This window comes from Aethalodelphis obliquidens, unplaced genomic scaffold (assembly GCF_003676395.1).
Source record: "Aethalodelphis obliquidens isolate GAN/ISIS:26980383/991018 unplaced genomic scaffold, ASM367639v1 scaffold2, whole genome shotgun sequence".
NCBI lineage: Eukaryota > Metazoa > Chordata > Mammalia > Artiodactyla > Delphinidae > Aethalodelphis > Aethalodelphis obliquidens.
The window spans coordinates 484,050-621,547 of NW_020837946.1; the positions used below are offsets into that span (position 1 = coordinate 484,050).

Sequence of the window (137,498 nt, forward strand, 5' to 3'; positions counted from 1 at the left end):
GAGGGCGGGCCGCAAGGGCGGCAGGGGCTCACTTCATGCCTGAAGGACAGGAAACAGAACACAAGGTGGAGGGAAAGCCGTGTGGTCAAAACCGACCAGGACACCGTGATGCTGGGACAGCCAGGCCGACAGCGGAAGGGGTTTGCGTGCATGGAAGCGACGAGGAAACGTCCAGGATACAAGCACCAGCACTGATGAGAAAATGCGCCCAGCATTGCTATCGGTGGGCGGCCTGATAGCAGAAGGCGCAAAAGACCGCTCGCAGCACTGGAAACACGAGGAGCCCATAAACACGCAAAAAATGCGCCATCTCTTTAGGAATCAGGGAAAAGGCGAGTTAAAACTGCAGCGAAAAAAAAAAAAAAAACAAAACTGCAGCGAGACACCACTGTACACCCACCGGGTTGTAAGAACTGACACCACCAAGTGCTGAGAGGAGTTCCCGCTGCCGGCGGTGCAACGTGCCTGGGGACTGGTGTGGCCCTGCACCCCGCCAGCGACCCTACCCTCAGGAGACAGCCCCGTGAGGGCCCGGCACAGGTGCACAGCAGCCCATCTTCATAATCACCCCAAACTGGGAAGAAGCCAAATGTCTGTCCACACAAGGACAGAGAGGAAGATAGTGGCTTCTCCACAGCAAGGACAGTGGCCAAGCGGCAGCTGCACCAGCGACGCAGGCGGGCCTCGCGAACGCTACGTCAGGAGGAGTGACACTGAGACCTTCCATCAGGTTCAAAGAGACAAAACCAAGCTGTGTTGTTTGGTGACGTGAAATGGGGGCAAAAATGATTTTAAAAAACCCACAACACAAGAATGTGATTAACGTAAAATTCAGGATTGGTTCCTCTGATGGCAGAGCCTGTTCCTGGGGAACAGAGGAAGCCGTGGGAAAGGAGGGTGGAGCGTGCGGGAGACCGAGGGGGTCTAAGTGATGCCAACTGTTGTAACCGACATACTGCATGCAAAAGGACTTCTTCAGCTGTTAAATTCTATAAAAACACAGTTGTGATTACAAATGTCACCCCTTGACAAAAGCTTTAACGCTGGAGGTGGGACGAATGAGCGGAAGGTGGCTTCTGAGTTTTCAGGCGGCCTGAGGCTTTGGCCTCCTGCGATGGGTGGGTATTACACTGGCCTGTGGTTAGTGGTTCCATGGGGTGCTCACTGAAGGGTGAGGCCCCCAGCAGGACTTTGGGGCTTCATTTGTTCCACGCCATGGGACACCACGCCCTCAGGGCTCGTGGGGCAAGGTCACTGAACGAACGCTGAGCCTGGGGCTCCCCAGCTACCCGACGTACCTGGCCCACAGGTACGGGATGCCCAGGCTCCCGGTGGGCAGTAGGATCTGGGCACCGGCCGCTTGCCCTGCTCCTCTGTGTCTCCTTCCCAGGCCCTCCCTGGTCCTTGCTGGGGTGGGAGGGCTCAGGAGAGCTTTCAGGACAGCCCTGCATTGGACCACGGGGGAAGCTGAGCCCTGGAGAGGGGCTGGGGTCTGCCCTCTGGCTCCTCTGTGGCCCCCATCCCTGCAGAGTGAGCCCCAAACTCCTCAGGAGTCTATGTGCGTCTCGAAGGACTCTGAGTGTGAGTCACATCAGCCTTAGCTCCCTGCCATAGAGACTGTAAAAGCTGGGCAAAGCACAGGAAGCAGTGGATGCCGGGCTAAGGCCCTCGAGAGGAGGGAAGCATTCCTTTCATCTCTCTCCCTCATGGCGTTTCCAAACTGCAGGGCAGGGCCACAGAGCCCAGAGGGAGGTCAGAATCCGGGGCTGCTAAGGGGCCTTGGGCTTGAGGGCTGCTATGTGGAGAGGACGGAGACACAGGTCTGTGAGGAGATCCGGGGGTCCTTGGAGCTGCTGACTCGTTCACGCCCAGAGGCGGCTGCTGCAGGCTGATGGCTAACAGAGACTCAGGAAGCACAGTGCTGGAGCTCCAGCCACACAGGGAGGAGGGAGCCTGTCGGCCCCTCTGGCTTCCCAGCTGAGCCTCCTGGGCGATAGCACAGGGGTGAGGACTTTGCACCTGCGGGATGAGCGCAGAGCTGACACCTGAAACCAAGCTCAGGCCCATCCAGGTGACCTGCCAGTAACTGGACCACCTGCCAAAACAAAGCTCAACACTGTACAGGAGGGTGACAGAGTCAACAGAGACCCAGAGGTGAACCACACAGTGGAGCTATTAGCAGAAAAGGCGCAAAATAATGATGGTTATTAAGTTAAAAGAGAAAAAAAGGGTAAAGAATGGACAAAACGGTCCGATGAACAACTGGACTATTTTGAGAGAGAATTAGAATCTATGAAAAGGAATCAAATGCACGTGCTAAGGTAGCAAAGCGGAGGCTTCCCTGGCGGTCGGTGGTTAAGACTCCACGCTTCCGCTGCAGGGGGTGCTAGTTCGATCCTTGGTTGGGAATTAATAAGATCCCGCGTGGTGCAGCCCAAAATAAGAAATAAAAGAGCAAAGCACAGCACATGAAATTAAGAGCTCACTGGACGTGTTTAACAGTAGACTAGACTCAACAGAAGACAGGATGCTGAGCTTAAGGAGAGACCAGTAGAAAAAGCGAAGTTCAGAGCAAAAAGAATGGCAAGAACAGAGCAGGGTACAAGAAGGATGGGGTCATGGTCAAAGGCCCAATAGACTGTAATCTGAGAACCAGGAGAGAGTGGGAAAGAAGCAATCTTTGAACAAGAATGTTCAAGAATTTCCAAATCTGATGAAATAAATCAGTTCAAAGGTTCAAAAAGCTCAGTGAGCTCCAAACAGGATTTAAAAACTAGGAAAATCATTGTGCAGCATAGCTCTGCTGTATTAAAGACAGAGAGAAATCTTAAAAGCAGCGAGAAAGAAAACCATGTTTTTTTCAGGGGAAAATAATAAAACAGGCACATGATTTCTCAACTGAAACAACGGAGCCCAAAGACAATGGAACGACATCTTTAAAGGGTGGGGAAAACACTGCAAACTAAAATTCTTTATCCAGTAGAAATGTTCTTCAGAAATGAAGGTTAAGTGAAGATGTTCTCAGACGATCAAAATCTGAGAGATTTAGTCCCAGACACATGCTCTACAGTTAGTACTAAAGGGAATTCTTCAGGCTGAAGGGAATACTCTCAGGTGGAAGTGCAGACACGCAAGAACGAATGAACAGACCGAGAGGATAAACAAACAGGTAAATGCAAAAGTAAGACTCTCTCTGTTTACAGATGGCATGATCTTGTGTATAGAAAATCCCAAAGAAGCCACTACAAACACTATTGGAACTAATAACAGGTTTGGCAAGTTTGCAGGATACAAAATTAACACACAAAACAACTGTATTTCTGTACACTAGCAACAAGCAAGCTGAAAATAAAACAAAGAGAAACAATCCATTTATAACAGCTCCCCCCAAAAACCTGCACAAATTTAACAGCAAAAAAAGTGTAAGATGTACACACTGAAAAGTACCAAATGTTGTTGAAATAAGTTGAAGAAGCACTAACTAGATAAATGCAAAAATATCCCATGTGCATGAATGAGAGGACTTAACATTGTGAAGACAGCAGTACTCCCCAGATTGACCTACAGATTCAACACAGTCCCTATCAAAATCTTAGCTGACTTTTTTTTTTTTTTGCAGAAATTGACAAGTTTAAAATTCATATGGAAACACGTGAGACCCAGATTAGCCAAAACGATGTAGAAAAAGGAGAACAAAATTTTAGGACTCACAATTTTTTATTTCAACACTCACTACAAAGATAGGATAAGGGCTTCCCTGGTGGTGCAGTGGTTGAGAGTCCGCCTGCCGATTCAGGGGATGCGGGTTTGTGACCCGGTCTGGGAAGATCCCACATGCTGTGGAGTGGCTGGGCCCGTGAGCCATGGCCGCTGAGCCTGTGCGTCCAGAGCCTGTGCTCTGCAACGGGAGAGGCCACAAAAAAAAAAAAAAAAAAAAAGGATAATCAAGACAGAGTGGCACCAGCATAAGGACAGACATATAGATCAACAGAATATATTTGAGATTTTGAAAATAAACCCATATATTTTATTATCATTTTTTAAAACAAAGAGGTCAACAATTCAATGGGAAAAGAAGAGTGACTTCAACAAATGTTGCTGGGACAAGTGAATTTTCACAAGCAAAAGAATGAATTTGGACCCCTACTTCACACCATTTACAAAAATTAACTCAAAGTGGAGTTAAGATGGTAAATTAATAAAATATCTATACCCCAATTTAAAAAAAAAAGAATGGGATGTGTTCATATGTACTGATGTGAAAAGCTTTCTAAAATTTTGTGAAGAACAAAACACAATAGCAGAAATCTACTTTTAAAACAAACACCTACATAAGTGTGTAAAACACCTACATAAGTGTGTAAAACACCTACATAAGAGTGTGTGTAAAACACCTACATAAGTGTGTAAAACACCTACATAAGAGTGTGTGTAAAACACCTACATAAGTGTGTAAAACATCTACATAAGAGAGTGTGTAAAACACCTACATAAGTGTGTAAAACACCTACATAAGAGTGTGTAAAACACCTACATAAGTGTGTAAAACATCTACATAAGAGTGTGTGTAAAACACCTACATAAGTGTGTGTGTAAAACACCTACATAAGTGTGTAAAACACCTACATAAGTGTGTGTGTGTGTAAAAAAAAGATAACAAGTTAAAGATCACAGCCCTAAGGGTTTTTTTGTTTTGTTCTCGGGTTTTTTTTGGCCACACCAAGCAGCTTGTGGGATCTCAATTCCCCAAACAGGGATTGAACCCAGGCCCTTGGAAGTGAGAGCGCACTGTCCTAACCGCTAGACCGCCAGGGAATTCCCCAGACCTAAGTATAAGGACTAAAATGATAAAACTTTTTAGGAAAAAACATAGTTGTAAGTCTTAATGACCTGGTTTAGGCAATGATTTCTTAGATACGACACCAAAAGCAAGGCAATAAAAGAGAAGATTGGTAAGATGGTCTTCATCAAAATTAAAGACCTATCTGCTTCCAAGCACATCATTAGGAAAGTAAAAAAGGCAACCCATAGACTGGGAGAAAAAATACGTATATGCAAATCATGTGTCTGGTAAGGGACTTGTATCAGAACATAAGAGAACTTTTACAATTCAATGATAAAAAGACAAACAACCCAATTTTTTTAAAAAAATAAATTTATTTATTTATTTTTGGCTGTGCTGGGTCTTCGTTGCTGCACGCGGGCTTTCTCTAGTTGCGGTGAGCGGGGGCTACTCTAAGTTGCGGTGCGTGGGCTTCTCAGTGAGGTGGCTTCTCTTGTTGCAGAGCACAGGCTTCAGTAGTTGTGGCTCGAGGGCTCAGTAGTTGTGGCTCGAGGGCTCTAGAGCGCAGGCTCAGTAGTTGTGGTGCACGGGCTTAGTTGCTCCACGGCACGTGGGATCTTCCCAGACCAGGGCTCGAACCCGTGTCCCTTGCATTGGCAGGCGGATTCTTAACCACTGTGCCACCAGGGAAGTCCCACAACCCAATTTTTAAATGGGCAAAGATTTTGAATAGACATTTCTCTAAAGAAGATATACAGATTGGCAATAAGCCTATGAAAACATGCTCAGTATCACCAGTCATTAGGGGAATACAAATCAAACCCACAGTGAGATGCCACCCAACAGCCACTCGGACAACTATAATACCAAGACAGACAATAAGAGGTGTTGGATAGAATGTGGAGACATTGGAACCTCATTCATTGCTGGTGGTTTGTAAAATGGGGGTCACGTTGGAAAACAGTTTGACGGTTCCTCAAAATGTTAAACATCGAGTTACCATATGACCTGGAAATTCCACTCAGTGGTATACGCCCCCGCACCCCCAATGAACACTTACATTAACACAAAATCTTGTACGTGATCTCATTGCTGCATTAATCACAATAACCCCCAACATGGAAACAACACAAATGTTTGTCATCACTTCTTTTGGGTATAAACTTAGAAGTGGGATTGCTGGATCATACGGTAATTCTTTTTTTTTTTTTCTGTTTTAAAAAATATTTTTGAAATAATTTGAATGAATGCTCTACAAGTCAAAAACCGATTCACAAGTCCCTATTACATAATCAGCAATTTCATCAAGTCTCCTATATATGGTCTGTATCAGTTTTCTTGATTATAAGATGTCAATAATATGGAAATATTTTTAATATAACAGAATATTTAATTACATCAGTTTCCCATAAACACACAAGTCATTTAATGATGTTTATATTGGCCACTTCCATTGGTTGGCAAGAGGCTCTTCCACTAAAGGCTCCCATGGTTTCCACTGCACCATTTTTCTTGCCAGGCTTAGTTCATTTTCAGCCTGAAGAATCACCTCTTCTATTTGGCCTCCCTGAAGTTGCTCTTCTAATTTTGTAACATCTGGCTCCGCTTTAACCATACTCAGCTTCTCAGTTGTAACCTGTTCTGTATACTCCCGGTATGCTGCATTTTTAGGGATTTGTCCAAGAATCTTCGTATACAATATTTTTAGCCTCTCGTGTGGACTCTCACATACAGCCAGTCCCACAAGGCCAGTGGTCTTCTTCAGCAAGCCCGCCATGACGGCCATACGGTAATCCTGTGTTTAATTTTTTGAGGAACCGCTATACCGTTCTCCACCACAGCCGCGCCGTTTCACCTTCCCGGCGGCAGTGCACGAGGGTTCCAGTTTCTCCACGTCCTCCCCGGCACTTGTTTTCTGTTTCTTTGTTGTCGTTCAACCATTCTAACGGGTGCGAGGTCAGGGCATCTCCTTTTAGCACGGGTCTTTCCGGTGCTGCGTGGAGAGCAGGGCTGGCAGGTGGGCACTGGTGCAGAACTCTGGGGAGATTACGGTGGCTCGGGGCAGACAGGACCCGTGGGGTGGGGAGTGAGGAGAAGTGGATCCGATCCACTTTGAAGGTAGAGAAAGTGTGGGGCGCAAGAGAGCAGAGTCTGAGGTGACTTGGAGTTGGTCCTGAGGCCAGAGCAGGAGGGAGACGGCCGCCCGCTCTGCCCCCGAGCCCCCTCCAGCTCCCCTCACCCGTAGGGACCCCCTTCCTGCTGTGTGCTGTTCACCCCACCCTCCAGCACAGAGGCTGGTACCACAGCTGGCTCCGGAGATGGTGCTGGGCGAGGGAGGGGAGGCCTGGTTCCTGAGGACGGCGGCCTGGGCCCCGTCCTCCCGCTGCCACCCCTGGGTGCCCCATCTGTGTCCCCAGCCCCGATACCAACACAGGCACGGCTGGCAGATGCTGGGAGGGGCTCACCGGCCCAGGGCTTGGCGGGGCTCCCCACCCTGCCGGTGGCTGCCTGGCGTCCAGCTGGAGGGAAGGAAGTGGGAGGAATGGCAGCTTCTGGCCACGTGGCCAGAGGGGCTCACAGCACACGTGCATCCGGGTGTGAGGCCAGCCCCGGGCCTCTCCGGGGGCTTCCACGGGCCACGGAGCACCTGGGCTGTGGGCAGCACGGACAGGACCCGGGGCGCCCACCGTGCTGGCCTCCAGAGGCTGGAGAAGAGCTGGATGGCCCCTAAGTGCCCTTCGGATAGGCCGGAGGTGGCCACGGCGCCCAGAGGGTGGAATGCTTCTGCGTTTCTAGATGTTCCGGGTGAGTGTTTCCCCCGAGGCTATGTTTTGGGGCAGCAGGAAGGGAGGCACCTGTGTCCACTCTCAGGCTGCAGCAGCTGGAGGCTCGAGGCCCCGGAGGACCAGGGAAGAGGAACCTCCCTGGCGGGGACTACCGGGTCTGGGACCCGGAATCTTCCCCAACAGCCTCACTTGGGGTGTCTGTGGCCCCCCAGGGACAGGGGTGGGAACCCTAGAGATGGCCAAAGGAGGCCCACAACAGGCTGCCCGGAGGGAGTCTCCTGCAGGCCCCAGGAGGTGTGTTCTTCTCCAGGTTTGACCCAGGGGACAAAGCTTGAACATGAGTGAGCCTGAGGCCAGGCTGAGGCCCTCAGGGTCCTCGGGGCCTCCCAGAGTGGCTGACCTGGGCTCTGGGGGTCGGCTGGAACCTAAGGCAAGGTGGGGCCGGTGTTCCCACCCCAGCAACTTTATCAAAAGCATCTGCACTCCCCTGGGCCCAGGGTGACCTAACCTGAACCCCGTCACTAATTTTGATCCTAACTAACCCTAACCTTAACCGAAAACCTACCCTGTCAATAACGTCACCCGTGCAGAGCTCTGAGCCTCGCCCTCACCTAACCCATCGGAAGCTTACCCACGCTCTGACCCTGACCCTGATTCTAAAGCCCATCTCCGCCCTCTGGGGGTTAGGGCCTTCTCTCCCCGTCACTTCTGTGTTCTGATAAACTGGCGGATGCAGAATGAAGCAGACACAGCCCAACAAGCACCCACGGTCTCTACCCAGACCCACCACTGGCCACGTCTGCTGCGCTCACGGCTCTGTTTTTAGGCAACCGTGTCACCCTGGTGTGTTGCTCTGTGTCCCATTCCTTCCCCCTTCGCCGGGGGCCCCACCCGGCCCCGCCCAGCCTGTTCTGAGGGGTGTCTGCTCATCCCTCAGGGTTAAGGGCACCTCCCTCTTCCCTTAGCTGGGGCAGGTGAGGGTTTGGGTGTCGCTGGGGGACGCAGGAGGGAAGACACAGTTGGCATGCATCCGCCCCACCAAGGGCCTGGGGCCATTGTCTCCCGGGTCCCCGCGTCCACCTCCTAACCCTAGAGCAGACCGAGCCTGGACCCAGGGAGGGGAGGAGGGGAGGGGTTACCTCCGAGGCGTTGGCTGTGCTCCCGTGAGAGTCCCCCTTCTCTGCCCCGGCGGCCACGTCGATCAGGACGGCACTGTCCTCTTCCCGGGCCAGTCTGTGCTGCATCCCGCTCTTGCATCGCCCCAGGGCCAGGGCCGGGGTGGGGACGGGTGGGGTAGGAGGGGCACGTGGGGCCCGGTCCCTGTCTCACCGCACAGTCCGCACTTCAGAGGGGAGGACGGGGCTTGGAGCAGGGCTGGGTCCGGCCCGGGAGCAGAGGAAGCCGCCCTAGATTGGGCCCCTGCTCCAGACCAGGGAGACGGGGAGCACAGGGAGGCTGGCCCCGCAGCTGTCTGTCTGCCCACCTGCCCAGGGAGTGGCCGCCTCCCCCTCCGCGTGGCAGGGCCTGGGAAGGCCCGAGGGTGGGCTTGGAGTGCAGACCCCCCCGCCTCGCCTGCAGGGGGAACAGACCACCCTTTAATAGAGACAGGGCCGCGGCTCCTCCTCGGGGATCCTGGGCCAGCGGGGAGGACCCTCTGGCCATGTTGACCCTGCGTCCTTCCTGCCGGCCCCTGGATCCCTCTGCGGGGAGGACGGACACCACTGTTGCGGCTGCCGGGTTGGCAGAGCGGGGCAGAGAGCGCGGGGAGGTCTGCGGCCAGGAGGGCTGCTGGTGGCTGGGACGGTGCGGGGGCGGGGAGAGCTACAGGAGCTGGGGCAGCTGTCATTCAGTCCAGAGAGCCCGAGGCCTGGAGGAGCAGATGGGAGCCCGCACCAGGCCCCAGATGCCCCGCCGTGGCGAGCGCGAGGGCTGGGGCGGGGTGTTTGTCCGCGCTCTGCGCCGGGAGCACAGGGACCGACCGAGGCCGCCCCCCTGCGAAGGCCCGGCCCGAAGTGAGCTGCTCTGCGGCGCGTCCAGCGGGCAGGTGGGCAACCGCGGTTCCCCAGGGCTGGGGTCCCCCCACCGAAGCCACACGGAGCACCTGGCCCTTCTCACCCCCGAGGGCCTGGAGGAGATGCCGCGCCAGGCCCAGGGGCCTGTGGAGCCCTGACGGGCCAGGTGTTTGCCCAGCCTCCCTGGGTCCATCTACCCCCTTCCTCTGGCGACCCATTCATGGCAGAACGGGCTCCCACCTGGCACAGCGGCTTCCGGAAGAGGCCTCCGAGGTCATGGCCAACCTCCCAGCACCAGCCTGGTCTGGCAGCCAAGTCTGGGTCAGCCCTGAGGGCAGAGAGCTGGGAGGGACCCTGTCCTCACGGCCCTGCCCCCATGGCCGTTCCCCTCCTGCCCTTGGCTGCCTGTGGAATTCCCTGAGTCTGACCCTTATCCTGGCTGGAGCCCCTGACCTCGGCACCCATGCAGTCGAGGAGGAGGAATCCTGGCACAGGGCAGCCTCAGGCTGACCCTGCAGGGCTTGCGGCAGGAGGGCTTGGCCAAGCTCCCCAGCCTAGGCCGCTGGACACTGTCCTCTGGCTGCCGCTGCGAAGGACGGTCCCAGCACAGACCGACCCGCAGGGTCCCAGGCCCTCCGCTGTCGGTGGCCCCAGCACTGTCTGCTCAGGAAGAGCAGAGTCAGCGGGTTCTGGAGGCGAGTGCGCAGCTCAGCTGGAGCCTCAGAGGGACACAGGCGCGTGCAAAGGCACACACGCCTGCGTAGAATCTTTTACTTTTCACTTTATACAATGTATTATGGTTTGAAATTTTTTCAAGTTGCATTACTTTAGCAGTTAAAAAAAAAAATTAGGGCTTCCCTGGTGGCGCAGTGGTTAAGAATCCGCCTGCCAATGCAGGGGACACAGGTTCGAGCCCTGGTCTGGGAAGATCCCACATGCCGCGGAGCAACTAAGTCCGTGCGCCACACCTACTGAGCCTGTGCTCTGGAGCCTGCGAGCCACAACTACTGAGCCCACGTGCCACAACTACTGAGCCGGCACGACTAGAGCCCGTGCTCCACAACAAGAGAAGCCACTGCAATAAGAAGCCCGCGCACCGCAACAAAGAGTAGCCCCTGCTCGCCGCAACTAGAGAAAGCCCGCGTGCAGCAACGAAGACCCAACACAGTCAAAAATAAATAAATTTATTAAAATAAATAAACTTCTAAAAAATAGTCTATTAATAAAAAATATATTATTAAAAAAAATTTCAGCAATCAAGCAAGCTACAATTAGCACGGCTGTACTGCTGGGTCCCAGGTGCTGGGAAGGGCCCAGGCCCAGGAGCCGCTGCTATGCTGGCTTTATTTGGCCATAACTTTTAATATATGTTTATATAATATATGTTTATATAATATTCAGAAATACATTAGTTAAAAAAAGCTAAGCCTCCAACTACTGCGGCTTTGACACCAGACCTTTGTGTGGCTTAACCCAAAAGGTTTTCCTCCTCACCTCGTAAGTAGGGAGGTGCTGGCACCGGGGTGGGTTCAGTGGCTCAAGGGTGTCAGGGCCAGAGCCCTCGCCTGTGGCTGCAGCAGTGTTGCGGCAGGTCCAGCCACCGAGTCCACATTCAAGGTACCGTGCTAGCTGCACCTGCCCTTCTTCTCGGGAAAGCAGGTGTCGTCAGCTAAGCACGAGTCTCAGGCCACCCCGGCCAGGAGGCAATCTGGAAAGGTGGTTTGGAACAAATGCACCTCATCCTTGGGGGGTGGACACATTGCTGGTCTGGGCGAAACCACTGAGGTGAGTGCCCACTGTAGTGACTGCCAGCTGGGAAGGACTCCGTCCTCCTGACACTTGCCTGCTCTGCACAGAGCCTGAGGGGTGGACCACGGATGTTCAAGGCGTCCTGTGCCTGGACGAGCTACCTCGCTTGCACAGCGGCTCCCTGCCCCCAGGACCCTCCCCCGCGTCCCCCAAACCTTCTTCTTGCACAAAAGGAGCACCCTCCTCCAGGCAGCCCCCCAGCCTGCTCACCAGCCATCTGCCGCCGTCCTGCCTGCTTGTCTCTGGCTGCACAGGGCACTTCCATCCCCGCAGCCTTCACCCCGGTCCAGTGCGTCTGCATGCCTATCCCCTGCCCCCCGACCCCTATCTCTCCTTCGGCCCCCCTGGGTCCCTACCCCGACTCCCCATCCCCCCTGGTTCTTCCTGCCAAGTGACCCAAGCCCAGAGCTGGGGGTTCTCAGAGCTCCTTCGCCCTCACCCCACCTCCTTCCAGGCTGCTCTGGCTACGGCTTCACTCTCTGCCCCTCCCCACCTCTGCCGCCCCTTCTCGGGTCCCCGCCCCCTCCCCAGTGCTGGTCTTCTCTTCAGGGTCACCCACTCCTCCTGTTAAATGACTCCTCAGCGAGCCTGTCCAAAACGCTCTGCTTTCTTCCAAAGCACGGGTCACCTTCCAACTACGTAACTGTCTTATTACGGTTATTGTTTAATCTATAGCCACTGTATGTGAAGTTCACAAGGACAGGAATTTAAAAACCTCTGTCGCGATGTCTCCCAAGTGCCCAAGAGAGGGGCTGGCACGGAGCAGGTGCCGAGTGCCTGCTGAGGGACGAAGGTCAGATCCCCCACGGAAGCTGCCTCCTTCCCCTGGCTTACCATCGGCGTCGTCACCCCCCGCCCCCGGCCTACCCGCCGCCTTCGTCCCCCCCCCCCCCCCTGGCTTACCGTCAGCGTCGTCACCCCCCTCCCCCTGGCTTACCGTCGGCGTCGTCACCCCTCCCCCTGGCTTACCGTCGGCGTGGTCACGCTGCAGAGACCCTGGTGAGGCGGCTTGTGCTCACCACCCTCTGTTCACGGGGTGCTCTCAGCAGGGACTCGGGCCTCACTTTATCCCCTCGTCCACTCCGTCCCTGTTGTGGGAACCCTCCTACTCGGACGCATCCCTCTGTGATGGACGTGCAGTCCACGTGGCTGTGGCCTCCTGTGGTTTCCCAGCAAGGGCGCTGTGGGCTCCTCCCCACTGAGGAGCATTTACCGTAGCCGAAGGCCCAGCCTGGACTCAGCCACCGCTGTGCCCGGGGCCTGCGTGCAGTGCCCTGCCGGCCAGGAGGGGACAACTCCCGACGTGGATGCCCCGGTCCGTGCCCCCTCTTCCCCCGTGGCAACCCCGCACTGTAGCAGATCAGCTCCCTGCCCTGGTTTGCACACCTCTGATGGCAGCCCTGGCTGGCTGGCCCCCAGCTTCTCTGAGCTGCCTGATTGTCCTGGGCCCATGTTTCTACCCGGATTCTCCTTCCTCTGGTTTGCAGGAGTCCTTTACATCTAAGCGTCAGGCCCTTTGCCAGTTCTAAACTCTGAGCACACGTCTCTCAGTCTGCTCTCAGTGGTCTATTCATGGTGTCCTTTGCCCACAGGAATGTTTACTTTATGTAAACTAACCCATCAAAACCTTGTCTTAAGGCTGTGCTTCGGGGATTAAGCAGCGTTTCTGCACTCCCAGCTCACAAATGTATTTTCCCACCGTTCTTTCTACTGGCTCTCGATTCTACTTTCACACGGAGACTTTTAATCCTCAGGTCGGCCTGCGTACGACGTTAGGCTGGGTCAGTGTCCCTTTTCCCACAAACTGTGCTCCTCTGCCAGCCCCGCCCAGGACACAGGCCTCTCGTCCCGGGACCCACGGGCGCCCTCAGCAGCACCGAGCCCGTCCGAGGGTCTGTGCGGCCGGCAGTATTTCTACAGTGTTGGCAGTGTTTCTACGGTGGGTTTGTAGCTTTTTTGTTTTCCCCCAGATTTTTTATAATCTGGAAGGAAATCACTGCTTTTGACTCATTTTCAAAGGTGACTAAACCTTTTTAAAGTTTCAAGGTTCAATGTGGATCTTTTCTTCCATATAAATTTTAGAGTTTAAGGTTCTTAAAAAATCAAATGTCATTCTGATTAGGATTGTGCTGGATTTAGCAGAGCTTTCCCATCCCTTCTACTTTTTTTGTATAATTTTGAAAGTGTCTATTAAAGAGCAGGTGCTGGACTTGGATTTGTGACCCGAGACGGGGACGGACGGGCTCTGACCCCAATTGCACATCTATCTGCGGCGCCTCCTTGAGCCTTTTTCTCCAGTGTCCTCTTTGCTTGAAGCTTTTTGGGTTTTTTTCCTACTTGTGAGTTGGATGTTGGATAACTTATGTCTACGAGCGGCTGCTCTAAACTTACATCTTCCCACAAACTCTCTGAGCTCTCGCTCCCTCTTCCACACCAAAGCGAAAGCCTGCAGTCTCTACTTGCACTTGCCACGGTCTTACCTCGATTTAAAAAAACCATAGCCATGCGGCTCGGGTCACTCATGGTTTTTCAGGGGCAAGTTTTGTGTCTTGTCAGGAACCGTCCTAGCATTTACAAAGAAAAGAGCTCACCAACCAGTCGAGCACGTACTTCTGAACCAAATTTTGCTGGTTTTGGTACTGCTGCCAAACCCCGTCTTTCCCTTCCTTCGTTCCTTATTTGGATTCACTGCTCGTGTGGGTGGACTCCTCCACATAATCCTTCCAGCAAGGGCACTCAAATCCTGAAACCCTGTGTTTCTAAAATGGCTTTCTTTTGTCCTCAGCTAGTGTCTGGCCAAGGGCAGAATTCTAGGGTCGCAATGCAAGGGCTCTCTGGGGCCAGGTCCTACCTAACCCTGCTTTCCTTTCCAAGAGTTCACTCTTCAACAGGGAGATGCTCACAGATGCACGTCACACAATCGATTCTGGCGAAGATTTGAGTCAGGACTTGGACGTGACCTCACCCTCAGGCCACCCCAGCAGGCGGTCACCCCCGAGCTCCTGGCCCCCCACGCGGCTGCCCAGGCTCTGTGACAGGCTCCAGAGCAGTGCTGTCCAGTAGGACTTTCTGTGACCATGGAGACGGGCTGCCCCTGGCGAGATGTGGCTATGGTGTGGCAAGTGCAGCGGAGGACATGAATTTTTAATTTCATTTTAACAAATTTAAACTTGAACTGACGCAGCCGCGTGTGGCACGAGGGGGCCCACACTGGACAGCGCAGCTTGGGTCTTGGAAGAAGGAGGAACCCTGGAGACCCTGAGAGTTGGTCCTCATTCTGCAGAAGGGAAAATCCAGGGCCACAAGAAATGACAAGGTCCTTGTAGCATTCAGGGTGAGGGTCAATGTAAGTTTCGTAAAGAACAAGCCAACACAACGGTGGGGTAAGAAGGGGAAGCAGCATTCGAGCAGCCACGAGGGCAGCTCTCTAGAAACAGTCCTTGCAGAGAGACTCAGGTGGGCTCAGACCCGCCAGCGGCACAGCACAGTGTGCGCGGGAGGCGGCCCCTCCTACCCCGAGGGCTGCGGGGGACCAACGGGCAGGCCCAGAAGGCAGCCAGCAGGGCCTGGCGGGCGGCCACTGCTCTTTAAGAGAGCGCTGGGGGTCACGGCACACAGGGCTGAGTCATCCTTTGCCTGCAGGTTTGTTTTTTAATATATAAGATAAAATTGGCATCAACTGGTCTAGGAGGCTACGAAGCTCTGGGCTGACAGGCCCGAGGGCCCCTGGATGGCCCGGACGCCCCCCCGGCACGCGCTCCCAGACCTGCTGTTTCACCCTCTCAGGCGGGCTGTGACCTCCCTCTGAGAGGAGGAAACGGAGATGGTCGCAAGCAGCACCACGGGTGGCGCGGGGCTGTGGGCCACTAACTCGGAATGCGGACTGGCCGGAGGTGACAGCACTGGTATCCAGGTGGCGAGCGGCACCGCACACGGCAGCTTTCACTCAGTGCCTTTTTATTGCCATTGGGTTTGTGACCGTTGTTGATAGAGCGATGATTTAGGAGCAACGGGTGGACTAAAAACCGTGGCTGGGAGGCTCTTGGAAGAGAGGGGCCGGGAGCTTCAGAACCTGACGAAGGTGGCATCGATCTGCCGCACGGTGGGGAGGGCCAGCATGATCTTCCGCCGGTACTGGGGGTCCTTCTGCAGGGGGTTCCGCTCCAGGTACACAGTCTCCAGGCTCTTGGCGCCCTTGAGCTCGTCCAGGTCACTCCAGCAGTCCAGGAGGTTGTCGTTCATCTGGGGGAACACGCGCACATCGGAGAAGCCTTAGGGTGCTACAGCCCCGCACCGCGCCCCCCTTCAGAACACGACAGCCCTGCCCCGCCCCCTTCAGGTCACACCAACCCGGCCCCCCAGCCTCCCCACGTGGGGCACGAGGCCCCCGCTCAAAAGAGGGGTGACCAGCACCTCACGGGGCCTTCCATACATCACGGCACATCCTGGCCGGGCCGCGTCCCATATGGGATGAACCTGGACACGGTGCCACGACAGGGGCAAATCCATGTTCAGTTCAGCAGAGGGGAGACGGAGCAACCCCATCCCACCCCGTCTCCAGGCAAAGTGCTGCAGCCGGTTCGGCTGTATTTCCTACAAACCATCCTCGGCCATTGTCCCCAAGGCCTGACTATGCGCTCTGATGACAACACGGACAACAGACCAGAGGTCGCTCGCCGGACACTCAGGGCACGAGGGGCCTTGATGGCGTGCACCCCCGGGACACCCACCGCCCGCCTCTGTGGCGGAAATGCCGCACCACGGCTGATCCCGTCCAGGACGCGCCACGTCAGGAGGACGGGCTCAGAGCAGGTCAGGAGGCCCCGTCCCGGCTCTGCTGAGGCCCGCGGGGCTGGGGTTGGTGGCTGGGGAGACCTCTCACTTCTCAAACCACCATCAAGGTGAGGGCACGTAGGGCCTCTGGGTTGGAGCACCCGTCACCCAGCTTGGTCCATGCCTGTCGCGTGGATGTCGTGGCCCTTCTGCTGGGGCTCCAAGAGACCAGTCTTCAGTTTCCAAAGAATACGGCAGACGGCCAAGTGAACACAAACTAGAGAACTGCCTCTGTGAACGTGAGACGTGCCCTGGATGGCCGGAGTGAAGGGCGAGGGCAGGGGGCTCAGGCGGCACCCGCGGGGACATCACCATCATGGCTCCCGGCTGTGCTGCGCCAGCAAACGCTCAGTAACAGGCTCCCAGGGAAGCTGAAGAGCCCCGACGTGTCGTGTCTGCCAGCTTCTGTGGCTGACCTCATGCTGACCATAGCACTGGGAAGAGAGGTGCACGGCAGAGGCTCCAGCGCGTCGCCGCCCGTGAGCTGACAGGTGACAGGGCTGGGTGTGCAGGGTGGGCGGGGAAGCTGCCCTGAGTGCATGCCCCGCACCTGCTGCCCTCACCCCCTGGCTCCGGCCACACCCGGTTCTAGAAATCACGCTTCAAGAGACACCAGGCCTGGGGCCCGCCATGCACATGGTGGTGGGAAGGGCAGACCTGTTCCCTCGGAACCTGCGAGGGCAGAAGCGGGGTGGCCGAGGTCACACGGCAGCAGCCCCACTCAGAGAAGGTATGACATCTGTCCATGTGTGGGAGGTGAAGAAGCCGAGGCCCTTGACGGTCCCATCCACTGCCACTTGGTGGGGACGCTGCAGAGGCTTCGAGCACTGACCAGGTACTGGATTAAGTCTCGAGAGAAGGGCCCAGTTTTGCCGCAGCACCAGGGTCTCCAGGGAGGGAGAGGATGACGGCCACGCTGCAGAGCGGCTGTGTGGTGGGGGTCTTCGGGGGGAAGGCGAGAGCAGCCTGGAGGTGGGAGTGAGGACCAAGACACCGCAAGCCACCTCCAGGTCCAGGGCTACGTTCACAAACGGTGACTGAAAACCTAGGCTCGGTTTCTTAGGACGACTTCCTTGAACACAGATCACATTTTCCTGTTGTACACCTAGTGATTTTGGATTGAACGCTGGACGTCGGGGCTAAGGCGGTGTAGAGACGGCCACAGGCTCGGTTCCACACTCCTTCGGGGCGGGTCTCCAGGAGGCCAGGACCCTCTCAGGGTCCCCAGGCCCTTCCTGGTGGGACGCTCCGAGCGCAGCCTCCTCTGGACACACCGCTGCAGCCTGCTTCTAGGGGGCTGGAGGGCGTCGTAGCTGAGCCTGTGGCACCTACCCCTAAGGCCTGGCCCGTTTGGTGTCTAGCTGGATGTCAAGGGTGCTGGTGAGACCCCCACCTGGGCAGGGCTGGAGCTCCATCGTCCCCCAGCTCTGCTCTCCTCCGGCAGAGCTAGTGGGTGAGCCGCGAGAGGGGTGGTCTCGTGCCCAGACTGCCCACCGCTCAGCCACAGCCTGGCAGGCGACCCCCACGTGGACTTCCGGGGCCCTCCTCTCTCCAACACCTTGTCCTGAAGAGTCCAGCTGCCATGAACTTTGACCGCTGCGTCTTCAGCTCCACAGAACTGCAGTGTTCCGCTCAGGAAGCTGGTCCTAGGCAGAGCAGGGCAGCCCGGGGCTCACTGTGTCATCCCCGTTCTCAGGGCCTGCGGCCTGCTGCTGCCTGCTGTGCGCTGCCCGGACGGAGCAGCCTCGGGCCTTGGGGTCGGTTCATGGTGGGAGGGCGACTCTGGCGCCAGTTCCACTGTCACAGCCAGTCTTGTCTTTAATAACTCACTGCACGTTATGAATCTCCCACAGAGCTTCTCCTCGATTCTCCCAGCGGGTATACAATGCAGGGTTTCTCAGACTCGCCTGTTTAAGGAACGCTATTTTCACAGAACTCCACGTGGGCCTAGTGTGCCCTGTGCTTTGGGAAAGCCAGATTTCCAAAACCCAGAGCCCGGCCCCGTGGAGGGCCCGAAGCCTGCTTCTGAGCACGGAGTCACGGGGACCCGGAACTCAGAGCAGGACTCAAGGTGCCTCCACCGCAAAGGGAGAAGAGCTGTCCCAGGATAAAGCCTTAAGCAGTACTCTGTTAAGCGTTAGTCTACGACACTCCTCTCGTACAACATGAGCTGCCCATGTGGCCAACGCAAAGTGTGCAAAACCAGAACCAGAGGGAAGCAATAGCCCCCGTGGCGGTGGCCGCAGCTGCTCGGTTACCAGAAAGAGGCCGCTGCAGTGGAGAGTCACGAAAAAGACACGCATGCCTTAAGCACTTTTAACTTGCAACGTGCGAACAGCACATTCATTTAATAAAAGTAGCAATGTTACATTGGTTAGGAGAAGTAAGGTCTTTTTGCAGCAGAATCTACTTAGAAACCGTCTCCCACTCCGCTGGCGGCTGACGCTCCGGCAGGGCCGCCATCTCCTCGTCTTTCTCAACAGAGTCGTTTGTGGCTGACACACACTGTGTGCTTCCTGTGTCACACGTCACGGCATTTCCAATGCCGCCGTCCTGTTGGTCCCCGCTGGTGCGCTTACGGTCTTTATAAACCCCAGGTCTTATAGTTGAGGGTATTCCACAGTGCAGCCAGCCACAGGGCAGTTTTCTCTAGGATTTAGCGAATGTGGACCTGGGAGTTTTACTCACCACCAATGGCACATTGTAAAGGATGTCTTTGACACAGGTAACTTTCAGAGATTCTTTTCTTTTTTAAATACATTTATTTATTTTTGGCTGCGTTGGGTCTTCGTTGCTGCGCTGGGGCTTTCTCTAGTTGTGGCGAGCAGGGGCTGGCTACTCTTTGTTGTGGCGTGTGGGCTTCTCATTGCGGTGGCTTCTCTTGTTGTGGAGCATGGGCTCTAGGCGCATGGGCTTCAAGTAGTTGTGGCGTGTGGGCTCAGTAGTTGTGGCTCACGGGCTCTAGATCTAGCATAGGCTCAGTAGTTGTGGCGCATGGGCTTAGGTGCTCCGCGGCATGTGGCATCTTCCCGGACCAGGGCTTGAACCCGTGTCCCCTGCATCGGCTGGCGGATTCTGAACCACTGTGCCACCGGGGAAGTCCCCAGAGATTCTTATCTTTGTATTTTTCCAAAATGGAACTCAAAACCATTCACCTGTATTGTCTCCACAGGAATTCCAGCATCTCTGGAAGCCTCATTGAGGGAAAAAAAAAAAAAAAAAGGCCTTTACGTCTCTTTTTTCAAGTTCTGCACAACTGAGATGTAAAGGAGCAAGGTGTGATGTGGAGTGTGACCTTCCAGGTACGCCCGTCTTCTTAAAGAGTCTCCCAGAAGGTGCACTTTTTAGTTTTTTCCATCTAGAATGTTTCCCACTTCCTCCTCTCGTTTTTTTTCTGTTATATGAAGTCGACCTTTAAAGACACCCAGCTACTTGTCGTGTAGAAGGACCCTTGTTCTGGGTTCAGCCGCCTGCTTCCCGTGGTGTCACCTAGCTCGTTCTCCCGGACCCGCTACTTCCTGACAGCTGGAAGTCAGGTCTACATGCTTGGTTACATCACACCAAACATTCCTGGTGAGCACACTTCATCCATGAAGCACATCGGGGGACACAAGGCATGAGGCTGTCCCACTACCGGGGATAAGTCTGATCCTGTGGACACACTGGTGGCGCCCAGATGACTCTGGGGAACGCGTCTCCCCTTTGCAATCAGCAAACTCTCGGCGGGGCGACACTTGGCACACGTGCGAACACCCTGCTCGTCCACGGTTTGAGAGTCTGGTGATGAGCCTGCCTGAATCCCAGACTGGAATTCCGCTACAGAACATCACCCTGGCTGACATTCCCCAGCAGACTATCTCGTGGTTTTCAAGACCCAAACTTCACAGGATGTATGCATTTCCCATCACAATGGTCTTTGGTGGCTAATGTTTATATAGAAAATTTACATTTACTTCCCCTCAAATTCAAGAACATTTTAAACAAAACTGAGGTGTGGGAGAATTCCCAAGATACATTTCTCACACAACAGAATCACTTCAACAGAGGGGATGCGTGCCTTGTATGTTGCTGGCATCAAAGAAGGTGTCTGTTACTTCACACAAAGCTGGGGTTCAGGAGAGAGCAAGGGGGAGCCCCTAGGAGACAAGCCAGTCTTTTCATCACCCCGTCACGGGGGTGGAATCCTGTTTTCTGCTGCATTCTGTCGGCTGGAAGTGAGTCACTAAGGTCAACACACACTCACGGGGAGGGGTTACACACGGCGTGAATATCAGCACCTTGCGGGGGGTGGGGGCACACCTAGCGCCGTCTCCCTGCTGGGCGCCCTGGGTGCTGGCCTAGCCCCAGCCTCCATCTCTGGACCCCTCTTCTGGTTGTGCCGTTCCTCTGTGTGGTTCCCTGGCCTCTTCGGAGCCAAATCCCTTTGCTCCAATGCAACCGGCTTACCACTAGCCACACCTGCCTCTGGGGGTGGGCTGTACACCAGACCCCCGGCTCACGGTGGCTCGCTCGGCTCCCCCAGCCTCTCGAAGGCTGGTTCCGGTCTTCCCAGACTTGCTGTGGCATCACGTGCTGACAACGCCCAAGACTCAGTGCTGCCGCTAAGGGGCAAGGGACATGCTCACAGCAGGCCACCTGTGCTCTAGGGAAACCGGGACGATCTTTTAAGATGAGGAAAGGAAAGCACACAGGACACAAGCAGGGTCAGCAGGATGGCTAGACAAGGAAGAAGCACGCCTTAGACGCAGCACGAATCTTGGATCAGACTGAGCGCATCCGGACGACGCTCACTTTGCAGACGGCAGTCACCGGGTGGAGCGTGTGGTGGCGCCTGCAGGGGCCACCAGGCAACAAACGTGCTTCAGGAGGACACCGTGTGGAACCCTGACACTGAGGACTTCAGCTTGGGGGTCATCCTGCCACCCCCTCAGAGGAGTCTCGAGACATCTCATGCCCTGTTTCTCCTCCTCTGGGCTCGGTGACACTGCTCCCGAGACAACACTGTCACCATGAGGCAAACACAAGGCACATTCTGGGACGACTGACAGCAGAAGCCCATGCGACACCTCCTTCCGCGGTGCTGGTACACCCCCGTGCTGGGTGCACTGGCCCCTTGGCTGGGTCTGGAAGCCCTTCAGTCACGTGGCGATCCTCGGGTCTAACCGTACACTGTGCAGGGCTCCTCACACTTTCATGTGACCGCAGTCACCCAGAATCTTCTAAAATGCCCATTTTGGTTTGGTCTACATCTGGGGCGTGGCGGGGCCCGAGATCCCGCGTGGGTGCCGAAGTCCTACAGCCCTGCCCACAGTCCCATTCCACGCCACAGCCTCCAGGGCTGGAGTAAACGGTACCTCACTCGGCAGGACCAGTGCAGCTGAAGTGTCATCAACCCCTTGTGTATTAAACTTACCCAGAATTCCTGCAGCTCTGTTAGATGGCTGACATTTTCAATCTTTTTGATTCTATTTGACGCAATGTCCAACATCGTGAGTTTGTTCTAAAATAAGGAAATAAAATTTTTCCTGGATTACCTCAGATCAACAACGAGCGCGCGACCATGCACACAGCGTTGGGCGCTGAGCTTAGCGCCATGAGGCGAGCTGCCCTCCCAGGACGGGAGTGCGCTAGCAGGGGGACAGCACTGCCCACCTCCTGCAGCCTCCCCGCCCACCCCCAGACCAGGCCGAAGACACAGAATCCTCACGACTGCCTCACTGCGCTCTCACCATTGGGGTCTGGAACTAGTTCCTTCAGATTCCAAGCCCCAGGCTCCCAGATCCTGGCCCGCAAGGACCCCAGCGACACGCCTGGTCCCGGGAAGGGCAGCTAACACGAGGCCGGGGCTCTGAAGAGGGGGTAACAGTTGCAGCAGCATCTATTTAGTGCTCAACCCAAGGAAACATACAATTCCAACTGATCCTTAGAACAGTGTTTCCTCTTCTTTTAGGGCTGAGGAACCTGGGGCTTGGCGGGGGTGAAGGGGCCCTCCTTCCAGCACAGGAGGAAGGGCGGAGAGGAACGCCTGGGCACTGAGGGACAGCGGGTGGCCACTGGCCTGGAATTTACAGCTGATGGGAGAGAAGAAAGAGGGGGCTCAGCCCCACTGGGGACAGCGTCCGGGGCTCGCCCGCTGCGGGGCAGGCATCGCACTGTCTCGTGGAGACGCTGTGCTCGACCCTCTATTCCAGAAATGTCCAGCAGACGCCTACTTCCCAGCACACATCAGCTAAGCCCGAGGAATTTTTTTTTAAAGTTCACAGAGTTTCAGGATTTCACAGAATAAGATTGTAGTGAAAACGAAGCCTTTAAAAGCTTGCACTGCTTCCTGAAGTACGTTTAACCACACCAATTGGCAAGTTTTTCTAAAATCAAAAGGGAAACGTTACAAGCTGGTTGACAGCCCCCGACAATACATTCTCTTCCTCTCTGCTCGTTTCTGATTGCGGGTTGCCTTCTTACATTTTCTACTGTGTTCCTGGGATTCTGACTCCAAATACCAAGTTTTAAGGGAAAGTTAAAAAAAAACTCTCAATAAAATAAAAACAAAGCCCACAAACACACACACGAGCGGGCAGCCAGAAGCCCTGCCAACCCAGAAGCGCTCCGGCCCTGGCCTCTGACTCCTTGAGGGCCGGGCACAGTGTCCTGTGCTGTCTGGGCACAGACGCGGGTGAGGAGCCCTTCCACTGGCTTCTGTTGGGCTCCTGGTGTCCGCTCAGATAGTTGCGTGACTACAGGGGGCTAGGAGGCGCCTGCCTGCGGGGCTCGGCGACTTTCAGAGCAAACAGGGACTCGGGAGAACTCTGCAGAAGGGGGCCACCGTGGGCAGCAGGGCGGGGCCAGGGCAGGCCCGCTGCCCCCTGCTCTGCGGTGCTGGGCGGCGTGGGATGTGTCAGCGCAGGAACCGGCCAAGCTAAAGCATGTGCGGCCCGCGGCAGGATGTGACCCTTGTGCAGCCCCAGCAGAAGGGCTCAGCACCAGGGGCACCCGGCTGCCAGAACTGGCCCCAAACGTCCAGGAACAAGGATTCCGTCATGGGCTCAACACTACCTCGTGTTTTCCTGGGGAGCTGGACAGTGTTTTGAAAGCTCATTCAAAAGCAAACCAGTAAGAATTGCTTTTATAAAAAAAAGGAAGGGGACAGGGTGGGGAGAGCACGCACAGGAGAGATTACCCCGCTAGACCCACAGGAAGATGACCCAGCACACAGAGGGGCAAACAGAGGCAGCAGTGGGGGAGGACTCAGCTGTGGTGTCAAGATGGTGGATCTGCCATTTGGGAAAAGGATACTTACTGCCTGATCTCACACCACAAAGGTAAATCCCAGATAAATTAAGAGATAAAGCTTAGAAGAAAGTATAGGTGAATATTTGATCTCTAGTTGAACAAAGGTCTCAGAGGAAAGCCTGTCTCATTTGATTACAAGAATCGTACAATGATTACCTTTAAAGCCACAACTGCTATTTTTCTGTTTTGTTGCAGAGGCCCCAGAAGGGTGCGGTGCTGACCCCAGACCGAGGCGCAGCGCTCCTACTGGGACAGTCCTAAGCTCTTGCCCCGTCCTGTGCGCCTGGGACCCCGCTGCTCTTTTGGGCCACACCGCTGCCACGCCCTCTCCTGCGTGGACCCTCCGCTGACCGTGGGGACCGGCGGGGGAGGCCAAGGAGCAGAGGGGGCACCGCCCGGCTCCAATCGCATGGCCTCCGCATGGCCGCACCTCTCAGCTTAGCCTCAGGGTCCCATTCTGCACCGGCCGAGTGTGCAGCCAGTTTACACACCAGCTCTGTAAACTCTCAGTGTGATTGGAAGGCAGGGAAAGGCGACCAGACTCACTGTGGGCAAATTCTAGCTTTTCTAAAATTTTGTATGTAGATGTTGGTGAAATGAAATTCAGAACGTGGATTTCCCCTGAAAACATTACTAATGGTGGCTAGGCCCAGGGGCTGAGGCGCAAAGCCCAAAGGAGACTTGACGAAGATTGAAACGCTGTGTTTACAACAACAGAAGTGACCAATCTGGTTACACTTGCTGCCAAGTCAACAAAACAGGAAAAAAAACCCAGTAAAATTGAAAGAGTAAAAGTATTTTATTTGTCTTGAATACTGCACTGAGGAAAAGCAGGTTTGCCTGCAGGCAGCTGAGGGGCGCAGGGGCTTCCTGGGGGCTCAGGGCCAGCGCTACCCCTCCCTGCCCAGCGCCCCTAAGGCTGTCCTGCGCTGGGCGGGCAGGGCTGCTGAGGGGCGGGCGGGAGGGAGCGAGACTGTGCAGGATCTGGGCCGGGGGGGCGCTGCTGGCCCCGCGGGCTGGGTAGTGGGGCCCAGAGCGGGAAGAGGGGGTGGCTGCTGCGCCCACTAGCCCTCCGTGGGACAGGGACACCTAGGAGCAGCCGGGGTTTACTTTTTTCTTAACTTTAATTTATTTTTGGCCGTACCCCGCGGCACGTGGGATCTTAGTTCCCCGAGCAGGGACTGAACCTGCGTCCCTTGCACAGGAAGCACAGAGTCCTAACCACTGGACGGCCGGGGGAGTCCCTGGGGTTTACTTTTTAAAAATCTTCCCCAACGCCTATAGGGCCATGCAGTGAATCTACCCCCGCGACACACAGCTCAGCTCAGCGCCCGCTCAGGGCTGAGCAGATACCGCCTGCGTCTGTGTTTCCCAGCGTGAGGAGGGATGGAAAGGTCACTAGGACAGACCTCCAGAGGCAGCAAGTCCCCTCGAGAGCCCCCCGGAGGCTGGTGTGTGCTGCCTGCCCGTCGGGCACCCCATGACCCCACTGCCCCACAGGCGGCCGGCGGGCTTACGTTGTTGTCCAGGCCCTCGATGACCTCGATGCCGTTGTGGCTGAGATAGAGCTCCCGTAGGTTCACCAGGCTCTGCAGGCCCTCGATCTTGGTCAGCCGGTTGCCCTGCAAGAGGGAGAGTCAGAGCAGCAAGGACGCGCGAAGCTGCGTGGCTTGTGGGAAGTGGGGCTGCTTACCATGGGTGCCTGACGGCGGGGCATCCGGATACAGCTGCAAGAATGGGACTCACACACACAGAAAAGGAAGACCGAAATCTTGCGTCTGCTGTACTGGGCTAAAGCTCATACGCGGGGTTAAAGGCTTTTATGCAAAGCACTCACTTTTCATCTACTTGGGGAAGGTCTACCTCAATTTAGTAATTCAAAAATGTCAGAATCACAGAATAGTTTAAAATAAAATCAGTTCTCATTTCTTTCAGCAACTACTATAACTCAAATTAAAGCCTAACGCCCTCTTCTTAAAGAAGTCTGCGGAACATCTGCTTTCCAAAAGGCACCTGTGGTTTTAGGGGACCTGCCACGCTGAGGTCCTGTCCTCAGAGCACCCCGCCACATCCTGCCTCAAGGGCCTGGTGCCACTTGCCTGCTTCTGACAAAAAGGAACAGGAGCTGAGGCGCAGCCACGTGCTTCCCAAGCCACGTGCTTCCCAACCCCCGAGCCAGGCCGCATGCCCTCCGCATGGACGCGGGAGGGCCGCTCCCACCGTGGAGCCCAGCACTGTAGGTTTTGGAATGAGCTCCACCTTCTGAAGAGACCCTCTGGCTAAAAACCAGCTCGAACTTTTACTAGGAAAAGGAGCGTGATGCTTAGAGAATGAAACTGTGGTCCAGCATGCGTCACGCACGACTAAGGTCAGTGAAGTATAATGTCTCAGTCGCTCCCTGCCGGTGAAACAGAGAGCCCATCAAAGCCTGGGCCCTGGGCCTGCAGGACGGAGGCGGCAGGGGCGGGGGGGTAGGGCGGTCAGTACCTGCATGCTGAGGACTGTCAGGTTGGTGAGTGCGTCCAGGTTCTGAAGCTTAGTGATCTTGTTTTTCCCCAAAAACAAACTCTCCAGGCTGGTTAACGTGTCAATATTTTCAATTGCCTGTGAAAATCAGGACAGGGCAGCGCTTAGCTACCCGGGGAAGAGGAAGATCTCTGGGCAAGGAGAGAGAGCCGCCCGGGGCGTCGGGCAGGTGCTTCTCGAATCTGGAAAATTTCCCATGCAACCTCACGTGAAAGCACAACATGAGAACACAGAAAAGGTGGGGGTGGGAGCGAGGCGTCAAGGCCCCCCCTTACTTGGGCTCACTCCCGGACCTCGAGTTTCCACAGAGCCCTGGAGCTCTCGGGACTTCTCAGGTCCCTCAAGTCCTAAAATTCCGAGTTGCCACATTATTACGTGACTCTATGTAGGGTTTGTTAAAATGCATTCCACAAGAGACAGAAGCTGAGAGCTCTGGCCTTGGGATGCCCTACGGGATTCCTAGAGCAGGTGCCCCCATTCCCTGACTCTCCGCCCCTCTTCCTGTTTCTGCCACCTGCTTCCTTGCTTCTCCTTGCTCCATGCCGGTGCTCCGCCATTCAGCTGGAGATGGATCTCCGGCAGCGCCTCGGGTAGCAGCCGGCTTAATCAACGCCCACTGACCAGGCCTCAGGCCGCCGCCTCCTCTGAGTTCACTGCTCTCCCAGAACAGGTTAACTACTGGCTTCTTTAGCACTAAATGACCAGAGTATGTGCACGGGAACACAGTGGGGCCTCAAGCAAGTGCAGACCGAGCATCTTGTCTGGCCCTTCACAGCAAGATGTGGCTGGGGGCAGTCTACGAGGATGAGGATTCAGAGGGAAGGCATCCTTAACTGCTACGGCCTGCATCAATTTGTGACGAGCCACCTTTCTCTTGGAAGATTCCATAGAGAAATACTCGATAAAATGCTGACATCTGGGCCACCGTCTAGTTTTAAGTGTGCTGCTTTGCTATTTTCAGCCGTATCACCACCGTCGTCACGAGAGGCCCTTTGCCAGAACCACTCTCTTTGGTTTGCATCCTGTCCAGCTCATGAGGGCCAACCTGGGATGACCGTGTGCTACGAGCTTCCAAAAGTTGGACAGAGGGTCACTTGCGACACGGAGGGAGGGTAAGAAGTGCTCCGAAACCCCTGCCCCCAGCTGCTCAGCAGGGGAGGACAGGCCAGCCGAGTACCAGGCTGCGTGCTCCTTCCTACGGCCCTGGTGTGGGGCGAGGCATCGGCAAGCCAGCCCTCTGCTGCCTTGGGACACTTTCACTCTGCAGTACATTCAAAAGCAAAGTGTTTGGGGCTGATCAGCTCACCTCGGGCAGAACCTAATGGAATGGTTTGGTAAGAATTATGTCATGGTTTGAATGGGGAGCAAGTGAACTCTACGTGCAGAAGAAAGGCTAGACCGCTGCACCTGGGCACACACTCTTATTAATACTGACGTCCAGTCAGCACTTTTTCTTATGAAAAATACAGCCGACCGCACACCCTGCACCCACACCGTCCAGGCCACGCAGCCGCCACGCTCGCACCTACCCGGATGCGGTTGGACCCCAGCTCCAGCATCTGCAGTTGATGTAAGCTGCTTACGTTCTCAATTTTATTGATTTTATTGTTGACCAAGAAGAGCTTTTTCAGTCGTGTCAACTTATCAATTCCTTCAATGTTTCTCAGTAGATTAAAAGAAATATCTAGAATCCTGGGAACAGGCAAAACATTTATTTTTTAATGAGTGTAGGTCACACAGAACTCAGAATGTAATTAACTTAGAGGCAGCATCCTGACCTGGGGGACCGTGCCTCACCCGGGGGCGGGCGCAGAATCTGTGGCTGCCCAAGAAGGCCCGGGAGAGCTGGGAGGCAGCCTACAGGTTCCCGATGCCTCTGGGCTCACAGGATGGTGTTGAGGGCAGAGATCATGTCCTCCCTGAAGAGACCAGCCAAAAGCCTCCACAGGTTTAATTTGCAGGCTGGGACTGTGGGCAAGCCAACGCACCCCTGGAGCCAGGTGCAGGGCAGGACCCTGGGGCAGAAGTGGCCTCCCTGGGCCTGAGAGCTGGGGCCCAGGGCTGGCTCTGGGGAGGCTGGACGGGCCCCTCCGTTGTCTCCCTGGGTCTCACGACTCACTCCAGCTCTGTCAGTCCCTCCAGGTTCTCAATCTTCTTGATTTGGTTGTCGTAAAGATCCAGCTCTCGAAGACTCTGTAGCTCCTCTAGATTCTCAATGCACTTAATTAAATTTTGACGGAGGCAGAGAGTCTAGGGGACAGAAAGAGGGCAGCTGACGTAGGCAACAGGGGGGCCAGGAGAAAGCGCCCGCCGTTACAGGACAGGTCTTCCGGGTGGGAGGACATGGTTTTCCTTCCCGTTTTCTAGAAAGCTGCTGACCTTGGAAAGGACGGGCAGACACCCAAGGGAGGCTGGAGGCAAGCCCCATTCTGAGCAGACCTCCTTAGTGAGGGAGGCAGCGGGCAGCGGGGGTGCTGTGTCCCAGCAGAGGGAACCCTCAGCAGCTCAATTCTGAAAAACAGATTGGGCTGAAGCGAGTTAAGGACTGCACAGGCTGGGGTGTGTGTGGCTGCAGGCGGGCTTCGACCTGAGGCACTGCAGGCGGCCGCATGCCCGAGCCACCACTTGAACCTGGGGCGAGCCACCCAGCCTGCCGTCTGCCCTAGCAACCCTGCCAGGCCCAGGAGGAAAGGTGCCCGACGGCAGCTCCTGGTGCGGCCTAGCACCTTTGCAAGGACTGTCACCTGCGCAGAACTGACTCTGTTCTGGGTTTATCTATGTCCTTCGGGCGGAACAGACTCTGGAGTGTCACCTCCCCTGCAAGGACGGAGTTCCTCTCACCTTCACTTTCTTCAGCACCTCGAACCCTTGAATTTTTCCAATGCGATAATGATTCAAATCAACGTCCTGAAACAAGACGAGACCTAGCTCAGCTGCAGGCAAGCGCCTGAAGACATGCTTCCTGGAATCGGAGCCACGAGGAGGCCGGGCAGCGGGTGGAGGCGAGGGTGAGGGGAGAAAGGGAGAAGCGCTACACGGAGTCTGCGCAGACAGGGGGTGGGGACTCAGAGACGAGCTGCAAAACGCTCCTCGGTTCAGCTACCACGGGTAGCGGCTTGACGTAAAACTGACCCTCCAAGTGGGTGGGATGCGAAACCTACTCTCACCCCTTTGCCCCCTTAGCACAGAGCACAAGCCCATGCTCTGAGTCCCGCGTCCCCACCGACGGCCAGCTATGGGCTCAGGGGAGGCCCCACGGGCCGCCTAGACACAGCGGCTGGCTCCGCCCTTCCCAGATCATTAATGCGCGGTGCTTCTCAGAGGCTGGGGATGGCAGGACCCCACCACATACAATGTAATCATCTGACCCATATAATTTGAGTCAAAGGCGTTTCATTTGGTTAAACAGAAATGGCAAGTCAATCACTGGTATTAAAAACAGTAAGAACACAGGGTCTCTGAGCCAACGGAGACAGGCTCAGACAACTCCTTCCAGGGAAATCACTCGCTAATCTGGCACGCTCGTAAAAGATACCCTGACGGTCAGAGTGCTGTCACCATGCCCCCCGAGGCTGGGTTGAGCAGGCTGCATTACCTCTGCATTTCTGTCCAGGTTAATGGTTTCCATATCCACAGGCAGCTCTTGTCCTTCTGAAACAACAAGAAGAAGAAAAGCCCATTCAGAGCCCCCCCGTCTCCAGGAGGACGCAGACCCTGCGTCCGCGGAGAGCTGGGTTGGGCTGCCTGGGGCACAGAGCCAACTCGAAAGCAGAGGAGAAACCAGCAGGCAACACCCGGAGGGCATGGATGACGCAGCAGAGCTAACATCTGTCTGACAATGGTCACCCTTCAAGATCCTCAGTTTCCTGAACTCAGCAAACGCCTCCAAACTTCCATCTGCGCCGCACAATTTCCCAGGAAGGGAAATGCAGTCTGACGCTGTTGTCAGAAAAGCCGGGGGAGGGGGAACGGTGACTGAGCCTCAAGTGACCCCAGCCAGGGGCCAGGAAGCTGCCCACCGCCACCTCCTGGTGATGCCCGAAGCTGCGTAGCTGGTGGCAGCCTGCCTCCCGGTCTTTCCCTTCTTGTCTGTGACAAGAAAGCAGGTCATTTGAATATAGATCATGCTGTGGGCACATCAGATGTTCTAGGATGTGCCTTCTACTGCTTTGGAAAGTGGCCCAGCATCTACAAACATGTCTGTCTGCAAAGAGCGAAACAAAACGCTCAGCTCAACAGACAAGATTGAAGAGCCTCGCTGAGCAATTTCCATGACCCTCTTGCCGGGCAGGATGAGGAGCCAGTCCACCCTGGAGAGCAGGCCTCCCGTCCGGGGGCCTGAGGAGGGCTGCCACCGCTCCCGCACTGGGCTCTGGGCCTACTGCAGCACATCATCTAAAAGGGTTAAATGCTCTCCCCAGCCTGCATGCATTAGGATCTGAATGAGGCCACACACTGTAACTAGAGGGCATTTCTATAAAGTCCCCGTTTGTTCTTGCAATTCGTTGTTGAAGAAACTGGGCCGCCTGCCTTGGAGAGGCTCCTCCTCGGTGGCAGCGGCTCCTCCATGGTGACTGCTATCTGGCCTGTGCCCCCAGGGACCGCTGGTCACCACTACCGTTCGGCCTGCTTCCTTCAGCTGCCTCTCCCCGACGGCAACACTGCATATGCTCCTGCGGCTGAGCAGGCTCACAGCCCAGCCTCACGCCCCCAGCGCCCCCCAGCACGGGGCAGCTCGCAGGCTGGACTGGAGGCCTCGGAGAGGCACGCCAGATGCAGGCCCTGCCTGACAAAGACGTCCTGGCTTCACACTGGCTGAATTCACCGCGCCGCCTTTTCCATAACCACCGACAATGGCTAGTTAAAAGAACATGTCGGGCTTCCCTGGTGGCGCAGTGGTTGGGAGTCCGCCTGCCGATGCAGGGGACACGGGTTCGTGCCCCGGTCCAGGAGGATCCCACATGCCGCGAAGCGGCTGGGCCCGTGAGCCATGGCCGCTGAGCCTGCGCGTCTGGAGCCTGTGCTCCGCAACGGGAGAGGCCACAACAGTGAGAGGCCCGCTTACCGCAAAAAAAACCCCCAAAAAAACCCCATGTCATTTACTCTAGTTCAGCCATAGCTTTACAAGATGTCAACCAACCCAAAAATTAAATAAAAGGAGCTGGGCAAAACCAAGAGATATGCCCAAACGACCCCCCTACAAAAGACAGCACAGCCAACGGCCTGAATTCAGGAAGCTGCAACGAAAGACGCGCGCTACAACAAAGGCAGGGTGTCCAGGACACGCGGGCACAAGGCTTAGAGGGCTCTGTTTGTAATACACCCAGCACAGGGCAGTGCTCAAAATGGCAGCTTAACCTTTGAACAAAGTTACCAGCCATCTTTCCAAACCTATCCTGTATGTTTTAAGTTTTAAAACAACTTATAGAAAATAAGTGAATGGTACCAGTTGTCACATTTGAATTTGTTTTACTTGAACTTAAGATCTAAGTTAAGTATAGGTAGGAGCAAGTCCTGGTTTCTCTAAGGACCTATAAAAATGCACCTTCCTAGAGGACTTGTAACCAGCTAGTAGCCTGGAAGAAAGAACACCGGATCTAGACAAGTCGGGGTCCAGTCCAGGGGCTCCACTTTGTAGCCATGTACCCTAGGGCGAGTCACAGTGAGCCTGTGCTCACGAGCCAGGGGAGAGCCCATGACAGGGCTCGGTCAACATGCCAGGCATTCAGATGTGAGGGCAGGTGACACTCCCACCGCTTGGCCTTCCTGTGACTGAGTCAGCAAGAAGAGCTTTCACCCATCACTCCCGTGTACTTATTCCACCCACATCACTTCCAGAATATCGACTCTGAAGCTCCAAAGTAATGTGACTGGTACTTTTGTGGTAATCTCCTTTTGCCTTAAAATTAGGTTGCCATAGTTACCAACCATCTTCACTGGCACAGACCATGATGTTGTTTTAATTACCGTGACGGTAACGCATGACTATTAAGACTTTAAATGCCCATACGCCGTGTATAAATCTAGAGACCCTCCCAGACCTGCTGCTTAGAGAGGCGCCCCGCCCCCGCCCCGGCCCCGCCCCGGCCCGCCCCGGCCAACAGCAGTTTGATGTGTTTTCTCTCTTAAGTAAAACTACATACTATTATTCTATTATTATCATTTTAAAAATAAAGACAGGATTTTAACACGCATCCCATTTGTAAAGAATTTGCTCTTTTCACCTAATAATATATCTTGGACATCTTTATGTCTGTTTCTATGGTTTCTCTCACTCCTCTGAATGTAAACTGATTTTCTAAGCAAGCAAAGAAAACAAACAAATAAGGCTCAGATCATAGTTTGGGAGGGTGAAAACCCACCATTACAGGCTGAGCACTTACTTTTCTCATCTCTAAATTCATTTTGTTGTTGTTAATCACTAAACCAACTTAGAAGTTGATCCTCAGGCCTATAAGTTTGGTGGACAGAACTCAGAAATGACTAAGAGATAATCAGTTTATGTCCACGGTAGGAAAAGAGAGCACGCTCGTTAGCCGAACTGTTTATTTCAAATTGCACTTTCTGCACATGTGGTTAATAAGACAATCTTCTGGTTCTGTTTCAGATGACACATTAGTATCAATATCATTAGTATTTGCCTTCAATGGAATTAGGAAAAAGTTCATCCTGCCTGCAAGCGCCGTAAGTGTGTAGCTGGCTCAGGGAGCACCTCAGAGGGCGCCCTACTCCCAGTGCCCCTGGCCACCCACCGAGGGCCTCCAGAGTCAGCCAGACAAACACCCGGGCGCCACCCGGGGGCCCATCACATGCCACAGAGCCCCATCCTCCTCCCGCTTAGTGAGTTTAAGGTTCTTAACTCGGCCTGGTACCTTCTGGGTCCTCTTCCCCCCGCTCCTCTCCGTCCTTCAGGCTGTGCGCACTGAGCTCGGCCACCATCCCGCTGCTCTGCTTCTTCCCTTCTTCATCGCCCGACTCTTCCGATTCCACCCGCCTGTCAACTGAACCCACACACATCCATAAGAACTCACACCCATGTTAGGGGGCCCTTTGAGGAACATATAACAGATTGACATCCAGTTGGAAGTCAAAAAGACTTCATTCAAAAATGTTTGTTGAACTCAGTTCAACAAACATTTGAGTGTTTTCCATGGATGTCCCGGGTACCACCTGAGGCATCCAGTGGAGGGGGGAACTGTGGCAGATGGGAATGGGGCACAGCAGGGAGGCCACAGGGGTACAAAGGTGAGTGACATACTAGTCCTGCCCTCAAGGAACCCGTGAAAAATTACCAGGTGTTCTGGAAGGCCTGGGTGGTTTGTGATTAAACGCCCTAGCGGTAACACACAGAGAAGCACCTCCTGTCTGGCTCCCTTTTGGCCTGGATGTCCACGCAGAGGGGACCATGTGACCCTCCCGCCACATACCTTCATCCATGCTCCACTATCCATTTGGCCAAGAAAACCAGCCCAGTTCACAGGCCCACGTTCTGAAAGAAATCAAGACTAACTCAAATCAGACTGTGGGCAGCGGGGAGCTCTAGAAAAAGAAGACAGCCAGTAGTGCTAAATGCCCCACGAAGTCACTGATGCTGAATGTCAGGGCACCGTGGCACCAGTGCAGTTTTGAAAGGCTGGTAAATAAGTATTTTTTGAATTAGCAAATCAGGCAGTGATTAAATGTGGCAGACTGGTAAAAATTCTTTGGCAAGACTGTCAAATAATTTCCCTTTTTCCTAACTTTTTTTGCAACCTCTTTTGGAAATCTGTGGAAGACCTGGAGCACTAATGGATTACTTGGAATCATCAACCACACTGAAAGCATTCTCTTTTCTCCCACTACAGCTTATTTACAAAGGGGTATGCTCTTTGAGGGGAAGGCAGCTACTTCACCTTTGTATCTCCTGCTGGGCCTAGCAAAGCAGCACCCAGGCAAGGACTGCTGGATAAGTCCTGATGAAATCCACCTCTAAAACCTCCAAACGCATTCCTTCTTCCCTGCCCTGGCAACTGCCTTGGCTCAGCTACTCATTACCTGTGGCCTCGGCTCCTGCCTGGCCTCCTGACTGGTCTCTCGGTGGCTTGTCTGGCTGTTTAATCTATTCTCCATTGCTAGAGAATCTGAGCTTATTCTAAAATCCAAATCTGATCTTTGACTCCAAAAATTTCTGGAATGCCATTGACTCTTCCTGAGTTTGCATCCTGTCTCTACAGACACAGCTTTGGCATGTTATTTTCTTTTCCAAGCCTCCGTCTCCTCACCTGTAGAAAGAGCTAGTATAGTACCTGCATCTCAGAGCTGCTGTCAGGCACAAAAACATGTGCATGACACGTACGCAGACATGTGATAAATCAGTTGTTACCAGGCACAGGTGGTCAAGGCTAAGGGACAGCAAGTTCTACTGGGCAATGGTCTGGTGCAGCGGAGCCCAGGGTGGGAGGGGCTTAGCTAATGAAGGGCAGCCAAAGTGAAACAGGGGCATGGGACAGCAGATCAGCACATAAGGTGACTATGCGGCAGCGGGGACTATGGACTGGCTCAGGGTATCAGCAGTGGGCACGGGAGAGGTATTAAAGATTTGGAGAGATTAAGGAAGCAGGGGCAGCAGAGCTTGTTGATTCATTGGATGGGTGGGAGCCGGAGAGAAGGAATTGCCTGGGTTTCCTACTTGCCATTTACCAAGACACAAGAACAGCTAAAGAGGAAGTGGGAATAGGTGGGAGGGTGGGAAGAAGGGGGATAAGAAGAGGCGTTTCCCTGCGTAAAAAGACCTAATGGTCTGAAAGTCCAAGGCCCTTCGTGTGCTTCTCCCCCCACCAAGGCCCTCCACGACCTCCCCTGCCAGCCTCACCGGCACTCTCCCTCGTTCAGTAGGACTGTGCCACTCCTGGCTGAACTCTCCTCCAAACAGGTCCCATTCCTTCACACCCCTCTGCCTTCGTGTGGCTTCCTTCACCTGAAGTGGCCTCAGCCCATCTCCAACCCGGCTGATTTATAGTTGTCTTGCACGATTCAGCTCAGAGCTGGCTTTGGCTGCGCAGCCGTCACTCACAAACATGCCTGCTCTTCTTTCGCCGCCCCCGCTTCCCTAGCACTTGACACTGGAGACTGTGGCTGCTCTTCCGGAGCGCTCATGAGGCCAGCGGATCGAACAGCACGGGAGCACTCGCAGACACGACTGGCTCTCCGACTGCGGTAAGCGTGTGTATGTAACTATATGCACACATAACACGCATATACTTTTTTCAACAAAGCGGAAGAGTTTGATTTAGTCTTTTTGGAACTATGATCGCTTTGAAAACAGGAAACCGTCGATTTTGTAACTCAGCTCTTGGCTCCTGGTCACCCCTTCCCCACGACCCATTCACTTTCGAGAGGACCCTTCTCCACCCCCGCCACGTTCACCAATGACCCGACTCGGGCGAGTCCCAGGGAGCCGCGCGCCTTGTTTCCTCGTCAGCTGCCCCGGGACTGGGGACTCGCGGGGCTGGCTGAGGAACTCGGTGCGAGGCTCCCACCAGCTGGCGGACGCCAGGGCTGTGGGACCACCGCGCCCTCAGTCCCCACCCACGCGCCCGGCTCGCCCCGCCGCTGGCCCCGACCCTAGGTTTGGCACCTCCCGGGCCGCCCGCGCCTTCCCGGCCGCTACCGCCTCAGCACGGGATCCCGGGTCCAGGGCCACCCCCGCCCTGCCGGCTGGCAGATGTCAGGGGGTGCGCGCGGCGGGGTCCGAGCCGCGGCCGCAGGCGGGCCGCCCCGTTCCTCCCGGGCAAGGCCGGTACGGGTCGCCGCCCCCCACCCGCTGGGCCCTTCGGTCGCCGCCCCGCGGGGCCGCTCACCCTCCATCATCTCCTGCGACTGTTGCTGTCCCGCGCCGCGCTCCGCCGCCATGTTGGCTGCTCTTCCCCTTTCCGGTATCTATCGCCTCAGGCCCCTCAGCCAATGAGGGTTCCCAGCTCAGAGCTTTGCCAGCCAATGGAATCACATACGCTTGCGCGGCGCCAGAGCCTCATGGGAGTTGTAGTCCTTCCGTGAGGCCGAGCCCGCCCTCAGCCCCCGCGCCGCCAGCCACACCACCCGGCGGACAGGTAATTAGCGCTCGGGAGGCTTTGAAGGCGAGGAGCGGGTTGAGGGCAGGGATAGTCGGGGCCGCACGCACGGAGCCGAGCCTGCAGGAGAGCGGAGAGGAGTCTGGGAGCCGCTCTGGGCTCGTGGGCTGGTAGCCAGACACGGCGGGGCGGGTCCCTGCGTGGGGCTGCAAAGTGCGGGCCAATCGAGCGCATCCCCGGCCCCTCCGGGCCTCAGCGTCTGCATCTGCACAATGTGCCGACATTGTTCTGGCGTCGCCGCGCGGACTGAGCCCGTGTGAAGGGGCCACTTCCAGTCAACGCTTAGCGCAGGGCGCCCGCGCTCGTTTCGGGCCCGGGGCCTGTCCGCTACCGGGTCCGCCCGAAGTGCCGGGAGAGCCGCTCGGGGCCCGGGACGCCGACCCGGCCACTGAGGGCGCCGCAGCCCACGTTGGCCCCCGGCTCCGCGGGCATCGTGGGCCGTGAGGGAGCAGCCCTGCGCTCCCCGCCTTCAGGTCGAGGTCTCCGAGGGGCGAGCTCCGCGCTGCTTACCCTTCCTGAGACCAGAGGAAACGGCGTCCGCGGACCGTGCTGGTGGAGGCCCTGTCTCTTTTGGCTCCTCCGAGGCGCCTTAGACAGACTCCGGTGCGTCCCTAGCAACCGTTAGCGCGGGCGTCTCCTCCCGGGCTCGCTGCGTCCCCGCCCACAGGCGCTAGCGGTTGGCCCGTGAGTACTGTCAGTCGGCATCGGTCGCTCTGCCATTGGTCGGTGGGGCTAGAGGCGCGGATGGGCTCCCTCCCGGCGGGTGTTGGGAGGTCGGCGCGTGACTCTCTGCGGCCTCAGGTGAGCTACCCGCACAGGGGGAGCCGGCCCGCGACCCCGCGCCGCCCGCGTGCCCGTCTGCTTGCCGCCCTGCGGCCGTTTGCCGCCGGCCGCGCTCGCGCCCTTCTCTCTGCGCGCCTCGGGGTCTTGGGCTCGGCCTGGCCCCACCTGGCGCTCCGTCCTCGACCCTAGAGCGGCTGTGTGTGCCTTGTCCCCCTACTGGAAGGGGGCCAGGAGGAGGCAGACCGCGTCTCGCTCTCGGCTCACGGTGCCCGGCACGTAGGAGCTTCTCAGTAGACGTTTGTGGGGCGAGCCATGGGCTGTAGCGCCGTGTCCATGCTTCCTGACGTCCCCACTACACACCTGGGCTTTATCTTTAACCTCCTCACCAGTGTTTCTTTTCCTAGACAAGGGCCGAGGCCTTGGGATGCGGTCTTGATGACTTTTATTCCCTTACCTTCCACGTCTCGCCCAGTAATCTTGTATCAATTCTATGTCTAATTTCTCTTGTGGCTTTCCCTCTCCGTCCTTTTGGTGTTGCTTTAAGTTAAGACCTTATAATTTTTTGCCTGGATGACTGTAACTCCCCCCTCCTCCCCCACTGGTCAGGTGACTTACAAGCATAGACCTCTAGATAAGATCCATACTGCTTGGGCCGGCGTAGGAGGCCCTGGGAATCCCAACCAGCTTCTCCAGGCCCATCCCCACCGACTCCTGTGCGCTGAACTCCTCCCCAAGGGCTCTGTGGGAATCTTTCACTTACTGTGGTTCTGCCTGGGAGGCTTCTTTACTCTACCTTGCTGGGCTCAGCCCTGCTGGTGCCTCCTCCAGGATGCCTTTGAGGACCTTTCAGGTCTGAGAGGTGCCTTTGCTTACACCCTCCCTCACAGCAGCCATCATCCTGGATACTCTGTAGGATTCCTTGATGCAAGAAACAGAGAGATAGTCTCAAAATGGGTCTGACGGTGAGTGAAGTTATTGGCCCCCAAGCCTAAAGTCCAGAGAAAGGCATGTTTTATGGTAGGTTCATCCAGTGGTTCTAAATGACATCTTGCCATTTTCAGCTCTGCTCGCCACCGTGTTAGCTTCATCCTGAGGCTGGTTCTGCTCTCGGTTGTATAGCAGTGGTGGGAGCATTTGGAGCTATTTGCTTCCTAGCGTTTGTTCTAGTGGGAGAAAGTCGGTGGCCTCCAGAAGTTCACCCATAAGAGCAAGGAGTACTATTCCAGAAGCTCCCTGCAAACCTCTCCTTCTGTTTGGTGGGGGGTGGGGAGTGTCACTTACACCTTCTGGAATCAAAACTAGCAACGGGAGTAGGATTGCTCTGAAGCACCATCAGCTGCTCTCTGGGTCCAGCTTCCCATATCTTCTGCTCAGAGTGGCTACAAAACAAAACAAAATAATACCCCCCCCCCAAAAAAAAAGAAAACACACACACACAGCAAAAAAACAACACCTGTTCTAAAAACCTAGTCCTGGATTAGGCCTGAGTCAAAACTGAACTTGTAAAAAAGGAAGAGATGTAAGGCTGTGTGAAGCTAGGGTCTGTGCTCTCAGGGGCCAGTCTGGGGCTGTGGTCTGAATGTGCTGTGCAATGCTGAACTAGCTCGGCAGACTGCGAACAGCACAGGAGGCACCAAGGGAAAACGGATTGTCTTTTCTGTGTCCATTTCTTAATTTATCAACTTTAGACACTATTTACTTCCCCCCAGGAAGGACAAAACATTTTGTTCCCTCCTCCTTTCTCCGCATTTCCTTCCTTCCTCTCCCTGTTTCTTGTCAGTTTTATTATACAAAGTAAACTTTTGTAATATTTACAATGTATTCTGAAGAGTTTTATTACTTTCTTTTACAAAGTAAAGTTTTATAGCACTTACTGTGTAGTCTGAAGTCGTAATCAAGTCTTCTGGGCTTTGTCTATAGGCTGGTTATAGAAGTGGAAAACTGAAATATGATCATGTTGTTGTTAGTTATTGCAGAATAATTAGTGCATTGAGATGCTTAAAGAAGGGAATATCAACCTGTGACATTTAAATGTTGCTACTTGAAGGAGAGCAACACATTCTAATAAGTTTATTATTTCGCTTCTTTCTTGCTTCCTACTCACCATTTGGTTCATAGCCAGCTATTGCATTTTAGGGTCCCGTGCGGGATATAAACGTGTACATGTAAAACATCTCAATTTTCCAGTATATACTAGTTGATTCATTTGCAATATGAGTCACAAATCAAAACAGTAAAATGAACGTGTTTAAACTCACCACCCAAATTAGGAACTGGGAGACCCTGTGCCATTGTGCCCTCCCTCATTGCAGCTCGCTGCTGGACCCTCATAGGACATCTCCTGCCTGAAGTTTGGGTTTGTCACGTAACTGTGTACCCCTAAACAATATACTTAGATGAGGGGGGTATGATAGAAAGGGAATCCTATTGCCGATAGTCTTTCATAACTTGGTTTTTTTCACTTATATTGCTAACATTTATCCTTGTGTGTATAGAATTTGTTTTCATTGCTATAATTCATAGCATGAATATACCAGGATTTTAAATCTATTTTCTAATTCCTAAATGTTTAGGTTTTTTCTTTTCTTTTTTCTTTTGCCGTTATGAACCATACAGCCCTGAACGTTCTTGAGTGTGACTTGCTACCTATGTGTAAGAATATCTATAGAATATAAATCTAAGAGTGGAAAGTACTGTCAGAGGAGAATGTTTGACTTAAATTGTTTTCTAAAGAGATTATATTAATTTGTTAGCCTTCCCATTGATCCACATCTTTATCAACATTTGGTATTAGAATTTTTAGGTCTTAATTTTTGCTGGTTTAGTAGGTGTAAAATTGTCATGATTATGCCAGTAAAGTTAAGCTTCTTATCATAGGTTTATAGGATTTTCTCTTGTGAAATTCTTGTTTCTATCTATTGCCCATTTTTCTTTTTCTTTTCCTTTTTTAAAATTGAAATATAGTTGGCATACAGTATTGGTTTCAGGTGTACAACATAGTGGTTTGACAATTATATACTTTAGGAAATGATCTCCACAATAAGTTTAGTAACCATCTGTCATCATACAAAATTATTACAATACTGTTGACTATATTCCCTACATTACATCCCTGTGACTTACTAATGGTATAACTGGGAGTTTGTACCTCTTAATCTCCCTCACCTATTTCACTAATCCCCCCAGCTATCTCCCTTCTGGCCGCCACCAGGTTTTTTCTCTGTACTTATGAGTCTTTCTGTTTTGTTTTTTTAGAGCCACATATAAGTGAAATCATATGGTATTTGTCTTTCTCTGACTTATTTTGCTTAGCATAATAACATCTAGATCCTTCCATGTTGTTGCAAATGGCAAGATTTCATTCTTTTTTTGACGGAGTAATATTTGATCATATGTGTGTATATATATATATATATGTATGTCTATATAATTTTGTATCTTGTAAACTTACTGAATTCACTTGTTAGTTTTAATGGTTTTTTGGTGGGATCTTTAAGGTTTTTAATATATAGTGTCATGTCATCTGCAAATAGTGACAATTTTAATTCTTCCATTCCAGTTTGAATACCTTTTGTTTCTTTTTCTTGTCTGATTGCTTAGGCTTGGACTTCTAATACTATGTTGAATAAAAGTGGTGAGAGTAGGCATCCTTGTCTTCTTCCCAATCTTAGACGAAAAGCTTTCAACTTTTCACCATTAAATATGACATTAGGTGTGGTTTTGTCATATATGACCTTTATTATGTTGAGGTATATTCCCAGTATACCCACTTTGTTAAAATTTTTTGTCATAAATGGAAATTGGATTTTGTCAAATGTTTTTTCTGCATCTATTAAGATGATTGTAGGATTTTAATCTTTTGTCTTGTTAATGTGGTGTATCATGTTGACTGATCTGCAGATACTGAACCACCCTTGCATCTCTGGGATAAATCTCACCTGCTCATGGTGTATGATCCTTTCAATGTATTGTTGAATTCAGTTTGCTGGTATTTTGTTGAGGATTTTTGCATCTGTGTTTGTCAGGGATATTGGCCTGTGGTTGTTTTTGTAGTGTCTTTGTCTGGTTTTGGTATCAGGGTAATGCTGGCCTTGTAGAATGAATTTGGGAGTGATTCTTGCTTTTCAATTTTTTGGAATAGTTTGAAGAAGATAGGTATTGACTCTTCTTGGTAGAATTCACCTGTGAAGCCATCTGGTCCTGGTGTTTTGTTTGTTGGGAGTGTTCTGATTACTGATGCAGTTTCACTACCAGTAATCAGTCTGTACAGATTTCTATTTCTTCCTGATTCAGTCACTTGGAACATTGTATGTTTCTAGGAATTTATCCCTTTCTTCTAGATTGTCCAATTTGTTGGTGTATAATTTTTTATAGTAATCTCTTATGGTCCTTTGTATTTCTGTGGTGTCAGTTGTAACTCCTGTTTCATTTCTGAGTTTATTTACTGTACCCTCTCTTTTTTTTTTTCCTTGATGAATCTGGCTAAAGGTTTATAAGTTTTGTTTAATCTTTTGAAAGAACCAGCTCTTAGTTTCATTGATCTTGTTAATTTTTTATCTCTGTTTCCACTTTGATCTTTATTATTTCTTTCCTTCTACTAACTTTGGGCTTTGTTCTTCTTATTCTGTTTCCTTTAGGTGTAATGTTAGATTGTTTATTTAAGATTTTTCTTGTTTGTTGAGGTAAACGTGAATTACTATAATCTTCCCTCTTGGAACTGCTTTTGCTGTGTCCCATAGATTTTGGCTCATTGTGTTTCTGTTTTCATTTGTCTTGAGGTTTTTTTTTTCTTCTTTCATTTCCTCTTTGATTCCTTTATTGATCCATTGGTTGTTAAGTAGGCTGTTTAGCCTCCACATGTTTGTGTTTTTCCATTTTTTTTCTTGTAATTCATTTTTCATTTCATGATGTTGTGGTCAGAAAAGATGCTTGATATGATTTCAGTCTTCTTAAATTTACTGAGGTGTGTTTGTGGCCTTTCATGTGATCTATCCTGGAGAATGTTCCATGTGCACTTGAAAAGAATGCGTATTGTGCTGTTTTTGGATGAAGTGTTCTCCATATGTCTATTAAGTCAGTCTGATCTAATGTGTCATTTAAGGCCAGTGTTTCCTTATTGATTTTCTGTCTGGATGATCTGTCCATTGATGTGACTGGGGGTGTTAAAGTCCTCTGCTGTTATTATGTTACCGCCTATTTATCTCCCTTTATGTCTGTTAATATTTGCTTTATGTATTTAGGTACTCCTAGATTGGGTATATATATATTTACAAGTGTTATATCTTCCTGTTGGATTGAGTCACTTTATCATTTTGTAATGCCCTTCTTTGCCTCTTGTTACAGTCTTTGTTTTAAAGTTTATCTTATCTGATATAAGTATTTCTACCCTAGCTTTTTAAAATTTCCATTTGCATGAAATACCTTTTTCTTGCTCCTTCACTTCTGTCTGTGAGTGTCTTTAGATCTGGAGTGAGTCTCTTGTAGGCAGCATATATATGGATCTTGTTTTTTCATTCATTCAGCCACTTTATGTTTTTTGATTGGAGCATTTGGTCCATTTACATTTAAAATAATTATTCATAGGTATGTACTTATTGCCATTTTGTTAATTGTTTTCTGATTGTTTTTGTAGTGCTTCTCTGTTTCTTTCCTCTTCTCTTGCTCTCTTACCTTGTGATTTTTGTGACTATCTTTAGTGTTATGTTTCAATTTCTTTCTTTTTGTTTATGTATTATAGGGTTTTTTGTTTGTGATCGTCATGAGATTCATATATAACAACCTATATGTATATGTGATTATGTTAAGTTGATAGTTGCTTAAGTTCAAGTGCATTCTAAAAGCCCTCCATTTTATTCCCTCCCCATGCCACATTTTACATTACTGATGTCGTATTTCACATCTTGTATTTTGTGTGTCCCTTAACTACTTATTATAGGTATAGGTGATTTTACTACTTCTGTCTTTCAACCTTTCTACTAGCTTTATAAGTGGTTGATCCACTGCCTTTTCTATGTTTGCCTTTACCACTGGGATTTTTTTTCTTTCACAGTTTAAAAATGTCTAGTTGTGGCCTTTTCTCTTCTGTTTAGGGAAGTCCCTGTAACATTTCTGTAAGGCTGGTTTAGTGGTGCTGAACTTGCTTAGCTTTTGCTTGTCTGTAAAACGCCTTATCTCTCCTTCAAATCTGAATGTTAGCCTTGCCAAGTAGAGTATTCTCGGTTGTAGGTTTTTTCCTTTCATCACTTTGAATATATGGTGCTGCTCCCTTCTGGCCTGCAGAATTTCTGCTGAAAAGTCACCTGATGGTCTTCTGGGAATTCCTTTGTATGTAACCAATGGTTTTTCTCTTGCTGCTTTTAAGATTTTCTATTTATCTTTAACTTTTGACATTTTAATTACAGTGTGTCTTTTAATTACAGTGTGTACCTCTTTGTGTTCATCTTTTTTGGGGCTTTCTATGCTTCCTGGACCTGGATGTCTGTTTCCTTCCCCAGGTTGAAGAATTTTTCTGCTATTATTTTTTCAAATAAGTTCTCTGCCCTTTCTCTCTCCCTTCTCTTTCTGGAACCCCTCTAATTTGAATGTTAGCATGCTTGTAGTTGTTCCAGAGGTCCCTGAAACTATTCTCATTTTTATTAATTCTTTTTTATTTTTTCTGTTCAGCTTGGGTGATTTCTACTACTCTGTCTTCCAGATCGCTGATCTGTTCCTCTGTCATCTAATCTACTGTTGATTCCTTCTAGTGTATTTTTTCATTTATTGTATTCTTTAGTTCTGATTGGTTCTTCTGTATATTTTCTAACTCTTTGTTGAACTTCTCACTGTGCTCATCCGTTCTCCTCCTGAATCCTGTGGGCATCTTTATGATCATTACCTTGGAGTCTTTTATCAGGTGGATTACTCATATCCATTTAGTCCTTTCTCTGAGGTTTTTCATTTGGAATATATTCCTCTGTCTCTTGATTTTGCTAATCTTCATTTCTTTGTTTTACGTAGGTTGGTTATGTCTCCCAGCCTTGGAGAAGTGGCCTTACGTGAGAGGTGTCCTGTGGGACTCAGCAGCACACTCCCCTCTGGCCACCAGAGCCAGATGCTTCAGGGGTGCTCCCTATGTGGGCTGCGTGCACCCTTCTTTTGTGGTGGGGCCCGCTGCTGTGGGTGTGCTGCTGTGTGGAACTGGGCCCCAGCCCAGCTGCTGGTGAGGCCCAGCCACGTGAAGTGGCTGTGGGCACGCTGGTGGGATGGACAGAGCACCTGGTGCTACTAGGCTAGAGGGAGGATTCCAAAATTGTACCCACCAGCCCTGGTGTCAGCACTGTGGAACACAATCACAGAAATGGCTGCAGCCAGTGTCCCAGTCCCCAGGGTGAGCCGCAGCTGCCCCTGCCTTTCCAGGAGGCTCTCTAAGATCAACAAGTGGGTTGACCCAGGCTCCTTTGAAACCACGGCCTCTGTGCTGGATTTCAGAGTGTGTGAGAGTCTGTGCACAACCTTTAAGAGCAAAATCTCTGTTTCCTACAACCTTCCAGTTCTACTGAACTTAAGCTCTACTGGTTTAAAAAAAAATTAATTTCCGGGCTTCCCTGGTGGTGCAGTGGTTGGGAGTCCGCCTGCCGATGCAGGGTACACAGGTTCCTGCCGGGGTCCGGGAAGATCCCACATGCCGCGGAGCGGCTGGGCCCGTGAGCCATGGCCGCTGGGCCTGTGCGTCCGGAGCCTGTGCTCCGCGACGGGAGAGGCCACAACAGTGAGAGGCCCACGTACTGAAAAAAAAAAAAAAAAAAAAAAAAATTAATTTCTGAAAAGCTGGTTTGATTCTTTCAATATCTTCCTAGTTATTTTGAGAAACTCTTGTTTGCTCACTTTTGTGAGCAAAAGACTCCATCTTTTATAGTTTTAAACACATTTGCAGTTATTTCTACCATTTAGTCTTCTTGTGTAAATGACTTTGTTGTTTGATTTTTCTGCAGACTTTCACACATGGTATTTTGTTTTCTTATCTGTTTAATTGAAAGAGAGCATATTTGGTTAATCTTAATCTTTGGAAAATCTCAGGCCTCTATTTAGGATGCTTTGTTTCTGAGAGGATTGCTTTTGCCAGGATCTTGGGGGTGCTACTGAATTAGGGCCACACTGCCCCTCTTCAAGGGTCCCTGGCTTCTTTAGGAGTCTAAGGGTAACTCTCTTGTCTCTTGAGGTGACTCACTCTCCCAGTTCTGGTTTCAGCTCATGTGTATTGTTTTTACCTTTTGGAAGTTTCTCCTACTTTCAGGTAGCTCACAGATGCCATGGCCACCATATTCGTGGTGAGACCTAGTTGTTCTAAAATGCAAGGGCCACAAAGAGTTATCCAGTCCACTATATTCTTAGTCTTATTTTTTTCCTAGAACTTTTGTTCTTTAATTCATCTGGAACTAATTTTTGCACATGGAAAGTCATAGGGATGCAATTTTGCCCCAAACTAATTATTCTAATTCCATTGAGAACTAGCAGATCACAGTTATTAAGCACTTACAGTATGCCAGCCCCAACTTAGGTCTCTGAATCCTCACACGAGTATTATGAGGTGTGGATTATTGTTAATCACATTTTACACATGAGGAAACTGGAACTGGAAGGTCAGGTGCTGTCCAGGGCCTCGCCGAGCTGGGGAACATGCTGGCGGTGCCCTACTGCTCTTCACTGTGTGCCAGTGTCCCTTCGCTCTGTTTCTGAGATTGACTATGTTCTATTGGCTATTTTTGTTCCTCTACCTGCAATGACCTTTGTTTATGTAGCTCTGTGGCGTGTTTTGATGTCATGATCCTTCCACACAGGTCTTAGTGGGACCTCCAGTTTTCCCTCTGTCTAGGGGGCCTCCCATACCACCGAGGTCAGCGCGCAGCCTAGGTGGGCATTGCCAGGCCCTAATGTTAACATCTGAGGGACCTGGGGCATGAGCGTACCAGAGACCCCACATTGCTATCACTGTATGCAAAATGATAAATCAGCCCACAGACTGTTCACTGTGAAAGGCACTGCCCTCCTACCCTGATGAATCTTTATGATGACTTTGCAGCCAGGGTGGGATGCGTGGGTTGGGCTTCCTTAGAGTTCTTTGCTGTAATGTGGTGGCATGGGAAGGGACAGCTGCCAGGTCCATCCTGTGTTGGGAGGCCTGCTGTCGAAGCTTGGTCTCCCTCTGCCTTCTTATCGTTGGAGCAGGGCTGCTCCTCGGCCTGTCCTTGGGTCAGTGGGTGCTGTAATATGGGAGGACTGATGAGGGGAAGAGGCCGGTGCAGGTCTGGAGAGTGGGCTCCAGGCCCTCTGGCCGGGAGCTCTGGGTTCCGCATGCCCAGAAGGTGATCCAGAAGTGGGGTGTAGGCTCTAGGGGCACGTCGCCCTGGCCCTGGCCTCCTCCTTCATCAAGGCCCCTGGCCTGGGCTTCCTGGAGGTGGATCTGTACTGTAGTGGAAAGTGTCCTTCACGGCTCCTTCCCGCTCTGTTCTGGTTTTCCCCCCTCTCCTTCTCTCTTTCTCATCCCTTCCTATGCACTTCTCTCCGTCCGACTATCCTTGCTTCGTAGGCTCTGACCCAGGATGGCTCTTGGGCGCCTGTGAGTCTTTTGGGGCTGAGCTGAGCTCAGCCTTGTGAAGAATTAGTTGGCTAAACTGCCTTTGTTCTTGCCTTGCAGACGCTGATCCGTTCACTTCATTTTCCGGTGGACGATGGTCCCGCTGGCCCACCAGCTCCCGGTGGAGGACAGCGGCTCCATGGCCTCAGAAGAGGACCGCCGGGGCCAGGGCGGGAGCCTCTCCCTGGCAGTGCCGCCAGAGAGCCCTGCTGTGCAGACCGCCTCCGAGCCCAGCAAGTCCTGGTCCTTGGCCCACAGACAGCCAAGCAGAAGGAACGGACTGTCGAAGCTCTGCCAGAGCAGGATGGCGCTGTCCGGTAAGCAGCCCTTCTTATCGCCAGGGGCGTCCGCCTTGCGTGTGAAGGTGGGGGCCACGCTTGGCTCCACTCAGGGGCTCTGCTTCTGCAGAGAAAAGGCCTTCGTTTCAGGCAATGCCGGCAGGACCCTCTCCTGCCATGTTTGTTCTGCTGTGATTCTTGTGCAGGAAACTCCTTTTCAGGCGGCGGTTGGAATTGGCCTGCGGTCCAGGGTCGGGGTTTCTCGCTCCGGGGTGTGTGAGACGGCCGGGCTGGGCCGGGTGGGCTGCGCGAGCCAGAACTCAGTTTCATTCACTGGGTTCGGCGCATGCTGGCTGACCGCGCCCAGGCTCCTGCTTTCCTCCCGAATGCAGGATGCAGGCTAACGGGTTAGACGGGCTTGCGGGCAGCAGTGCCCGGGGTTGGCCGAGAAGTGGGAGGTGCCACTGCCCCCCCTTCCTTATTTCTCTGCATCAGCTGGTGCCTGCGGGGCCCAGACCCAGCCAGGAGGAAGGCGCTGCTCCGCCTTGGTGGCTTATCGTCGGAGGGCGTACCTGGGCATCGGCAGGTGCTTGTTGGGGGTGGGAGGCCCGGACCGCGGGGAAGCCTGTTAGGACGACGGGGAGGTGGCTGGAGCTGGGGGAAAGGGCTGCAGGGGAAGCGGGGGCGGGTCTGGTCTCCGGGAGAGGGTAGGAGGATCTGGAGGGGCCAGCTGTGCTCAGGAGACAGATGCTGTGGCGGTGGCCTCGCTGGTCTGTGAGGCGGGCAGGTGCCCCGGGAGTGAGGGCTCCAGCCGGGGGCTCTGGCCGGCGAGGGGTGGGAGGAAGAGGCAGAGCTGGCGCCTCAGTGCTTGTCCTGAGGCCCGAGGGTGGTTGGATTGAGCTTGGCACTGGCTGCCTGGGAAGAGGAGGCCCCGGGCAGGTGACCATGTGGTTTCTAGCCTCAAAGGATGGTCAGGGTGGGCCCGCTGACTGGGAAAGCCAGGCGTCCCCTCTGAGGGCCCAGAGTGGAGAGCAGGGAAGAGTCCTGTTCGCTTGTTTGCTTTCTGAGCTGCTGGAAGGATGGAGTTGACATTCACTGAGCTGGGAAAGGGGGGAGCCGGCACCTGGAGCCCAGGGGCCATCAGCACACGTGTGTGTGAAGTGTGTATAAAGCCACCAGGGATGGTTGGAGGTTCTGAGGCTGAGCCTGGGGTCCTGCAGTGTTGAGAGGTGAGAAGGTGGAGGGCAGAGGGTGCCCTGCTGAGGGCAGGCAGTTTGGGAGGAGGGGAGCGGCCCTCCCGGCCCAGCACTGCTGAGGCGTGGGGAGGGGGGGGCGAGGCCTGGGAGTTGACCGCTGGGACTTGGGAGCCGCTGGCGATGTTGCCGAGAACTGACTTTCTGGAGCCGCGGTGGGGAGTGAGCCTGTGGGTGAAGGAGGAGGGAGACCCAGCGCAGGTGGTGAGACAGCAGGGAGCTCTGGGGTCTGGGAGACTCCACAGGGACGGGTGAGGGGTAGCAGCCGGAGGGACTGTGGGTCTTGGACCGATGGACACGGGAGCATGCCCCTGGGAGGGGCGGGTGGGAAGGGACTTCAGAGGGTTGTTTGCACAGTGTTTAGGTCCTTTGTGCTTCTGTGTGGTGGTTGTCTAGGTGGCCCCTGGGGAACGTTCAGATGCACAACCCTGCAGGTCAATTTCATCCTTGGACCCTTTTGCAGGAGCTAGAGGTGGGGACTGTGTGTTTTGTGTGTTGCAGCCACTCAAGGTTTAAAGTGTCCCTTCCTTTGCTTTCCAGAAGACAGATGGAGCTCCTACTGTCTGTCGTCATTGGCTGCCCAAAATATTTGCACAAGCAAATCGCACTGGCTGGCTGCGCCTGCGCAGGCGGACCTGGCGGGGTCCCTGGGCAGCACGTCCTGTTGCTCCCTGCTGCAGGGCTTGTCCTCAGGGTGGTCCACACCTCCGCTCCCGGCCCCTGTGTGCAACCCCAGCAAGGCCGTGTTCACCGTGGACGCCAAGACCACAGAGGTATGTGCTTCGGTTTGCGACCCAGCCGTGAGTTTGGGGTCTGTGCCTTCAACCTATAACCTCAAACAGAGGCACTTGAGTGTTTCGGGTGCAATGAGAAAAGGGGCTGGTTCTACCTACATAGTAGCAAAAGAGAGAGGACTTTGGAAACCTACCTCCGTGTTAATCAGTTGAAACATTGAATCCTCTCATCAAGGCAGAGATTCAAGGAAAGGGAAGCAGCGCGTTACCTATTCATGCTTTTGCTCAAGCACTGGCTCAACTAAAATAGGCCTGGATATTCAGTGTTTGAATTAAATGCATTTGCATCATGCACGTTTGTGTGCAAAGAGCTGAGACTGTCAGGCGGGCAGGCCGTGGGGCGTGCATCCCCGTCTCTCCCGCCTGGTCTTCACGACGTGGTGTGTGCATCTCGGCGGGTGAAGGGTGGGTGGTTTCAGTCTCAGTGCCGTTGCTGCACTGGCTGGTGGTCATTCTTGTTTCCACGCGATTGAGACGCCGGATGATCCGGGGCGGCTCTGCTGGGAGCTCGACGGCCGCGGGACGTGGTGGGAAGGACAGGTCACTGGGCTGTCCCCGCACCACCTCCTCGCTGCCTTCCCCTCGGCTGTCCGGGAGCCAGAGGAGCTGCTGCTGACGCGGGTGCCCTCCTCTCTGCGACCTCAGATCCTGGTGGCCAGCGACAGAGCCTGCCGGCTCCTGGGGTACAGCAGCCACGACCTGATTGGCCAGAAGCTCACACAGTTCTTCCTGAAGCCGGATTCCAACGTGGCGCGGGCCCTCAGTGAGGAGCACGTGGAGGCCGACGGCCACGCTGCTGTCGTGTTCGGCACGGTGGTGAGTGTGGGCCTCTCGACTGCCGATGGTCACTGCCGGCGCCGTCCTGCCCTCAACCTTGGCATGGGGAGCACCTGGGGTGGCGGGGGGAGGCCGTGTGGGAACAGAGACGGTACTGCTGCTGGCCTGGCGCATCCCCGGTACTCCTGCGTCGGGAGGAGCCTTGACCGCCTTGCAAGCCTGCAGGGCCCACACCAGGTTCGCGAGGAGTCGCACGGTTCTGTTGTCTCCCATCCGCATCTCCACGCCCTGCTTGTTTGGTGGTCTTGGAGGGGCTGGCATGGCTGCAGGGTTTCCCTGGAGCTTTGAGCCTTCCTGTGTGTGTCCAAGCTGGACGTTGATGGGCTGACCTGCATGTTAGATGCTGAGCCCTGAGCCTCAGGCACCAAAACGAGTTAGATAGGACCAACTACATCCAGAAAATTACCCGTCCACGAGACGACTACCTAGAAGAAAATTCAGACGTTCAGCATGTATTGGTGTCTGTTCTTTAAGAAGTTACAGATACCGCTCTTTCCCCTGCTTTGTTACCATGAGGCTGAGGATGGAAAAAACCTACTCTTCGATAGATCATTCATTCACTCAGAGACTGTAAGGTTAGGTGTCAGAAGCCTTGTTTGTACTTTAGTTTATTTCCGAAACGTGAGGCAGGTGAGCAGCGGCCAGGAACGCCCACGTGCCAGGTTCTGGCCGGGTCTGAGCCCCTCTGCCCCCAGGTGGACATCGTGAGCCGCAGTGGGGAGCAGATCCCGGTCTCCGTGTGGATGCGGAGGGTGAAGCAGGAGCACGGCCTCTGCTGCGTGGTCGTGCTGGAGCCCGTGGAGAGGGTCTCGGCCTGGGTGGCTTTCCAGAGCAACGTGAGTCTGTTTCTCAGCTGCGTGTCGCCTCCCCACCGGGGCCTTCGGGCAGAAAGAGGGCATGGGGTTCTGGGGGGTTGGCCCCCGGCAGCCCCCTGACAACCTGTGTGCACTTGGGCAGGGAACCCAGTCTCCCTGTGGCCCCGTTCCCTCACCTGTAAAATTGGGATATAATCCTGACACTCACAGGATTGTTTCAACACTTCAATAAAGCGATAACACGTACATCTGTCCGAGTGGTGGCTGAGGTGCAGACGGCCCTCTGAGGCAAGCGTGGGTGTGGTTGCGGTATGGGCTTCTGCGGGTGCCTGGAGAGATGCGTGTTTCGGTCCGCCCGGCAGAAGGAGGAAGACGGCGTTCTTTGTGCCGCTGCGCTTTGGGGGGGTCGGGTTGTGGGGGAGAGGTAGCACCGATAGCCTTGCCTTCAACTTGAAGACACAGAAGTTCGGTGAGGTTTAAAGCTGACGCGCAAGAAACTTTGATTACAAGGTTTAAAATGCTGGCTTTTCCTCCAAGGGAACCGTGACGTCCTGTGACGGTCTCTTTGCCCACCTGCATGGATTCACGTCTGTGGAGGAAGTGGTCGGGCAGCGCATCACAGACCTTATCCCTTCTGTGCAGCTCCCTCCGCCCGGCGAGCACATCCCCAAGGTAGGACCCCCGACCGCCTGCACTGCCTGGCCGTGGCTGGGGCCCTGTGGCCGCTGGAGTCTCTATCTGATGAGCATCAAGTTCTTAGACCCAAACCCCTGGCCTGCAGATGGAGGCCGGGCTTCCTGAGAGTAGGAGTGGCCCGTGCATGGACATGACGGGACGGATTCCATTTAGAGGTGTCTGGGCTCTGCAGTCTTGACGTAGGCTCAGAGCCTCCGTGGCTCCCTGACTGACTGCCCCCTCGGCCCTCTCCCTGGAGCTCCTGCTGGGGTCTCTTTATTGACAGGTCTGGGGGCTGAGAGGAGCAGGGGGAATTGGCAGGTGGCAGGTCTCCCCCCCAAGGCAGGACTGCAGGTCAGACGGAGGCAGGTCTGCTGGTCAGACGGAGGCAGGTCAGTCGGCAGCTCTGGGGGCAGTGGAGCTTTGAGGCTGAAGGTTCTCTTTTCGTCTGGGTCCTCCCAGTTCCAGGTGCTCCGTTTACCAGCTAGCACGCAGCCCTCACACAAGCAATCACGTTGCTGGGAATTCACCTGATGTCACATCCCAGCGACCGGCAGGGTCAGCCGGATGGTCGATTTGGGGCTGAAGTCGGCTCTGCTGCTGCAAGAAATAGCAGATTCTTTCGGGACACCTGTAGGCACTCCCTGGCTCTCCCACTGGCCTTAGGCTAAGAGCTGAGCCCTCTGAGGTGGTGCTTTGCTATTTTTAGGCTTTCCAGCTCAATTGGAAACCTCTCCCCCGTACCTTATTCTCTTTATGTCCTTTACTCTGTTCTAAAGCAGTGGGACCACTTGGACCCCAGAGCTCTGGAGCATCAGTTGGTTCGACCACTTTAGGGGACTATTTGGCAGCCTCTTACGCTTAACTGAACGTAAGCAAACCTCTGCCCACCCCAGGCACGTGGCCACAAGAGGTGTGTGCCAGGACGGCAAGCACCCTCCCAGCAGCCCCACGCTGGAGCCGCCTCACACCCCCAGCAGCAGGTGGAGACAGACACCCTGCCCCCTCTTTCCTCAGGGCTCCCTGGGGCCTGGGGTCTGGCCTGCACCCTTACCACGGGGAGCCTGGGGTCTTGAGTTCTGCCCCTGGTCAGAGCGCTGTGCTGATGCAGTGGGAGCTCCCCCCCGTTCAGGCCTTGGGCCTCTGCAGGTCTTGTGTCTTGCGGGTGGACCCTGAGAAGGGGGCAGGCGGTATGGAGTGAGGGGTAGACATGAGGCCTGGGCCAGCTTGCCGTCTTGGGACCAGGAAGGGAGCTGACCCAGAAAGCCTCTGGTTAGAGGCTGCACCGTCCAGATTGGCTTGGGAGACCGGATACGCCCGAGTATTTGAGCAGAGAAACGTGATGCGAGGACTTGGTTGCGTGGGTGACAGAGGAGCTAAGGAGGCGGAGGGTGGGGGTGGGGGGCAAGCCGCCCAGAGGTCAGCAACTACGGGAAGGCACTGCCCCCCAGGCTGGAGGACAGAGGGCGGGGCTGAGGGGCTGAGGCCGCCTGCAGAGGTGGGCGCTGGGGGCACCAGTGGTCCAGGGTGGACAGCAGGGAGGAACTTGCTGGTGTTGCTCCCGCAGGGCTTGCGCCTTGCTTGATGGACCCTGTGTGCTCTGCGCTCAGGGCCCCCGGCCCGGCCGCAGCTCCCGGTCAGGGCTCTGCGTTCCCTGGGGCAGAGAGGGGTGGTGCGGGGAGATAGTGGAAGGAAGAGCAGTGTGGAGAATTAGGTGTTTGGGGGGCATCCGCCAATGGGCGTGGGTGGACGTACATCTAAAGCAGCAAAGGCTCAAGGCTCGGGCCACAGGAGGTGCTGTGGTTAGCTCGGTGGTGTGTCTTTCTTTTCAGAATCTCAGGATTCAGAGGTCTGCTGGAAGAGCCAAGGATGGTACCACCTTCCCTCTGAGCTTAAAGCTGAACTCTGAACCTGGCAGCGAGGAGGCAGCAGACGGCGAGGCGGCCCCTGACTGGGGCTACTCGGCCTCCATCTGGGTGTTTTCCACCATCAGTGGGCTCATCACCCTCCTGCCGGACGGGACCATCTACGGCATCAACCACAGCTTTGCTCTGATGCTGTTTGGTTATGGAAAGGATGAGCTCCTGGGCAAGGTGTTTCTCCCCCGCCCCGCCTTGGGGAAGCCGGTCTTGGCCTGTCCTAGGCCTGTGCTTCTGCATCCTCGAGCCCAGCTCGCCAGCTCTCCCCGCGGGAACTCGGGCGCGGAGAGGGAGGCCTCTGCTCACGGCCCTGTTCCCCCGCCTGCGCCCATTTATCTGGACCCCACAGGGAATACTTGATGACCCCGCCTGGGCTACCCCCAAAGCCTTTGGGTGCCATGTGCCCCCCCAGGAGAGGGAAGGGGCTCTCTCACCCCAAAGCCTGTCCCAAGCAAGATCGGGTCTGAGTTATTGGATGAGGGTGTGTCATAGCTGTGCGGATTCGCTCCACACCCACGGGCCGGGGCTTGTCCACACCTCCTCTGACCATCCTGGGGTCCGTTGTGAGTCAGGGTGGGAGGAAGGTGTTTCTAGAACCTTCTTCCTTGGATTGGGCTGGGCTCAGAGGGCAGGCGAGCATCTCAGGCTTCCTCGGAGTGGCTTTCCTTGGGTGGTCTCAGCAGTCCTCCAGGGCTTCTGAGGAGGGGGCACGGGCCCCCACTCGACTGCGGGGGAGTGGTTCATGCAGGAAGGAGAGGCTGCTGTGTGATGTGTTGCTCTTGACACCTGAATGACACCCCCGCCCCTGGCCACAGGCCCTGCACCTGGCTGGACTGGCTCCTAGACGTGGGTGCAGGTCTGGCGTTCCCCACAGCCTTCCACTGAGCACCTTGTTCCCCACAGGCAGCCGTCCCCTCTTGTCACTCTTTCTGGAGCCAACCCTGCACCCCGTCCAGCCAGCCAGAGCTTTAACTTCTTTTGAGGCTCCCAAAACAGGTCCCTTTCTGTTCTTTAATAGAAATACTAAGAAATAAGTAAAATAAATTTTAGTTAAATTAAGTCAAACTTAGTTCAATTGAAGTTAATGAAAACGCAGTTAGAGTAACTCTTGGACAAGGGCTCCCCACAGGAACATTGGGGGCGCCAGGTCCTTCCAGGGAGTGTGTGGACGCAGTCTCGTCAGGGTGTGAAGAGAAAGGGAAGCAAGTTTTGATTTCCATGTTGAGCGTCCAGGGCTTCGGGTCTGCCAGAAGGAGTTTGACCAGGGTCTTTCCTAACCTTGTCCAGAGACTTGCTGGCGTTGTCTTCATTCTCTGCCCAGACGGGACGGAGGGATGGTTCAGTGGGTCAGTGAGGATTCTCACCAGGTTCTGAAATGTCCTTTTGTTTTCTAGAACATCACTTTCCTGATTCCTGGTTTCTACCACTACATGGACCTTGCCTGTGACAGTTCCTTTCTGCTGCCAGACGTGGCCAACTGCCTGGACGCTGGCAGCCACAGTGGGCCTGGGGAGGCCACTAGGGATGCCCAGCACACAGCCGAGGGTGAGAGCTCGCTGCCTCCTCCCAGGTGCACCTGTGGCCGCCCAGTCCCCGCCCCTGGCCTCCATGGGTGATGGGACGGCCGTCATGGGGACCCTGTTTGTGTGGGTTTGATGTTTCTCTCTGTCTCTTGTGGGCCTTCCGTGTTCCCAGGGGATGGGACACTTGTGTGCGGGTCTCACAGATGTGTTAGCGCGAGAGGTCCCCAGGTGAGTCACTGCATGCCCGTGTCCGCAACACCGGCCACTAGTTGGCGATCTTGTGTGAGTGATATAGCTTTACGTAAGTGGCTGAAGACCGGATTGATGCAGCATATCAGGTGAATCCCTGAGTAAACAGTCCTGGCGGGATTTGTTTATTTCTAGTACTTTCAACATTTAATATGATTCCAACAAGTGGCCCGAGCCCCACCACATGATGTTGCAGGCGCCGTGTGTGAGAGGGCGGCGCGTGGCTCCTGCTCTGGCTTTGGAGCTCCGGGAAGCAGGGGACCAGCAGCTTCCGGGGCGCCCGCCTTCCCCAAGCAGGTTCAAGGAGGAGCTGCCCCGGCGCTGCCTCGGGGGCTGTCCCAGCTCCGCACCCGTGGGGTGTTGTCACATGCGGGCGCGTCCGTGGGAGGACGTGGTGTTTGAGTAGACGTGTGAGTGGGTTTCATGTGGCCACCGAGGGGGACGCGGCTGCGTGGCATCCAACTGGGACGTGGACCTTTATTGTCAGACGGTGTCCAGGTTTTAAAAGATGCTTTGTTAGGCTACTGACTCTCTTCGACCACTTTTCGTTTATCTATTTATTTATTTATTTTTGACTGTGTTGGGTCTTCGTTGCTGCGCGCGGGCTTTCTCTAGTTGCGGCGGGCGGGGGCTACTCTTCGTTGTGGTGCGCGGGCTTCTCGTTGCGGTGGCTTCTCTTGTTGCAGAGCACGGGCTCTAGGCGTGCGGGCTTCAGTAGTTGTGGCTCACGGGCTCTAGAGCGCAGGCTCAGGAGTTGTGGCACATGGGCTTAGTGGCTCCACGGCATGTGGGATCTTCCTGGGCCAGAGATCGAACCTGCACTGGCAGGCAGATTCTTAACCACCGTGCTGCCAGGGAAGTCTGTGACCACTTTTCTTAACATGGGGTTTCCTTCATTGTATCCGGGTTTTTGTGTCTGCAAAGACTCCTTTTTTTCAAGTTTTTTTCTGTATCGCTGATGCATTCCCTTTCCTCTTTTTCCAGATTTCCAAATTCTTCCTGGTGTGTGTGTGGGGGGGTGTGTGTGTGTGTGTGTGTGTGTGTGTGTGTGTGTGTGTGTGTGTGTGTAGTTCATCTTCTTTGTAGAAAATGGGGGGTGGGGTCACAGAAGCTCTGTCCCCGTCATTGTCTCCAGGATGCACTCATGGGCGTGTTTCTGGGTGCGTGGGGACGCATGCTCTTGTTTATGGTGCCAGCCCGCCTGCGCCTGTCAGCCAGGGGCCGGGACTAAACTTTCTAAGAGCCTCCCCGATGCAGGCTGCTGTGTGGCAAGGACAGTCTCGCTCCTCTGACCCCAGTAACCTGTGATGTCCCGGGCCCTGGCGTAGGCAGGCAGGCGGAGGCAGGTGGCACACAAGCCATAGGAGGTGACCAGCGCTCAAAGGAAGGGCACAGCAGGGGAGGGTGTGCCGTCTTGGGGTCTGTGAGCCGGAATGAGGCAGGGGCGGCCTTCTGGGAAAGTCAGCAGCGCCGGGCGTGGTGAGGTAGGTGGCCAGAGGGCCAGGCCCCAAGGCCCTGAGGAGGGAAGCAGGGCCTGGCTGCCAGGCCTTTGGTTTTTACCCGGCGTCAGAACGGAGCCCTCGGGGGCTGTCGACAGATGAGGGGCAGGTTCGACTCCGGGGTCGGTAGGTGCGGGGCCCAGGGCGGAGCAGGGAGAGCCCAGGGAGGCTGTGGGCCTGGACCTGGTGCCCGTGGGGCAGTGAGGGGCGGTCAGATCCGAGACCTGCTGTGGACGTGGGGCTGGCGGTGTGTCTGAGGTCAGGTTAGGCCCCCTTGCCCCTGCTCACGAGTCACACGGGCCGAGGAGGTGGATTTCAGCAGGGTGAGCCAGCGAATGGAAAACACTCTTTTTTTTTTTTTTTTGCTGTTGCTGCCAGATCTAAGGGTGAACACCGAGGCCCCAAAGCCAGCGGAGAGCCAGGCTGCCTCGCCCAGGGCCCAGGTTCTTGTGGACGCCGGGGGCCGCCTCGCCTTCTCCCTCCCGGCGCTGCCCACTCTGGGGTAAGTCCTCTGGGGGAGGGGCGGGTGCGCGAGGGGCAGGGGGGAGGCACCCTGGGGAAGTGTTCAGTCCTTGGGAATGTTGGAGGTGACACATGCTGCTGCCCCTCGCCATGGCAGTGCTTCTGTGTCACCCGGCCAGGTCCCTGCAGGCTCCGTGAGACGGGCCCCAGTTTATGGATAAGAAGGCGTTCAGGGAGGTTCCGGGGAGCTGATTCCAGCGTAATTTTCTCATTCTGTAAATAATTTGAATCTGTTTGCTATGCATTTTTAAATAACAAAGTTATTCTATTTAGAGGAGACGAGGTACAATGTGGCAAATTTAGGAAAGTAGAAATAGAACATCCACTTGCTCAGTTACCACAGTCCTGTTGTGCATAGCATTTTGGTTTGTTTTCAGTAAGCTTCTCTTTTTAAAACAGTCTCTTTGAAGCGTAGCATACAGTCATGCGCCAGCCTCTCTGGACCTTCTCCTCTCACCCTGGGAGGCCCTGCTCCCACGCCACTCGGTGTCCCTCACTGCCCTGGGGTCAGGACGCAGGTCGGAGGTGCCTGTTCTTGAACTTCACCGAATGCACTCCCTTATCTCCGGCATCTTTTGTTCACCATTGTGTGAGATTTATTCACTCACACGTACACGCTGTTTTCTAGTCTTCTTGAAATTATGTTTTAAATACATACTACGTGAATGTGTATGTTTTTCTAAGTACAGAAGAATAATGGTGAAGAGTAGAAGTCCCCGTGACTCTGTCCCCAGAGAGAACCTCTGCCGTCAGTGACCTTGCAGGACCCCTTTCCCCATGTGCTTAGATGGAAGTGTGTGTTACACAGGCACAGGCAGGCTGCCATGCACACGTTGTCCTAAATGTGTGCACGTGCCTGGACACGCGGTGTGTGTGTCTCGGAGACCTTTCTCTGCAGCGCTGCCTCAGAACCGCCACCTCACAGGTGGCACCATGGTTTGTGAACACGGCTCCTGTCATCTGCTTCAACTTCCTGGCCTTTTCCTATTTAACTTTTGGTGGCTGGAGCAGCGTGACTGCGGGCTCTTCTTGCTGTGTGTGTGCGTGTGCGCACGCGCACACACACACACACACACACACACACGATGAGGAGGGAGGATTCTGTGCTGCCTGGGGGCGCATGGTGGGGCCTGGGCTCAGGGGCACCCGCTGGTGTGGGCGCCAGGTGCCCGGCCCGCGTCGGGGCAGGTGTGTCTTAGCGATGGCTCACGTGCTGAGCGAACCTCAGTGCAGTGCGTGGGCTTGATTTTCTGGGACGTGGGTGGGCAACGAGGAGCTTCAACTAGATGGGCCGTTCCTGCATTTCCTCTTCGCTGGACGTTTCTGGTCTCGCGGTTCTAAGTGTTTGATGCGTCCTTCATGGGCCAGTTACCGTCTTCCTCCTTCCTTCACTCGTCGCCTCACCTCCTGACACCGCAGAGGCCATGTGGCTCCCCGGAGATGGGTCCAGGGCTGGCCTCTTGGCCCAGGTAGATGGTGGTGGTAGATAGAGGTGGCGTAGCGGCGACGGGTCATTCTTGCCTGGTCTCTGCAGGCCCTTGCCCCCTCAGCTGTCCCTGAGAACTCCACTCACAGCGGCCTCCTCTGTGGGGCCCATCCTTAAGTGACGTCTTTCCTCTCCCTGCCTCTTTATGAGCCCCTGGTGTAACATTTACAGATCACCGCACGCCTCCCCAGCCAGGCCGGGCACTGCCACTTTCTGTTGGCCTTGGTGCCCGCGGCCGACCTTGGGCTGACACGGGGCAGGCGCTCAGCACCGCCGGCCGAGTGGGTGCTGGCGGCGGGGCCGGCAGAGGGGAGTCTGGGTGCAGATTGCCAGGTGGGCCGTGGCGGCCTCTTCCTCAGTGGTCCGCCCGTGCTGAGTGCGCTGGGGGCTTTGTGCTCCAGCTCTCAGGACCCTGGGGGCACGGCTCTTCCAGCCTCCTGCCCCTCGTGCCCTGCCCTCTCTGAGCTGTGAGATCCGATGGTGTTTGTAGCCATTGTGGTTTACCGTGTGCAGTGTCCAATGCCTCTCCTTTCTTCCCACACCTCCACCTTGCGGGCAGGAAGAGGCTGGCTGCACGGCTGTCGGGGTCCCACTCACCGCAAAGTGAGATTGCTGACCACAGCCTTGAGCAGAGGGTCCTAGGCACTCAGTGGCATTCTTGGATAAATCATTGCTAAGTGTGGATTTATCTGGAGAATATGTGAGTTGGTTCTTCATTTTTAAATTTAGTTATAAAAGTCTTTTTTTTCTGTCATAAGTTTATGGCGTTAAATGCATGGTGCGGGTCTCTAATCAAGGGGGAGCCCCTGTGATCTCTTTTTTATTGACTCTTCTGTGGCTCCTCAGTGACTATGTCATCCGTATAACAATCCACAGGGTGGACAGCACCCCAGAAGGAAGCCCACCAGCCCATGGCCAACAGCCGTCACCCCAGGACCAGCAAAATATCCCGGAGGGAAGCCCGCCAGCCCAGGAACAGTCACTGCCCGAGGGCCAGCGAAACATGCCCGGGGGATGCCCGTCAGCCCCTGGCCGTCAGTCGTCGCCAGAGGACCAGCAGAGCACTGTCTTAGAGAAAGAGTGGCTGGCAACAGCAGAGAGCCTCAGGCAGGACCTTCTGGGAGGAAACAGGTCTGACCCAGTGGACACAAGACCATGTGCTTCCCATGAAGATTCTGAAACACCAGTGCCAAGTACAGATGGGACCAGTGGTGCTGGAAGGGGTGGCCTATATCAGAAGACACAGCTGGGACGGAGGGGCTCGAGTGGTACCAGCGATTCAAACCACGGGGCTGATGCCACCAAGGCCAGGCCGCACGCTGCGGGTCAGCTGGCAGGGCAGGGCCTCCCGGTGCGCGGCCCTGGATTCGAGGCAGAGTGGAGCACTCAGCGGGGAAGCCCGGGCTCGGCCCCCAGCCCCTCGGGGACGGTGCAGCCCTTGCTCTCGACGCTTTCTTTGGATGAGCCGTGGCTGGGGACGTGCTTGATTAAGGAGCAGCTGCCTGCACCGAGCTTTGCGGGGCCTTGGGGTGTCTCCTGCGCCGAGCTGGTCCCCGCAGAGCAGCCCCCGCCCTCCGCCCCTGCGTCCTTGTGTGACCTGGGAGGCACAGACCCGCACGGCGGCCGCTCGGGCAGCTCCTCGGCCCGCTGCACCCTTGCCACTGACCTGCCCGGTACCGTGGAGGCCCGGGAGGCTGGCAAGAATTCGTTTTCCTGGAACCTCAAGGAACTCGTTTTCAGCGAATGGACAGACCGAACTTCTTCGAACTGTTCCTACGCTACGTCTGAGCTCGGGGGGACCCGGTCCCCTTCGCTGCGGGTCTCTGGTGTGGACGTGAGCGGTTTACGCAGGCAGAGGTCAGAAGTCCTAGACGGCCGGGAGCTGTTACTGCTGACCGGCACTAACTTCAATCTGGGTGAAGGCCGGCGGTTCCGCGAGAGCTGTCTGGGGCTGGATGGAACAGAACCATCGCAGACTGGCTTGGTGTCCTCCGAACACTATGACCTGGGTGGCCGAGAGAGCCTGGACCGCGTCCCTCCTGTGTCGGGAGCCGGCCCCATGGATGCGTCCCTGTTAGAGGCACCCAGGCTGAGCCTCCAGGTCACCTCCACGCCTGTGAGAGCAGACGTCTCTGCGCTGCTTGGGGCCGCCGACCTGCAGCACGAGATCCAGGAGGGCGCCTACGCGGGGAGCTGTTACCACCGAGACGGCTCACAGCTGAGTACGTGCGGGTGGGGGGCAGGGAGGGCCCGGTCCCCCGTTGCCCTGCTGCCCTGAGAGCGTGGCGCAGCGGGGCCAGGGGGCTTCCTGATCCTGGCCTCTGATGGGGCTTCATCCCCGGAATCGTTTTGGCAGGAATGAGGTGTTGTTAAATAAAGAACTGAGGTTAGAGTTCACCTCTTCAAAGTGAGGCTTCCAGGTGCGTGTGCCGGGGAGGGGCAGCCGGGGCCAGGTGTGGCTGAGGGGCTGGTGGTGGTTTTCCGTGAGCTGTCGGGGTTCAGGCTGCTCTGGCCTCAGAATCTCCATTCTGGGGGTGTGGCCGTCAGACCCCTTCACTTGTCCCTTTTTCTTTTCCTAATTTCCTAATTTGCCGTATTTCAGCCAGTTGTTTCCTCGTTGCTGATTTCGCAGTGTTGGTTACCAGGGTTTTTCCCAAACTTAAAAGAGTTACATAAGTAATATGTGTTATTTGCAGAAATATTAGAAAATATAAACAAAAAGAAGAAAATAAAATCCCCTGTAAACCTCCCTGATAGCTACCTTTGATTTGCTGCATTCCCAGGAGGCTGTGTCCACGCACACATGTGCCACGGCAGTGTGCACGGTGACGTGTACAGTTAGGTGGCACGTGTGTGTACGTGTGGCTCCCGAGCCAGACTCCTGTGGAGGGTGTTGGGGGCAGGTTTTCCAGGCTCGTCCGAATCAGTGGCTGGTGGCGGGTCTCTCCTGAGTCCCCTGGCCTCCGGCTGCCCCCGAAGACATGCTGGGCTGCTGACACCACGCCGGCGGGAGGTGATGCGGCCGCCAGCCTCAGCTTTGCCCTTCTCCGGGCTCGGTGCCCTCCGCCCCTGCCCCAGGTGCTGTCTGTTGGCTTTATCTCGTTCTGGGGGTCTTGACACTGCTGTGGTGACAGCAGCGGGGGTGTTTGGTCTCCCCTTCCGTCCTCAGGTGTGCAGTTTGAAGTGAAGCGGGTGGAGCTCCAGGGCTCATCCACCCTGTTCTGCTGCTGGCTGGTGAAGGACCTCCTGCACGGCCACCTGGACTCGGCCCTGCAGAACCGCCTGCTCCTGCCCGGCTCCGCCCACTCCACCTGCGAGCTGTCTGGAGCCAGCCTGGGGGAGGTTCGTGACTGAAGTCAGCTCCTGCCTTCTGCCCGCCTCTCCCAATCAGCATCTCTCTCTCTCTCTCTCTCTCTCTCTCTCTCTCTCTCTCTCTCTCTCTCTCTCTCTCTCTCTCCCTCTCTCCTCTGGGATGGGAAGAGGGTCTGTGTAGGGTCTGTCTTCTGACATTCTGTGTATCAAGCCACATGTGGGATTTCAAATCTGTGTGTCTCCGTGTGCACAGTGGGGTCCAGGTGTGTGCCAGTCTGGACAGACATGTCGAGGCCCCTGGCATACCCCGTGGAGAGCGGGTCTCGGGCCGGGGACCCCGTGGGCCTGGGAAGAGCGGGGAGGGGCAGCACAGGGTGTGGGTGCCGCTGTCGCCACTCGGCCTGCCGCTGCCTGGCTCCTTCAGTGCGTTGCTTGTGGTCCCCCGACGTGCCTTTGCGTTCGCAGGTGCTCGCAAGCAAACCCTGGATCGAGGAGCCCCCCGAGGCTGTGGAGCTGGAGGGGCTGGCGGCCTGCGAGGGCGCGTACTCCCGCAAGTACAGCACGCTCAGGCCCATCGGCAGAGGGGCCTTTGGCTTCGTGTGGACGGCAGTGGACCAGGAAGCCAATAAGGAGGTACTGGGCTCCTGCAGGGCTGGGGTCTGCGTGCTGAGGGGCCGGCTGCCCGGCCGCACACCTCATCCTGTAATGTGCCTTAGAGCCACCGCCCCTCCCTCCCAAGTCCCGTTGTGATTAGATTTGTAGTTGCCTGGGCGTTTCGTGATTCGGGGGAGCTGGCATGGTCGCCGTACTGCCTGTCCCAGCGAACCCCGCAGACTGCCCAGGTGTCCCCGGGCCCGGCCTGCCGATTCCTGGGAGGGCCAGTGTGGGACCCCTTCACCACGGCGGCTTCTAGTCACTTCTGGAATTTACCAAAGCTCCGTGCTTGGGTTGGTACCTCAAGGATCTGTATCAAAGTCTTGTTGGTTTTAGTGATCTTTCAGTGGATGCTTTGGATTTTCCTCCTCTGCCGGCAGTGGCAGTCCTGTCTCTTTCTCTATTACTTACATCTCATCGCCTCTTTTCCTTCCTGCTGTCACCTTGGCTAGGAGCCGCAGAGCCGTTGGAGTAACAGGTACACTTCCCGACCTCGGGGTGGTCCTCTGTCAATTCCAATGGCTCCTTTTATTGTTTGACGGATACCTTTTGTTTGAGAATACTTCATTTTATTTTCAGTTCACTAAATTTTTTTTTTAAAGAATGAGCGTTGAGTTCTATCAAATGTCTTTTCAGCATCTATTGCGATGATTGTATCTTTGTTTCCTTTATTAATATATAAATAACAACAGTCAACTTCCATTTGTAGACTCACTCCTCAATTGTGTTACAACATTCTTTTAATGCGTTGCTGCATTTGGCTTGCTAATATTTTTATTTGGGATTTTTTCACTTACATTCATACGTAAGTGTTTTTTCTTTTTTCTCTGTCAGTTTTGTGGGGCCTGCAGAGCTGGGAACACCAGTGGTCACCAGCACTTGTGACGTCACGTCTGCAGGGGTTTCTGTGGCGAGTCTCGTCCCCTTGGCTGTGCTTGTCTTCACTGTCTTCTCTTTGCTAGACTTGCCAAAGAATTGCCTATTTTCTAATCAAATGTTTGCTTTGTTTTCTTTAAATTTCTTTTATTGTACTTTCTACGGGTTAATTTTGCTATTTTTCTAGCTTATTAGCTTGAATGTGTGTTTTTCAAGCTGTTACTTAATAATAAAAGCTTGTGCAGCGTTGAGTTGTCTGAGTGCACCCGGCCACCTTCTAGAGGTTTAAACACGTGCTGCTCTGGGTGTCACGTGTTTCTAAGCAGTCTCGTTCTTCAGTTTCTGTTGTCATCTTTAATTTATTTGGGGCAGATCTTCTCACTCTCGGTTTGGATCAGGAATCCGAAAGGCTCTGCGGGTTTCTTTAGACCTTTATACCTAAGGAAGAAGAAAGGAGCCCCAGAGTTCTTCTCTTGGTTTAAAACGAAGCCACATGAGTAATTTTGCCTTTCAGAAAACAGGGATGTCAATTTAAATGTTATTAGGCCAACACATTATTAAGTAAAAGCAGCCAATCAGAAAGTATACTTTGTAGGGTTTGGGTCCAGTTCTCAGGACAGAGTGCAGATCGATTTGCAGGGTGTTTCCATCTTAACAGTATCAATTCTTCTGATCCACAGACATGGGATGTCTGTCCATTTATTCAGATCTTTAATTTCTTTCAACAGTGTTTTTAAAATTTTATTTCATTTACTTTATTTAAAAAAAAGTTTTAGTTTATATTGGAGTATAGTTGATTAACAATGTTGTGTTCACTTCTCAACAATGTTTTATAGTTTTCAGTGTACAAGTCTTGTCCTGCTTTTGTTAAACCTCCAGTGTTTTTATATCCAGTTTCTTCTCTTTCCTGTGTTCATGTTTCATTGGCTGGAGTATATTTGTTACTAATTTTTCTAGGAAGGATGTATGGCTGTTCCACTCGGAATCCTTACATGTATTAGGGTGTGTTTTTTCCCTCATATTTTAGTGGAGATGTGCCTTTTTCCTCTCAGAACATTTTAGACACACAATGGTGTCTGTTGTCATCTACCATTACTTTGAAGTGAATTTTGCTGCCAGCAACTTGATTTTTATCCTTTCTGTTTTTGTTTTTTTTTTAATCTTCAGAATTCAGAAAGTTCACCAGGATGTATTTCTGTGTGTGTGTGTGTGTGTGTGTGTGTATGTGTGTGTATGTGTATTGTGTGTGTATTGTGTGTGTGTGTATGTGTGTGTATTGTGTGTGTATGTGTATGTGTATTGTGTGTGTGTATATTGTGTGTGTATGTGTGTGTATGTGTATGTGTGTGTATTGTGTATGTGTGTATGTGTGTGTATTGTGTGTGTCTGTGTGTGTATGTGTATTGTGTGTGTATTGTGTGTGTATTGTGTGTGTCTGTGTGTGTTCTTTATTCTTGCTTGACACTTGGTAAGACTTCAATCTAGATGTTTAGAGCTTTCTTTACCATAAGAGGATTCTCTTCTCTTGTTCCGTTATTCTTCCCCCTGAAGCTCACGTTAGGTGTGTGTGGAGGCCCTGGAGGCCGCCTTCCTTCTTGTCTCCCTGAACCTGCAGCTGGACGGGCAGCAGGCAGCTCCCTGCAAACACACGCACTCGAACTCTGCCGTCTGCACCGCTCCGGCCCCGCCTGACTCCATCATCCTTCTCGTGCCCAGTAACCTGGATCCTCGGGCCGTCAGCCTTGCTTCCACCCTCATCTTCTTGCTTTCCCTTGCGTCTCTCATCTGACCTGTTAAATCGTGGTGACCCTCCCCTCGAAGCATCTTCAGAGTTTGTCCACTTGTCACCACGCACATGCTGGCACCCAAGCCACCACCTTTGTTCTTCAGATTATTGTGGGGTGGTTGGATATTGCAGAAGCTCCTAAGTGGTCTCCCTGCTTCTGCCTTGGCCCTGTGTGCCGTCACTGCCCCTCGTGCCGCCTGCTCACCACGCGCAGAACCTTCCCCCACCTTCCCTCTGCCTGCAGTGCCTTCCCCCGGCCCCTCTCAGAAGCCGCCGCCTCAGGAAGCCCGCCCCGGCCCCGCCACCCAGCACTTCCCGGTTCAGCTGCCCTCACTTTTCCTGACCCGCGGCGCATCTTGTGTATCATCTGCTTCCCGGCAGATGCTGATCTCCGTGAGGGCGGGGCTCTCTGTCGTCTGGTTTGGGGTCTCCTGCTGAAGTGCAGAGCAGGCCCGGCCCGCGGTCACTGCTCACCACATGCCCAGCACCCACCTAGGAGCAGGTGTTTTGTTGAGGGGCAGGGATGTCATTCATTGACCTAGAGTGTTGGTTTTCTTTACTAACGGTGTCTTTTTCTTCTATTCCACACTCCAACTGACTATCATTAGTTGACTAACACCGTTTTTTCTGTATTTATCTTGTGTCCATCTGTCTTGCTGAACTCTGATTAGTTCTCAGGATCAACATGAATGACAGTTTTTGTTCATTTTTTCTAGTTCTCAGGCCTCTTGTTTCATTTTCTCAGCCAGGACATCCAATACTCGGTTGAGAAATTGGGGTGGCATGCGGTGCTCTGGGGAGCACCTGTCTTTCCGCAGCTCCGCCTGTGGCTCCACCGTCACCCCCGTCCGCCCACTTTCTAGGTCGGGCTGGTCCAGTCAGCACTTCGGTCGGCTACTGACTTGCTTCTCTGTCTGCTCGCGCCGGAGTGTTGTTGTTCGGTTTCTTCTTTCACGTCCCTGGGGCTCAGCGGGGGTCGGGGTGGGGATAGGGTGAAGGCAGAGCAGCAGGCTCGACGGGCTGCTGGAGGCCTGGCGGGGATGACTGCAGTCACCTCCTCTCTGCTTTCCTCGCAGGTGGTGGTGAAGTTTATTCAGAAGGAGAAGGTTTTGGAGGATTGTTGGATTGAGGATCGCAAACTTGGGAGAGTCACTTTAGAGATTGCCATCCTGTCCCGGGTGGAGCACGCCAACATCGTCAAGGTAGAGAGCTGTTGTCACATCCGTTCTCGAGTTCGTTGTCTTGAAGGTTCCCCAGCAGGGCCACACCCAGCTTGTGTCTCTCCAGGTGTTGGATGTATTTGAAAATCAAGGGTTCTTTCAGCTGGTGATGGAGAAGCACGGCTCCGGCCTGGACCTCTTTGCATTCATCGACCGCCATCCCAGCCTCGATGAGCCCCTGGCGAGCTACATCTTCCGACAGGTGAGAGCGGGCCAGAGCCGCCCGGGGCGTGTGGGCTTGGCTGCCTGGGCCCAGGGCTGCAGGGGTCAGTGATACACACTCCGTTCTCTCTGTGAGCTGGATCTGGCCTTCGGTTTTCGGATTTTATTGAGTAGGATATGTATTTTGAGAAGAGAATTCTATGGATGAAGCAGAGAGAGTAAGGTGGGGAAGGAAGAATGAGGCCAGGTACTATCATGGAATGATGGCAGACGTGGGTTGATGATTCAGGTTTACTTATATCCCTACAATATCCGAAGCAATCTCAAAAATGGACCAGCAGAGCTACCAGACTGGGTTTTGAGATTGTGCACTTGATCTGAATCCTCGTTCACCAATGGGAAATCATTGCTCATTTGTACGTAGAGATCATTCTAGTGCCAGCACCATGAGGCTGTTGGGATTAAATCAGAGAGTGCCTCTAAGGCCCTTGTGCAGCACACACACACGAGTCCTGCACACAGGAAGTGCTTAATAAACGTAGCTGTCCAGTTAATTAGTCCACAGAGGTTGCGGTTCTGGCAATCTCATTTTACAGTGAGTATTTGTCTTGATCTCCTTGTGTCTGTCTGTGTCCTGATGTTAGTCCACTCGTTAGTTTTTGGAACGGAAGCATGACCAGGGAAGTGGAAAGGTGTCCTATGACAGAGAGAAGTTGGGTGGCAGTGCGGGGAGGGGGAGACTGCAATTCTTGTTTTAGTTTTAATATCGTGGTAGTTCCATTCCAGACGATTCCTAGCTCCCTGGAAAAGATGGAGAGATACCTGGGACGGGGCTGTGACCAATTCACAGATTTGCTCTTCGTTTCCTGGAGCTGACTTGATTTCTAATGACAGCTTCCATGAATTGACATTTCTTCCTCAAAGCTATAAGCCCCCAGAAGTTATTGGATTTGTGAAATTAAATTTCTGAGGCACCTACTTGTAAGTTTCCGTCATCATCGTTCTGCCCGAATGTCACCTCTCCCCCCTTGCTACTTTGGAAGGTTATTTACGCATCTACTTTACTTCATGGCAAAGATTTGTTTCTGAAATCTTCATGGCAAACAGAGTGTCAGTATGACATAACATTAGGAGTCACTTATCAATAGCTGCTACCTAACCGTTGTTAATTTGGGGCGACTGATACAGGTAATTCTAGTGTTCAATACTTTTTAACTTTTGCAAGAGGTATCTATAGCCCCTTTGTAAATCTATATACATAAGTGTTGTTATATGTAAACATGGATTCACAACTCTACAGAACTATATTATTACATATAAACGTGTGTATGTGCAGTGCCAGGTATTAGTGCATTGCCTCTCAGCTCCAGAGCTGTGGGTCTGCTTGGTGAACTGCTCTCCTGTGCAGCTGGGATGTTGCGGGGGGCCTGCAGGAAGAGCAGCTACTCCCATTCAGGTTCTTTACCCCTTTGTAGTTAATGAACCTTGATGAAGCCTTCCATGTTCAGATTAACGTGTGCTTTCTGTTTCCCAACTGGAGCCTGATATGTACATGTGCATGTGCGCATGTATATGTATGTACATATACATGTAAAAGTGTATATATATATGTGAATGTATAAGTATAGACATGCACGTGTATGTCTGCACACTTGCGTATGTGTGTACACGTGCGCATGCATGCTTCTTTATATAAATGTGCAGGTATGTATGTGTTTGCATGCGTATGTATGTAAATATACATTCATTCATTTAAAGTTAATTAATTCAGCTTAGTTTGTCTGCCGTGAACTATTGCTTCTGACTCAAGATATTCATCTGTAAATATAAAGTTGTCTCTAATGATGTAAACGACTGACTACATCCATGAAATCACTGTGTTATTTATTTATTTATTTATTTAAAATTTTTGGCTGCGTTGGGTCTTCGTTGCTGAGCGCAGGCTTCCTCTAGTTGCGGCGAGCGGGGGCTGCTCTTTGTTGTAGTGCGTGGACTTCTCATTGCGGTGGCTTCTCATTGCAGAGTATGGGCTCTAGGCGCGTGGGCTTCAGGAGTTGTGGCACGTGGGCTGAGTAGTTGTGGCTCACGGGCTTAGTTGCTCTGCGGCATGTGGCATCTTCCCGGACCAGGGCTCGAACCCGTGTCCCCTGCATTGGCAGGCGGATTCTTAACCATTGCACCACCAGGGAAGTCCCGAAATCACTATGTTGATTGGTACAGTTGGTGTCCAAATTATGAATGGGGTCAGAAATTGTACTAATCTTACTTAAACTTAACTGAGGTGCTACTTTTGTTGATCTCTTGTCACCAAATGTGCAGTGCAGGCAGACAGCAGTATATTCTAGTAACTTTACCCTTTCACGGAGGAGACTAATGTGCTTGGCTTGTTGGAATGAAGCCCATTTCCTGGGGAGTTACTTTAAATTCACATGGTTGAGACTTCCACACATGTTGGGGAACGTATGGCTGACACTCAGTGCTGATCTTTGAGGAGCTGCCAGAGCCTTGAAGTAGGAGTTTGGAGACTTGGCTTCTGTCCCCAACTCTGCTCCTGAATTGCCATGTGAACTCTGGGCAGAACACTGTCCCTCACTGTGAACCAAAGGTGGTGGAGTCAGGCCTTCTATAGGGCCACCTCCCATGCAACCAGCCCACACTCATTAAGGTGCCCACCATGTGTCTTTGTAGCTTCTGCCGTGGTCTGTCTGTCTTTCCTCCCAAGATGGTCGTTCTGTATCTGCTGAGGAGGTTTCATTGGTAGCACACAGACAGAGAACTTAAAACTCACATATTTATCTGGGGGAGGGAGGAATGGGGGTGTCAGTGAAAGAATACAAAGTTTCAGTTTTGCAGGATGAGTAAGTCCTAGAGGTCTGCTGTACGGCATGGTCCCTCTAGCTAACAGTGCTGCATGGTCTACTTTAAAATCTGCCAAGGGGGCGGACCGTGTCTTAGGTGTCCTTATCACAAAATAATAATAGTAATAAATAATTAAATTAAAGAAAAGAATCCTAGATCTGCGTTGCTGCCTTGTGGGCATGACGTGTGCCAGCCACACTGAGCATGCTGCCTGGAGCTGCTTTTCCTCCACACGGCTCAGCCGTGTGCGATCTGCAGCCTCCAGAGTCTTTCCTGTCACCAGTTTGTGATGAGTTAGAGGACTCTTTTGTTCTTTTTCTTTTCTTTTTTTCTTCTTAATCCTTAATTTAAATTCATGTTCTACTTGAATTGCCTTTTTAAAAGTCCCCTGTGGCCTCCTGATTTCAGCTGGTGTCAGCAGTGGGATACCTGCGCTCCAAGAGCATCATTCATCGGGACATCAAGGACGAGAACATCGTGATCGCTGAGGATTTTACAATCAAGCTCATAGACTTTGGCTCGGCTGCCTACCTGGAGAGGGGCAAGCTGTTCTATACCTTCTGTGGGACAATTGAGTACTGCGCGCCCGAAGTCCTCATGGGAAACCCGTACGTATCATGGGAGCTGCAGCCTGTTGTCACACCTGCCATCAGACCTGTGGTTGGTGGGGTTTTAGGGGGAAAAATGGTTTCAGTTTGTGCCTCTTTGACGAGGGTGTTGAGTGATAAAGTATGTTTGGGAAATAAGTGGGCAGGCAGGCAGGTAAAGTAAGGTGGGTCAGGGAAGCTGGTGGGTGGAGACAGAGATTCAGTATATTATTTCCTCAACTTTTATGTTTGGAATTTTCATATAATTAAGTTAAGAGAGGGCTTCCCTGGTGGTGCAGTGGTTAGGAATACGCCTGCCAATGCAGGGGACACACGGGTTCAAGCCCTGGTCTGGGAAGATCCCACATGCCATGGAACAACTAAGCATGTGCGCCACAACTACTGAACCTGTGCTCTAGAGCCCACGAGCCACAACTACTGAAGCTTACATGCCTAGAGCCCGTGCTCCGCAAAAGTGAAGCCACCGCAATGAGAAGCCCATGCACCCCAATGAAGAGTAGCCCCAACTCAATGCAACTAGAGAAAGCCCGCGTGCAACAGTGAAGACCCAATGCAGCCAAAGATAAATAAATTTTAAAAAAAAAGAAAAGAAAAAAAAGTTAAGAGAAAGATAAAAAGAGTCCCAAAACTTGGGACTCTTCAAATTAATGAAGAGGATTTTTTTTTTTAGTTGGTTTATTTATTTTGATGACAGAACTAGTAATCTAGTCCAATAATATATTGCTGGGCTGGCCATGTAAGAAATCAAGCAACAGAAAAAGTACTAATGCAGAGGGTCCAGGCTGAAGCTGGGTCCACTCCTGGCCAGAGGTGCTGTCGCTGACTGGCCCAGCATGCGTCAGCTTAGGGCGCGCCAAGCTTCCTGTGCTGGCTGAGAGGAGCATCAGGGGTGCAGGCCGCATTTACATCTCTGCACCCCAGAAGCCTGTGAGCTGGAGGAGCCCGGCCTGGGCAGGGCCTGGTCTCAGGGAACTCGGGAGAGGAAGGGATACCGATGTAGCTCAGGTGCTCGTGGGCTTGCATGGAAACGGTGCTCAGTGTTTCCCCTGCGTATGCATGGATTTCTGTCTTGTCCACATGTAAACGAAGTGTGTCTGTACACATATGGAATGAAATCCAGTCAGATCCGGACCACAGGTATTATCCTGTACCACCTACACGTACTTTGGAGCAGTGTGGTTAGGACGTGTCTCTCCAGGAGGGCTTGTGGTTAGAGGGACAGGCGCCAGAGCGTCGCGGGGTCCTTCACTGCCCGGTTCTACATCCCGTCCTCAGGGACCCCGCTTCCTCGCTCTTGTTTTCATGTCCTTCTACTCCAGGGGCGGCAGATCCGGCCCCCACCTGTTTTCATAACTACAGTCCTGTCGGCTCACGTAGTGTCTGTGGCTGCTTCTGTGCTGCCCTGGTGGACAGAGGCCACGTGGCCCCAGCCTGAAATACTTACTGTTTGGCGCTTTGTAGCAAAAGTTTGCTGACCCCTAGTCTATTGGATTTTCCTCTTTAGCCTCCAAAATTCTTAAAATCTCTTTTTCCAAAACATAAGTGGCACAAAACAAAAACTGCCGAATCTGATTTTCTGGCTGTAGCGTTGTCTCATCCCCTCACTTCCCTGAGGTCTGTCCTCGTGGCCCCTCCCCTCCTGGCCCCTCTTCTCGCCTGGGGCCCAGCCCCCCGCCCCTACTGCCCACTGGTTTCCCGACTCCTGATGTCCCCAGGCTCTCTGTGGCTCCCTGGAAGGCAGAGGGCTCCGTCCTGGGCCCTCTTCTCACCAGTTCCTCTCAGCCACCTTGTCTACATTCCTGTTCTGCTGCAAAGACGCTGCTGCCCAAGTCTCTTGGGGCCAGACTCTCCCTCCGCCCGAGCTCCAGACCCGAGGGACCAACCGCAGTGGGCAGCACGGGGGCTGGTGCGTGGGGGCCATCAGCCTGGCTCCCGTGCCCGCCCAGCAGCAGCCTCACCTCTTCTACGTGGAACCAAGGTGATATGTATTTTGCTGGTTTGCTGTGAGGATGAGGGTTAGACCATGTACGTGCCTTGCAGAGCACCAGCATCTCACAAGTACCCAGGAAATGGTGGCTGGGATGAGGGTGTTTGTAACCACAGGCAATAACAAAGAGCACCCGAGGGAGCTGCCTCCCTGAAGCCTGCTCCTCCAGCCGGCCGGCTGCCTGCACTCCCTCTGTCCATGCCCTTCTCACTCTCCTCTATCTATCCTGCGCCGCTGCCTTACCTCATCCTTAAGGATGCTCACCCGTGCCAGTCTCGCCTTGAGCACCCTTCACATCTTTCTGAAGCTGCCTGTGGCTCCCCAGGGCCCCTAGTGAGCCGAGTTCCTGCGGGCCTGGAACTCTGCCTGCGCTCCCGGGCCTTCTCTCCACCTCCTCCAGGAAGCCCCCGGGGAGGCACTCTGCTCTGCCCCCGTGCCATCTCCTGACTGTCTCTCAGCTGCCGAGTGGGGCTTTGCTTTTCCTCTCCCTCTGCAGCATGTGGCCGGCACCCGGCTGGGGGCGGACGGGCCGGCGCTGAGGACGTGGTTGAGGAGTATGGCGCGTCTCCCTGGAAGCCGCTCTCGGGTGACTTGTGCGGGTGCCAGGCTCACGTGCGGGGCCGGCCCAGCGCCCCGAGTGCTTTCTCTCCTTCCTGCAGTTACAAGGGGCCAGAGCTGGAGATGTGGTCGATGGGCGTCGCACTGTACACGCTGATCTTCGAGGAGAACCCCTTCTGCGAGCTGGAGGAGGCCTTGGAGGCTGTGATAAACCCCCCGTACCTGGTGTCGGAAGGTGAGCTCGTGCAGTGGCGGGCGGACGGGCGCCGGCGTCGCACAGGCTTCCCGTCTGCGAGAGCAGCGCACCCGGGTCCGTGCCGATAGCCCAGCTCTCTCTCTAATCTCTTCTTCTCGGACTTTGATCTGAACATAAGGACGATTTGAATATGACCTTCAAACATCACAACTTTATTTTTAGGAGAGTTTCCCTTTGGACCATAGGGCCCTCTTCTGAAGGATGCGCAAACACTAGCCGTCTCTGAGCGTGGCCGTGGCAGTGACTGTAAGGTCACCTGTCGGGGAGGGCAAAGGATGGACTTGGCCCCCCGGCCGCTCATGTGGAACCTGGGGGTTTCTGTCCCACCTCGAGCTCCCGTGAGCTGGCTCCCCCAGGGCCATGAGTGGCAGTTTGCGTCTGCAGTGAGGACCTCTGGGCGGTATGCCTGGAGTGGGACCCTCACGGCCCATACCTGGAGGTGCTCCTGGGAGCTGGACCACGGGTTCTGAGGTCTCTCAGACATTAGTGACATAGTGACATTCTGTGATGCCAGAGTAATCATTCATCGTTACAGGCAGTGAGGAGCTAAGTGCCCTCATGAATCTAGTCTGGCCTTGGGCTCTTTGCTTAGGTTAGAAGCCTGTGTCTCAGCCCGCTCGGGCGTCCATGACAGGACACCGCAGACTGAGGGCTTAAAGCAGACATTTATTTCTCAGTCTGGAGGCTGAGAGCCCGAGATCAAGGTGCTGGCAGATGCGGTTCCTGGTGGGAGCCCTGTTCCTGGCTTGCAGATGGCTGCCTTTTCCTGTGTCCCCACGTGGCAGAGAGAGGGAGAGAGCCGGCCCTCTCGTGTCTCTCCTGATAAGAGCACTGATGCTGTTGCGGGGGCCCCTCCTCATGACCTCGTCTAGCCCTCGTCACCTCCCAAAGGCCCCACCTCCTAATATCATCACACTGTGAATCTGGGTAGGGGGGTGCACAGTTCAGTCCAGAGCAGCCTAGAAGAAGATTTGTAGAGTTTTGCTAACGTTCTGGATTCCGTGGTACCACGGCTCTTGCAGCTCTGCCTACGGGGGCTGCTCCGCAGGCTCTCTCACTAGGCTCTCAGGATACTCACTTGGGCAGTGAGGCTTGGAGTGGCCCTGACTGAGGTGACACTAAAAGGAAATGGGACCCAGATCCAGACTCAAGGCTGGGGGCTCTTCTCAGAGCTCGTGCTGCCTTCCTGTGGGGACTGAGCTGGGGCTCTGCTGCCGGCCACCTCCCACCTCCGTCCTGTCACGTGATCCCTGTGTCCACAGCTCTGCACCCCCAGAGTCCCTCAGATCAGGCCCAGGTTAGGAGCTTCCACACTTGGTGTGGTGAGCAAGGTGGGATCTCGAGCTCCAAGCTTTCCTTTCAGAGGCAACAAACATCTCCCACAGCCCCTCCTGAAGCATAGCTGGGACCCCACATTCCAGAACTCCCGGAGTGTTAGTTAGAAGTGGGGATCCAGAGCCACCTCCTGTCCCATCAGACCCAGGACCTGCAGTTGTGAAATGCGTTCCACCTGCCCCCAGCCTGGGTCCTCCGTCAGTCTTCTGGCCACACGCCTTTCTGTCCCCAGATCTCATGAACCTCATGTCTGGGCTGCTACAGCCTGTCCCCGAGCAGCGCACCACCTTGGAGAAGCTGGTGACAGACCCCTGGGTGACGCAGCCTGTGAACCTGGCTGACTACACCTGGGAAGAGGTGTGTCGACTAAACAAGCCAGGTGAGAGGCAAGGCCCGTGCCCCTCGGGGCTGAGGCGGTTCCCAGGCTGCTTCCCGGGTCTTGGGGGAGGGCGAGGTTCCTTCCTCTGTGCTGCCCTGGACATGAACGTCAGGGCCCAGAGCTGGCTTGTCGCCTGTGAAACAGACTCCAGAGGTCCCTGAACACCACCAGGGGCTTTGGAAGGTGGGTGCGTGCCCACGGGAGCCTCTGACAAGGAGGAAACCGCAGACGGTATTGAGGGCTGCGCCAGAGAGTTTGCAAAGTGTAGCTGGCAGTGGTCTGAGCGGGCCGAAAGGGAGGATAAGGCCCAGACGAGGAGTGCGATGGTCTGGGGGACCCCGGGGGCCCACAGCTGGGAGCGGCAGCCCCGTGTGTCTGGTCCCCGCTGCTCAGAGTGGGCAGACATTGTCTGTGGCTCTGGACGTAGAATCCCCGCGGCACCACAGCAGGGTCCAGGGAGTCTAGAACATTGCCAGTTGGGTTCTGAAGGGTTCCCCTGATGTCTTTTGCTCCTAAGAATTTCTCCAAAGAGAAGCAAAGTATTTTAGAATCTTGCTGTTGGCAGTTGACACAGTATTTTTTCTTTCTTTAGAGAGCGGAGTTCTGTCCACGGGCAGTCTGGAGCTGGAGAGCGGGAGCCCAAGTGCAGTGGCTCGGGCCCCGGAGCTGCGCAGGGCTTCATGTGCGCGGGCAGGCCCCTAAGCGCCAGGGAACCCAGCTCTCTGCTGCTCTCCTTCACTCAGGAAGTCATGTTATATTCAGGCCCCGTCCATTCAGAGGAAGTAAGTTCTCAAGAATTAGGCCCAGTGCACCGTCTAAAACCTCATATGCAAGCTTGAACAAAAGCCAGGGATACTATATTGTTTTAGGGTTATAAAATAGACTTGGAATTCATTTTTTTCATGGCCTTGAAAAAACATTCTAGTGTTCAATTGAGTTTTGTACTATTTTTTACTATTAAAAGGCTTCTAATTTGTGAAATTCGAAAAGGCACACAAAAGGTTTTTAATCCTCTTTCTACTTTTGTATATGTGCCTGTGTTTCTGCTTCCTGACTTGGTATATGCTCCTCTGATATGTGGAATGTGTAGAACCTATTCACCAAATGACCAGACTGTTTCATTAATTTATTTCCTTGAACGTTTTCCAAATTAAAGCAACTTTGTTAGTAAGCAATTACCCTGACTTGGGCCATGTGAATTCTTCCACAGCGCTGGTATGGGAAGTACTTCATTTCTTTATTTTTCCGTTTGTGCATCTCCACTTGCCACAGCTGGAGAGAGGTTCAGCCTTGGTCAGTTTGGGGGTCCCTCCTATGGGTGAGCCCAGGGCTCTGCAGCTTGCTTGGTCTAAGGAGACTAGAGGGTGTGGTGTTTCAGGCATTGCCCTTCTCCTTGTGCACAAGCTCACCAGGGCTGGCCCACCATCTGTCTGTGCTCTGCTGTCCACCCACGACACCCTCCCAGCACTCCCCAGCCAGTCCAGGCTCCCTCCGTGAGTATGCGGGGGGGCGTTCAGCCCCGACTGTCCCTCTCCCATCCCTGTTCAGGCCCCAGTGCAGCTGTCACACACTCAGAAGGCCCTTCCCCTCTAGGCTCCAGTCCATCCCCCTCTGAAACAGAGTCAGCTAGCTCAGGCACAGGAAATCCAGCCTCTATTTTGCATCTGTGTTAGAGGGGAGGGAGTGGTTGGTGTCAGAGAGAAACCTTTCATTTTTCCCCTGCTCAAATAGCAGGAAGAAAACAAAACCAAAACCAAGACCCCCCCCCCCCGCCGCCCCCCGCTACCCCAACCCGTGCCTTTTTCCCACGTTATCACTTTCCGCAGGTGCCAAGGCTCCTGTCCCGAGCTCTAGGGAAGATGCTCAGGGGCCAGCCTGCCTCTAGTATGCTAGTGTTCATTTAGGAAGCATGCAACTGTCGTGATATTTTCAGATGCTCCGATGACAGTTAATTTGATTCTCAACTACTGGGATGCAGGCTATTGCCTTCCCCTTCCTTTAGGAAGTGCTGCCTGAGTCTCCGTGATGTCTCAAGAGACTGACGAGGGACCTTCCTCCATCCGTCAGGGACAGTAAAGGCAGGGCTTTTAGAAGTGAATTTTTAAAGTGTGTAGTACGTTAATGACATTTACTCTTCAGAATCAAATGAGTCTCGTGATGTTCAAAGAACTCTTCAAGAGTGGGGGAAAAAAACACAAATGTTTTCCTATGTAGTTTTTATGATGCTTATAACACAAAAGAAGTTACAGAATGTTTCTACAGACAGGTGTGCAATGGGCCGAGAAGGCAAAGTTCTAGGTCTCCAAGAACTGTTACTTCTCTATAAGAAAAAGTTATTAAAACTCATCTGATTTGATGGCAGCAGAAAGTCTGAACACTCTGAGAGTGCTCTCTGCAGAAAGAGTCCAGATAGAAAAGTTTACAGCCTCCCGCTTCTTTGGCATAATCCTTCTGTAGAAAGATTTTTAGCATCCAGTCTGGTGCCTGGCCCAGAGCTCTATAAATTGTATCCATGCAAGAATCAAGTCCTTTTTCTCAGTTCGGAAACAAGTAGATAAAACAAGAAGAAATACTCATACACTAAGGCTTGGGCTTACAATTGGTGGAATTTAGGCAGCTGAGAAAGCACACCTTTTTTTTCTTTTTCACCACTATCCCCTTTTGAAAGATGGTTAGTGTCTATATTTGAACTGTTACAGGCCTATGTCCGAAATTTAAGAATGAATGCAAATTAGGCTGAAACATCACTGGATTTCATCCCAAGAGGAAACCAGACCTCTAAGCTGGGAGGACCCCCCCCCCTTTTTTTTAAACTGTAAAGACTTCTGGAGTTCCACTGGATACTTTAAACCTCTAGAATATGTGTGTGTGGGGGGGTGTTTATCAAGAATTATAATTGGAGCTCACAAGAAGTAAGGGTGCTTGTCAAATAAGGATTGGTTGGGGTCTGAAATGGTTGCACGGTTATAAAGGGAGACCTTGAGACCAGAAGGTTGAGCTGGCAGGTGCTGTTCTGAATAGGCTGGGGGTGTCCCTGGGTCTGGAACAGTTCAAAGCTCACGTTCTCAGCGGTGCAGAGAGTGGCTGAGACCAGGTCCTCCATGGCCGCCAGACTCCATTTTGCATGCCTGAACCGATCGCTCCACTACCATTTCAACTTGTCACTAATATTCATATTGAATGCAGATTCCACACCAAATAACTATATCTGGGACCGGCTCCCTTTTACTCAGACCGCCCGGTCTCTACCTCAACGTGAACCTGCCTTGGGAGGGGCCCTGCTTTCTCCGGGGAGGTTACTGCTGGACAGCGAGGCGGTGGCCGGTTTGAGCGAGGTTATGGTTTCCTCTCACCTCCACTCTTAAGAGGAATTTTAAGGTAATGAGAAGCGAACGTATGGGGAAGGAGCTGTTCATTTACTGCGCTAGCCGAGAGCTCTAGAAAGCGGAAACCCGGGCAGCGGAGGCACCAAGCAAAGGCGCGCTCTCCGCGCCCAAGGTGGCGGCGGGCTGCGCCAGGCCCCAGAAACCGGTCCAGCACCGGACACCTGCGGACAAGGGCTGGGCGGAACTGCTTCCCGCGCCTTCGCGCTGCCGAGGGGAAGGGCGGAAGCGGCGGACCCGGAGGGCGGAAGCGGCGGACCCGGGAGACGGCTGCTTCCGGCGTCAGCGGCGCTGCCGCTGCCTTCGCGCTATGGCTGCGTTGGGTCGGCAGGTGAGGGGGAACCGCGAGCAGGGGCTCCTGGAGGGTCGTAGAGGCCGGCGCACGCCGACCTGGTGCCGCACCCTGATCTGCGGCGCTCTCCGCTCCGCCAGTGCGGCTTTATCCCACTTCCACCCCGCCGGCGCTGGGCCGACCCCGCGAGTGGACCCCAGACAGGGCGAGAGCGGGAGGCGGGAGCAGCGAGCGGGTGGATTTGACTGGCTGGCGGGGGCGCGGCGGCCGAGGGCGCTGGGGAGGTTTTGGGACGGGCCGTGAAGGGCGGTTGAGTGCCTGGGGATGTGGGCCTCGTTCGTTACGCGCCAGCCTGAACCCTGGAGAGTTCTGAAGTCAACGGGAGTAGTTTGCCTGCAGGCTACCAGGATTTCTTTTGTGGAATGAATTTAAGTACGTGAATCTGGAGACTTACGTGAGGTCCAGATTTTTCAGGTGTGGGTACCCACTTGGACCCCCAGAGTTGGCACGGAAATCACTTTAAGTTACAGACATTTGAGGTTTAGCAGATACAGAAAGAAGCCGCCTTGGGGCGGCCCTTACCGCGCTAAAAGCAGAACTTTCTGGGAGCGAGGGCGCCACAGATCCTTTCTCCTGGGGAGCTTTACGGCCAGGAAGGAAAAAAGAGAGGGAAGACGACGTGTATCTACATAAGCAAACATTATCACAGACTTCCTGGGCTCCCATTTGCTCGCCTAGGAGCCCACCACCCATTTGCTCCAGTTAGCCCCCAACTCCAGCCATTTAGGGAACCAGCACTTGTGAGCCACCACATGCATATAAATAAACTGTTTTTTTCTGCCCGCTAATCTTCCAGTTAAATTTGCAGGCCCCCCAGGCACTGAGAAGGTGGAGGAAACCCGCCCCCCCCACTTTACCTGGTGGCGTTGAAATAGTTCTCCCCTGTCCCCCTTGTCTGTCTCCTCAGCTATAGCAGCAACAGCTCATCTCTGTGCTTCTGCAGTTCTCTGTTCTCTGTTCTCTGTACGTGAACGTCTTTCTCTGTAGGCTTTTTAAGTTCAGGTATGACTTTGCGGATTGCTTGTAAAAACTTCTGTTTGTGTAGGACCAAGGCACTAAATACCCTGCCTCAGAAATCCCGAGGTGTCCGTTATGTGGGAGTGGTGAGGAATTAATTCCCTTTGGGGGCTGTGTCTTACAGGTCTTGGATGGGCACCGCCTGATCCCCCTCACCTGGTTCCTTATTGCTAGGCAGACTACTCGGCTTGGAGGACAGAAGAGGACGACTGCTTTTTTGCTGCGTAAACTGACAACGGTCTCCAGCAGGGGGGGCCTCGGGGAGTCACCCTCTGTTGAACCCCAGAAGTACGCGCAAGAACCAGAGCACAGGACGGGGCTGACTCAGTGCCTCCTCGAGAAGCAGAGGACGGCTGTGGAGCGAGAGAAGGTCGTCAGTTCCCTCCTGGACATGGGTTTCAGTGATGTCCATGTTAACGAACTGCTCAGTATACAGCCAGGCACCCACCCTCAGCAGTTGCTGGATATCATTTCAGAATTAATACTCCTGGGTCTGAATCCAGAGCCTGTGTGTGTGGCCTTAAAGAAGAGTCCTCAGTTACTGAAACTGCCTGTCATGCACATGAAGAAGCGCTCCAGTTACCTGCGAAAGCTGGGGCTTGGAGAAGGTATGAGAAGGTGTAGATTTTATATAGGGAGCTGAGGAGTCAGAGATGGGGAACGAATAGCCTGGTGAGGTAGATTCGGGGAGGTTTCTGGGGGAAAGGCCTTTGAGAGGAATGTGTGATTTGGCTTGGAGGTGAGGAAGCAGAATGAGCTCCGCAGAGGGCATTGCAGGAGGGAGGGGGGACTGAGTGACCGACCCAGGCTCGTGTCTGGCGTGTTCACTAGAGGCTCTGGCATCCAGAACGGTGCTGGGCACGTGGTGTTGGTTTATGTGCAGGTATGTTGCCCTTTGATGCTCAAGCTGACTTGGGGTGGGCTTAGTGCTTTGTGTCTGTGTGATGGGAAGCCAGAGAGACAAAGTTCCCTGTAGAGGCTTGGATTCCAGTCAGGTGTCTCGATTTACTGTGGAATGTGAGATCTGCCCAGATTCCTGGGACACTGGTGGAGTGAAGGCAAAAAGAGCCACCATCCCCACCCCCACAGGATTCGCGCCCCTGGAGCCCTAGAAGTTAACTGGATCTCTTTACGGGCCTTCTGGGGGCGGGGTGGCGTGAGCAACTCCTAGGACCCCTGCCTGCTTTGACCAGAGGAATGCCACTCTTTTGTTTATTCTTGCCTCTTGCTGGTGAAATATTGTCGGGTGGGGGAGGGGGAGAAAAGGTTTGGGAATTCAGATTTCAGAGGATCTTTACGGTCTCCTTCTCTAGAAAATGAGCAAAAGATAGCGGTGTGGGGCTTCCCTGGTGGCGCAGTGGTTGAGAGTCTGCCTGCTGATGCAGGGGACACGGGTTCCTGCCCCAGTCCGGGAGGATCCCACATGCCGCGGAGCGGCTGGGCCCGTGAGCCATGGCCGCTGAGCCTGCGCGTCTGGAGCCTGTGCTCCGCGGGAGAGGCCACAACAGTGAGAGGCCCGCGTACCGCAAAAAACAAAACAACACAAAACAACAAAACAAACAAAAAGTGGTGTGTGTTTCTCTTAACAGATTACCTATCGCAGTATAATCTAAAAAGCTAAACTTAGCACCTTACATGCAGCGGTTATATCAATAAATTAACAAGCTCAGCGTGGCCTTAAGCTGCAAAGATGAAGACTAAATTCCTGAAATTCATTCCTGACACGTTTTATCAAGACACTGACTGGCTCACCTGTTAGGAAGATTTTAATTAACAGTTTAAACAAGTGGTTCTAAGTTTCTAGGTACTAAATTTTACTCAGTTACCTGTAGGAAGACCATATGCCCTAATTTGCCTGGGAGAGTCTCAGTTTATACCAGTTATCCTAATGCAGTTACTAATAGGGACTCTGTCACTGAGAAGCACCGTAGTGTGGATAAAATATATGGTCACCCACTAACCAGGAGATCATCAGTCTCTGTGGTTGTGTGTCATGATTCTTGTGGTTATTACATTAATTATTAGAGCAGAACGCCCTTTCATTGAGTTCAGGCTCCTCAGTCTTAAGAATGTTGGTTGTGAATATTTCAAGGGCTATTTTATCATAGAAGGAAACATGAACCCAAAGCCCTGATATGGGGGAAGCTACTATCCCATCTTACTGTCTGAGCTTTCCAGTAAATCCCTGTGAAAGTCTTTTCTAGGTGAGAAGGGCAAGAGGAGACCTAGAATATGAAGTAGGTGCCTTTCAGCTGTGAGGCCAGAAAGAGGCCTCTTGATACCAGGAGGGAGGGTTGGCGAGTCTGAGAAGTGAGAGGGAGTCAGTGGGGAGATGTCTCATTCTGGCCCATCCCATTTCCACGACGCTTCTGGGAAGACGTTATCTGAAGCTGGCACTCCTTCTGTGGAGGAGAGGATCCTTGTTTGATTTTTAAATGCTGGCTTGTATTGGGTGTGGTTGGCCACTTGGGCTTCTGGAATATCCTAAAATTATGTACTTGCCCTTTTTTACGTTCTTCAGGGAAATTAAAGCGGGTGCTTTACTCTTGCCCTGAAATTTTCACCATGCGTCAGCGGGACATTGAGAGCATCGTCGGGGTTCTCAAGGAGAAGTGCCTTTTCACGGTAAAGCAAGTCACCGAGATTTTGCACAGATGCCCCTGTGTTCTTCGGGAGGACCCTGGTGAACTGGAGTACAAATTCCAGGTGAGAATTCCTGGTGGCGTGATTAGTAACAGCAAGTTTTCGAGTGTAGTCAGGGTTAGCTGACTCGCGGGGGCGAGTGGATGAGGTGAAAGGCCTAGACCCTCTTTGCTTGCACCAGCCAAAGAGAGTTCGGTTTTCGTTCTTCACTTCTTTACTACAGGTAAAAAAAACCTCTTTTGCAACTTTTCTGCCGTTAATAAGGGATGACCCAGGTCTATTCTTAGAATCCTAATGAGGCCTCTGCTTAAAATACTTAATTTAAAAATAGCTAGAACCTTCCTATCTTTAGAACCTATTTTGCATGTTGATCTTAGAAACATAATTGTGAAGGGTGTCCTAATTTTTTGGTAACAATTATGATGGCTTAGGTCAAATCCTAGATGTTTTCTGAATTTTTTGCCTATTTTTTCCATACTCAGAGTTTTCCTTACCCCATGAAGAAAAATAGAACTTAATTTCTCCCTCCTGCCCTTTATTTTCTGCTGCATTTTTCTCGATATGAATTTGAAAATGCTTTGAAAGCCATCACGCAGGTGTCGGGATCGTAGTGTTCTGCCGTCGCTAGTGAGGCAGGTCTCTCCCAGTGCTTTTGGACAGTTCAGTTCACTGCGCCTTAGGAGCCTACAAAGCTTTCTGCAGCTGCACTTCCTAACCATGCTGTGTCTCCAGTATGCCTATTTCAGGATGGGGATTAAACATGTGGACGTGGTGAAGACCGACTTCCTGCAGTACTCCATGACCAAGACCAAGGAGAGGCACGTGTTCCTGGAGCGCCTGGGCCGGTACCAGACCCCCGACAAGAAGGGGCAGACGCTGGTCCCCAACCCTTTACTCAGGGACATCCTCAGGGTTTCAGAAGCTGAGTTTCTGGCCAAGACAGCCTGTTCTTCTGCTGAGGAGTTTGGGGTTTTTAAGGAACTCTTGGCCCGGGAGGAGGAGGAGTCTGAGGGCCGAATGGCTGATGCCGGAAGCCCGGAGGAGGCGGGGCCGTGACGGACGGACTGGAGTGCAGAGAAGCCCAGACGGATCGGAGGGTACTGTAGTTTCCTCAAGGCTTTTGGGAACTTCACTTGGATCTTCTCAGGTTATTTTTCATTCTCAAACTGGTCTTTTGATAAAAAATTAATTGGAAATCACCTGAGAAGTAGACTAAGAAGCAGATGCATTGGTTTGATCTGCCATCAGGTTCAGGGGGGAGGGCCCTGTTCCATCCTGAGTAAAAGGCTGACTTTGAGCCTCTAGATCGTGGGGGGGGGCTCGACACATCGACGTTCGGTCTTACTTTTTCTCTCCCATCTGTGTTGGTGACAGTCCCGTGACAGTGGGGGATGTTTCTTCTGGTTCAGGAGTCATTTTACATCCTCCTCGTGACAAAGAGTTCTGAGAAGACAGCGAGCTTTTAGGTTATCACAGCACTTTATTTTATGAAAACAAGGAACAGGTTTTCCACAAAAATACTCAGGTTTTCAGTTCAAAAATAGCTTATGGTTTCGTAATTGCAGTCATTGTACAGCAGAGTAAAAGGAAGTTGATTAGTGATGTATGGTTTTGTTCTGCACAGCTTCTTAATGCCAGCAACGCGGGGAGGGCGCTTTTTGCATCTTTGTGAAGAGCAGGCCCTGACTCTGACCACCGGCGGAGTTTGCTTTCACGCCAGCTCAGGCCCAGGGGGTTGCATCCAGGCCTGACGTCTCTGGCGTCCGTGGAGTTCTGACCTGGAGCCAGGGCCACAGGTCTGGGCTTGGTTTCATTTCAGGGAGCTCTCCGTGACACCAGAGGTGGTGGAAGGCCCCTTGGGGAGGCCAGTGGGTCTGAGGAGTGACTTGAAGAGTTGGGGTTGGGGAATGGGCTTGGATGTAAGCCAGGGGTCATCTCTGAGGTAGAGGTACAGCCCTGATGGCGTGAGCTCTGCGAGGGATGGGAAGATGGGTGATTCCTAGAAGGTTCTGGAGATTCCTTTCTTGGGGGAGCTGGCACAGGATTGATGCTGCAGAAGACATTTTTGGTGATGTGCCCAAAACTCAGGTCTTTACAGCATTTTAACAGCTACACACGAGACTCCTGGTGCTTGGCCTCGCTGTTCTTGCAGAGACCACGTAAGTCCTGTCAGGTGGCGGTTCTCACCTGGGGGTGATCTTGACAACAGGGAACACCTAGCAACATCTGGGGACATTTCCCATCTGGTTGTTAGGACCAGGAGGGTGTGCAGTTGGGGTCTAGTGGGGTCTAGTAGGTCGAGGCCAGGGCTGCTTCTAAACATCCTACAGTCACAGGACAGGCCCACGACAGGGTGAGCCAGCCCAGAGACAGCAGCGCCAAGGCTCAGACACTGCTCTCAGGCCCCATTTAGCAAAACGCGACCGTGTTGATTCGTGAGGACTTAAGGTTTTAAATGGGCTTACATTTGTTTCTCTTTTATTTAAAAGTAAAGTAAATAGCTGATTTTTAAAGAGAGTTCCTGTCTCCTCTCTACTGGGGTTCTCTTGGTAGGTTTGAGCTGTGTTTCATTGCGGGTAGGTTTGAGCTGCATTTACTGAGGAGTAGATGCTTTTGCTTTCTCCAGGCTCATATTCGAGCATGACTGCAAAGAGAAAGACTTTGTTTTGCAAAAGCACAGTAGCTCAGTGAGTCCCTCCACACGTGGGTCCGACATCAGGGGCAGTTGTTGGCCAGTGGCAGGAGTTCCAGCCCAGGGAAGGTGCTGGAGGTTGGCTGACACCAGGTGGAGCCCTTGCCTGTTGGTGTGGCTGGTGGGTGAGCAGCAGGGTGCCGCATAGCTTTCCTCATTTGCACCCGTGTCAGTCCTTGTGCAAGGGGAAAAGGGAGGTTTTGTCTTTACTGTCTTTCTTAGCCATGGGCAGAATGATTTGAAAGTAAAGAGATTTCATTTTTCATTTACTCTTGTGTTTTGTGGTCTCCGGGTGGCCGGCACGATCCCTGGAACCTAGGGTGTTGCTCTTGTGCCCCCCAGTCGGGACTAACAGAATCTTAAATCTAAGCTCGATTACGTGGTTAGTTGATCCAAGTTTTGATTAGCACAAGGCTAACTCGGCAACTCAGGATCACTCCTTTCTTTTCGACACAGAAATGTGTATGCCCCTGGCAATGTTTTGATTCCATTTTTGCTAATTTTTTGGGGTGGACCTTGAGTATCTCCAAGGAAGACGTTAGAGTTTTAAGAAGGAGCCATGTGGAAAAAAGCAGTGGCTCATTTGTAATGTTTCAAGGATGAATTATAATTCCTTTAGCATCAGGAAGTCTTCTACTAGATGTTTAACTTATAAAACATCAAAATGGGTTAATCATAAGAAAACACAGCACCAAGGTCAGGATTCAGTAGACTGTTTCTTGTAGAAACAAGGGCTTCTAAGCTACAGACTGGAACACGTTACATTTGCCTCGTGGCTGAGGGGCTTGAGGTTATTAACATGGCAGTAGAGGGTTTCGTCTTCTTTCCAGTGATATCACTTGATCTTGCTGTTTGCTCGTGACGCCGTAGCCTACACAGAAGCACAGTGACAGGTCCCAGTGCCACAGCACAGGTCAGCAGTACGTGTTTATGTATGTGGTTTTCTCTCGATTCTCCCAGTGTCAGAGCCCCTGGACTGCACTCAGCCGTCTTCTCCAGGTGGGCCTTGGAGACTGGGGACCTTCTGGAGTACAGTAGAGACTTCTCGAAATGACTATTCCTCCTTGCTGAAAATGACAGAATGCATAATACACAGACATATGCACACAAAACTTTAATAAAAATAAAAAGCCTAAAATATAACTCTGTAAAAAAATTTTTTTTATAAAAGATGAAAGGAAGAGCCCCTTTCTGTGGCTGTGGTGCTGACTCAGGGCAGAGTCAGTGGAAGATGCACGGGGGCCTGAGTTCCAGTCTGGGTCAGCGGCTAAAATGTTCAGCACACTAGAGGTGGGGTTGGCTTCTCTGGTTTTCAGCTCATTTGCAGAGAGAAGCAAGCGCTGCTTAGAAGCGTGCTAGAGAGCAGGCGTGGCAGGATGACGCGGCGATCTGTGTGTGAAGGAGGAGCGTGTGGAACACGGTGCTTACTACCTGAGAGCCCCACACAGCGTTATTTGTGTCCTGGACTAAGAGAAACCCTAACCAGCATCGCGTTCAGGCTTGTGGGAGGAGCCCTGGCTGGACTTGGTAGAGGTGCTGCCTTGGCTTTCCAAGTGGGGTCTGAAACCCTTGAGGTTTCCATGAAACCCTTGAGGTCTTTGGTGCCTTGGTGGGACTTGTCATCCAGGGGAGAGGCCAAAGCCTGTGACCTCGAAGACCAGGGATTAACCCAGTGTGGTGCATGGGCCAACTTGGCCCTGCCTGTTTTTGTAAATAAAGTTTTATTGGAACCCAGCCATGCCTGGTCAGTCACAAGTCTGTTGGCTGCATTTGTGCTACCACTGCAGAGCTGAGTCATTGCCACAGAGACCATAGGGTCCTCAAAGCCAGGAATACTGTCTGACCTTTGCAGAAAAGGTTGTAGGAAAAAAGTGTCTAAACTCCGTCTTAGTGTTATCATTTTCTCTCTCAGAGTCAGCTGGTCCGTATGATGGAGCAGTAGCCTGCGAATGGGCAGCATAAATAATCTGCTGGCGGAGGAGAGCCGGGCGAAGTCCTTGCAGTGTGGCCTCATCTCTGCCCCTTCCTCCCAGCCCCACCATCTCTGCTTTGGAAGCTGTTGAGAGCAGTTCCTCAATTTTGTTGCTAGCTCTCAAAGGGAGAACTCTTTCTCTGACTTCGGAATCTGAGAACGGGTTTCTGAAGGTTGCAGAAGCGTTCCTGGTGGACAGCCTTGCCATCCAGGGCTGACGTGTGCGCCGTGGGTGCGCATTCTCCCTAGGAGACGGCAGCCTGGGCTACGTCAGGTGTGGGTTCTGTCCCGGAGGTCTCCCTGGTCGTGGCTGGTGCTTGCCTGGCCTGGCCGGCTGTCTTCCAGAGGCCAGAGGAGAGAAGCCACTCAGGGCACCGACTCCAGCCAGGACCTTGTTCTCAATCCAATTTTAGACCTCGTCTTCCTGGGCTTTAGAAACTCGTGAGGTTGATGGAGCGTTAACAAGAGCATCCTGATCCTTAGAAGAGAAAACAGACCGGGGCGTGAGGAGGATGGTGGTGGTACCCATTCCGCTTTACAGCGGCGGCTCCCAGGTTGCTGCCCCCGGAGTACCTGAAGAGCTTGCCACGTCAGAACTGAGAAGTTTGTTCCCTGTGACATGGCAGTGGGTGCTGGGGGGCAGGCTCGTGGAGGACTGACTATACCCCGCAGTGGTGGGGACACGTGGGCAGCACTGCAGCTTCAATTTGAAATCTGCAGGCTGCAACCCCCTTCATTTGGTGCCGCCTTGGTTCTTTTCTCTGAAGGTGTATGGGCTGTCCCTGGTCTCTCTCGACTGAAATGAATTCTTGCACTTTGTTCTTGGGGGTGTGTGTGTGTGTGTGAATGTGAATGTGAATGTGAATGTTTCCTGCTTATTTGTGTTTTCTCCATTGTCTGAAGAATGGGTATCCTAAAAGCCAGTATTTGATAATTTAACAGTTGAGGGTTTCTGATGTGTTTTTATAGAAATGGATTCATTGAATGAGTTTAAAAATATATATATTGGGCTTCCCTGGTGGCGCAGTGGTTGAGAGTCCGCCTGCTGATGCAGGGGACACGGGATCGTGCCCTGGTCCGGGAGGATCCCACATGCCACGGAGCGGCTGGGCCCATGAGCCGTGGCCGCTGAGCCTGTGCGTCCAGAGCCTGTGCTCCGCAACAGGAGAGGCAAGAGAGGTGAGAGGCCCGCGTACCGCAAAAAAAAAAAAAAAAAAAATATATATATATATATATATATAAATAAAATCTTTCAGATGACTTATTGCAATATAAATGTTTCACACCCCAGTTATATCTGTGGGTGGTGAATTGCTTGCAAGCCTTGGAGTGCATGTTTTGGGTATGTGGTGGCGGTGGGGGGGGGAGTGATGCCTTTGAGTAGGTGGGACCTGAACGCAGAGACTTTTGATGGGAACTGAACGCCTGAGGCCACACGTTCTCGCTCACGTGCCGCTGCCCAGCCTGTGGGTCCCAGCCTCTGCTTTCCCTGCTTGGTTGGTGAACATTCTGCTTTAGTGTCAGCCTATACCTGCGAAGCTCTTTTGCTTCTGGTTGTTTATAAAGGTCTCTGAGTAACATTTCTTCTTCATCTTCTCAGCCATATAAAAAAATGTAGCCTGTTTGTGAAGCTGCTTGGTACCCAGGAGTCTCACTCCTCTCCTACACCACCAGGAAGATGGGCTTCTAGGCTCCTTTATGGAGCTCGAGTGGTGAGCTGTCCTGGGTCAGCCAGAATCCCTCTTTCATTCCCAGTGCGTCACGTTGATAAGAAATTGTGTTGGGCTGTGGATGGGTCTCTGTGGCTTAGCCTAGTATCTTGCAAAAAATTCGTGAAGGTTTCCACAGAGCGTGCGTGTGAGGGGGTGGGAGTCGCATGGGCTGACTGCACAGAGGTTGGGAAATGCTGGATTAAGCAGGAATAGCGCTAGAAAGCTTCTTCCGTTTCAGGGTTTCTGAATGCTCAGGAGGCCTGTGTTCGTTGGCACTCTCCCAGTGAGGGAGTCTCAGGACTTACGCAGAGTTACGTGATCAAGGCCGCACACCCTTTCTCAGTGGACTGCCATTTAGGGTCTGGAAAGCACTCCTAGAATTCCTCTGCCTTCTGGCATCCCAGGCCCCTCCCACTGTCCCCCCTCGCCTGCCCTCCCAGCAGCCCCTGTCAGTCCCACCTCCCTCTAAGAGCTCACCCGCCCCCTCCATTGCCATTACTGATGACTGGGGAAGGGGTTTCTCTGCCCGTTGAGATAGAGTGGGACTCGATGTGTCAGACCAAGTTTATGTCTATTGGGAGGCCTTCCTTAAGTATTATTTTTCTCACCCATTTTAACCCCCTTAGGAAGTTCTGAAACCTTCTGGTCTGAGTTTATGACACAGAGCACACACTGAGCTTTCTTCTCAGGGCTCCACAAGGAGACAGCAGCTCTCCTGAGGGCCGCGTGCTGGGGCGATGTCCCTCAGACTTCCCAGCAGCTCTGCTGGCTGTGGGAACGTACCTTAAGATTTCTTCAGTGTAGGACTGTTACTTTGTTTCCTGAAATAATTAGAGAAATGCGGTTTATTAAAAAGAAACCTGTGTCCCTGTAACTCTGCAGCTTCCTCGGCCCAGCCTGCCTGCTGTGATCCTGTCTTGTCTGTAGGTCACATGTGTTCCAGTTTGGGGAGTGTGGTAGTGAGACACTGACACAGGGATGAACGTTTGAGTCTGTGTGTGCCCACCTGGCTTGGGGTGGGAGTTGTGGAGTGATGAGGAAGGCTGCCTGGCTGGGTGTGAGTCATGGAGAGTGAGAGGGAGTGTGGAGGATGGGTGATGGGAGACAGGTGATGCGCTTGGGTAAGGCAGGGTGGGTTTTTCCTTGACTCAGAAACGCAAGACCTGGTGCATGTGGTGACTGGTCTGTGGAGAATGTGACAGAGGTTTGGACTCTGCTGTCTGTACTCAGGCAGTGCATTATATAATAATCTGTGACTACCTTGAGCCCTTTGGGGAAAGAACCTGGGTGAGAGTGAATAAAAAGTAAATAGAGATTTACTGTATTTATATAATTGGACCTGTCAGTAACACTTCCCAATACTAGTGCCAGATACTGTGTGAACGTGCATAACCAGAGTGACCCCCCCCAGCACCACCACTCAACCTCCCTCCAGCACCTGCCCTGTGACCTTCCCAGCACCCACTCTGTGACCCCTACCAGCATCCACCGTGCCCAGCTGTACCCATCTGTGTGCGCTCACGTGTACACACGTGGGCACACAGTTCCTTAGCATAGCCGGGCTGCACATCTTGGCAACCTGGCTCAGCCATGGCCTGTGGCATCCCACAGCCCCAGTCACCAGGGCCACCTGTGGCCGCCTGCAGGGCACAGCACGGGCCTCCTCCCTGGGACGCACCTGTCTGGGGTCCTGGCACGCGTGCTCTCACAGCTCTCTTTGAAACAGGTGTCTGGATGCACTTTGTAGACTCTTTTATACCTGCATCACAAGAAAGCTCAATGAAGCCGGAAACTGAGCAGAATGTTGCCCAGCCCCTTCACCTAGGCTACACAAACCTACAGGTAGCTGTACAGGTGTCTGAGGAAAGGCTATTATTCTCCTGATAAAACTTTACCTCCTGTGGATGTATTAAAATGTCCAACATAAAAATCATGTAATTGAAAAAAATGACTTTATCAAGGTATGATTTATGTAAAATAAGATACACTCATTTTAAGTGTACATTATGATGAGTGTTGACAAAGTGATATATAGTAAGAGATAAAGTGTGCTGGGACTTTCCTGGTGGTTCAGTGGTTAAGAATCCGTCTTGCAACGCAGGGGACTCCGGTTCGATCCCTGATCGGGGAACTAAGATCCCATATGCTGCAGGGCAGCTGAGCCCGCGCTCTGCAACTACAGAGCCCATGCATTTTGGAGCCCACGCGCTATGACTGGCAAGCCCGCGTGCCAGCCCATGCACAACTGGAAAAAAGCCTATGCACTGCAATGAAGAGCCTGCGCGCCACAACGAAAGATCCCGAGTGCCCCAACTAAGACCCAATGCAGCCAAAAAATAAATATTTTTTTAAAAATGTGCTATTTCAAAGACATGTCTTGCTTGAGACAGGCTACTTGGCTCCGAAGCCTTGAGACAATGTGACTGCACTCTTACGGGCAGTTGATGGAGAAGTTTGAGAAGCCTTGGAGATGCAGGCATTAGACACGGGCGGTGTGGAACAGGAGACCTGGCTCCCAGCCCTGCCTCCCACTTACTAACTAGTGTACTCTGAGCACGTCTCTGGAACTGAAGCCTCTGTTTCGTATGAGATGGGAATTGCTTATACTGCCTCTGTCACATGTTTGTAGAGAATAACGAATGAGAAAGTGTTTGACTCTTGGTAAAGCTTTTTAAACATCGGAGCTGTTTGAAAGAGATGCAGGGAGTTCAATGGGTAAAACTCATGAGCTTAGTCTAGGAGAGTCCTTAGGGTCTAAAGCCTTAGCTAAGACTTCCATTGCCAGCCATCAGGCAGTAAGAGGATCTGGAATTAACTTCCACATGTGAACAACTGGTCAAGATCCAGGAAGTAAGTCTTTTCAGATGTTAGAAAAAAGACCGTGCAAAACAGTAACCCAGAGAGAAGGGGAGCAAGGTGAGCTCTGGGATGGTCCTGGAATTCGGCCTGGAGGCACTTTTCGGACTGTGTTGTGGGTTAGGGAGAATCCAAGCAGTGGTTACACTGAGTGGGCGAAACAGATTGGAGTTGGGGAGGCAGAGGGTCAGAGCACGGAGAGGAGGGAGCTGTGCAGAGGAAGAGCTCCAGAAACCTGGAGGGGCGGGCCCCTTGAAGATTAAGCTGTGTGTGCATCGGGTGAGTAAAGACGGGCAGCAAGGAACTACTGAGGAGCTGGACAGTTCCCAGAGCCAGAGTGGGGAGATCTTGGTTAATAGGCTGTTCCAGAGCAATAGAAACCCCAGAAAGGCCCTGCCTTAAAAGTGGGGCATAATTAACCCCAGAATAAAGGCTATGCTAACGCCACCCTAAAACAGGCCTCAAAAGGATCCATCTAAACTGCCTTGCAAAAAACCAAAAGCCAAAAGTCAAACAAAGGAACAGGACAAGGATGCCCACTCTCACCACTTCTATTCAACGTAGTACTGGAAATCCTAGGCACAGCAGTCAGATGAGAAGAAGCAGTAAAAGGTATCTAAGTCGGAGGGGAGGAGGTAAACCTGTCACTATTTGCAGATGGCGTGACACTAGAGAGCACTGAAGTCGCCACACACAAACTGTCAGAACTGGTAAATACATACAGCAAGGCAGCAGGATGCAAGATTAATATACAGAAGTCCGTTGCACTTCTCTACACTAATAATGAAACATCAGAAAGTAAAAAAAAAAAAATCCTGCTTAAAGTGACGTTTTTAGAAAGCCCTAGGAATAAACTTAACCAAGGAGGTGAAATACCTATATGCTGAAAACTAAAACATTGATTAAGGGAACTGAAGATGATTCAAAGACATGGAAAGATATCCCATGCTCTTGGATCGGAAGAATTAATATTATTAAAATGGCTATACTATCCAAAGCAATCTACAGATTTAATGCAATCCTTATCAACACAGCTATGACATTTGTCACAGAACTAGAACAAATAGTCCTGAAGTTTATATGGAACCACAAAAGACCACAGATTGCCAAGCAATCCTGAGAAAAATGAACAAAGCTGGAGGTATAACCCTTCTAGACTTCAAACTGTACTACAAAACTATGGTAATCGAAACAGTGTAGTATTGGCAGAAAAACAGACATACAGATCAATGGAACAGAACAGAGAGCCCAGAAATAAACCCATACACCTACGGTCAGTTAGTCTATGAAAAAGGAGGCAAGAATATACAATGGCGAAAAGACAGTCTCTTTAACAAGTGGTGTTGGGAAAGCTGGACAGTTGCATGTAAATCGGTGAAATTAGAACATTCCCTCACACCACATACAAAAATAAACTCAGAAAGGTCTAAAGACGTAAACGTAAGATGTGACACCATAAAACCCCTAGAAGAGGACATAGGCAAAATGATCTTTCACATAAATTGTAGGAGTATTTTCTTTTCTTTTTTTTTTTTTTGCTGTACGCGGGCCTCTCACTGTTGTGGCCTCTCCCATTGCGGAGCACAGGCTCCAGACGTGCAGGCTCAGCGGCCATGGCTCACGGGCCCAGCTGCTCCGCAGCAATGTGGGATCTTCCCGGACTGGGGCACGAACCCGTATCCCCTGCATCGGCAGGCGGACCCTCAACCACTGCGCCACCAGGGAAGCCCCTGTAGCAGTATTTTCTTAGATCAGTCTCCCAAGGCAAAAGAAATAAAAGCAAAAATAAACAAATGGGACCTAGTCAAACTTAAAACCTTTTGCACAGCAAAGGAAACTTATCAACAATGCAAAAAGACAACCTACGGAATGGGAGAAAATATTTGCAAACAATGTGACCAACAAGGGCTTAATTTCCAAAACATAAAAACAGCTCATACAACTCAACAACAAAAAGACAACCCAATCTAAAAATGGGCAGAAGACATAAATAAACATTTTCCCAAAGAGGACATACGGATGGCTAACAGGCACGTGAAAACATGCTCAACATCACTAATTATTAGAGAAATGCAAATCAGAACCACAATGAGGTATCACCTCACACCAATCAGAATTGCTATCATCAAAACGTCTACAAATAATAAATGCTGGAGAGGGTTTGGAAAAAAGGGAACCTTCATACACTGTTGGTGGGAATGTAAATTGGTGCAGCCACTTTGGAGAACAGTATGGAGGTTCCTTAAAATACTAAAAATAGAGTTACCATGTGATCTAGCAATCCCACTCCTGGGTATATATCCAGAAAAAAGGAAAACATAATTCAAAAAGATACATGCACCCCAGTGTTCATAGCAGCACTATTTATAATAGCCAAGACTTGGAAACAACCCAAGTGCCCATCGACAGACGATTTGCTTAAGAGGTTGTGGTACATATATACAATGGAATATTACTCAGCCATAAAAAAGAATGAAATATTCCCATTTGCAGCAACATGGATGGACCTAGGGAATATTATCCTTAGTGAAGTGTGAGAGAAAGACAAATACTATATGATATCATTTATATGTGGAATGTAAAAAATAATACAAATGGATCTATATACCAAATAGAAACAGACTCACAGACATAGAAAACTTACGGTTACCAAAGGGGAGAGGTGGCAGGGGGAGGGATAAATTAGGAGTATGGGATTAACAGATACAAACTACTATACATAAAATAGTTAAGCAACAGGGATTTACTGTATAGTGCAGGAAATCATACCCAATATCTTGTAATAACCTGTAGTGGAATATAATCTGCAAAACAAAAAACCAAACCAAAAAACCCAGAAAACTGAACCACTATGCTGTGCACGTGAAACTAATGCAGTTTTGTAAATCAACTTTACTTCAATAAAAAAATTAAAAACAAAAATAAAAACATTCTTGAAAAGAATGCCAAAAAAAATTCCAACAGTCTGTACCATAAAGTTTATAATGTCTAACATCCCAACAAAAAAATTACAAGAGTATCAGTCATACAAAGAGTCAAGAAAATGTGACCCATCAACAGGAAAAAAAATTGAATAGAAAAACACCCAGAAATGAGAGCAATGACTGAAATAGCAGACATCTGTTATAAATTTGCTGTACACGTTCAGTGATGTAAAGGAAAATATAAACATAATGAGAGAAGTGGAGGCTCAAAGAAAGAACTAGATGGAACTTCTGGAGATGATAAAACACAATATCTGGGACTTCCCTGGTGGCACGTGGTTAAGAATCCGCCTGCCAATGCAGGGGACACAGGTTCAATACCTGGTCTGGGAAGATCCCACATGCTGTGGAGTAGCTAAGCCCATGTGCCACAACTACTGAGCCTGCGCTCTAGAGCCCACGAGCCACAACTACTGAAGCCTGCACACCTAGAGCCCATGCTCCATGACAAGAGAAGCCACCGCAGTGAGAAGCCTGTGCACCGCAACAAAGAGTAGCCCTGCTCGCCGCAACTAGAGATAGCCTGTGTGCAACAACAAAGACCCAACACAGCCAAAGCAAAACAAAACAAACAAAAAATCACAATATCTGAAATGAAAATTTTGCTGAATGGGATTAATGGTAGGTTAGACACTGCAGAAGAAAAGATCAGTGAAATTGAAGGCATGGCAGTAGAATCTATCCAAAACAAAGTAAAGAGAAAAAGGAGTGAAAAAAAGGAAAAGAGCCTCAGTGACCTGTGGGACAATATCAGTCTAATACATGCTTAATTGGAGTCCCAGAAGAAGGAGATAAATGGATGCATAGAAAAAGTGTTTGAAGAAGTGATGGCTAAAATTTTCCAAATTTGATGAAAGCTAAAACCACAGAGGTGAAGCTTAACTCCAGAGAGTAAAAACACATGTACATAACCTACCAAAGCACATCCTAATTAAATTTCCCAAAAAAACAGTAATAAAGAGAAAACGTAAAAGCAAGCCACAGGTGATGGGCACCGCGTTACACATAGAGGAACAAGAATAAGGGTGACTGAAGTTTTCCCATCTGAAACTGCAAGCCAGAAGACAAAGGAATGACCTCTTTGAAGTGCTGAAATTTGAAAAAAACACAATTATCAACCAAACTTCTGTGTTCAGCAAATGTGTCTTTTGAAAATGAAGGTGAAATAAAAGCCTTTTCAGACAAACAGAAGCTAAGAGAATTCACCGCCAGCAGACCTGCCCTATAGGAAATGTCCCAGTGAGCTCTTTAGGCCAAAGGTAAATGGTACCAGATGGAATCTTAGACCTGCACGAAGGCATGCAGAGCGCTGGAAACGGTAGATGTGTAAGTCACTACAAAAGACTTTATACTCTCAACATTTTTAAAAAAGATGATTGTTGAGAGCAAAAGTAACACACTGTGTGGTTCATGGCATATGTGGAAGTAAAACGTCTGGCAGTGACAGGGGAAGTAGAAGCTTGCTGTTGCGTGTCTTCTATGATACTGAAGTTGTGTTGTAATTCAAGGTATATTGTGATCAGTTGAAGACGCATATTTTAAATCCCAGAGCAGCCACTAAAGAAAATAAACCAAAGAAGTATATCAGTGAGCCAACAGTACAGGTAAAACAGAATCCTAAAAAATAATCCAGAAGTAGGCAGGGAAAGAGAAAGTGACAAAGATAAGGTGGGACAGATAGAAAACAGCATGTTAGATTTCAACCCAGTCACTTCAGTCATTTTGTTAACATGTAAACGGTCTAAACACTCCAATAAAAACCAGAGATGTCAGACTGGCTGCATGGCAAGCCCCTCGCAAATGCTAAATACAAGGAAGTCCCTTTCAGATACAATAGGTTGAAAGCACTGGGTGGAAAGCTATGGGCAAGTGCAGGGCTCTCCCAGTCAGGTACTTGGTGGTCGCCCCAGGCACTGGTGTAACTAACACAGTCGGAAGACGCAGGTGCAGGGGCTCCGGGGTGCCATTCCACAAAGTCCAAATTCAGGGGCCTGTAAACCTGGGTTCCCAAGTCCCAGTGCAGCTCAGTGCCTCTGGTGTATCCCTGCTGCGTGTCACGCTGGCTTCATGTCCAGGCTCATGTCAAGCCTTCTGTCTTGCCTTCCTACATCCCATCCCAGTGATCTTTAAACACGTCAGGTGTCACTTCAGCTCAGTGTCCTTCAGTAGCTCCCCACTTCACAGAGGACACATGCAGGTCCTTCCAAGGGTCTCCAAGGCCCACCCTCCACGCCCCCTCGCTCACTCGGCTCCAGCCCTGCTGGCCTTGCTGCTCCTTAGACGGGCAGGCAGGCTCCTGCTTTCAGGGCCTTGGCAACAGGTACACTCTGACTGGGCCATTCTTCCCTCAGATATCTCCGCCCGCCCATGTCTGGTCATGTCACCTTCTCCAGGAGGCTTCCCCTGACACCCTGCCGAATGCTGCTGCCACCCCCTCCTGCCCCCCGGGCCTGGCTCTCCTGGCCCTGCATATTCCTTTCTTCCATCCTCCTTTAGCGCTTGCCACCATTTAAAACACTGCAGGACAAACTCGTGCTTCTTGTGTACTGTGTCTCCCTCAGCTAGAACGTCAGGACTCCCAGGGCAAGACTTTGGCCCGTTCGGCTCGCTGATGTGTGCCGAGTGTTCCGAACCACGCCTGGCACACGGGAGGTGATCGTCCGTATTGTGGACAAAGCAGGTTGTAAGTATGACCCACGGAGTCAGAGTGTTAGCAAGAAAGGTCCGAAGAGGTGGGCTCGGCAGACTCCCTCCTCAGCCCGTCTTACAGATGGGGAAACTGAGGCATGAGTGCCTTGCCCAGGGCCGTGTCAGGAACTCACGGCAGAACCACGACTCAAGGTCTCCTGCGCTGAGGAGTGGCACTTCCTGGAGTCTCCGCATGCCCTGCCATCCAGGGAAGGGAGGCTGATGCCACTCCAGGGCGTGGGGAAGCAAGGCCCGAGGGCAGGAGCAGGGGATCCCGCTTCTAGACCTCATGTGGCTCTGCTCCCAGCTGCACAGCCTTAGGCAAGGTTTTCAGCCCTTTAGCTTCAGTTTCCTAATTTGTCGCATGGAGCGGGTGGGTGGTCAAAGCAAGCCCTTTCCGTGCTGTGACTACGAGACCTCAGGGGCCTGTGAGGACAGGGTGGAAGCATGTCAGGGTCGGGAACACGATACAGACATGGTGAAGGCGGAGGAGAGGGACTTACACGTGGTGACAGACGCCTCCTTCCCAGACCGGAAAGGACTTTGTCTCCGAGAACAGCCGTGTGCAGGGCTGGGGCACCTTTCTACAGGCTGCTGGCACAGAGGAAAAGGGCCGTCGCTTACAAGGAGCTCAAGGCCACGGTTGCCCTCTTCCTGCAGCCACTGTAGGTCTGGGGTTCTGCCCCTGCCACTTCCTGGCCTGGGGGCCTGTCCCCGGGGCTGCTCAGCGACTGTGGGTACTCCTCTGAGTTGGGGTCCTGGGAGCCTGCAGGCTGGTTTCCCTCAGGGCTGGTCAGAGTCTCTGGGTCTGGCAGGCCTCAGGGCTGTGTGGCTGGCGTGGGAGCTTCTGTCCATGAGCCTCTTGTCCTCAGCCCAGAAGTCTGAGGCAGGCCCGTGGCCTTTTTCCCTCGCACTGCCTTGTTTGGTCCCCAGGCGAGAAGAGCCCCCTCCTCCCTCCTCTCCCTGTGGAGCGGCTGTCGCTGTGTCCCTGTGATTGTCCCAGACCCCCCAGTTATCTGGGCAGCACCTTTCACCCTGGCACTTTGGGGCAGTGGGAGGCCTGGCGGCTCACTGCCTGCCAGCCTCCCTACCTGGACGCTTGGAGGTCTGGGGCACCGTAGCCAGGCCCCTGTCCTGGCATCTCATGGCTGGAGGTCCTTGTGGCAAACCCACCCTGGGGCCAGCGGTCCCGTCAGAGCCTGCCGTCATAAGCATCTAGAGGCCAGGCCCCAGCCCCAGTGACCCCAGCAGGCAAGGGGAGCGGCCCCAAACTTACCAAGCTCACAGTGTCTGCCTTTGAACCCCGGGGTGCAGTCACAGCTGTGGGCATCCTCACCAGGCACACAGGTGCCTCCGTTCTGACAGGGGTTGTCTGAGCAATTCCCAGGGGCATCTGTGAACAGCCACGAGCAGTTAGTCTCAGGGCCCCACAGGAAGGCCTGATAGCATTCCCAGGTTGCCGTCCCCAAGACCAGTGGGCCCTAGGGGTGGTCAGAGAGCAGAGGTGAGAAGACTGGCCTCAGTGTGCTCAGCCCTGACCCCATCACCTCGAGGGAGAGAGGGAGGGCTCTCGGTGCTGAGCCGTCACAAGGCAGAGGCGCCTCGGCTCACAGCTTAGATCGTGGCTGCACTCTGGTCGTCTTTGGGAGAGACTCCCCGCTCTGCCCTGGCCTGTGCCCCCTGCCCCACGTTTCTGCTGACTTTGCCCCGCCGCACAGGGTTTCTTCTACTCGGAACACAGAGGCCAACCCTTGAGAGCCCTCCTCATCCTCCAGTGCCTGTCCCCGAGCCAGCTGTGTGTCCCCAAGTCCCAGCCCTAGGCAGCCTCTGTGCAGCACTCTGTGCTGGCGTCTGTGCCCCTTGGACCGCTGTCTGCCTTCCGCACTCTGGGAGCTAGACGCAGGTTGGTCAGTGGTGCTGCCTGGGAGGGGCAGACCTGTCCCTCCCCGCTTAGAGTCCACTGTCTTTTTTTTTTTCTTTTCTAAAGCTTTGCAAGATAGCTGTTTTCATTTTTAACTCTTAACAAACTAAGAAACACAAAAGAATAAGAATCGTGCATACGCCACCACTTCGAGTAACCCCTCCACATCTAATCCAGCCCTTCCCCCTTACCCCCCTTCTCGGCAGCCGCCTCGTGGGGGGAGGTTGTTTAACATTTTGCCAATCTTGTTTAATCTATTTCCAGCTTACCATCTGCCTTTCTTTCTCTAGTTGGAGAATTTCAAAGCAGTTCACAGAAACCATTTCACCTGTAAATATGTCAGCAAGTATCTAATACATAAAGACTTAAGCACAATACTATCATTACAAAATTAACAGTAGTTCCTTAATATCACAAGAAACCGCAGTCCGTGTTCACATTTCCCTGATCATCTTTAAAAATGTTACTTACAGTTGGTCCCATCTAATTCAGATTCATAAAGATTCACATTGCCTTAGTTTGATGTATCTCAAGTCTCTTTTAATCTATAAATTTAACCTTCTTCCCCTCTGTATTTATTGAAGAAATGAGGTCATTTGTCCCGTGGAATTCCCATCCTCTGGGTCTGACTTACGGCATTAACTTGCCCCCTCCCCACGTTTCCCGTTAACTGGTAGTAAGAGAAAGGGGCTTAATAGGATTCAGGTTCACATGGTCTTTGCTTTGCTTTGGCTTCACAACAGGTGGCTGTGTGCCCTTTGGCTACACCAGGAGACATATGATGTCTCCGCATTTGGTTTTCATGATGTGAGGATCGATCACTGGTTCAGTGTTGGCAGCCTGCTTAATCCAGAGTAAAGTTCTCTTAGGCTCTGCACCTGACGGCTTGAGAAGTCATACAGATCCCTGATCTCTACTAGGGTCATGTCTCATGTGATCTGTCACTTCTCTGCCTCCACTAGCTAGGGAGTACCCTCTGAAGACCTGCTTTCCTTCAGCCACCCCTTGGTCACCCTAAAATACAGTCCATACAGGCAAGGCCAGGTAAGTGCTCCATTCTTTTCCTTTATTTGTACACGTGCAGAGTGAGTTGGTCCCCCAGCAAGCTCTAAAGTTGACCAATACGTTGTTCTTTCTTTCTTACCATTGTTATGACCTTGTGGACTTGTATATATTTGATGGGTTTCAGTCTGTTGCTGTCATTAGCTTTCTTCATGCTCAAATTATCCCATCTTTGGCCAGTGGGAGCCCCTTCAGGTTGGCTCCTGTGCCCTCTAGACACAATCCTAGTTGTTTTTGAAAGCCTGCTTGCTTTTTTACAAGTATGTCCTAGGATTTTTTTTTTTTTTTTTTTTTTAGGCTGTACCATGCAGCTTGTGGAATCTTAGTTCCCCAACCAGGGATTGAACCCGGGCCTTTGGCAGTGAAAGGGCGGAGTTCTAACCACTGGACTCCCAGGGAATTCCCATGTCCTGGGCTTATTTTGTCCATGTTCTGCTTCAGCCTTGGAATCAGCCATTTCTCTGAAGACCGCAGTCTATATATTTATTTATTAAAAAAATATTTATTTATTTATTTGGCTGCTCTGGGTCTTAGTTGCGGCACGCGGGATCTTCATTGCTGTGTGCAGTATCTTTAGTTGTGGCATGCAGGATCTTGTTTTAGTTGTGGCATGTGGGATCTAGTTCCCTGAACAGAGATCGAACCCGGGCCCCCTGCATTGGGAGCATAGAGTCCTAACCACTGGACCACCAGGGAACTCCCCCCCTGGTTCCTTTTAGTGGAGAATGGTATCCAGTCCACAGTCTGGCTGATCAAGGGGCTCACTGTTACTGTGGTGTCAGTGCTCCAGGTCTTTTCAGGAGACAGAACTAGGAAATTAGATTTAAAAAATAAAAATGAACAAATTATGAGTTCATTCCAATATTTCCAGTTCAAATGAACAGAATTAAATAAAATCAGGGGTTTTACTTCTTTGATTTTTATATTGTATCACTTCATGCTGAAAATCTTTGTGGCATTAACGTAATTATTTTCTTTATCCCACAATGTACATGTAATAGTTTGGAAATGACATTAAGATCACTGAGTACAGCTTAAAATTGCTTGGCAATTCTTTTAATCCTTAGATTATATCCCACTAGATGTTAATAGTCAGAATGCTGTTTTATTTATTTATTTTGGCTGCGCCAGGTCTTAGTTGCGGCACGTGGGATCTTTAGTTGCTGCACGTGGACTTCTTAGTTGCGGCATGCAGACTTCTTAGCTTCGGCATGCAGACTTCTTAGCTGCGGCATGCATGCGGGATCTAATTCCCCAACCAGGGATCGAACCTGGGCCCCCTGCATTGGGAGCGTGGAGTCTTACCCACTGGACCACCAGGGAAGTCCCTAGGATGCTGTTTTAAAAAATCACTTGAAGTGATCCTTTTGTTTCCTGTGTGGTTATGCCATCGGCATGGTTAATACGTTTATTTCAGTTTGTTTTCAAATTTTAGGCATTGCTTTCTTTTTTGGTGTCATTTAAAAAAACATTTTCTTATTTCTAAAGTCACATCTATAAAGGTACATTTAGAGATACCTATCTTCCCTCTCCATTCCCTTTATTTCTTCATTCTTGTTCTCTGCTTAATTATAGAGTTAATCATTTTTATTAGTTTTATTTATTTTTAAATATAAGAAAATGGGTATGTACATTCGTATTTCCCTTCCCCACTTTCCTACACAAAAGAGACACCAAAACACTGTTCTGCACAGTACATTTTGGAAACAGCTTTGAGATATACTTTATATACGATTCAGCCATTTGAAGTGTATAGATTTTTAGCATATCCAGATATGTGCATCCATCCCCATGGTCAATTTTAGAATGTTCTTATCACCTCAGAAAGAAACCCAGTACCTTTAGCTCTCACCCCATATACCTCCACCCCCCACCCCCAGTCCGAAGCAACCATTGATCTACTTTCTATCACTCTAGGTTTCCCTATTCTGGACTTTCAGATGAATGGAATCAGATTATGTGTTCTTTATGACTGGCTTCTCTCACTTAGCATAATGTTTTCAAGGTTCATCTATGTTGTAGCATTTATCAGTACTTTATTCCTTTTCATGGTCCAATAATTTTGAATATAACACATTTGTTCATCCATTCATCAGCTGTTTCCACCTTTCGGCAATTGTGAATAGTGCTGCAGTGGCCATCTGTGTAAGTCCTTGTGTGGACATACGTTTTCATTTCTCTTGGGTGTGTAGCTAGGAGTGGAATTGCTGGGTCACATGGTAACTCCATGTTTAATTCTTTGAGGAACTGAAGCAGCTGCACGACTCTACATTCCCACCAGCAGTGTTGGAGGGTTCCAGTTTCTTCACATCCTCATCAGTGCTTGTGGGTATCCTGACATTTTCATTCTAGCCATGCTGGTGTATGTGAAGAGGCATCTCACTGTGGTTTTGATTAGCATTTCCCTGATGACTAGTGATACCAAACATCTTCTCATGGGCTTGTTGCCATTTGTGTATCTTCCTTGGAGAAATGTCTATTCAGATCCTTTGCTTCTTTCTTTTTTTTTTTTTTTTGCGGTACGCAGGCCTCTCACTGCTGTGGCCTCTCCCGTTGCGGAGCACAGGCTCCGGATGCGCAGGCTCAGCGGCCATGGCTCACAGGCCCAGCCGCTCCACGGCATGTGGGATCTTCCCGGACCGGGGCACGAACCCGCGTCCCCTGCATGAGCAGGCGGACTCCCAACCACTGTGCCACCAGGGAAGCCCTGCTTATTTCTTAATTGGGTTATTTGTCTTCCTCTTATTCAGCTTTAAGAGTTCTTTATATATTTTAGATTCAGATTCCTTTTCAAATATATGATTTGCAAATATTTTCTCCCATTTTATGTGTTGTCTTTTCACTTCCTTGATGATGTCTTTTGAAGCACAGAAAGTTTTAAATTTTGATGAAGTCCAACTTAACCTGTTTTTTCTTTTGTTGCTCTTGCTTTTGGTGCCATATCTAAAAATCCTTTGGGACTTCCTTGGTGGTCCAGTGGTTAAGAATCTGCCTTCCAGGGGACGTGGTTCGATCCCTGGTTGGGGCACTAAGATCTCACATGCTGTGGGGCAGTTAAGCCCATGCGCCACAACTACTGAGCCCATGGTCTCTCGAGCCTGCCACAACTAGAGAGAAGCCTGTGTGCCACAACGAAAGATCCTGCCTGCCACAACTACGACCTGATGCAGCCAAAAATAAGTAAATAAATAAATATTAAAAAAATCCTCTGTCAAATCCAAGGTAATACAGATTTACCCGTGTTTTCTTCTAAGAATTTTATAGCTTTAGCTCTTACATTTAGGTCTTTGATCCATTTTTAATTAATTTTGTGTATGGTGTGAGGTAGGGGGTCCAACTTCATTCTTTTGTATGTGGATATCCAGCTGTGCCAGCACCGTTTGCTGAAAAGACTCTTCTTTCCTCCACTGAATGGTCTTGGCACCCCTGTTGAAATCAGTTGACCACAGATGTATAGGTTTATTTCTGGACTCTTAATTCTATTCCACTGATTTATACGTCTATCCTTGTGCCAGTATCTGGCAGTGACTTGATTACCATTGCTTTGTACTAAGTTTTGACAAACGGGTATGTGAGTCTTCCTACTTTTTTAGGATGTTTTTTGCTATTCCGGGTCCCTTCCAATTCCATATGGATTTTAGACACTGTACATAACAATTGTCCAGAGACATTTTATGGTAACCTTACAGAACATGGAAGTGTGTAGGGGTGTTTAGAACCTGTGAGCCCACGTCAGCAATCCTTACTCTCTGTACTTGGGACACCATCCTGCAGAGACTGTGACTGACATTTGTGCCATGCTCGGGCAGCTGGGACCCGAAGCCTAGAGTTATATGCAGCAGTGGGGTTTTTACTGGGGCACCACTCTGTAGCCTCATTTTACAAAGTCTCCACTGAATCCTGAGTTTATCGTGACAGACACACACACACACACACACACACACACACAAACACACTCACGAGTAAATAAAAACAAAGAGAAGGCTGTTTTGAACGAAGGTGGGGGACAAGGATGGGGCTGCACCCTGGGGCGGGGGCAATGGGCTCCTCCTATATGAAGGATAAATTACAGAGTAGAGAGGTTTAAGTTCTGCCCCCACTTGTATGGGTGTCAAGGGGATAAAGCCAGCAGAGTCCAAAAGCCCTCCTGGGGTGAGAAATTGGGGGAAACAGGAAGAATTTGACCAGCTTCTGCATTCACTCCAAGTTCCCAGGATGGCAGGAATCTTGGGAATCCTCCAGGAGCATCTCCTGGGTGCTTGAAGGAGCGGCCCTGACCTGGAGAGTTGCTTGGTGAGCAAATGCCAAATCAGGAGCATTAACTGTTGTGCTTGGGGGGTGCCTGGGGCTTTCTGGGGATCGTCCTTCCCTTAGACTTTTCTTTCCCTAGAAAGAAAAGTCTAAGAACTACCAGAGAGAAGGAGCAGATTATTCTAGAAGGAAACAAGAACAAGATTGACACCCAGTGACAGCATAGTTGATGACAGTGGACAAATGTTTGAAGAACTGAATGGGAGAGGAACTTTGAACCTCGAATTTTATACCTAGCTAAATTGTCCTTCAAATGTGAGGGCTAATAAGTGTATTTTCAGGCATATAGGGCCTCAGAAGTTTGGCCATGTAAAGTTCCAACAAGTACTTTGTGGACCTTGGCAAGCTGATTGTAAACGTTTACAGAAATACAAAGGCAAGAACAGCCAAGACATTGACGGGCAGCGAGAGGACTGGCCCCGTGGGACTGCGAGCCTTGCCAAAGAGGCAGCCTCTAAGGTGGTCAGGCTCGGCCTGAGGAAGCCAGGCAGCGGCACGGAGGAGGGGGCCACGACGAGGTGCCGACCACGCCAGTTCTCGAGGGACACAGATCAGATCATTACAGTGCTCTTCACACCCGTCCTGCTGGCAGGACGGCGAAACCTGACAAGCCCAGATTCTGGAGAGACCGTGGGCCAACTCACTGCACCTCTTGACTGCTGCTGGGAGGATCCAGACTGATACCCCACTTGGAAGACAACTCGCAGTCTCTTGTCACTGGGGCATTCACACATCCCGAGCCTGCACACGAGCCGGGAGATGTGTACAGGAGCACAGAGCAGCACTGCCGACAACGGCAGACACGGCCCACGTGCCCTCGGAGCGAGTTCACCGACGGACTAGATGCTGGACAGTGAGGGTGAACGAGCACAGGATGCTGGGCGCAAACGCGGGTCTGGGGGCGGCACACAGCCAGATGCTGCCCGGTGAGGAAAGCCTGTGGCTGTCGGACACCCATGCGGGCGGTGAACTCACTCCTACCATCCAGCCTCTGATGGAGCAGAGGGATGGCAGCACGAACTCAAGCTCGTGGTTCACTGGGAGGACAACAGCAAGACACAGGTTACTGCTGTGTTCTGGTTCATGGGTGGGTTCCAGGTCGGAAGGCTGTTAGTTTAGCAAAAGCTAACCAACCAGACTCACTAAGTAAAAGGGGGCCAGCCTGGCCCGATGGTGAGAATGTGACAGGAGCCAAAGACCGCGACTAATTCTGTGCACCTGGGGGCCATTCGAGATGTTTCGTCCTGTTATCACCTAAAATCATCGCACGCTCTCTCAAGGCTTCGTCCCTCACGTTAGCAAACGCTGCAGATGGCAGTGACAGCCGGGGCCAGCCTGGTGCCACCTCGAATCTCTCCTTAAGAAGGGACCCAGGAGAGGTCACTCACATCCCTCTAATTTCTGAGTTTTGTGAAATGAAACATCTGATATTTAAAAGGGCTGACATAACGCACACCATCAGATAAAATGTTTGTTTTTTCACTTACAAAACGCCAGCAACACTCTGACCGCACCTTAGCCGGTGGCTTCGTTCTCTGACTGCGTCCGACCCGCAAACTGCGCCCCCCTGGTGCTCACCAAGGCCTCGTACAGTGAGGGGTGCTGGGCTGTGGGGCCGTGGAGCCACCGCTGGCAAACACACCCTGTGGTGCAGGTGCCTGGATGTGTCCAGGTGTCCTTGGGTGCGCTGGGGGCCTGCAGGTGAGGCCGCATCCTGGGCGCTTGACTCTCCCTTTACCGAGTACTCTGCCTTCTCTGGGGACTGGCTGATGGGTGAGCCCAGTCTGAGCCTGTGGTGTAGCTCAGGAGAAAGGGCCACTGGCTCCTAGAACTGTCCCCAGAGGGACAAGGCCCCGAGGGTTAGAACGGGAGGAAAGATAGAGCAAGGGTCTGAGTTTGAGGAAGGAAGGTGGCATCTTGGAGCTGCCCAGCTGTGGCCCTCACCGGCAGACAGTTCAGGCCCTGCTTGCCGAGCCTGGGTAGCGGCAGCCTCCTAGGCGGTCCTCCAGCTGGAGCCGCCCAGCGGCTGCCCCTCCACTCATTGCTGCCATCCTGCTCCCTGTACATCTCTGGGAGAGGCAGGGAGGGCTCTGCTGCTCGCAGAGGGAGAGGAGGGGCCGTCTGCAGGGGGCAGCGGTGGGCCAGTCTCTCCAGGGAGGACCCTGAATGTCTGGGTGGCTGCAGCCCCCAGGCCTGTTCTGGTCTGCCTGCGTGGTGTGGTTTGGTCCCCCCTTTCCAGGGCGGGGCGCTCGGCTGCCCCTCGGGCAGGCCCCGTGCCTCAGCCCTCCTCACTGGGGTCCTTCAGGCCCCTGAGGGTGGTCAGCCCTGAAATCCACTCCTGCTGACTTACTTTCCACGCCCTTGTCACCACTGCGTCCGGGGAGCTGGAGGGCCAGGCTGACCTGCTCGGGGACCTCCTCCGCGTTCTCCAGCTGCACCAGAGCCGTGGGTTCTAGGAGAGATCAGGATGCCACAGCGCGCTGACCATGAAGCCTGCTGCCTCGCGCCCAGGACTGTCCCTGGGCCGCCTTCTTGAGCGGCTTCTCTCCCTGGAGCCCAGGGCCTCCGACCCCATCGGGGTCCCCTGCTGGGGACGGTGCGGGGCACTGGAGGTGGTCTTGAAGCCCAGGTTTCAGGGACCTCGACCCTCATCCCACTGGGAGGCCTGGCACTCACGTGATCTCATGGTGACCCGTCTGCCAGGCGAGCTCCGGAAGCTGGCGCTCACTCGTCCTCTGCCGTCCACGAGCTCCGAGAACCTGTGGGAGAGTCAGCGCGGGTCAGCAGGTGGGTTCTGGGCCCGGGCTCTCAGGGGCGGCGGCTGAGGCGGGCACCTGGAGGCCTGGGTCGGCGGTGCGGGGGCGCCGGGGTCGTTGAGCAGACGCAGCTCTGGCAGGCGCGCGGGGGCCGGTCGGGTTCTGAGCGCCCGCGGGGGGAGTCCTTCCCGGTGCCAGCGTCTGTCGGCGCCGTCCCTCGCGGCTGCGGGCGGGTGGAGGACGGGGTGGCCGCGCGGGCTGGTCTGGGGCTCCCTGTGCCCCCGTCCTGCCCCGCTGCTCCGAGGTGAGAGCCAAAGGGGCACGTACCCCCATCCCACCCCAGCCCCGCTCCCCGCCCGATGGGGAGCTGCGGATGCAGCCTGGGAGTGGTCCAGGTGCCGGTCCCCGCCCCCCACCCTGGCCCAGGCTCTCCGCCTGCAGGTGGGGCCGGGCCTCGGACCCCGTCCAGACTCACCTCATCTGAGGCCCACGCCCTGCACACCCCGAGAGAGAGGGCATGGCTCCTCCGTGGGTCCTTGTCACCTAACTGTGGCCTTCAGCAGCCCCCACCCCCAGGGCTGGGTACCCGCCTCACCTGCGAGACCCCCCGCCCCCCACCAGCTCACAGAGGGGCCCCGACCTGCCCTGTCTGCCTGGCGGGCGCGCCTGGGGCTGAGCTGGGTCTGAATGTCACAGGGCAAGTGCGCCCCATGCCCTGAGGGCAGGTCGGTGGGTTGGGAGAGGAGGGAGCCCGGGCCGCCGCCCACCTCCCCGCAGCACCATCCAGACCGGCCGTCCTCTTGTGAGCTGTGACGTGTAAGCGGGGTCGGGCAGGACCCCCGCGGGACCCAGCGGGCCTCCTGTGCTCCTGGGAGCCGACCCGTGCCCTCACCGTGGCCTTGAGCCTCCGTGTTCCTCAGCTGCCCCCACCCTCCGTCCGCCCACTCTGTCCTTACTTCTTGCCTCTCCCAGCCCACCCCTTGCTGAGGCTGTCCTGCCCCTCCTTCCCATGCTGCGGTCCAGCAGCTCCTCACGGCTCAGGCCTGGCTGCCAGGCTGCCACCCAGGGCCGCCTCCACGCTGCCACTGCCCACTCTCGGCGCTTGTTTTCAGGGTGATGCCCTGTATTTACCGCTCAGCCATCTGGGGTCCACTCGGGCGGACGGCACAAGGTGAGGAGTGAGATGCTTAGTCTTCTGAACTGTCAGCTCACTGCCCCAGCACCAGCTGCCCAGGAACTCCTCCCCCAACTTCCATGCATGCAATTCTGTGTCAGCACAGCCCTGTGCTCGGCTGCCTGTCTGTCCCTGGGACAGTGTGGCCTGGGCCAGAGCAGGAGAGCTGCCTCCCGGACAAGGTGCCGCACTTACAGGTGATGATGTACAGGTGAGCGGGCTCGCTGTGCAGCTGGTCGCCCCCGGCGCTCTGCACGGCCGTCACTGACAGCTGGTACCGCCGCCCAGGCCTCAGGTCCCGCACTGTGTAGGACACCAGCCTCCCGTTGGGGACGTAGCGGCTCTTGCTGCTCTGGCTAGTGGTCACGTTGATGACGTAGGCCTCCAGTGAGGTGCCCGGAGTGGGGGCATCCCAGACTATGTGGGCGGAGGTGGCCGTGACTCGGGCGGCGGTCAGGTTGGCTGGCGGCAGAGGCCCTGGGCGAGCACGGAGCAGGGGAGGGAAGTGAAGGGGGTTGACGGGGTCTTCTGCCCAGGACACGGTTTAAAGATCTGACACGGATTGCTGAAGCTTCATTTGAAGCCAGCTTGGGTGGTTACAGACCACTTCGTGGTCCTAAAGGGTGGTGTGGAGGGACGTTTGCAGCTGCTCAGGGCCTGCAGCAGCTCCCCCTCCTGCCCCAAGAGGCACCCCCAGAATGCCACCCGCTGGCCCCCGGTGAGGCCCCCTGCCTGGTCAGTCCATCAGGGTGCCCTCCCGGTGACACTTTCCATCCCTCGAGACTGGCCATGCACGCCTTCTCCTGGGATGTAGATAGGGGAGGGGGCTAGACAGGCAGAGGGTGGGCCAGGGGCCCAGCACTGAGGGTCAGAGCAAGGACTTGAGCCTGTGCTGTCCACCTGCACCACCGGGCAAGGCCCTGCTCACCAAGCCCCTGCCCCTTTCCCCACCCCTGTCCACTGTGCCCCCTGTGCCCGGACAGCCCGCGTGTTGGGGAGAGAGAGGCAGTGAGGGCCGGGTGTCCCCGTGGCAGTGTGGCGCTCACTCGGGCAACTTGCCGCTTGTCCCTCCTGCCCTGCTTGGTGACCCTGGTCCCGCAGGAGCCCGGCAGCGTGCGAGCAGCCACGCGGAGGGCTGCCTAGGAAGGTCGTCCCTCGCGGGAGGGCCACCCAGCCCCCTGCAGCCGCCATCCCGGGCGCCTCTGGGCACGCCTGGTACACGTGGCCAGGGCCAGGTTTCTGGTGTGCGGCCACTTTGGAGAGGACTGAGGGCTCGGGGGGAGGCGAGAGCTTCCAGAAGCCCCCGTGCGAGCCGAGCCCTCGCCATCCTACTTACGGGTCCACACGTGCAGCGGCGCCGAGGCCAGGCTCTCGGTGGGGTGCTCCTGCCCCCCAGGCCCGCTGAGGGCAGTCACCCAGATGGTGTATCTCCTTCCTGGAAGCAGGGCCCTGTGGGGAGGGGAGGCCAGGGAGAGAGGAACGGGACGGCTGTGCTGCCAGACTGAGGCTTGTCCGCGCGGGTGTGACGGGGGCCAGGGGTCGTGCCAGTGCTGGTGGCCAGGCAGCCTCCACGAAGGCCAGATTTGTGGCCTGAGACCTGAGTGCTCCGGGGGTAGGAAGCTACTCCCTGGTCTGTCTGTCTAGTATTGGAGTGGCTGGGAAGGTCACAGGCCTGCCGGGGTGGCTGGTGTTAAGACAGGAGAGGCCGGAATAGGGCAATTGGAGGAAAAGGGTTAACAGGCCCCCGCCCGCCCGCGAGGCTGGCCCTGGGCTGGGTGCGCCGGGAGGGTCCCCAGCCCCCTCGTGGAGCAGACGGCCTCGCTGCCCCTAGACGTTTGTGCCCAGTGAGGCTCCTGCGGAGTGCCGCTTCCTCCTGGGAGTCTGGACCCTTCACCAGGCACAGGTGCCCGCGACCACTCCCAGGAAAAGCCCCAGGCGCTGTGTCTCCGACGGGCTCCCTGGGGAGACAGCACCTCACGGTCTCGTCACGGCTGGTGGTGCGGAGCTAAGCGTGTCATGTGAGGGGAGGGGGCTCTGGAAGCTCACGCCTGGTCCCCGACTTGTCCCTGCGCCCCTTCCTTTTACTGATATTCTTTGTATCCTTTCTCTGTCCTGAATCCAGCTGTGAGCACGGCCTCTGCTGAGTCCTGGGGGCCCCCTAGTGAACGTGGGCGTGGTCTTGGGGACCCTGACGTAGCCACAGAATGCCCACCTTGGGCTCCATTTGTGTCTCTGTCCTGCCACTCTTGGGAAGTGGGCAGGATGTGAATCAAGGAGAGTCACAGCAATACTTAAAAAACAAAGAAAGTGGAGTGTCATCTCCAGCACTAACAGCCGTCTGCTTAGACGGAAAGGACAGACACGCACAGAAAAAGTGGTTGTGAGAAGTCTGCAAACCAGAAACGTACCAAAATGTGGGTGGTTCAGAGGATGTGGCGGACAGAGCGCCCCGCCTGGCCTGGCCTCACCTTCCAGAGCCCCGCCCCCTGGCCGTGGCCTGTGGCTGCTCTGGGCTGGACGCTGCAGAGCTGTTCCCGCTGAGCCCGCCCAGACTGCTGCGCAGGAATTTGGTGGGCGTGTCCTGGAGTGGAGCCGACTTTACTCCCCAGCCTGGGGACCCCTTCCCGGGAGGCTGCCAGCACTCTTCCTCACCCTTGCCCTCCAGCACTGCCTGCCCTCCTGGCCAGGGGCTGGAAACCTCTCTGGTTGACGAGCAGCCCACAGGGGTCCCTGAGCCGGGGCGCCTAGGCCACAGGGGTCCCTGAGCCAGGGCGCCTAGGCCGTGGGGTCTGAGGCTTCCCTGCAGGGTTGCTAAGGGGTTTATTTCAGTCACCGGCCATTCTGAATGACTGATGTTCATTTGAATTTTATTTTTGTAGTTTTGTTTGTATGTAACTTGTAATAATTAAGCCTAAGAAGTTTATATGCCTAGTTTAAGGTTCGAACATATTACTGAACAAGATAAAAATGTCAGGCGACCCAGGGGTGCCACGGTTTCTCCCTCTCAGAGGCGTCTGTCTGCGTGACTCAGGCTGGAAGAACTCTGGGCTGGCCTCTGGGTGGCCAGTGTCTCACTGGCCTCCGTGCAGGAGGTCTGTCCTCAGATTTTTAGAGTGTCTCTGCTTTTGGGGGCGCTTTGAAACACCTGTCTGGTGGCCCCATGAGGAGGCGAGGCAGGAGTGAGACCCAGGACCAACCAAGCGCCCCTGCTCCCCCAGGGGCTGGGCAGGTGGGGAGCACAGGGTGGCGGCAAGAGCGAGGCTGGGAGCCGGGGTGGGGCAAGGCCGCCGCGCTCTCACCTGAATGTGAACTTGTCCACACCCTTGTCCACGTCGGTGGACTCGTCCTCCTGGGCCTTGGGGTGGCGGATGGACACGCGGACGCTGCTGACGGTGGCGTGGCGGATCCTGTGCAGAGCCCATCGCACCGAGATGGTGCTGGCGGTCACGTTGGTGACCTCAAGGCCCTCGACGGGGCGGGGTCCTGGGGACAATGGGGGCACAGCCGTGTGGCACCTCCTCACCCCTGGGTAGGGCGGGGCCAGGACAAGAGAGGAGGCGCGGAGAGGTGGCCTCACGGTGAGCCATCCAGCCTGGGCTAGCTGAACATGTCCCCCAGCCCAGTGCGGAGTTGGAGTGGGTGGACACGCCCCAGGCCCCTGCCTTGGGGGGGCTCCAGAGGGGCTGCTGTGGACACTGCTCTGGGCGGTCTTGGCCCCTTCAGACCGCCAGGGGCGAGGTGGGCCCTTCCTGACCCTCTGGCTGGCTGTCTCAGTGGCACCGACAGCGACTACCTGCACTGTCTGGGTGGTCCAGGGGACTGACGGGGAGAAGCCAGGAAGGGTCCTTGGCGACCTCAGGGAGGGGGCCGAACCCCAGTCAAGGGAGCGGAGAGGGGCGCCCGAAGCTCCCGGGGTGCAGCGCCCCATTCTGCGCGCAGTGGTACCCCTCCCACCTGTCTTCCTTCCAGAGGCCTTTCCCCGGCAGACCCCACCTCGAGCAGCGCAAAAGCACTTCTTCCTGAAGCCAGGCTGAGGGTGGCCTACTCCTCCCCCAGGCCCCTGAGGGCTCGCTCCTCGGCCACGTGCCCGGCCCGCCCTGCTGGCCCGGTGTGTCCTCGGCACCGCTCGGGGCCTCCCCCAGGACGTGCTGTCCTGAGTCCTCGTCTCGCCCTGCACTGGCCCTCAATGTCCTCGGTGTCAGCGTCTGCTCGGGCCGGCAGCTGCTGCCAGGATGCCTGCCTCCCTCCTCCCGGGGCACCTGAGAAGGTGCTCCCCCGCCCGTCCTCCGAGGGTCCGCACCCAGCCGCCTGCCTGTGTCCATCTGCCCCGGGCCTCACTCGGAGCCCATCAGCCACCCCACGGGGCTCTCGACACGCCCAGTGGTCACATCAATTCCCAGTTCTCGCTCCACCCTCCAGCCTCCAGCCGCCCCTTCCCCAGTCTCTTGACCCCCTGGGCCAGCGCCCACCATCCCACCATCATGGGTGTGTTCTGGGATTCTCCCCCCTCCCCTGTTGATCCCAGGAGCAGACAAGCCAGCTGGGGCCCCAAGCCTCTCTGGACGCCCTTACACACAACTTCCATTCAGGGCAGCTCCCCCAGAGGGCCCTCCCTGCGGCCCCTGCTGCCCCTTCTCTTGACCTGCAGCAAGGAGGCTCCGTCCTCACCCCCGGGGTACCTGGCCGCCTCCCCTCGGCCCCGCCCCAGTGTGGGCTGGCATATCAGCCCAGGACCTTCTCAGGGGCCCCGCTGCACTTCCCCAGTCTCGCTCCCTCACCCCCATCGCCGTCTCTGTCCCGCAGCTGTTCCTCTCCTCTGTGAGAAGGTTCCCTCTCTGCCCTGCCTGGCAGCGCTGGCGCCAGTGTCGGGGATCGGCTGGCTGGCCCCCAGCCGGCTCCGGGGCGTGCGGCCCGTGGGGCCCTCGGGGGGGCGGGCAGGTCCGCAGACACTCACGCGTGCGGGTGAGAAGCACCACGGGCCTGCTGATGTCGTTCTTGTTGTTGGCATTGCGCTTGACCGAGAAGACGGAGATGTTGTAAGCCCTGCCGGCCGCCAGGGCCCGGAGCTGGTGCGAGGAGCGGCCCCGGTCCACGAAGTCCGTGCGGCGGTAGGAGCCGTCGGAAGAGGCGTAGGTGACCGCGTAGCCGTCGAGCATCTGCCGGGCGGCTGGGCCTTCGGGTGGGCGCCAGGAGATGGAGACCCCGCTCTCCTCCACTCGCTCCACCTTGAGGGCCGTTGGTGGGAAGAGCTCTTCAGGGTTTCAGTCAAGAACAAGGGAAGGGGGGTGGTCAGCTGTCGGCCGTGGAAGCCCCGGCCCCCAGGCAGGTGTCTGGCCCATTAGCTCTCGGGCCTGGCTACCCCGGGGCACAGGTGGGCCACTGCTGGTGGGAGCCCGCCTTGGGCTCCTGGAGGGTCTCCCGTGTGAGCGCACGCGTGACTGCGCTGATGCCGCCCGTCGGCCTGTTTGCTCCTCCCGGCTTCCCGGGCAGAGTCTGGGAGAGCAGCCGCCTGGACACTCGGCCCTGGGGACCGTTTGGCCCTTTGGCCCGTCCCACGGGGTGTCTGCAGCCCTGGGGAGGAGGGGAGTCTGCCCCCGACGTCGGCACCCTGGCCGCCTCACCTTTGGCACAGTCCTTGCCCGTGTAGCCCGCTTTACAGGTGCAGCTGTGGGACCCGTTGCTGGCCAGGCAGTAGCCGCGGCCCCCACAGGGGCTGGAGAAGCAGGGGTCGCTCACTGCGAGGGGGGAGGCAGCCGTGAGTGCGCGCACATCGCCAGGCCCCCCTCCAGCTGGGCCTTGGTCCTGACCCAGGGCCGTTCCTGCGCTGATGCAGTTGCGGGGTGGAGGTGGGTGGTATCACGGCCGCACTCTGGGGAGGTGGATACGGGGGGTGCGGGCACTCTCGTAGGGGGAGGGCAGGGCTTGCTGGGGCCCCGTGGAGAGGCCAGGCAGGGAAGGCCTCTGACTGTGAACCAGGCCCTGCTGCCCCGGCCCGAGCCAAGGTGACTTGGGGCGACCACCCCCGGGGGGCAGCAGGCAGCTGAGAGCACTGGGGTTGGGGTGCGGGTGTGGCCCCAAGCTCACAGGCCAGAGCCTGCAGTGCCCTCCGCCGCCCCAGGCCTGTGCAGTGGGGCTCTCGCACGTGGTGACTTGGGGCGACCACTCCCGGGGGCAGCAGGCAGCTGAGAGCACTGGGGTTGGGGTGCGGGTGCGGCCCCAAGCTCACAGGCCAGAGCCTGCAGTGCCCTCCGCCACCCCAGGCCTGTGCAGTGGGGCTCTCTGGCCACAGGCGGTCCGCACTGTGGTGCTGGAGCCCAGAAGCCCATCCACACTATAGTAGGTCTGAGTGGAGCCAGCCACGCCCAGCTTAGGGGCTGGGGACACTCGAACAGCCCAGGTCAGGCCACGCCCCACCCTGGGGATAGGCCTGTTTTGGGAGGGGATACACAGCAGCAAGTTGAGAGAAGTACTGCCAGACAGTCCCAGAGACGGGAAAGTGCTCCAAAGGAGAAAAATGGTGCTGGGGAGACGGGTGATAGGGTGGGGGCCCCTGCAGGTCTGTGGTCAGGGAAGCCCTCGTCCAGGAGGGACATTCCAGCCGGGACCTGGTCCCCAAGGAGCCCCTGCTCAGGCTGATCAGGGAGGGTATCCCGATGTGAGGAACCGTGAGTTCCTGGCCCCCGGGGCAGCCCTGAGCTTGGCCGGTGCAGCAACAGCAGGGCCTGTGGCTGGACATGGAGCTGGGGGGGACGTGAGATCGCCGGGGAGGGTAAGTACAGGAGGCGGGGGCAGGCAGAGGAAAGGACCCCGGAGGAGGGAAGGGCGGCTGGGCCCCACCTGTCTCGCAGTGGTAGCCGAAGAAGCCCTCTGGGCAGACACACAGGTAGGCCCCGCCACCGTTCTCGCACCGGCCTCCGTGCTGGCAGGGCCTGGAGTCGCAGGCGTCCACCTCTGGAGAACACCCAGAGAGTCGGCCAGGGCGGCAGGGGGGTGTCTGGGGGAGGGAGGAGAGGACAGCGGGAAGAAGGGAAGGGGAGGCAGGAGGGAGGCCGGGCGGGGGCGCAGGGCGGCGGGGCGAGCCCCTCGGGCGGAAGGGGCTGGCGACGGGCCCCTCCCCTTGGCGGGCACCCGGCCCTCCCCTCCTCCTCCCCCCTGGGGCCCCTCCCCCAGGGGTCCTGTCCAGCAGGGCCACGGGGACTGCCCCCATCCCCCTGCTCTCTGAGCGGCCCAGGGTCTACGTTCGTTGACAAGAGGTTTTCCCGGGGTGTCAGGGGCCTAGCGAGTGTGGTTGAGGACCTGGCGCATGGGGATCCCCCAAGCGCAGCCCCTACCTGTCTCGCAGTGGACTCCAACGAAGCCTGGGGGGCACTGGCAGACAAAGGCCCCCGGGAGGTCCCTGCAGGAGCCTCCGTTTCTGCAGGGCTGCGTCAGGCACTCGTCTGTCTCTGCAGAGACGGGACATGTGACGGCATGACCCCGCGCCCCCGGGGTCTCCTGTGCACCGCGGCTTCAGCCTCGCCGCTGCCCTCCACTCTGCCCACAGAGCCTGCCCCCAGGCCGCTCCGGCCTTCACCGCCCAGGCTTCGCAGGGGCCCCGACTGGACATCCTGGGCCTGCCCCGCCATGCCGGGGTGGTGTCTCTGTCTCGGGGCTCAGAGGACCCCACAGGCGTGCGGGGAGCAGGGCTTGCTCAGCGGTGCACCCGGCAGGCCTCCCCTCCCTCCTCTGGCGCAGAGCACTGGGGTGTGACCTGCCCCCCTGCCCCCAGGCCAGAGGCTGCAGGAGGCTAGCTTTTCTCAGCTGAGCTCTCAGTCCCCCTGGGGAGGCAGAAGCAGAGATATTTATAAACTGCTGTCCTTCTGGACATCAGAGCTGGCAGGGACCTGAGAGAGCAGGCAGTGCCCAACCAGAGACCAGCCCAGGGAGAGGGGCAGCTGGAGCAAGGTGACCACGGCCAGGGGACGCCAGTGCCCCAGGCCCACGGCCGGGGTGCCGGAGCTGCCGGCCCGCAGCGAGGGCCGGGACCTGTCTTACCCAGCTCGCAGCGGGCTCCTTCATGCCCTGGGCTGCAGACACACAGGTACCCAGCGACGCGGTCCTGACAGGAGCCCCCATGCAGGCACGGCTGGGATCGGCACTCGTCAATTTCTGGGAGAGGAGAGCCCGGGTGCCAGGTGCCAGGAGAGGCCCCAAGAACAAAGCAGTGTTGCTGTTGTTAGAGGGGGTGACTCGAAGCCAGGTTAAGACAGCCACAGGTCAGCTCTGGTGTGAGGGTCTGGACAGAGGTCTACGGCCTCCCCCAGGTGCTTGGAGAGGCCAGAATCTGGGCAGGGCTGCCTCGGAGCAGGGGACACTGTGGACCTGGGCACTCGGGCCGGGCCGGCGTCTGGGAAGTGCCTGGGGCTGCCCTCAGTGGCCCTCGGGGGACAGGCCCAATCTTGCCAATTCGTTAGATAACAATCACGTACGGAACCAATACACTTGGGGGTGAGTCCTTCATTTTAAAATACCGCAGGCTTTTTAAAAACCGCGAGTTGTGCTCCTGAATTAAAAGTGTTCAATTTAGAAGAGTTTAGTTTTAATGCTTAACGTGTAAATAAGTAAATAAATGGTAAGGACACAATGACACCTGGGGGCCGGCACCCAACCTGGGAGCTAGAACGCTGGCCGGCTCATCTGGTCACGTGCAATTCCCAACTCCTTGTGACCCGAATTTCTGTGCTGCTCTCTTCTGTGCCTCCTTAAATTAGTTTGAAAATTTTTATGAATACCTTAGACAATACATGGTTTTGATTTTGCTCTTTATGAACTTTATTAATAGGACATTGTGGTATATGCACTCTTTTCTCGCTCAGCATTAACGTCTCCACATCGTTGTGGGTTGCCATTTTTACTGCTGTATAATATTCCTCAGTGTGATTATACCGTACTTTATCCTTTCTTGTTTAGTAGGAATTTGGGTTGGATTTAGACTTCTTGCTATTGCAAAAAAAAAATAAATAAATAAAAAATAAAAACAAAAAAGCTGTGTCTTTCACATCTCCTGGTGTAGACGTGAGTTTTCCCTAGACTTATACCTAGAAGTAGAACTGCTAGGACATAGTTTATATGATGGTCAACTTGCCAGGCAAATTACTAAGTTGTCTTCAGAGTGCTTCTACCAATCTACACTTCCTCCAGCAGTTCATAAGAAGTCCTGTTGCTCTACATCCTCACCAGTATTTGGGCTTTTTAGACTTCTGAGGTTTTGCCAACTGAAAGTATCTCAGTGTACTTTTTTTTTGCGGTACGCGGGCCTCTCACTGTTGTGGCCTCTCCCGTTGCGGAGCACAGGCTCCGGACGCGCAGGCTCAGCGGCCATGGCTCACGGGCCCAGCCGTTCCGCGGCATGTGGGATCCTCCCGGACCGGGTCACGAACCCGTGTCCCCTGCATCGGCAGGCGGACTCTCAACCACTGCGCCACCAGGGAAGCCCCTCTCAGTGTACTTTTGATTTGCATTTTGCTGATCACTAATGAAGAGAATGTTTCTTTTCATTGGCTTTATGTACCTCCTCTTCCACGAAATGTCTACGTATGTGTTTTACCTATTTTCCTACTGGGTTGATTTTACATATATATGTTATATATATAATATATATTATATATAAATTAATATATATAATCTTCTCCCAGTTTGTAGCTTATATTTGATTTTCTTAAGGCCAATGAATTTAAATTCCTCAATTTTAGCTAGTCTAGTTGTCCATTTTTTCCTTTTATAGTTAGTGCTTTCTGTGGCTTAAGGAATCTTTCCCTACCCCAAGGCCAAAAAGATATTACCTACATTTTCTATACAAAATCATATACTTAAAAAAAACCCATTTAAGTCCTTAATCCATCTGGAATTAATTGTTGTGTATGGTGAGAAGTAGGGAAACAGCGTAATATTTTCCCGAGTACGTAACCATTTTATTCCAGTTGTCATGAAGATTTTCTCATATGCTTTCTTTCAGAAGTTTATAGTTTTATCTTTTACATTTATGTCTATAATTCATTTCACACATATAAAAATTATCATTTTTGATGCTATTGTACATAATATTGTTTCACTTCATTTTCCAAGTCTTCACAGCTAGAATATGAAAATATAATTGGTTCTGTGTATTGACCCTGTATCCTGTGATCTAGCTGAATTCACTTATTAGCTCTATAGCTTCTTTTGTAGGATCTCTTAGAATTTTCTATGTGGACGATTGTGTCATCTTTACTCCTTCCTGCCCAATAGAGATGGCTTTTCCCCCTTTTCTTGTCTATGGCACTGTCTAGGACCTCCAGGACAACGTTGGAAGGAACTGGTGAAAGGGACACCTTTGCCGTATTACTGACTACAGCAGGAAGTTTTCACCATTAAGTATTTTGTTCGCTGTTGACTTTTTCATGGATGCCCTTTATCAGGTTGAAGAACTTTTTTTCTACTCAGTTTACTAAGAGTTTTTAAAATAATAGTTGAATTTTGTCAAATGATTTTTCTGCATCTATTGAGATGATCATATGGTTTCCTCCTTTATCTCCTAATGTGGTGAATTACATTTATTGATTTTCAAATGTTAAACCAACCTGTGCTCTGAGGTGGTTCCCTCTTGGTCAGGCTGTATTATCCTTTGGATGAAGTACTGGGTTTGATTTTCGTCATATTTTATTAGGACTTTTGTGCTTTGCTCATGAGGAATATTAGTCTGTAATTTCATGTGTGTAATGTCTCTGGTTTTGGTGTAAAGGCAATACTGGTCTCATAAAATGAGTTGAGAAGTGTTCCTTCCTCCTACATTTTCTGAAAGAGCTCCGTATATAGTATTATTCCTTTCTTAAATGTTCAATAGAACTCGGTGAGGCAGTCTGGTCTTGCCATTTTCTTTGCAGGAGAGTTTTAAATTACAACTTAAATGTATTTCATAGCTATGGGGCTATTCACATTTTCTATTTATTCTTGTGTCAGTTGTGGTTATTTGTGTCTTTCAAGGTAGTATTCATCGTTTTCTCTAAGTTGTGAGATATATTGGCTTAAAGTTGCTCACAATATCTCCCTGTCCTTTAAATGCTGGTACGATCTTTACTGATGTCTCCTCTTTCATTCTGATATTGCTAATTTTTCTTTTCTTTGTTTTCCTTGATGAGTCTAGCTAGAGATTTAATTATTTTTATTGACCTTTACAAGGAATCAGCTTTTGGTTTCATTGGTTTTCTCTGCACGTCTTTTTTATAATTATATTTTATAATTGTTTGTTATTGATAAATAAAAATGCAATGAATTTTGTTATAATACCTATATCTACTAAACATGTTCCATTTCCTATCACTTTTAGAAGTTTTCCTGTAAAGACAACCATATCAGCTGCAAATACTGACATTTTTACTTCCTCCTTCAGCATTTTCATGACTTTAATTTCTTTTTCTTACTTTATTGCATGGCCTAGTACTGCCAGTGTAATACTGATTAGACTTGGAGATAACGGGCATCCTTGTCTTGTTCTGAATTTTCAGGGGAATGTTTGTCTACTTAGGATACTGTGTATTCTGGGTTTGAGGAGAGGTGTAGTAAACCTGCCTCGGAAGCTGACTTCCTTCCTCCTGTTGGCAGCTCAGCCTGTCTGCGTCAGTTCAACAGAAGAACATCTTTTGAATTCCAGATCCTCCCCTGTATAACAAGGGTCAGGAACACATCGTTCCACCGCTCTCTTGATGTAGTCTGTACCCCTTCTTCTATAAATATGTGGAGTGTAACTGTTGTGCTTCAGGTGGTGTGTCCAGCCTGTGCCTGGCCTAAGCACACCTCTCTGTGGGGTAATGAACACGTGGGGGCTATGGGGGCTCTGCTATTTCTCTCTTCTAAGTTTTCCTTCCAATAAGATTCTATATTATTTTACACCACATGGTACTAGAAGGGTGTGTGTATCATGTTATTTTTATCTGGATGAGGAAGTACTTTTTTATTCCTTATTTGGTAAGAATTTGTTTCATGAATAGGTATGAATTCTATCAAATGATTATTATGCATTCTTTGAGATTCTTACATGATTTTTCTCCTTCAGTTGGTTTACTGTAGATTTTTCTAATATCAAACTATTTTCGCAATAACCCAACTTGATAATGGTGTATATAGTCTTTATAGACTGTCAAATTCCTGCGTCTGTTTAATGGACCCCTAATTTTACTTTCTCCAACTGTCCATATCTAGTGTTGGTTTACGGTTATCCTGGCCTCACACAGTGGGTTGGGGCATACTCCTTTCTACTCCCCGGAAGAGCCTGTATCACGCTGCAACAATCTGTTTCTCGGCAGTTTGGTGGAATTCACCCATAGCATTGTTTGGGCCTGGTGTTTCCTTGTGAGAAAACTTCTTTGCATCCTCAGCTCTCTGATAGGTTAAAAGGTATGATCTTATGGGTTCTCCGGTGTTTCCTTTATGTTACAGTGAGACTGATGGTATTTTCTAACTGTCTATATCCTAACTGAATGGATCACCTCAGTATGTTACAAATACCGTTTTATTATCTCACTGCTGATGTCCGCTGCTGAGAAGCCCGGTGCCGATCTGATTCTCGTTCCTTTTTTCTCTCTGGATGTTTTAAAGATTCTTTTTTTCTGTTTTTCTCTGATTTTCTTAACTTTTATTATAATGTGTCTAATGTCTCCCTTTTCTCCTGTTTGATGTCCTGCAGGCCCTTTCAGCCTCTGGTCATTCACCAGTAATTCTGGGGATTACTCCACAGCTGCTCCCACGTTTCCTCCTCACTCTGGGATTCCTGTCACCTCAGCGTCAGCACTCCTACCCTCCTCAGCGCCTGCGTTGTCTTTTGATTTGAGCGTTGCCCTGCTTCTCTCTCGTACAGCCCCGCACGCCGATCTGTCCACGCATTAACTTAAGTCTTCGTCCGTATCCATTTGTAAGTTGTGTCTGTTACTTCAACTATTATAGTTTTTCAATCTTGTTATTTCTGCTTTCTTTTAAAAGATTATATATTGATCCATTTTTTTATGGCCAGTGCCATGTTTCCTTTTGTATGTTTGTCATGCTTATCTTATATTCTTATTTATCTTCTATACTTCTACCCCCAATAGTATATGTCGTCTGGACTTTACTGTTGTTTCGGAGGTGGCCGTACTTGTTGGGTGTCTTGATATCTTGGCTTATGGGTGCGCGTTCCCTGGTGGTACCCACTCCTCATCTGATGGCATGTTGAGGAGAAGTGGCACTGGGCCAGGGGTGGCCTCCTAGACAGTAACCACCAGCCCTGGGGGGCTTGGAAGGACAGGAGTGAAGGAAGATGCTTGAAGCCAGGTGGTCTCCACCTGTTTTCTGGAACTCTTCACCTGATAGGGCCGCCCAGGTCCGACTGGGCCTCGCAGGGCATTTGGGAGATAGAAATGTGTTATGTGCCCCTCCCATCTCTGGGTGCTGTCACTGTCCCTAAGCTACTTCGTTTAAAAACCTTTCTTTCATGAAAAATGTGTTACCATCACACAGATTTTCTGATGAACAGAGTCTGGGATGCTTTGAATTAATGCCACATGCCTGCGGTGGTGTCCGCGGCGCCCCTGTCTCCAGGGGCGTGGGTCGGGGGGCCTCGCCTGCAGGCCGTGCACCCTGGCGCACTGTAGGGCCCTGGAGGCAACACTGTCTAGAGCAACAGCCCTCAAAGTGCTATGGGGGCTCGTGGGGACCTTGTTCAAACGCAGGGTCTGATTCCACAGGTCTGGGTGGGGCTGGGAGCGGGAGGTGAGGCCTGAACCCTGATCTGCTTCTTCGGGGCTCTGCCTTTGGGCTACCTCTTGGCCTCGGCGGCTTCCTCTGCAGAGTGGGCGTGTGGGTGCTGGACCCCATGCTCTGGGATGCTCTGAGGACAGGGAAGCCCTTAGACAGGGTACAGAGTGGAGCTGGCACTGGTCATCACCACCATCACCACACGGTTTTGGCCTCACTTTGCACAGAGGATACCAAAGGGAGGAGGCGCAGGCCAGGGTCAGAACTGCAGCCCCTGTGCTCTTCCACTCGGCCCGGGGCGGGGAGGGCTTGGCCCTGTGCACCCACCCACCCACCCCAGAGGGCCCCCAGGTCACCGTGGCACTGGGGAGGCTCGCTCCAGACGCCCTGCGGCTGGCAGACGCGGATGTGGTTGGAGGTGCTCGGGCTATAGCCTCGGTCACACGAGTAGAGGGCCACCGAGCCCAGCCGGGTGCCATTGAAGCGCAGGGTGGCGTGTGTCACCTCCTCGGGCGGGCCGCAGTCCACCTCTACAAGGACACAGCAGCCCTGTCCTGCCCCGTGGGGTGCCTGCCGGCCCCCCGTGCTGCTCTGCCCTTGGCTCCGCCGGGCTGCACGGCCTGGGGCCCTCGCTCCCCACACAGCCCATCCCGGGGTGAAGGCGCCGTGCCTTCCAGAATGGGCTTCTCAGAGGTCTCCTTTCCTTCTTTCCCATCCCTCCCTTCGGCCCCCTGCTGGGCCCTGCTCTGCCCTTCAGGGAGAGGAGGACCCCCAGCCCTCTCACCTGCCTGGCACCGGCGTCCGGTGTACCCTGCTTGACAGTGGCAGGAGAAGTCTGTCCCCAGGGCCTCGCAGGTGCCCCCATTCATGCACGGGCTCCGGAAGCAGGGAGAGGGGGCTGCAAGGGTGCAGGGAGTCCCTGTCACCCACCACCGAGTCCTCCCCAAAGGCCTCGGGGCTGCAGGAGAGCGTCCCGTCTCTCGCCCCAGCTCCGCCTCCCACGCCTCCGTGGTCGGGCCATCCCTGCCCACCGGGCCCGTCTTCTTGTCTGCGCCCTGGCCCGCTGGCCTCCGCCCCCCTTACCGATCTCGCAGTGCCGTCCCGAGAAGCCTGGGGGACAGTCACACTTGTATTTGCCGATGTAGTGGAAGCAGGTGCCGCCGTTGTGACAGGGGCCAGAGGCGCATGAGTCTGGCTTCCCTGGAAGCAGGAGGCACCCATCGGGCGGGGTCGGGGGTCATGCGTCCACCACCCCTGCCCCTTCCCTGATCCCTCGACATCCCAGAGCTGGGGCCTTGGCGGGGACGCTCCTGACAAGCAGACGCACGGTGGCAGGGTCGGGGGTCCTGGGTCGGGGCCTGGCTCCTCCCCACTCTCTACAGGCTGATCCCCACTGGCTGGGGCCGCACCGATCTCGCAGTGCCTTCCGGTGAAGCGGTAGGGGCAGTCGCAGCGGTACTCGCCGCCCGCTTCCTTGCACGTGCCGCCGTTCCTGCAGGGCCCCGAGCTGCACAGGCGCGGCCGGGCTGGAGGAGGGACAGACAGAGACAGAGAGGCGGGTAAAGCAGGGCCAGCTTCCCGGCCCCGCAGTGCCCACGACGCCCCGCGCGAGCCTTCTCCGTCCTCAGGCACCGCTGGGCCCCACGCGCCCAGGCCTGCCTCTCGGCGGAGCCCGAGGCCCAGCTTCAGGGGGGCCGAGCCAGCCACGTGCAGCCCCTCGGCCTCGGGGGCCCTCTGCCCGCCTGCCCGCCCTCTCTTCCCTGCCTCAGGCTCCGCTGGAGGGCCAGGAGAGCTGGCCCCGCCTTCCTGCCCGGTGGGGAGCTGGCATCCAGGACCGGGCTGGGAGCCCTGCTGTGGCTCTGATTTTCCTGTTTTCTGTACCTTTCCTGTGGGCACCTCCTTGGACGTGCGGGGCCCCGGCCGCCCGCCCGGGCTGGAGGAGCTGCACCTTCACAGCCCAGCCAGGAGTTTAGGCGCTTGGCCTCCTCGACGCCTGGGGGGGACGTGAGGCAGGAGGGGGCCTGCCCCCAGGCTCAGGGGGCCGCTTGTCGCCCCGCATCCTGTGGGGCCTCCCAGGCTGCCAGCCCAAGTTCCGGCCACCCCACCCCGTGTCCCTCCGTGTCCGCTCTCCGGGATGCCTTTGCCGAGGGTGACGGACCTCAGTGGTCCTTGCAGAGGACGAGGCCTACTCTCCGGAAAGCCCTCCTCCGGCTACAGGGGTGGGGTGGCCGCAGGGGCTCCGTGGTCAGAGTGCCGGGGGCTGCCCTCAGGGCCACCGTGGGAGCGGCAGAGGCGTGCAGGTAAAGGTCCAGGCTTCAGCCCTCGGGACGAGTGAGGGCAGTGGGAAGGCTGCAGGGCTGGATGTGGGCTGGGTGCCGAGCCCAGGAGAATGGGCCGGGCAACACGGGGTCGGGCTCTGACCAAGGGGGCGCCTGGGTCACTGAAAAGAGTTCTGAGCGTTGCTTCAAACTGCGTGGAAGAGACGGCCCTGGGTGGGTGCTGTCGAGCACAGTGACGCCTGCTGTGTGTTTACAGAAGAGTGCTCACGTTCTTAACTGGCTAAATGTTGTAAAACGTTGACATTCTCCAACTGCACTCAATTTAACAAAGTCCTAATGAATTTTTAAAAAATCAGTGATTCTAAAATCCACTTGGAAGAACACTGAGCAGGAAAGGAAGCCCGTCGTGAGGAAAGCGCTGTGATGAGCGAGAGGCGCAGGGGCAGCCGGGGTGGCGGCCCCGCCAGCCCCCCGCCCCCTCGAGTGCTGCCGCGCCCCACCTTTCTCGCAGTGCCGGCCGTGGAAGCCCCGCGGGCACTCGCACGTGTAGGAGTCATCGTGGGCATCACAGGAGCCTCCGTTGAAGCAGGGGTCCGAGTCGCAGGGGGACGGCAGCGCTGCGGGGACAGAGGGCAATCACCCTGAGGTCCTGGCTGGAACCAAGGCCAAGGTCTTGATTCTTCACGCTGGGCTCTAAGGTCCGCCCTGGAATTTCTTGTATTTCTGATTCTTCCAGAGTTCATCCTCACTCTTACGTGAGCTGGGACTGAGCTGTGGTCCACGAGGGTCTTGGTATCGTCACCACCAGCACCACCATCACGTGTAGTCACTCACTACCTAAGTCACTGGTCATCCGCGCACTAACAGATACGCGGGGTGAACCTGTTTCTCTGCAGGTGCTCGTCAGGTGCACGTTAACGTTCTAGCACCTAAGCCCGGGGCTCAGGCAGGTGCGGCGTGGCACATGCGCACGGCCAGGCCATCCACCCCCAGGTCCCCTCGAGGGCCCCCTCCTGCTGCGCCCACTGCCTTCTCCCCCACCCCCCACCCCGGCTTCTGGGCAGGACCCCGGCCTCGCAGGCTGGTGCCCGCACCTCCCCCACTCACAGTGGCTGACGTTGTGGTCGGTGTGGCAGACGCACAGGTAGCTCCCGCCGTACTCCATGCAGTGGCCGCCGTCGGGGCACTGCGTGTTCACGTTGCAGGGCATGGCCGTGACCTCTGCAGGGAAGGGGTGAGCCCGTCTCACGTCCCCGCGTGTCTCCCTGGAGACCGTGTGTCCTTGAGAAGGACCGAGCTGCCCGGGTGACCAGGTTCGGGCACCTTTGTGGCCTCCCCACCCCACCCCCCGGGGCCCGCCATGCGGGTCCGGGCCCAGGCCCAAGCCACCACTTACACGGTGGTTGTGGGGATTCTCAGGGTCCAGGCAGGAAGGGCGCCCCCATCCCAGCCCTGGGCACCTACCAAATTCGCAGAGGAGCCCAAAGAAGCCCGGAGGGCACTGGCAGAGGGTGGTGTTAGCCCCCAGGCACCTGCCACCATTGCGGCACTCACAGTTGTTGGGGGTTCCTGCCACGGAGGGAGGGAGGGAGGAGCCTCCAATGTCGGGGTGCCCTCTCCTGACCACCGTCCCGTAAACCCCGCCGTGTAGCCCCTCTCCCCGCTCCCCACAGCCTCTCTCATGGGGGTTTGCGTGCACACCCCACGGGGCCCCGGCAGCCCGGCCCACACGCACTCTCCCTGCAGTCAAGGCCCATGAAGCCTTCGGGGCATTCGCACACGTAGCCCTGGTCCGCATCCACACAGGTGCCCCCGTTCTGGCAGGGGGCCGAGAGGCAGGCGTCAGGCACCGGGTGGCTTCCTGCAAGAAAGACGGAGGTCACCCGAGGCCGCGCAGAGAGCACGGCGAGGATGGGGCCTCGGGTCGGAGAGGAGGTGTCTTAACCTCTGTCCTTAGTGCCGAGCGCCCGGAAACTGACCTCTAGCGGCCCCTCAGTCCCCGAGCCCCTTCTCTGGAGCAGAATGAGAAGCCAGAGTGAGGAGGGAGCCCCACGGTGTGCACCAAAGGGCCCAGCTGAGGCCAGAGCCTCCAGACATTTCCCATCCAGCATCTCTGTTAGTTAAAGATTTGGGATTTTTACCTTTAAGTTATCTTTCTGCTGCCGATTTCTAGTTTAATTTTGCTGTGGTCAGAGAACACAGTCCTTTTCAATTTATTGAGCCTTATTTTATGGCCGACAGGATGGTCTGTCATAGTGAAGGCTCCGTGAGTCCTGGAAGGAACGTGGGTGTCCGTGACTGTCAGTCGGGCCAGGTCGGCTGGCAGCGCTGCCCAGTCCCCGCGTCCTCGCTGGTCCCCATGCTTGTATGCTCTGGGCCACCGAGATAGGAGTTCCGCCGAAAGCCCCGCCTGTGACGGGGGATCTGTCTCCCCTTGTAGCTCTGCCAGCTGTTGCTTTGGGTATTTCTATTTGCGTTACTAGGTGTTGCATATTTATTGTGTCTTCCTGATGAACTGGCCCGTGGTCATTATAAAAGGTCCCCATTTCTGGCTGCTCTCCTACTCAAAAGTTTAATCTGAATGATATGAATACAGCCACTCCAGCTTCTCCTGATTCGTGTTTGCCTTTTTAGTCTTTTTGTTTCTAAATGTTCAATTTCCTCATGTTTTTTCAGAATTTATCTTTGAAATTAATATACAGTAAAATGACTTGTGTTTGAGGGACACGCCTAAGAATTTTATCACATGTATAGCTGTGTGTATATGGATACAGGACAGGATACGGGACGTTCCGTCATCCCAAAGACCTCTTTGTTTTCTCTCTGCAGGGTCACAGACCCCCTCCGTCCTGAACCCCTAGAGCTACTGATCTGTTCATCACTGCAGTTTTGTCCTTTCAAGGATGCCAGAGAAGTGGAAGCAAACAACCTGTACTCTTCTGAGACTGGCTTCTTTCACTCAGCGTCATGCCTCCAGGACTGTCTCAGGTGTTATAAGCATCAGTAATTAGTCCTTTTTATGACCGAGTTGTGTCCCACGTCGACAGGTACCGCAGTTCATGTGTCCGTTCACCCTGGGAAGGACGTTTGGGTTCCCGGTTTCTGGTGGCTATAGACATGCTACAGACATTCCTGTACAGAGTTCTGTGTGACATAAGTTTTCATTTGTTTAGGGTTAATACCTAGGAGTGCGATTGCTGGGTCATATTGTAAGTGTATGTTTAACTTTATAAAAAAAACTATCAAACTATTTCAGAGTGGCCAAACTGTTCGGCATTCCCACCAAAAATAGGTGAGAGTTCCCGTTGTTCTGTACCCTCACCAGGTCAGTGTCTTTTATTTTAGCGATTATCATAGGCTTGCAGTGGCATCTCATTGTGGCTTTAATTTGCGTTTCACCAATAGTTAATGACAACAGTTTTGTTCATCTGTTTATTTGCCTTCTGTGTATCCTTTTTAGTTAAGGTCCGAGTCTTTTTTTTTTTTCCACTTATTTATTTATTTAGGCTGCCCCGGGTCTTAGTTGAGGCATGCAGGATCTTTAGTTGTGGCATGTGGACTTCTTAGCTGCGGCATGCACGTGGGATCTAGTTCCCTGACCAGGGATCGAACCCGGGCCCCCTGCATTGGGAGCGCTGAGTCCTAACCACTGCACCACCTGGGAAGTCCCTCTCCCAGTCTTTAGCTTGTCTTTTCATTCTCTTAACCATGTCTTTCACAGAGGAAAAGTTTTCAGTTTTGATGAAGTCCAATTTATCTATTTTGTTTTGATAGAGCATGCTTTTGCGGTCTTGTCTTAGCACTCTTTGCTTAACTGTGAGTCACAAAGATTTTTCTATCTAAAAATCTTTAGTTTTCTTCTAAAAACGTTACAGTTTTCTGTTTTCTGTTCAGGTCTATGATTCATTTTGAGTTAATCTTTGTATAAGAGGTGTTTAGGTTGGAGTAGCGCTGCCCAGTCCCTGCGTCCTTGCTGGTCCCCATGCTTTTATGCATCCTTTTTCTGCTGAATCTCTCTTATACCTTTTCAAAAAATAATACCCATGTTTGTGTGGGTCTGTTTCTGGATCCTCTTTCCTGTTCTGTTGATTGGTGTGTCTGTCCCTTTGCCAATACCACATAATCCTGATCACTGTAGGTTTATAATAAGTCTTAATACCGGGTAGCGTGATTCCTTAAAATGTATTCTTCTTTGTCGAAATTGTTTTGGCTATCTTAATTCCTTTGCCTTTCCATATAAATCATAGAATCAGCTTGTGTGCAGCTACCAAAAACCCTGCTGAGATTTTGATTGGGATCGTGTTAAACCTACAGGTCGGTCTGGGGAGAGCTGACATACTTGCGATGTTACGTCTTCTAATCCATGAACATAGTGTCTCTCTATGTACTGAGAGCTTCTTTGATTTCTTTCATCAGCATTTTGTAGTTTTCAGTATTTAAATCCTGAAAATGCTTTATTACATTTATACCTAAGTCCTTCAATAAATGGTATCATTTTTAATTTTTTTATCCATCATTTTATGGTTTAAAAATTAACTGTAAATGTAATACATATGAACGATTGCAAAAAAAATTTCAAGGAAAATAGAATCAATACTCCCCGGGGAGAATGGGGGCACTCATTCTGCCACAGCCTTTCCAATTCCCGATTCCATCAACTATCAAAATTCTTACCAATCTAATGGGCAAAACCTGAAATTAGATTTTTATTTAATTTGTAGTTTCTTGATTAGTGAGACTGAGCTTCTTTTCACCTGTTTATGGTGTTTGTTTCTCTCTGTGTGACTTTCCTGCTTACATTCTTCGCCATTGTTTCCGCTGAGTTGTTTGTCTTTTGCTTATCAGATTACACACGCCCAACTTGAGGGAGCCCAGGAGCTCAGAAAGAACATGATGAGGCTGCCGCCCCAGACCCCCTCCACGCCCTCCGCAGCACATCTCGTCCTCTGGCATGTAATCTGGGCTTAGTGGCCCCACTCTGCTACTTACTTCCTGTGACCGCACGCCTGTCTGGGGTCACGTGGCTGGAGGACAGAGAAAGGGAAAACCAGCAGGAGTTTGCCCACACTTGTGAAGCCCAGAATTCCCCCGGCTGGAGCGGAAGGCTCCGCCCACTGCTGCCTCTGTGGGTCCTGCTTCTCCGTCAGCGCTGATGCCGACTTCTGGTTTCGGGGTTGCTCTGAGACCAGGCGGCGGGGTCGGGGGGACACCAGAGGAAAATGATGAGGACTCGCCCCCTGTGCTTCTCCCCACCCCGCCCGCTGCTACGTCAGAGTCCTCAGAGCCGCTCCCAGCACTCAGTCCAGGACTGGTCGCTGCACTCAGTGTGAGACCCATCCCGTTACTTTAAAATGATCTGTGTCTTCCTATTGGCAGCAGGTTTCTTGTAGAAAGTATATGGTTGGGTCTTGCTTTTCAATTCGATTTGACAATCTCTGTCTTTTGTGTTTTTAACCATTTTTACATTTAAATGTAATTGCCAATATGACTGGATTAAACCCATCACCTTGCTATTGTTTCTTATTTGTCCCACTTCTTCTTTGTTCCTTTTTCTTTTTTTTTCTGGGTGAACAAAACATTTGTTTATATGAAATCGTAAGGTGAGAAAGCATATGTAAAATTTCATAAATGCCACTAAAAAGTTATTTAAACTTTAACTACTAGGCTTCATTTATTCTTAAAGATATAAAGTTGTGTTTTCATTTTGAGTTAGAAAAATATATTCCTTTTTCTTCTCAATGACTGTAGATTTTTCTGCACACTTTTATTTTTATTTATTAACTAGAGGTAGCTAGTAATATAACTCATTTGCTCAGTTAACATTACGTATTTATTTAAGGATTAAATCCTCTGAATCCTGAATTCCTTTCCACTGCTAAAATCTGGTATTTTGTAATTGTACCTTTGAATATTCAGTGGTAGTTACAGCCAGCGTTCTTTATCTTCATTTTTCTTCTTTTCATACCTTCTGTATTGAGTATTTTTAGGATTCCATTTCATCTCCGTGATCGGTTTATTGGCTATAACTCATTATTATTATTTTTTTACTTGCTGCTCTAGGGTTTACAATGTATACCTTTAACTTATCACAGTCGACCTTCAAACAGTATTATACCACTTCGTATATAATGTCAGGACCTTACGATATTATACTTCCATTTCTCCCTTTCTATCCCTTATGCCAGAAGTTGATAAGCAAAGGCTCAAAGACCAAATCTTGCCTGCCACCCATTTAAAACAATAAAGTATCGCTGGAACATGGCCACGCCCACTCACTATGCACAGTCTGTGGCGCACTGCTTTCGCCTTACGTTGGTAGAGCTGAATAGCTGTGACCACATGGCTCATAAAGCCAAAAAAATATTACTATCTGGCCCTTTAAAAGCTTGCACAGGCTGCTTTAAGCTATTGGTGTCATACATTTTATGTCTACGTATATTGTAAACCCCAAATATGTTGCTATTTCTTTGTTTGAAAAATATCTTTAAAAAGATTAACAAGTAAGAAGAAAAGTCTTTTATTTTTACCCATGTATTTACCATTTCCAGAACTCCTCATTCCTTTGTGTACATCCAGATTTTCATCAGGGACCATTTTTCTTCTGTCGAAAAGACATTTTTTGGAATGCATATATGCTGGTGGTGAATTCTCTGTTTTTGCTGTCTGAAAAAATCTTTATTTCACCTGAATTTCTGGAAGAGTTTTGCTGGGTGTGTAGCACGAGGTTGACAGCTTATTTCTTCCATGCTTGAGGGGTGTCGTCCCAGTGTCTTCCGACCTGCGTTGTCTCTGATGAGGCTGTTGTCATTCTGGTTTCTCGGTGCGGTCTGCCTTTTCTCTCTGGCTACTTCTAAGGTCGTCTGTCGCTGGTTCTCAGCAGCTTGACTGTGACGTGGCTTCGTGCTTTTCTTGGAGGTTTGGTTTTCATTTTCATCAGACTTAGAAAGTGTTTGGCTGCCGTTTCTTCACGTACTTTCTCTGCACCCCTTCAGCCCCTCCCTCGTTTCCGGCACTCCAGGTACACACCTGCCAGAGTGCATTGCATGGCGTCTGTGCACAGGCCCCTGAGGAGGTGCTGTCCTTTCGTCTTATTGTCTCTGGGCTGCATGTTGAATTGCTTCCTTTTCTCTCTTCAAGGTCATTGATCTTTCCTTCTGTGATGTCTTAACCTGCTGTTAACACCATCCAGTGTATTTTTAAAATTCAGATATTATAGTTTTCATCTCTAGAAGCTTCTTTTTTTCTATCTCCTACTTCTCATTATGTCTTTTTCCCTCAACAGTCAGGAACACATGGTGCGTGTTCATGATGGACAACTGAACATTTGTACTTGCTGGTTCTGTCATCTCTGGCCCCTGTTTCTACTGGTCTATTTGACTCCTGGCTGGGTCATGTACTCTCAATCCTTTGTGCGCCTATAGTAACTTCTGGTTGGGTATCTTGGGGTTCTGGCCTCTGTTATTATTCCTTTAAGGGGTGGAGGATTTTATGCTGGCACAGAGTGAAATTACTTGGGCTCAGTTTGATCCTTTCGAACTTTCTTTTAAGATTTCTTGGGGCAGATCAGATTAGCCGTTAGCTTAGCATTTACTTATCCCCACTACTAAGGTGATACCACTGGGGACTCTACTCAGCATTGGCCCTGGCTACAAAGAGCTCACTCCACTCCAGCTGGTGGGGAGGCGGGTCTGAGTTCCAGGAATTGTCTGACTCACCACTCCCAGTGGTTCTTCCCCAGCCCAATAGATTTCACCCGACCCACACTCAAGGGGTCCCCCTGCAGATCTCCAGAGCCAATCTCGTGCTCTCTCCCCTTCCCCGCTTCCCCTCTCAGTAGCTCTGTCCTTGCTGGCATTATTCCCCCAAATTCCAGCCACTGAATTTGAATCTCTGTCTCCTTGACCCAGAGACTCAGAGGAACTGCTGGAGTCTGGATTCCTCCCCGGCCCCACCCCAGCATGGCAGCCTGGAAACGGCGCCAAGGCAGCCTTGGGGCAACTGTAGGGCTCACACCATTTCATTCCCTTCTCTCAGGGATGACAGCCCTCTACTTTCTGCTGTCCAATGGCTGAAAACAGTTGTTTCATATATTTTGTCTGGTTTTCTCATTGTTGACAGCGAGAGGGAAGTTCCCAGGGCAGTTAATCCTTGTTGGCCACAAGCAGAAGGCTAGATACTGCTTTTTATAATCTCCAACGTTTGGCCAGCTTCCCGCTGTATGTGCAGCGTGGCTAATGAGCTTGTACTGGGGTAGACAAGTCAGTTGTTTCCTATTGTTTGCTTTCGTTTGCATTATTCTTCGTACAAAACATGGTTTCTTTGCAAAGTCTTTTGCAAGCACTGCTCTGTTTTCTGGCGTGAGTTTAGTTAAGTACGCTGATACTTAAACCACAATCTCGTGTGACACATCGCGATGATTTCAGGCAGCAGGTAAGGCTGCCGCCCTCTCGCCCTCTGCACCGCGAAGCCTCGCCATCGCCTCAGGACACAGCCCGCCCTGCGTGTGGCCATCCGACCAAAGGCCAACGGAGGGCACAGCGTCCATCCGCGCCTTACTCACGGGTAGAACCTAATTTCCTTCTTAGGTTTTGAGACTCGAAGCAAATCGAGTGGAGCTTGTCTCGAGCGCCCCCCACCGGGGAGACGCAAGCACCGCTGCTGTGGGAGGTAAGGCGATGTCAGGTGCTAAAGCCCCGAACTTACTGCGTGGGTCTTTTAACTGACCTACCGAGTCCCAACAGGCACTTAGAACAGTATGCAATGGAACAGGAGCTAGCAGCCTCCATCGCTTGCAGGAGAGATCAGCTTTCCTCCCGACGCCCACGGCTCGTTCCCTAGCAAGGCGAGGGGTCTGGGGTAGGAAGGAGGGACGTCAAACAGCCAAGAATCTACCTCCTGAGGCGGGAGAGGGGCCTCGGGAGGGCGCTCCTCCACACCTGCATTTTCCGGATGGAGCCCAGGCCCAGAGAGGGGAAGACATTCGCTCAGCCTTACCCAGCACGTGGACAGCAGAGCTCAGACCAGACCCCCCCACCCCCGAGAGGGAAAGGGGGCAGCTGACTGCTGTCACCGGTGGGGGGCTTCGGGCACGTGGCCGTTACCTGTCTCGCAGCGAGGTCCCTCGAAGGGCTCTGAACAAAGGCAGGTGAAGTTCCCCACCAGGTCAACACACGACCCTCCATTCAGGCAGGGGTCAGAGCCGCACTCGTCCACATCTGGGGGCGGCAGAGGTGGGTGCCCGGCTCTGTGCCAGCCCTTGAGCTCCTGGCACCCTGCGCCCCTGCTCCCACCCGGGGGCACACTCACCCATCTCGCAGGCTGCGCCCGTGTAGCCGGCTGCGCACACGCACACCGCGGAGCCGCCCTCCGCCTGGCACCAGCCGCCGTTCTCGCACTCTCTGGCGTCGCACAGAGACTGTGCTACAAGCACAAAGGGGTGGAAGGCCATGGGGTCCCCAGCTGTGGGGGCCCCCGGGGCTCCCACTGAGCCCCACCGCTGACATCTCGGGCTGCAGCACGCGTGGGTCTGGCCGTCTCTGGAGGGCATCGGGCCCTGGGGCACCAGGGCAGTCCCAACCCACCGGCACTGAAGGCTTGTCTGAATGGGGTTTATTTCAGCAGACCTGGGGAGGAGGGAGGGTGTGCCTGTGCCTGGCGGGGGACATGGGGGTGAATGGGACCCAGCTCCCACCCTCCTGGGCAGTGCCCCTGCTAAGATGACTGTGACAGAGCTGTCATCACAGGACAGGGCTCTGGGGCTGAGAGATTCCTCCCAGCCGGGCTGGGGGCACGGCCTGTGACGGAGCCCTGAGGGGGCGCAGGAGGGGCCTGAGTGGTCCGGGGCTGAGGGTCCAGGGTGGGCGAGGTGACACTTCTTGCTGCAAGGACAGCCCTGCAAAGGCCTCGGCCCCCAGTCAGCTGGAAGTGAGCAGGCGGGACCCGCCTTTGTTGGCGCTCTGGCCTGCCCCTCACCCAGGATGCTGGCCTCACCTGGTGGCTGCTGGCAGCAGGTGGGGGGACACTGCCTTCCCCCAGCTATGTCGCCTGTCCTGCTGACAGCTCATTCCAGAAAGGACTCAATACAGGAACCAGACGGGATCCCCAGAGCGGGTGACCCACCCTGGAGTCAGGGTGGGGGGCAGTGGGAGGAAGGAGGCCTGAACCCTGGGAGGTGTGGCGGTGCTTTGGTGGCTGACGGCACACGGTGACCCCCGTCTCTGGGGCCCTGACTCCACCAGAGGGCAGGGCTGGGCACGGGTGGGGGAGGGGAGCCTCGGGCCGAGCGGTACCCATGTCCCTGCTGGGCTCTGCCCAGCATCCCTGCTGTCATGGGCTCTGGGGGCCGAGGTGGGTCCTGAGACCAGAGAGCCTCATGGGGGACTGGGGGCTGGTACCCATGGGTGTTGCCGTGGTGGCCATGAGGAGGCCAAGGCTCAGGGCTCCTGGCTCTGGCCCCAAGCCCTCCCAGGGTCCCACCCGGCCCGGACACGTGTATACACACCAGAGTTAAGGACTTTAAAACACTCCCTGTGGCCGTAAGTCTCCATTAGAAATGGTTTTTCTAGACTGAGACATCGGTGCGGTGGTTACTCGTACACACTCGAGTTAACCAGGTGTTACATGTTTTTCTAAACGACAGTTACACATCAGGAAGCGTGTGCACGGGACAGCGTGTCTGGCTGCGCCGGGTGGGGAGCAAGGGTCATCGTGCTTTGATTTTAAGGGGCTCCGTCTGTTGGGCTCCCCTAGTGGCTTCCCACAGTGGCACGGGGGTGGGAGTGGGGCGTCCACCTTCCTTTACCAGGTGGGTGAAGGGCCCAGGGTGAGGGGCCCCAAAGAGGTGCTGCATGAAGGGCAGAGAGTGGAGGCCTGATCAGAAAGCACTGCCCCGAAGAGGCGCGCTCAGAAGTGGGGCGGCAGACGGGCGTGTGGGCTGCAGTTTGGAAGCAACAAGGGGGTCTTCAGAAAGACCCCAACCCACATCTAGGCCGTAAGACCCCCGGGATGGAGAGAAACAGCCTGCACTCCTGCCAGGAGCAGCTGGGGTTCAGGGGTTCAGGGGTGCAGGCCTACAGTGAGACGCGTCCGGAACCAGGCCCTGCCCTGTCCCAAGGCCTCACCCTTGGCTGTGTGCTGTGGTCAGCGCTCCTGTCACGCCCACGGGGCGGGGCCTCTCCTCTGGAGTCTGGGCTCCTGCGCCCCCTGCCCCCGGGCCTCCCTGGGGCCGGGCCCCCTGCGGCACGCTGACCTGATGCCCCCACCAGGCTAGCCACCACTCCCTGGTCGGGCAGGACCATCCCCGCGGCCCTGCAGCCCCTGGTTCCTCTCACCTGTCTCACAGGTGGGTCCCCCGAAGCCGGCCGGGCACTGGCAGATGAAACTGTTGACGCCGTGCGTGCAGGTCCCGCCGTTCTGACACGGGTGGGAAGCACACTCATTCACATCTGGAAAACGGGGCAGCCGGGGACTCAGTGGAGGCGCCGCTGGGGAGGACCTGCCGTGGCCCGGGGCGGCGCGGCTGCAGAGCCCGCCCACGTGCTCGCCATCACGGAGCCGCTGTGTCTGGCTCCGCCGGCGGTGCCTCCCGGACGCCACCCACACCACGGGGTCAGAGGTCCGCGGCCTCGGGCTCTTGGGGCCGTTGGCTGTGCTGCTGGTTCCTCCAGGTGGGCGGAGTCCCAGCAGAAACTCACCCAGGTGGCACCTCCTCCCCGTGAAGCCCGAGAGGCAGGAGCAGGTGTAGGAGGGGTTGCCCGTGACGCAGTCGTCGATGCACTTGCCGCCGTTGAGGCAGGGGCGCAGGGTCAGGCACACGGAGGCTGCGGACACAGGGAGGGCAGGGCCGTCAGCCTGGCCCGGGGGCCCTTCTCGGGGGAGGCGCTGCGAGGTCCGCTGCTGCTGGGTCTCCGTTATCCTGAGGACAGGCCTCCCGCAGGGCTCAGCTCATGGGCCCCACCCTCCGCAGAAACAAGGCCACCAAAACCCGCCATGAATGAGCACACCTGGGCAGGTGCGGGGGCATCCCAGGGCTTCAGACCGCCTGTTACTAGGAGGGCCCCGGGAAGAGCTGGCTGGTGTCCAGGAGGGAGGGAGAGAGGGGCACTCCCGGAAGGGCCCTCGGGCCCCGAGCACCACCAAGGCTGTGGGTGCCTTTGAGGACCGTCCCTGCCCCCACCGGTCCGCTCACCGAGCCACACCGGCACTCAGGCCGCGTAGTTCGGCTGCCCTGCAGCGGGTGGCGGCTGACTGCCTGAGCCCGTGTCAGGACCAGCCCTTCTCATAAGGTAGACTGACAGGTGTGGCCGCCCCGCCTCTCAGGTGTGAACCCACCCTCCCTCCCCAGTGCCTCCAGACTGAGGCGCACGAGCTCCATCTCCTGGGCTTGCAGCGTGGGGCGGGGACACGAGGGGGCCGGTCTCCCTGCAACCCCACGGGACTGTGCCCCTCAGGGCCTCCATGCGCGAGAGCTTTGAGGGCCAAGCAGGGCCTCCTCCGTCTGCTCCCCGCAGAGGCCTGGGGCGGGAGAGAAGCACCGCCACATGGGAACGGCGTCCCCGGGGGACTGACTGGACCCTCCTCTGAGGACCCCAGTCTGCAGCCTCACAGCCGGCAGCCTCTGTGGGGAGCGTGGACCTACCCACACCTGCACGCACACCTGCACGCACACCTGCACCCATACTCTACCCCTCAACCACAGCCCAAGCCCCTGGCCGCTGGCAAGCGCCAGACCTCTGTGCTGCCCACGTAAAGGTGTGGTGACGGAGTAGCGTCCACGTGCCCCGAACCACCGCGGCTCCGAGCCCGGGCGGGTGTTGCCACTCTGGGGGAGGGGGATGCAATCAGTGGCCCCTGGGCTCCTGGCCCTGTGGGCCGCCCCCTCGTTCACACTGGTGAGTGGGTGGGCTCAGGCTCCCCAGGCCTCTCTCCCCAGGGCCCATATCCAGTCCTCGGGGCGGTACACACCTGCCTTCCCCGCCCCCCCGCCCCCCCCCCCGGGGTGTGCGCCTGCTCCCCTGGCAGGTCTGGGTGGGCTTCCTTGCGCTGGGTTCATCCCTGGGATGGTGTTCAGGAGAAGCAGCCCCTCTTGGTGGCCTTGGTCCCCATGGGGGTGGGAGGCGATCTCCTGGGGAGGTCCCAGCACTGGCCTCACTGGCTCCAGGTTTGGCAGGGGGAGTGGCACGGCTGAACCCGTCACTTGACACCCTCCCCCCTCCGTTTATAAGCAGGGGTTTCAGGAGGGTCTGTGACCCAGAGCCACACAGCAGGAGAGCCGGGAGCACATCCTTCTGTGGCCAGTCCCGCTGTTTCCACAGGACTCACGCTCGCCCCCGGGGTGGACCCTGCTCCCGTCTGCTCTGTGTTCTGTGCCTGAAGGACCCCGGGCATCAGAGAGCTCCCTCCTGTCAGGTAGATGTCCAGGTTGTCACACAAGCACCAAGTCTCACCAAGAAGCAAGGCAGCAAAGTGGGTGGGAAGAGGGCCTGCCTCCCAGGTGGTCCTGAGGACGCGGGAGGCCACGCAGGGATGTCCAGGATTCCCTGGGTGGGGATGTGACCCCAGCTCCCCC

The 137,498-nt window shown here is 53.6% G+C and overlaps 4 protein-coding genes and 1 pseudogene across 24 annotated transcripts in view; 2 read left to right on the plus strand and 3 right to left on the minus strand.

Moving 5' to 3' along the window:
• Positions 1-6,139: 6,139 nt before the first annotated feature.
• On the minus strand, positions 6,140-6,575 carry LOC113625649 (NADH dehydrogenase [ubiquinone] 1 alpha subcomplex subunit 5 pseudogene; annotated as a pseudogene).
• An 8,446-nt stretch (positions 6,576-15,021) lies between these two features.
• Positions 15,022-35,999, minus strand: PPP1R7 (protein phosphatase 1 regulatory subunit 7). 6 transcript variants are annotated; one of them, XM_027116570.1, is made up of 11 exons: positions 35,879-35,896; positions 33,467-33,528; positions 32,900-33,040; positions 29,635-29,690; positions 28,881-28,946; positions 28,159-28,289; positions 27,569-27,731; positions 26,001-26,117; positions 25,031-25,135; positions 21,637-21,723; positions 15,022-15,632 (listed from the first exon to the last, which is right to left on the minus strand). In XM_027116570.1, the coding sequence occupies exons 2-11, from the start codon at positions 33,474-33,476 to the stop codon at positions 15,456-15,458; spliced, it is 1,053 nt and encodes a 350-aa protein (XP_026972371.1). In that variant the 5' UTR covers positions 33,477-33,528; positions 35,879-35,896; the 3' UTR covers positions 15,022-15,455. The 6 variants fall into 6 exon arrangements, with proteins under 6 accessions (XP_026972371.1, XP_026972354.1, XP_026972376.1 ...); XM_027116553.1 differs by lacking the exon at positions 33,467-33,528 and having other exon boundaries at positions 35,879-35,998; XM_027116563.1 differs by lacking the exon at positions 33,467-33,528 and having other exon boundaries at positions 15,331-15,632; positions 32,912-33,040; positions 35,879-35,998.
• A 278-nt stretch (positions 36,000-36,277) lies between these two features.
• On the plus strand, positions 36,278-75,564 carry PASK (PAS domain containing serine/threonine kinase). 5 transcript variants are annotated; one of them, XM_027116520.1, is made up of 18 exons: positions 36,278-36,751; positions 46,605-46,861; positions 48,616-48,848; positions 49,515-49,685; positions 50,402-50,542; positions 51,059-51,193; positions 53,029-53,289; positions 54,510-54,660; positions 56,765-56,888; positions 59,271-60,616; positions 61,564-61,736; positions 62,172-62,339; positions 66,099-66,224; positions 66,310-66,444; positions 69,672-69,871; positions 72,488-72,651; positions 74,150-74,386; positions 74,979-75,564. In XM_027116520.1, exons 2-18 carry the CDS (start codon positions 46,639-46,641, stop codon positions 75,086-75,088), a joined length of 4,098 nt encoding a protein of 1,365 aa, XP_026972321.1. In that variant the 5' UTR covers positions 36,278-36,751; positions 46,605-46,638; the 3' UTR covers positions 75,089-75,564. The 5 variants fall into 5 exon arrangements, with proteins under 5 accessions (XP_026972321.1, XP_026972314.1, XP_026972327.1 ...); XM_027116513.1 differs by lacking the exon at positions 36,278-36,751 and having other exon boundaries at positions 44,699-46,861; XM_027116526.1 differs by lacking the exon at positions 36,278-36,751 and having other exon boundaries at positions 44,699-46,861; positions 72,518-72,651.
• Positions 75,565-77,898: 2,334 nt separating this feature from the next.
• Positions 77,899-84,053, plus strand: MTERF4 (mitochondrial transcription termination factor 4). The gene is made up of 4 exons (XM_027116599.1): positions 77,899-78,100; positions 79,263-79,746; positions 81,660-81,844; positions 82,514-84,053. Exons 1-4 carry the CDS (start codon positions 78,080-78,082, stop codon positions 82,835-82,837), a joined length of 1,014 nt encoding a protein of 337 aa, XP_026972400.1. The 5' UTR covers positions 77,899-78,079; the 3' UTR covers positions 82,838-84,053.
• A 1,519-nt stretch (positions 84,054-85,572) lies between these two features.
• Positions 85,573-137,498, minus strand: part of SNED1 (sushi, nidogen and EGF like domains 1) — an 89,680-nt gene continuing 37,754 nt past the window's right edge. For 2 of the 12 annotated variants that reach the window (XM_027116469.1, XM_027116397.1), the window contains 25 exons: positions 135,625-135,750; positions 135,262-135,375; positions 133,033-133,146; positions 125,667-125,792; positions 125,396-125,500; positions 125,039-125,152; positions 124,432-124,548; positions 123,062-123,178; positions 122,736-122,852; positions 122,437-122,550; positions 122,009-122,182; positions 115,944-116,057; positions 115,241-115,354; positions 114,747-114,860; positions 113,531-113,644; positions 112,864-113,160; positions 111,209-111,392; positions 109,246-109,358; positions 108,105-108,386; positions 106,814-106,958; positions 106,656-106,738; positions 106,330-106,431; positions 97,962-98,078; positions 97,189-97,279; positions 89,675-89,916 (listed from right to left, as the gene is read on the minus strand). In XM_027116469.1, coding sequence (XP_026972270.1) covers positions 89,775-89,916; positions 97,189-97,279; positions 97,962-98,078; positions 106,330-106,431; positions 106,656-106,738; positions 106,814-106,958; positions 108,105-108,386; positions 109,246-109,358; positions 111,209-111,392; positions 112,864-113,160; positions 113,531-113,644; positions 114,747-114,860; positions 115,241-115,354; positions 115,944-116,057; positions 122,009-122,182; positions 122,437-122,550; positions 122,736-122,852; positions 123,062-123,178; positions 124,432-124,548; positions 125,039-125,152; positions 125,396-125,500; positions 125,667-125,792; positions 133,033-133,146; positions 135,262-135,375; positions 135,625-135,750 — 3,350 coding nt within the window. In that variant the 3' untranslated portion in view covers positions 89,675-89,774. Of the gene's footprint in view, positions 86,924-88,940; positions 88,979-89,674; positions 89,917-97,188; positions 97,280-97,961; positions 98,079-106,329; positions 106,432-106,655; positions 106,739-106,813; positions 106,959-108,104; positions 108,387-109,245; positions 109,359-111,208; positions 111,393-112,863; positions 113,161-113,530; positions 113,645-114,746; positions 114,861-115,240; positions 115,355-115,943; positions 116,058-122,008; positions 122,183-122,436; positions 122,551-122,735; positions 122,853-123,061; positions 123,179-124,431; positions 124,549-125,038; positions 125,153-125,395; positions 125,501-125,666; positions 125,793-133,032; positions 133,147-133,237; positions 133,352-135,261; positions 135,376-135,624; positions 135,751-137,498 lie in introns of those variants that run through there. The other 10 variants (XM_027116498.1, XM_027116423.1, XM_027116414.1 and 7 more) reach the window with 10 other exon arrangements.

Excerpts from the sequence above, each read along its gene's own strand:
- PPP1R7 (XM_027116553.1), bottom strand. The coding sequence starts at position 35,930 with ATGGCGGCGGAGCGCGGCGCGGGACAGCAACAGTCGCAGGAGATGATG. Across the intron at positions 28,947-29,634 it reads ACCTGGACAGAAATGCAGAG|GACGTTGATTTGAATCATTA; the intron begins GTAATGCAGCCT and ends GTCTTGTTTCAG. Across the intron at positions 25,136-26,000 it reads TGACAGTCCTCAGCATGCAG|GGCAACCGGCTGACCAAGAT; the intron begins GTACTGACCGCC and ends TCCCTCTTGCAG.
- PASK (XM_027116520.1), top strand. The coding sequence starts at position 46,639 with ATGGTCCCGCTGGCCCACCAGCTCCCGGTGGAGGACAGCGGCTCCATG. Across the intron at positions 50,543-51,058 it reads GGGTGGCTTTCCAGAGCAAC|GGAACCGTGACGTCCTGTGA; the intron begins GTGAGTCTGTTT and ends TTTTCCTCCAAG. Across the intron at positions 66,225-66,309 it reads AGCACGCCAACATCGTCAAG|GTGTTGGATGTATTTGAAAA; the intron begins GTAGAGAGCTGT and ends GTGTCTCTCCAG.
- MTERF4 (XM_027116599.1), top strand. The coding sequence starts at position 78,080 with ATGGCTGCGTTGGGTCGGCAG. Across the intron at positions 78,101-79,262 it reads TGGCTGCGTTGGGTCGGCAG|GTCTTGGATGGGCACCGCCT; the intron begins GTGAGGGGGAAC and ends TGTGTCTTACAG. Across the intron at positions 81,845-82,513 it reads AACTGGAGTACAAATTCCAG|TATGCCTATTTCAGGATGGG; the intron begins GTGAGAATTCCT and ends CTGTGTCTCCAG.